The 144,179-nt window shown below is 36.1% G+C and overlaps 5 protein-coding genes and 1 long non-coding RNA gene across 21 annotated transcripts; 2 read left to right on the top strand and 4 right to left on the bottom strand.

The window, feature by feature from the left end:
* Window positions 1-42,265: 42,265 nt before the first annotated feature.
* On the bottom strand, window positions 42,266-43,792 carry LOC145956234 (uncharacterized). Its single transcript, XM_083071799.1, has 2 exons — window positions 43,279-43,792; window positions 42,266-42,675 (listed from the first exon to the last, which is right to left on the bottom strand). The coding sequence occupies exons 1-2, from the start codon at window positions 43,790-43,792 to the stop codon at window positions 42,266-42,268; spliced, it is 924 nt and encodes a 307-aa protein (XP_082927925.1).
* Window positions 43,793-43,838: 46 nt separating this feature from the next.
* LOC145956233 (uncharacterized) lies at window positions 43,839-57,246 on the bottom strand. Its single transcript, XM_083071798.1, has 5 exons — window positions 56,839-57,246; window positions 56,715-56,732; window positions 56,450-56,556; window positions 44,844-46,605; window positions 43,839-44,342 (listed from the first exon to the last, which is right to left on the bottom strand). The coding sequence occupies exons 1-5, from the start codon at window positions 57,244-57,246 to the stop codon at window positions 43,839-43,841; spliced, it is 2,799 nt and encodes a 932-aa protein (XP_082927924.1).
* Window positions 57,247-77,881: 20,635 nt separating this feature from the next.
* Window positions 77,882-84,244, top strand: LOC109811822 (uncharacterized). 12 transcript variants are annotated; one of them, XR_014432401.1, is made up of 8 exons: window positions 77,884-78,009; window positions 78,111-78,264; window positions 82,303-82,425; window positions 82,527-82,596; window positions 82,983-83,098; window positions 83,483-83,556; window positions 83,662-83,786; window positions 83,977-84,244. It is a non-coding gene; the product is annotated as an uncharacterized LOC109811822 (long non-coding RNA). The 12 variants fall into 12 exon arrangements; XR_014432400.1 differs by having other exon boundaries at window positions 77,883-78,009; window positions 83,483-83,786; XR_014432405.1 differs by having other exon boundaries at window positions 77,883-78,009; window positions 82,983-83,556; window positions 83,662-83,775.
* Window positions 78,641-81,911, bottom strand: LOC109810777 (uncharacterized). 3 transcript variants are annotated; one of them, XM_083070819.1, is made up of 5 exons: window positions 81,320-81,911; window positions 81,041-81,169; window positions 80,717-80,942; window positions 80,475-80,564; window positions 78,641-79,181 (listed from the first exon to the last, which is right to left on the bottom strand). In XM_083070819.1, the coding sequence occupies exons 1-3, from the start codon at window positions 81,435-81,437 to the stop codon at window positions 80,818-80,820; spliced, it is 372 nt and encodes a 123-aa protein (XP_082926945.1). In that variant the 5' UTR covers window positions 81,438-81,911; the 3' UTR covers window positions 78,641-79,181; window positions 80,475-80,564; window positions 80,717-80,817. The 3 variants fall into 3 exon arrangements, 2 of the variants coding, with proteins under 2 accessions (XP_082926945.1, XP_082926946.1); XM_083070820.1 differs by lacking the exon at window positions 80,475-80,564; XR_002240790.3 differs by lacking the exon at window positions 78,641-79,181 and having other exon boundaries at window positions 79,196-80,564; window positions 81,041-81,177; window positions 81,320-81,908.
* Window positions 84,245-86,224: 1,980 nt separating the features above from the next.
* On the bottom strand, window positions 86,225-103,240 carry LOC114916693 (mitochondrial import receptor subunit TOM20). 3 transcript variants are annotated; one of them, XM_083070818.1, is made up of 8 exons: window positions 103,015-103,240; window positions 102,667-102,745; window positions 101,991-102,160; window positions 101,841-101,888; window positions 100,983-101,126; window positions 100,322-100,418; window positions 100,123-100,170; window positions 99,770-100,028 (listed from the first exon to the last, which is right to left on the bottom strand). In XM_083070818.1, the coding sequence occupies exons 1-6, from the start codon at window positions 103,111-103,113 to the stop codon at window positions 100,407-100,409; spliced, it is 552 nt and encodes a 183-aa protein (XP_082926944.1). In that variant the 5' UTR covers window positions 103,114-103,240; the 3' UTR covers window positions 99,770-100,028; window positions 100,123-100,170; window positions 100,322-100,406. The 3 variants fall into 3 exon arrangements, with proteins under 3 accessions (XP_082926942.1, XP_082926943.1, XP_082926944.1); XM_083070816.1 differs by lacking the exons at window positions 100,983-101,126; window positions 101,841-101,888; window positions 101,991-102,160; window positions 102,667-102,745; window positions 103,015-103,240 and adding exons at window positions 86,225-97,658; window positions 97,746-98,020 and having other exon boundaries at window positions 99,902-100,028; window positions 100,322-100,415; XM_083070817.1 differs by lacking the exons at window positions 100,983-101,126; window positions 101,841-101,888; window positions 101,991-102,160; window positions 102,667-102,745; window positions 103,015-103,240 and adding exons at window positions 87,901-97,658; window positions 97,746-98,020 and having other exon boundaries at window positions 99,902-100,028; window positions 100,322-100,415.
* LOC109811491 (hydroquinone glucosyltransferase) lies at window positions 86,389-88,089 on the top strand. Its single transcript, XM_020375250.3, has one exon. The coding sequence runs from the start codon at window positions 86,389-86,391 to the stop codon at window positions 87,823-87,825; it is 1,437 nt and encodes a 478-aa protein (XP_020230839.1). The 3' UTR covers window positions 87,826-88,089.
* Window positions 103,241-144,179: the final 40,939 nt, after the last annotated feature.

Below are 144,179 nucleotides of genomic sequence, written 5' to 3'. Positions count from 1 at the left end.
ATAAATCTCTTTTCACTATCTCTTTTGAGTTTCATTTGTGCTTGATCCTCAGCCACCTGTTGAGGAGAAAGAGGATGAAGCACAAACTTTCTTTCCTTATGAGTAAAGGTAATCTCGTTAGTAAGGCCATTGTGCATGGTTTTCTTATCAAATTGCCATGGCCTTCCTAATAAGATGTGACAAGCTTCCATTGGTACTACATCACATAGCACCTCATCTTCATAGTTCCCAATGGAAATTTTGACCTTTACTTGTTGGTCAACTGCTAAATCACCATCCTCATTAATCCAATGGAGTTGATAAGGTTTAGGATGGGAATTAGTAGTTAAACCCAACTTCTCAACCAGCCTAGTGCTACAACAATTACACCATGAGCCACTATCAACAATGAGAGAACATGCACTGTTTGAAACTTTGCATCTAGTATGAAATATGTTCTCTCTTTGTGATAGAGTATCACTAGGTTGGTTGTTGAGGAGTCTCCTAATCATTAAGAGCTCCCCTTCATAAGGAAAAGTAGACTCTACACCTTTCTCTTGATCACTTGCTTCTTCCTCACTATTACTAGAGGAAGTAGTAGCCTCATCTTGGCTACTATAAATGTCATGCCCCCTCATGATCATTACCTTCTTTGTGGGGCATTGGGAGGCAATGTGGCCTCTCCCTAAACATTTAAAGCACTTAATATCACTAGTCCTAGAACTAGTGTTTGTAGTGTCCTTTCCCTTTCCCTTATCTTTTTCTGTGGCTAGATTTTTGGAGGGTTCAAAAGATTTCTTCTTTTCAAAAGTTTTTCCCTCCTTCTTGGAATCTTTCTTTAGAAATGAAGAGTTGGAGCTATTTTTGTAAGATTTCCTCATTCTTTGTTGTTCTACCCTTACACAAAGTTGGACCAAATCATTTAGGTCCCTGTAGGGTAGTAGCTCCACTTGGTCTCTTATTTCTAAATTAAGACCACTCAAAAATCTAGCTACAGTAGTAGCTTCCTCTTCCCTAATACAAGCCCTCATCATTAATAGCTCCATTTGTTGCCTGTACTGTTCTACAGACATGTCTCTTTGTTGGAGCCTTTGGAGCTTATTCATAAGCTCCCTCCCATAGTAGGTGGGAATGTGCCTCCTCCTCATTGCACTTTTAAGATCATTCCAATATTGAATTGGAGGATCATTGTGGAGGCGTCTCTCTCTCTCTAGGGCTGTCCACCAATACATGGCATGCCCTTGGAAGCTAAGGGCAGCCAAAGGTACTTTCCTCTCTTCACTTACCCTATGGCAAGCAAAGAGTTGCTCAACCTTCATTTCCCAATCTAAATAAGACTCCACATCATCTTTGCCAAAGAATTGTGGGAGGTCAACCTTGACTTCCCTTGGCCTAGTAATTCTCCTAGGAGTATGTTGGTAGTGATCCCCTTGATTCATGCTTTCATTAGGGGATGTGTATTGGGAATGTGAACTCCTACTCTTTTTCCTATGTTTCTTCATATCTTCTTTCAATTTTTCCTCCTCTTGTCTTAAAATTCTCAACTCTTCCTCAAGATAAGCAAGTTGTCCTTCTCTTTCAATTCTTTCCTTCTCTCTTTGAATGGACTCTTGCTTTTTCCATAGTTTAAGTGATTTGAGCTCTTTAGTAATGTAAGAAAGACTTTTTGGAGAGCCATCACTTTCACTATGGGAGGAATCTTGAGACATTTTAATTCAAGAGATATTTTTCACACAAAAATAGTTTTTATGAAAATAAGGTTTTGGAGTGCTTTAGACTTGGCACTTAGAGGTCTAAGAGTACAAATTGAACTTTGGAGGGAGGTAAGCTACTAAAGAGCCACTTAATAACCAAGCCTCTTCAAGTAAAAATCTCTAAACCCCCTTGTACTTTTGTCTTGCACAAAACAATTTTCACAAAGAACTTTTCTTAAAGGAAAAATAACAAGCAAGTGCCTATGTGTACAATTTATAAGATGCTTGAAAACATAAAGAGCAAGAAAACTTAAATTGCTTGAAAACTTAAATGACTGAAAACATAAATTGCTTAAAACATAAATTGCTTGAAAACTTAAACTAGACGTTGAAAGCAATTAAACCTAAGTGAGAGCTTGAAAGGCACCAAAGACCTTCAAGGACCACTCTCACAAGTACTACACGAAAATTACTATAAAAGTTCTTAAGGAGAGATGGAGATACACCAAAGGCACTCCAAGACACTCCTTAATAAAGGCCTTGTACAAAAATTTAGAAAACAAAAAATTACAAGGTAAATGAAATTCAAATTTGCTTCAAATGAAATGTAAATTTACACTCCAAATGAAATGTAAATTCACTCTCAAATGAATTTAGTGGCTGCACCTAATTTCAAGGAAAACAAATTAGCCACTAATTTAGAACAAATTTAGAGACGGATTTTGTAATGAAAAACTAGGTTTTAGAAACCAAAATTTCCGTCACTAAATTTAGTTCTAAATTTTCACAAAAATTTTCACAATTGGTTTAGTTTCTTGTTGCTCCAAATCAGCCACCAACTGCAGCCTCACAAGGTGTTTCACTCCTCTCTTTAGAAGCAACTTTGATGTTAGTCACTTCTAGGTGTTTCCAAGAGCCTAGCCACCAAGAGAGAACAAACTCCCTAAGCAACCACTAAAGCCTTCAAGTGGATGTCCTTTGCCTTGGCCTCCTACACCTTTCAAGAAGCACTCAACCACCTTCAAGACTGAATATTAGTGCTAAAACTGAAAATGAACAATTTAGAATGGCTACACCAAGTGGTAGAAGAAAATGAGACAAAACTAGAAAGAATTCCACAAATTGACAAGCAAAAATTAAGGCAAATTTGGAAGCTAGTACACACAAGAGTAACCTAGGAAAGGCACTAGAATGGATTACAAAATTAAAAGCTAAGATTATGAACAAAAACAAGACACAATATGTGGCTGGACCAACACAAAAATGTCACACAAAAATAGATCAAAACCGAGAGCAAAAGTTTCTCAAATTTTCACTCCTTTGGCTTTTCTTTTGCTATTTTCTTTCTTTTTCTTTTGCAAATTATTTTTCACTTATTTTTCTTTGTATGTTCAGGAGTTTCAATGCCTTTTAAGCACTTATATGTCTCGGTTTCAATATAGAAAAACTGCAGCAAAATTATGACACAAAACAAGAGGTGTTCACAAGTATGTTTTTCACTAGTGCTTCACTATTTTGTAATATTTTTTTTTTTTAGGTCAAATTTTAAGCACTTTGTTTCTTTGTTTTTCTCAAGCAATTAGGACACTCACACCTCTGTTTTGGTTCTGTTTTAAGGTCCAAAAAGTTTCAATAAGTTTCAGCCACAACACAAGACACAAGGAAACTTAATAGGAGAGTGTTTAACAATTTAATTTGACAAAACTTTTAATATGACATAATAGAAACCTAACTCTAGGAAATTTGCTAGGACTAATAGCAAATTAAGAACTCAATGATGTAAAACAAAATCATATATGGTGAGGTACAGATTCAATAAGAAAATTCCACAAAAATTTCGGACTCAATCAACACAACACAAAAACTAGGTTAAAACAAGCTAGTCTAGGAATCAATGACATTCAAAGGACTACACATGACTTAGACAAAACATATGATTCAAAAACAAAAACATACACTAAAAAAAATCAATGTCCAATCACGGACTCATGTATAGGAATAGAGAAGACTCAAACAAAAATCAAAACGCACAAGTAAAGGAACCTAGGCGCACCACAAATTGATTCAAGAATAAGGAACAAGCAAAACTATGAATCAATTACTTCATATGTGACATAAGGATCCATCAACATATTTATTAAAACTAGATCCATGCAGCAACACAAAGAGACATGTAAAAGGAGGAAGATACAACACGGATTCAAGAACAAAAAGTTAGAAACAAAAACCTCAAGAGCACTAGGCTCTAGATACCAAAAATGATGGAACTAGGTGAGGAGATTGATGTTCCTCCACTTTGCTCCATGCTTAGGACCGAATCTCTTGAGGTAGACCTTGGATCAAAGCTTGAAATCTCCTTGAAGAAATCTTCAATGGAGGTGATGCCTTAGAAGGAGGTTCGGTTACTTCCTTTGGATGAAGAAGCTTAAGGAACCTAAGCTAAGGTTTGAAGAACTTTGGAGAGAACTTAGGAGAGAAAGTTCCTCACGGTTTTGGACTCTTGAATTTGAGAGAAAAATCTGAAGATTGATTCTCATTTATGTCAAAAGTGAGTACAAGTGTAGGAAAATCAAATATATAGGGAATAGTAGCTTGTAGGAGAAGTTATCCCTAACCATGGTTCATTAAGAACCATGGTAGGATTAACTTAAACTCCTACGGTTTAGCTAGCTTCTAGGAGAAGCTAAACCTTGACCATGGTTCTTTTAGGAACCAAGGTAAGGTTAAGCTAACCTTGCTTGAGTTTAGAAGCTTGCAATACAAGCTTCAAACTCAAGCAAGAATGCTTGAAAAATTCGGCCAAGGAGAAGGAAGGAAGCTAGGCGGCCCATGGTTCAAATTGCTCCTTGATTTAATTTGAAATTCTTTGATTTGGTTTAGTTAGGTTCATCATATGATGATGAAACCTAGCTAAATCAAATCTATGAAAAATTAGGAGCAAAATGAGTCCAATATGTAAAATTTTGCCTAGGCCCAACTCTGGCCCAATTTCTAAGCACACTCCCTAGCTTTGCTAAATGTCACCCCCTTTTTCCTACTGAAAAAATAAAGAATGAGTGTGTCAACTAGGGAGGTTAAATGGAGTTAAACTCTCCAAGTAACCTACCTCAAAATCAATATACAAACACTAGAAAAAGCTAGTAAAGTGCCTCACAAATACAAAGGCAAAAATAACCTATACACAAGACTATGTATAAACTGTACAATATAAACAAGTAGAACTAAGGCCTTCTCTTCATGATAGAGCATTCCAAGTGAAGATTATCTTGGGCCTGACAAGCCCATTAGTCTTCTCTAGATCCAGCTCTTCCTGTATCCTCCTAGCCATAGCTCTGGTCACTGGGCCCTTGGCCCATGGTCTATCAACCGTCCGACTAGGCGTTGGACCTCTTTCACCGTTTGTGGGCTTTGCATCTGGATGATGGCTTTGCACTTCTCGGGGTTGGCCTCAATTCCTCTGCTCGTAATCATGAAGCCGAGGAACTTACCTCCCTGGACACCGAAGACGCACTTCTCCGGATTGAGGCGCATGTTATGCTTCCTGACCTGGGCGAACACTTCGGCGAGGTCGGTAGCATGGTCTATTGCCGAGGTGGTTTTGACTACCATGTCGTCGACATAAACTTCCATGTTCCTCCCGATCTGTTGATGGAAAACCTTATCCATCAGCCGCTGGTAAGTTGCCCCTGCGTTTTTGAGGCCGAAGGGCATCACCCGGTAGCAGTAGTTGGTGTGGTCAGTGATGAAGGACGTATGTACCTCATCAGGTGGGTACATCATTATCTGGTTGTAACCCGAGTAGGCGTCAAGGAAACTGAGGAGGGCGTGTCCGGAGGCTCCGTCGACTAACCTGTCAATGCTCGTCAACGGGGTTGGGCCGCTCGTCGCGAATGTCGGATCTTGGGTCAAGGTCGGTGACTTCTCCGTGGTCGGTGTGAGCCACGGTGGCGAGGTTGCTCTTGCATTGTTCACCGAGTGGGGCAACTTTCAGGCTTTCTGTATAGCATTGTCGTGCCACCTTCTGGTTTGCTTTGACGGAGATAATCTTCTCATCGTGTCCTGGGAACTTCATGGTGAGGTGTGGGGTAGATACCACTGCTCCGAGCTGATTCAAGGTTGGCCTGCCGATGATGATGTTATAGGAGGTGTCGGCTTCCACGAGGAGGTACCGAACCATGATCCGCCTTGAGTCCGGGGGTGCCCCGAGAGTTGTTAGTAGGTCCACATACCCCCGGGTGTGGATGCTCCTTCCTGCAAAACCGACTAGGGGTTCTGTGTGAGGTTGTATGAGAGAGTGGGGGACGTCTAACCTGAGGAACGTTGGCCAAAATAGGATGTCGGCCGAGCTCCCTTGGTCGACCAGGGTCTTGTGGACCTCCCAATTAGCTAACGTCACGGCTATAACCATGGGGTCATCCTGGTTGGGGTAGACCCCGACATAGTCGTCGTCGGTGAAAGTGATCATCGGCGAGCTCTAGTGCGAAGCGGGGGTAGTGAAGTGTACGTGGTTGACATTACGCAGGTGCCTTTTTCGGGCTGAGCTGCTGGCGCCTCCTCCTGCGAAACCTCCTGCGATCGTACAGACCACTTCCCGTAGGGGAGTTGATCCTGCTTCCTGGTTTACCTGGCCTCGCTTTGCACCGCTGGGGTTGAGTTGAAAGCGGGAGGGGTGATCAAAGTGTCGTTGCTGGAGTTGGGCGTGAATGCGCTCGTTTTCTTCGCGTAATGCCGCGAGGTTCGCTTCGTTGGCTGTCCGCATTGCCGCCAAGTCAGCTTCATGCTTGGCATGCATGTTGTGCAGGTCAGTGTTACGCTGCTGTCGCATCTGTTCGATTAGGTCGATCAGTCTTCTCAAGGCTGCAGCGTCGCTGTCCATGGTGATTGAGTGTTCAGCGTCGTCTGTTACTCGTCTGCTATTGCTTCTAGTGAAAACCATACAGGTGGCCGATAAGAGCTGTCTTGATCGGCCCCACGGTGGGCGCCAAATGTTCTTACCGGAATTTGTCGTGTGGACGATCTTCCAAGTAGGATCGGTGAGCCTCCTTCACTAGTACGCTGGTGCTCCAAGATGGGGGTGGTACCTGCAAAAGAGACTCTGATGCTAAAGTTAGGGTTTGTATGAGTAGTAGTCTCGTATATGTAATGCACGTACCTTGGTGTGATTTAGGGTTGCTTTTGGGCCTTGGGCCTGAGGTGAGGTGTAATATGATCAGGTAACGGATCTCGTCTGGGGCGAGATCCTCGGGAATCAGTTATGATTCACCTACATACTAAGCTGATGTCACGCGGCGCGCGTCCGAGGTCAGCTTGCGTTGTGGTGCCGAGCTTGGAGCTCGGTTACGCAGTACGGACAGTACACTTTATATATTTTTAAATATTTATTTATACAAATTTTAAATATAAATTATATATTTAAATATAATATTCATTTATTTATATATATTTTATTATAAATTTTAATTATGTATAATAAATATTTAACATATAAAACCTACATATTAAAATACTAGTAATAAAGAACTAGTGAGGATTATTAATTTATTATTAAAAAAATGATATAAGGATATGCTCGTTACGATTAGAAGGTGAGAATGTTTCTCACTATGAAAATAGAAGAGGGTTCAAACGACACCGGTGTAACTTTTACTAAGTGTTACACCACTCAATAATTATATATTAATTTTGAATTTTGAAAATCCAACCGTTAGATTGAAAGTTCATATCTCTTAGATCATATATACAAAATTTTATATTAACCCAAGATTATTTGATACTTCATTCTCATAAAACAAAATTGACGTAATATATTCAATTCAAAATATACTAAAATATGAACACATTGTTTACCTTCAAGTTGTGGTTCAAATTTAACAAAATTTGACATATATGATCTAAGAGATATGAACTTTCAATCCAACGGTTGGATTTTTAAAATTCACATTTAATATAAAGTTATTGAGCAGTGTAACACTTAGTAAAAGTTACACCGGTGTCGTTTGAACCCTCCTCATAAAAATATATATACTTTACACGGTTAGATTTATTTGTTTTAAATCCTAAGCTTTAGGGTCTGTTTGTTAAAAAAAAGTATTTTTAAATAAATATTTAAAAAAAAAATTAAGAAGTAAAAATGAGTTATTTAAAAATAAATAAATATCTGTTTATTTTTAAAATAATTATAGACAAACACATAAAATAATATATTTATTTTATTAAAAAAGAAACATTTTTAGAGAAAAAAGTTTAAATAAATAGATTCTTATTATTATTTTTTCCTTTTTTTCATCTTCCCCGATTATTATTAGAAATTAAAGTTATGTTGTTAATTAATCAACACATGAAATCATTGTTTTAAGAAATTGGATCAGTTATTAAATTGATCAAGATACTAGATCAATAAATTAGAAATCAAACAGGTGAGTTATTAATTATATGACATGATCTTTATTATTATATTTATACATAAATTTCAACAAAATTCATATCAAACTTTAAATAAGTTTCAGTAAAATTTTGGTCAATATAATACTAATAAAATAACCAAATCATTAACCGATTAAACTACAGAAATTAATATATAATTTTAAATTAAAATATATTATATAAATTATTTAGGTTAATTATATAACAATAAAATATATTAATTTATCAATCGTTTAGGTGATTAAATAATCATACTCGAGTTATATATGTTAGCAGATATTTAGATCGATATATTTTAAATATATATATATATATATATATATATATATATATTATTTTATATGACATAAATGTATAGTTTTGGTCTATTTAAATGTATATAAAATATGTTATAAAAATTATATAAATCATGCTTCTCCATTAGTTAAACATAATGGTGCAGTGATTATGAAGCTTTCATGTAACCCAAAGGCTACGGGATTGAATCCGATCTTCCCACAAATTTTTCATTTTTGAATTTTAAGATGAATTGGGAGAAAATTAAAAAAAAATGTATTGGGAAACATGATGCGTGCAGCATTGGACAACACAGTCAGGTTACGTACAACATAGGAAAACGCAACATGGAAATTGCAAAAATTAAACCCAAATAAACCGATCCGAGTCTTATTGACGGTTTATCGGTCAACCATAAGACCGATTAGGTTATGTCGGTTAAAATTGAGTCGATAACAAAATCGATTGAATAAGAGGTTTAAATTGTTGGGACCGTTGATTCTCGGTTTAACCGGTTCGACTCACTTCAAATCAATTTTTTTAATACTATGCATAAAACACACTGCTTTTAACTTCAATTCAAGAATTATTAAAGGGCATTATTAGACTGTCAAAACATTTATAATGTTTTGATATCAGTTAAAATTAAATTCACTAAATCTATGTTCAACATGAATGACATAAATTTTTCTTCTCTATTTCATGTTTTTGGAATATGTAAACATCGATTTGCATTATTGGAATTTGATATCTAAATATGCTCTTAAACCACAAAAATATTTTACTTATGATAAAAGAGCATGGACCAAGGGTCTGATCACTAGAGCTATAGTAAGGAGATTACTTGAAGATTTGACTGTTTTAGAACTTAGTAGGCGTGGGCCCAGGGTACTCTTCACTTAGGTTTTGCATGATTGACTACCTTTTATTGCATCTTGAGTATTATAGGATTTTATATTATTTGGTCTTGTATTATGGATCTTTCGTATAGGAATTTAGAGCTTTAGGCTTACTGGGCCTAGTTTTGGACTTCATTGGCCTTTGAATTTTTGGTACCCAATATTGGACTCATTTTAATCTTTGTAATTTTTCATTTCGATACATTGTATTTGTTTGACTATTATATTTAGGCCATTAGATTATGAATTTTGAAGGAGTAGATAATAGGCATGGATCATAGAAACTTAATTACATTTAGAAGTAATTAGAGTTACATTTGAGTCATATGTTTTGTGTCAAAGGTGGTTGGACGTGTGATGCCTCAAATGAACTCCAAATTACACCAAAATGCAATTAAGCTTCTAGATGAGGACCAGCCACATGGGGTACCAAGCTTGGACATCCAAGTTTGAATTCAAATTTGAAATTTGAATTTAAACTTGGCGTCAACTTTGGCTTCTCTTGGTTGGCGCCATTTCTCATGCAATCCGTGAGCTTTCTTTTGCTCCTCTTTCTTGGATGCTTCCAATCCTAGCTTAGGGATCCAATCATTCTTGCCCTCAAATCAAGGTGTCTTTCCGGAAATCAACTTCAAGGAAGAAGATCCGTGAGTTTAGAGAAGGCAAAGGAAGAAAGATCCATCATTTCACTTACCTATTCCATCAACCTATGTTCAATTCTTAATAAAGGATTTAAAACAAGATATACAACAATAGTTTTGACTACAACTTAAAAGATTTTGAAGTTATTATGACTGCAATTGTATATGATCACATTTATTCATAATTTTTCACAATATTAAAAATTGTGAATAAGCTGCGACCGTAATCACAACTATAATTTAAAACTTTAATATTCACTTTAGTAATTATTTCAACGATTTTCACAATTAACAATGTGAGTTTAGAACATTCCAACACCAAAGAAACCAAGAATTAGATACAAGTGAAAATAAGATTTTAGAAATTCAAACAATGATTTTATGTCACCTTGAGGTGTTGGAGAAATAGAACGAAAAAAGTGTGGTTGAACTACTACTAATTCCAACAACTAAAAGTGTAATAGAATATTAATCAAGAATCAAAGAATAATTGAACTACTACGCCTAACAAAACATTTAAACCACAAAACGTCATTCACCAATCCTTAAAACAAAAGATTGTGTTGCTTAGCATACTCTCAAAGTTTGATGAGATGATAAAGTCTAATGAGACATTATTGTTAGCCAGGAAAAATAAACTTAAGAGTCCTAAAAGTGTTTGTGGTTGGTTTGTTATATGTCTAGAACAAGTATAAGTACAAACACACCTTATTTATAATAATAAATAAAGTCCAGATATCAAGTTCAATACACTAATTCTATTACTTAATAAAGACCAGATATCAAGTTCAATAGACCAATTTTATTACTTTCTAAGAGGAATTATGACATAGTCTAGATGGAACAATTGTTTAGTTTGAAAAGTGGGAAGGTTATGGATAACCAATGTGTTCAACCACCTTCCTCCTAATTTAATTATTAGTTGATGTTTGAGTTAAAAGGCCAACAATTTATTCCTCATTATTATTCTCAATCATTGAAAATCTCTCCGTCTGAAACAATCCTATTTGGTCATGTCTCAAAATTCGGAATAAATTAAATAGAAAAATAATTTACTTAACATATAAAACATTAAAACAATCAAATCAGGATTCTAGCTCAATCTCACATGGTTACTACTTGCCTAAACTAGGAAAATAATTCTTTATCTAAAAAAAGAAACACCTTAGAATGAAATAATACATAATAAAAGGCAATAAAAATATTAAGGGATAAAAATTGCTCTACAGTGATTAACTCTCATGACTTGAAATTTTAATACTTAAATCTTGAGTGTTAAAAGATTATTTCTTAGTTCAAGAGACAAGTCTTGATCCAAAAGGAAAGAAAAACTGGAAAAAGGTTATCCTTGGTAATATTGCAACCCCTTCTTTAAATAACTGAATTTTTACACGAAAGTTCTAATTTAGAATCGATCAAAAGTCAATTTTTTTTTTAATCCATCATTTGTCGATACATAACATTATTCCATGAGTTAATCTTTTTAAATTTCCTTATTTAATATTAAATCTGGCTATTTAAAAAATAATAAAATAAAATTATTCAACAATTTATTTAATAAATTATTTATATAATTTATCATTTAATATATATTTTTATGCAATAAATAAAAACATACAATTACTTTTTGACTTTTATTTTCTTTTTAACTTTGCTTTTTCTTTCATTTTTTTAATACAGCAGTAATATTATATTATTTATTTTATATATTATAAATATTATATCATTTATTGTATGAAAAATATTAAATAAAAATATATACTAATATTATATTAATTATCTTACTGAACATAGTAATTTTACATAACTCATAGTATTGTCTTTATTGTAAGATAATATGATTTCAACAAATAAAAACAAGGTCGATTATTTATTATCTTTCCATCCAACTAATACACATTTTATTATTTAATATATATTTTCATCCAATAAATGTAAATATAAAATATAAAGCATAATATTAATATATTTTTATTAAATATTTTATATAATGAATAATATAAATCATAAAACTAAAATAAATAAAATAACATTTCTTGTGTATTAAAATTGGGTTGTGGTTGCATGTTGTGAGAACTTGTGGACAAATGTTACCAATGGTGAGGTGACTCCAAAATTGTTGATGTTGCGACTAAAGCTGCGTAGCGTACTTTTTTATTTTTTTAAATCCTTTATTAAGGATTGGACATTGCCGCATTGGTAAAGGGCTTTGGTGATTAAAGAATATGTTTGGACATTCAATTCCAATAGTGCATACTTCACATCCTCCAAAGCATGAAATGGAGAAGTAGAAATTTGTCATTCATGTTAAATATTGTTTTAGTTAATTTAATTTAAACTGATAACCAAATACAATATAAATGTTTTGTTGGGTAGTTTAGGACTGTGCTTTGATTCTTGAATTGAAGTTAAAAGTGGTGTGTTTTATGTATTGATTAACCAACAACACAACATTTTGGGATGATAAACAACTTACTCCTCAATAGTGAGCTTTGTGTCTCAAGGTTTTTGACCTTGACAAATAGTTGGATATTAGTTCTATTTATTTGTTTGTTTTTAGGTATAATCATATATGGTTGGGTCTTAATTTTATTTGATCATTTAATGTTTGTGTGTCCATCCATTATGTTCATTGTACATAATAAATAACTCGTAATTCATTTTTGTTTCCTAATGATGTTAACAATTTAAACAATAGTAAGATACATTCTATACATAGACACTAATAGAAAATAATTTTTGTTCTTACTAGGAAATGAGTGCAAGAAGTTTTCAATGGAAATTTCTTGGTCCTCAGCTTCTCAGTCTTCGACTTTTGAGTGTTAGGTGGTTTATACTTACAAAAGGGACTCTAATTTTTAAGTTAGCTAGTGTTCAAAGTGATTAGGCATATTGTATATGATACATACCTTATGCAAGTATGATGTAGGTATATTTATAGGTAAAGGAATGTTACCGTTGAGGGTTTGGTCATTAAGTATATTTAAGAGCTTTTATTGGCTTATAATAGTTGAGCGTTACTTTTTGTAATGATTGTTACAAGGTGAAACCTTGGCTGAGTTACTCTTGGCTATGCATTTTGGTAGCTATGATGTCGACAAACGAATGCATGTATCAGATCTTCCAAGCACTTTCACAATCAGGGGTTGATTACTTTAACAATTGCTGCCTTTTGAGTATCCTAACATTTTAAAAGTCACATAAAATATAATGATAGGAAGGTTCTAGAAACTAAGGGTATGTGTAAAACGCACTCCAAAATGTGAAGGGTTATGCTTCTCTCTATCATTGATCTTAAAATGATCTAACGGTCCTTAGAGATGTGAATTTTTGTTTCTTAAGACTTATCTCATCTATAAATAGGGTTTTTTGCCCTCTCAAAGATTTACTTGTAACCTCCAACTTCTGAATATATTGAGTACTAGCCTTTCCTTCCTTAAGTCTCTGAAAATTGAGTACCAATACTAGGTGTGCCTTCTTCCACTCCTTCTTTATGAGTTTTAGCAATAGTATAAAGTTTCCCTTATTTGGATGTATGAAGGTTAACATTATTTCTAGTTCATCCTCTAAAAACTCCTTCAAAAATCCAACTTCTTCTTCCTCTATCGAGACCTCTATTTCTTTAATAATTGTTGTTAGGGTAGAACCTCCTCTAATTTTCGAGGTACCCATTTAGGTTGAAAATACTAGAGTCGAGGACCGGGAAGTCGGTCCTAACGAGGCAGCCTCCCTGACCGATAATCCAAATCTTATGTTGGTTCCCAACTCTAAGGTTGACTTTGTCCTAAAGTCAAATGAATAATAAAAGTGGGTTTTAGACAAGGTGTTTGAGTACCCTTCTAAATTTATAGATGAATCATTGTTGGTCCATTTTCTCCATCAGACCAATATTATGGAGTTTGGGATGAGAGATCGCTTAGAAGTCCAAAGGTCGTTTGCTGAAGATTGAGTGTGTTGGGAAACTAACGATAATGAGGCTTATTTTTCCTTCATATACGAATGTTTTTTCAAATCCCTAAATATTCAACTACCCTTTGATCCTTTCACCATCAGAATGTTATTGGCTCTTAATATTGCTCTCTCACAACTTCACCTCAACAAATAAACATTTCTAAAAGAATTTTTTTTCATTTGCAACTCATTAAATATAACATCTACCCCTACGATTTTCCTTCATTTTTACGAGACCGGATGGGGATCCTCCTTCGGGTTGCAATATTTGATCAACCATGCCCATGGCGTGCTTTTTGAGCCTTATATTGCTTGATGGAAGAGACTTGGTGAAGTGATTGTTGTTTTTCCTCAAGTTCCATCCAATGTCCAATCTATCTCTTAGAGGTTCTTCAATGGTGAAAATGGTGGAAGTAAAGAAAGATCCAAAGCTTGTTAGAAACGACACTTGTGCTTCGGTTCTTCTTGAAGGAGAAGAAGAAGTGAGAAGCCAAGGCACAAAGGAGAAAGTCCTTTGTGAAGGTTCCTAAGGGAGAGAGTTTCTCCACGGTTTTAGGCTCTTGGAAGAGAGAATTTTGAGAGAAAATTATGATTCATAACATCCAAAAGTGATTACAAATGAGAGGTTTGAGAATTTATAGAAGTAGGTAGCTTGTGGAGCAAGCTAAGCTTAACCATGATTCAAGTGAACCATGGTTGTTAACTTGATCGTCCACTCTAGTTTAGGAGGCTTGTGGATCAAGCTTCTATCTTAACTTGCTTGGGAAGCAAGCTAAGTTAGAAGCTTGTAGCACAAACTTCCTAAAGACACCAAGGTCAAGTAGCAAGTTCGGCCAAAGAGGAAGCTAGGCGGCTTTGGGCTTGTTTGCTCACTAAATCCGTTTTCAAGATTTTGGATTTGGTTTAGTTAGGTTCACCCATTGATGGTTAGACCTAGCTAAATCAACTCCTTGAAAATATGGAGCAAAACAAGTCCAATATGCAAAATTTTTCCTAGGCCCAATTCTGGCCCAATTACTAATCACACTCTTATGCCTTGCTATTTACCACCCCACTTCTACTACTGAAAGAAAAAAGTAAAAATGAATGACCTTTAATACAAGGTAAAATGGAGTAAAAGTCTCCAAATAACCTACTCTAAATTCATTATACAATGATCTACAAAAAGGAAACAAAGTGCCTCACAAATACAAAGGAAAAAAGAAACCTATACAAAGAAAACTATGTACAATAGAACTAGGCCTTCTCTTCAAGATGGGGTGGTCCATATGAAGAGTACCTTAGGCTTAGAAAGCCCATTAGTCTTCAAGCTATCCAATCCCTCCTATATGCTCCTGGCGAAAACTCTAGTAATTGGGCCCTTGGCCCATGGTCCATCATTCAACCTCCTCCTCACATAACCTGCAAAAGGAATAAGATCACTAACATTAAAAGTGTTGCTTACTCCATAATCACTGGGAAGGTCTAACCTATAAGCATTATCATTGATCCTTCATAGGACTTGAAAAGGACCATCTCCTCTTGGATTGAGTTTAGACTTCCTTTGAGAAGGAAACCTTTCCTTTCTCAAGTGAAGCCAAACCCAATCTCCTTCCTCAAATATGAGGCCTTTCTTGCCTTTTGCCTCTCTCTAAGGCATATCTCTCATTTTGTTGTTGTATATGAGTTTTAACCTTCTCATGTAATTTCTTTACAAAATCAGCCCTAGATACCCCTTCTTTATGAAAATAATGAGAAGAATCAAGTAGGGGTACTAGGTCTAAAGGAGTGAGAGGGTTAAAACTATAAAAAACTTTAAAAGGTGAGATTTTGGTAGTCTTATGGACTACCCTATTATAAGCAAATTCAATGTGGGGCAAGTACTCATCCCAAGATTTGTGGTTACCCTTAAGGACTTCCCTTAACATGGTAGATAAAAGCCTATTAACTACTTCTGTTTGCCCATCAGTTTGGGGATGACAAGTAGTTGAGAAAAGTAGTTTAGTTCCTAGCCTACTCCAAAGAGTCTTCCAAAAATGACTAAGGATCTTGGTGTCCCTATTTGACACAATAGTCTTGGGTAGACCATGAAGTCTAACCACTTCCTTAAAGAAGAGTCTTGCTATGTTGCTAGCATCATCTATCTTGTGGCAAGGTATAATATGAGCCATTTTACTAAATCTGTCAACTACCACAAAGATAGAGTCCATGCCTTTCTAAGTTATGGGAAAGTCGAATATAAAATCCATACTAATATCAACCTATGGAGAGTTAGCAATAGGCAAGGATGTGTAGGATCCATGAGGCATTAATTTATACTTTGCTTGTAAACAAGCTATACATCTAGAGCAAAACCTCTCAACATCCCTTCTCATGTGGGGCCAAAAGAATTTTTCTTTATGAAAAATTAGAGTCTTATCAACTCCAAAGTGCCCCATGATTCAACCCTCATGACTTTCTTTAACAAGGAGCTTTCTAATGGATCCTTGGGGTATGCAAATTCGTCCTTCCTTATACAAGTACCCCTCAGAAACATAGAAACCTCCTTGAGGCTTACTAAGCATTGGGTATATGATTCGTTAAATTTAGAGTCATTGGAATACAACTCCTTAATGTGATCAAATCCCAAGATTTGAGAACCAAGGGAGACTAGTAAAGTATGTATCCTTGAAAGGGCATCAACTACAACATTATTTTTCCCTTTCTCGTATTTGATCACATATGGGAATTGTTCCAAGAACTCTACCCATTTAGCATGCCTCTTATTACACTACTAGAAAAATTAAAATTAGAGAGGGAATGAATCTGTCACAAAACAGTATAAAATCTATCACAAAACAAATTAGTGACGGAATTTGTGACGGAACTGATTTCGTCACAAAAATTGGCGTCACAAAATATTTAGTGACGGATAATTTCAGTTCGTTACATTTAGTGAATGAATTTAGGCATCACAAATTCCATCACTAATTTCTAATATTAAATGTTCATAAATTAATAAAATTTCGTCACAAATTGTGACGAACTTAGTGAGGGACTTGTTTCCGTCACAAATTTGTGACGGAATTTGTGACTTCATCACAAATTTGTGATGGATTTAATCTGTCACAAATTTGTGACGGATTTAATCCGTCACAAATTTGTGACGGATATGTGCCTCTTATTAATGCCAAAAGTTGAGAGGGATGTTGGCCTCTTAAGAGGGTTCTATTTCACGATATTTCACTTTTTATCATGTTTTATCCTTACTTGTGTGACACCATTATTACCCCAACACATATATTGTTAGAATGTAAATAAACTAAGAAAATAAATTTTTACACATCAGTAAAAGGGTTCACATAAAAACCTTTAGAAGCATTCTTCAATATCCAAAATATTTTGAAAATAAAACTTGGAAAACAGAACTTAAGAGGTTACAAAATGTTTTCAAAATAATAAGTACAACTCCATATATAAATAAAATACATGTCCTAGAAGTCCTCTACCCCAATATCACAATATCAGAGTATACCCATAATTCAACTGTTGGCATTCTAGATGCCACTCATAGCTGGATCTTCCTCACCTAAAACATCCACAAATTATATGGTGAGAAAAGAAAACATCTATATGTAAAGCACATACAAACACACCACAACGTAATCTGTTCATAACTCATTACATAATGAAATATTTACAAGAATTTATATATATCATAATTTATCAATCATTCATAATCTTCACATCTCAATTCACAATTACATCAATCCGTCACAATTCACACAAATCTTACAATTAACACTATGCCAAGGCCACACCACAACTGACATAAGTGATATGGGTTAATTGCCTCACTCATCCCACACCATGCCAGGGTCACGCCCTCCCTGTAGGATCACTTACCTAGGGGCCATGCCATCCCTGGTCATTGATGTGAGGAACCACAATCACATCACAATCCACACAAATCTTGCAATTAACTCTATGTCAGGGCTGCCATATTCGACATAAGGGTTTACACACCCCTCAAGCAATTCACATCTAGATCATCAACTTTTATCAAGTAATATAACAATAACATTCATAAATTAATATAATAATCAATGGAATTACCAATTTAATATAACCTTAACATAAATGGTAAAACCCCCAATTAAATATATATATATATATATATATATATATATACCTTTTTTAATATATGATTGTCAATTTTTATAAAAAATTCTTAAATTTTTGACAAATATAAATTTGTCAGACATATTCCATCAGTAATATAACTTTTCCTACGAATTTTTTTCCATTAAAAAATATAAATTTTCCGATGGATAAATTTGTCATAATTTTTTAAAAAAATAACATATATTATTTAATTCTGCATAATTCTTACATATAAAAATTTCATAAATAAAATTTAATATTTTGAGAGGGATCAATAATTTCTCACAAATTTCGTAGCTATTTGTGACGGAATTTGTGACAAAATACAAATGTTGACAAAAATTCCGTCACAAAATCCGTCACTGACTTATTTATTATAGTATTGTGACGCATTTTTGTGAGGGAATATTTATAGAGGAACTTAATCCGTCACTAATTTTTTTTATTCAGTGACAAATTTTGTGACGAATTAAATTTTGTCTCTAAAAAATATGTCACAAAATCCGTCACTAATTTTATTTTTTTATTCAGTGACGAAAATTGTGACGGATTTTTTAGAGACAAAATATAATCCATCACAAAATCAGTCACTAATTTTATTTTTTTATTCAGTGACGAAATTTGTAACGAATTTTTTAGAGACAAAATTTAATCCATCACAAAATTCGTCACTAATTTTATTTTTTTATTTAGTGACGAAATTTGTGACGGATTTTTTAGAGACAAAATTTAATCCATCACAAAATCCGTCACTAATTTGAATAAATGGCAGTCCGTCACAAAAAAAAAATTCCCTCACAAAATTTGTCACTATTAGTGACGATATTTTTTCCGTCACAAATATTAATTTTTCTAGTAGTGTTGAGTTTTCTTTGCCCCTCAAATATTTTAGTGACTTATGGTCACTATGAATGACAAATTCCTTGGGAATAAGGTAGTGTTCCCAAGTTTGAAAAGCCTTAACTAAAGCATAAAGCTCTTTGTCATAGGTAAGGTAGTTAAGGGAGACACCTTGTAATTTTTCATAGAAATAAGAAATTGGGTGCCCATCTTGTAACAAAACCACCCCTATGCTAACCCTAAAGGCATTACATTCTAGCTCAAGTTCTAGAAAAATCTGGTAGAGCTAAAAGTGGTGCATGGGTAAGCTTATCCTTTAAAGTTAGGAAGGCTCTTTCTTGTTTCTTTCCCCATTGAAATTCAACATTGTTCTTGACTAAGTCATTTAATGAGGAGGCAAGTGTGGAGAAATTAGGATTAAATCCCCTATAGAAGCTAGCCAAACCATGGAAGCTCTTAATATCTCCAACACTTTGAGGTGTGGGCCATTCCTGGATGGCCTTGATTTTCTCGGGGTCCACATGAACCCTTTTTTATACTAATACTAAAACCTAAAAACACAACACTATCTACACAAACGGTACATTTTTCTAAATTTCCAAAAAGTTGGTTTTTCCTAAGAATACTAAAAACTTGCCTTAAGTGTCCTATGTGATCACTTAGGCACCTACTATATATAAGAATGTCATCAAAATAAACTACAACAAATTTTCTTATACAATCCCTTAGAACATGATTCATGAGACGCATAAAAGTACTAGGAGCATTGGTGAGTCCAAAGGGCATAACCAACCATTCATATAATCCAAACTTGGTATTGAAAGAGGTTTTCCATTCATCACCTTCTTTAATTCTAATTTGATTATAACGACTTTTAAGATCAAGTTTAGAAAATATGATGGCTCCATGAAGCTCATCTAACATGTCATCAAGTCTAGGGATAAGATGTCTATATTTTATAGTGATGTTGTTGATGTCCCTACTATCACAACACATTCTCCATTTGCCATCCTTTTCAGGAACCAACAACACTGGTACAACACAAGGACTTAAGCTCTTTCAAACCCAGCCCTTCTCCAACAACTCTTGGACTTGAGACTATTTCTTTAGTCTCTTGGGGGTTTGTCCTATAGGTTGGCCTATTGGGTAGGCTAGCCCCAAGTACAAGATCAATTTGATGTTTTATCCCTCTTACAGGAGGAAGGCCTATTGGACCCTCTAGAGGAAATAAATCATCAAATTCCTTTAAAAGAATTTTGACCCCCTTAGGTAGAGTCTCATTTCCATTAGTTATCGCAGTGCAAGTAATAGTCCTTGTACAAAGAAGGATAAAAGAGGGTTGTCTAATCAAGAGGTTTTGTTTTGAAATCTCCTTCTCTTGATCAACAAGTTCTAGGGAGCGGACTCCTTTCTCCCTAAAATTCTTTTTTTCCCTAGTTTTCACAGACTTTTTTTCCCTCTCTTTTCTTCCTTTTTTTTTTTTATATTTTTTCTCACTCTTTCTTTTGAGTTTCATTTGTGTTTGGTCCTCTGCCACCTATCGAGGAGAAAGAAGATGAAGCGTAAATTTCTTTTCCTTGTGAGTAAAGATTATCTCATTAGTAAAGCTATTATGCATGGTTTTGTTATCAAATTGTCATGGCCTTCCTAGTAAGATATGACAAGCTTCCATTGGTACTACATCACATAGCACCTCATCTTCATATTTCCCAATAGAAAGCTTGACCTTTACTTGTTGGTCAACTACTATATCTCCATCCTCATTAAGCCGATGTAGTTGATAAGGTTTAGGATGGGGACTAGTAGTTAAACACAACTTTTCAACCAGCCTAGTGCTACAACAATTGCACCATGATCCACTATCAACAATGAGAGAACAAGCTTTTTTTGAAACATTACATCTATTGAGATTCATGGAGTAGTGAATCAACTAAGCTCTGAAGTATGAGAGAGCATGAAAGTTTTGATGATAACAAAGGGCGGATTCTGAGAGTTGAAGCTGAACAAGGACACAAACTAAGTCAAGAAGAAGATATGAATATCATAATGTGTAATAGGAGTAGTTTATAAGTTCTTATGAGTTGTATTGTTTCGATTAGCTTATTTTGCATGTGTGTGCTTTGTGCATGAGTTAATCTTAATCTAAATTGACTGAGAGTGAGTATGATGATGATTTAAAACACTTGAAAAGATTTTTGAAGTATAAAATTGAGTTTTTGAGAGCTAACTCAAAATAATCAACTATCATTAAGTTTAATTGATTATTCCAGCAACAGGTGAAAAAAGCCTTGTTGTAATAATCAATTATTTGTGAAATAATCGATTATTCCAGGAAGCACTCTCTGAAATAATCGATTATCCTGCAAAATAATCGATTATTTTGTTCTTGAGTGATTTCTAGAAATAATGAAGAGCAAAATAATTGATTATCCTTTAAAATAATCGATAATCTGGTTTTGAAATTTTTATAAATAGCTTTCACACTTTGAAACTTCAGAACAGAGAATGAATTGAGAATCAATGAGAGAAAAACTATATTGTGAAGTCTTTGTAACCTTCTTGGAGTGTTTTCTTTGTGAAACCAAGAAGAAAAACATTTTGTCAAATGCTTTGAAAAAGATCATCATCATCACTACATTCTTGGGAGAGAAAGATTAAGATTTGTTTTTGGAACTCACAATCTGATTTGTTCAGCTTCCAGGTGAATTCGTTCCTTTAATTCTTTGTGTAAAGTGTAAGGGAAATCTTGAGTAGGTGTCTCAAGCGATAAGGAATTCTTGTAGTGGGTTTCTACAAGAAGTGCTTTCTTGGGGGCAAGAAAGTGGTTATCTTGAATGTAGGAAAATATGCATGTGTGGTATGCTTGTAAAACTTTATCATTGAGATAGTGGAACAAATCTTGATCAGGTTATGATTGAGGACTGGATGTAGGTCATATGTGGAGTGGCTGAACCAGGATAAAATACTTGTGCATTCTTCTCTCTCACTCTTATCTTTTACATTGAGCAAAATCTTGGTTGAGTGTTAAAGTGGATGATCTTGATTAATATGTTTGTATGCATAAAATTGCTTTAAACTAAACTAAAGTGTTGCATATTAAGTGTTCTTAACATTGAACTTAATCAAGATTAATCAAGAAAACATATAGGACTCAGTCCCATTGGCAAGTCTTTCAAGGAACTTTTTTGAGAATTCATATTAGAAAAGTTTAAGTTGAAATAAAAATCCTTAGAACTCTAAATTTTTTTTAAGTGTCATAGAATCCAATTCAACCCCCTCTTAGATTGAGCCATTCTTTTCTAACAACATCTAGTATGAAAAATGTTCTTTCTTTGTGATAGAGTACCACTAGGTTGGTTATTAAGGAGTCTCATAATCATTAAGAGCTCCCTCTCATAAGGAAAAGTCAACTCCACATTTTCTTCTTGCTCACTTGTTTCTTCCTCACTATCACTAGAGGAAGTAGTAGTCTCCTCTTGACTACTATAAGTGTCATGCCCCCTCAAGATCATCACCTTCTTTGTGGGGCATTGGGAGGCAATGTGGCTTCTCCCTAAACACTTAAAACACTTGATATCACTAGTCCTAGAACTAGTGTGTGAAGTGATCTTTCCCTTCCCTTTGTCCTTCTCTCAAGCTAGATCCTTGGAGGGTTCTAAAACTTTTTTCTTTTCAAAGGATTTTCCCTCCCTCTTTTAGTCTTTCTTTATTGATGAAGAGTGAGAGCTTTCTCTTTTAAATGAAGATTTTCTCAATCTTTGTTGTTCTACCCTTACACAAAGTTGGACCAAGTCATTTAGGTCCTTGTAGGGTAGTAGCTCCACTTGGTCTCTTATCTCTAAATTAAGACCACTTAATAATCTAGCTACAGTAATAACTTCATTTTCCCTAATACAAGCCCTCATCATGTAAAGCTCCATTTGTTGCCTGTACTGTTTTACAAACATGTCCCTTTGTTGAAGCCTTTGGAGCTTATTCATAAGCTCCCTTCCGTAGTAGGTGGGAATATGTCTCCTCCTCAATGCACTCCTAAGATCATTCCAATATTCGATAGGAGGGTCATTGTGGAGGCGCCTTTCTCTTTCTAAGGCTGTCCACCAAAGGGTAGCCACAAGGACTTTCCTCTCTTCACTTACCTTGTGGCAAGCAAAGAGTTGCTCACTCTTCATCTCCCAATCTAAGTAAGCTTCCACATCATCCTTACCAAAGAATTGAGGGAAATCAATCTTGACTTCCCTTGGTTTAATGGTTCTTCTAGGTGTAGGTTGATAATGGTCAGCTATGTTCTAACTCTCATTAGGAGAAGAGTATTGGGAATGTGAGCTCCTACTTTTCCTTTTTTGTTTTCTCATATCCTCTTTAAGTTTTTCTTCTTCTTGCCTAAGAAGTCTCATTTCCTCTTCAAGGATAGCAAGTTGAGCCTCTCTTTCAATTTTTTCCTTCTCCTTTAAAATGGCTTCTTGCTTCCTCCATAGTTTAAGTGATTTAAGCTCTTTTGTAAGGTAAGAAATACTTTTTAGAGAGCTATCACTTCCACTATATTTAGAATGTTGAGACATTTTAGAAAATAAGTATTTTCACACAAAAGTTTTTTTTTTTTTAAGAAAATAAGATTTGAAGTGCTTAGACTTGGTATTTAGAGGTCTAAGAATACAAATTGAACTTTGGAGGGAGGTGAGCTACAAGGAGCCACTTAATAACCAAGCCTCTTCAAGTAAAAATTTCTAAACCCCCTTGTACCTTGCCTTGCACAAAACGTTTTCACAAAGATCTTTTCAAAAGAAAAATAACAAACAAGTGCCTATGTGTATGCAATTAAAACTTAAAGGCTTGAAAACATAAATTGCTTGAAAACATAAATTGCATGAAAACATAAATTGCTTAAAACATAAATTGCATGAAAACTTAAATGACTTGAAAATCTAAATGGCTGAAAACATAAACTAGGCGTGAAGTGCTATAAACCTATGTGAGAGCCTGGAAAGTACCAAAGACTTCCAAGGACCACTCTCACAAGAATACTAAACGAATTACCAAAAAAAACACTAAGGAGAGATGGAAATGCACCAAAGGCACTCCAAGACACTCCTAAAGGCCTTGTTCAAATCAAATGAAAATTCACAAGTAATGCAATGCAATTTCACAAAAAATGAAATGTGGTGGCTGCACCAAAATTTAGAGAAAAAAAATAGCCACCAATTGGTGAGAGAATTTAGAGACGGATTTTGAAAGGAAATTTTGTGACAGCAAAATTTTCGTCTCTAAATTTGGTCACTAGTTTCCATTTTACAAAAAGTTTCTTGAAAATTCCTTTGCTCCTTCAATTCCAATTTCAGCCACCAATCCTTGCAGCCACCTCACAAGTGTGTCATTTCTCTCTTAGAAGCAATCTTGATGTTGATTGCTCCTAGGTGTTTAATCTCCACCAAAGTTTCCTCCAATGGAGAAGCAAAGTCTCCTAGGCCACCACAAACATTCCAATAGGCTATATTTGTAACTTGGCCTTCCACACCTTCAAGAAAAAACTAAACACACCTTAAGTTGCTGGAACAATATGGTAAAAACTGAAAAAGAACATTTAGGAAAGCTACACCAAATGGTAGAGTTAGATGAGACAAGACTAGAAGGAATTCCAATGAAAGACAAGCAACAATTAAAGCACCAACAAAAGGCTACCACATCAAAGGAAATCCTATCAATAGCTCTAGAGTGGATTACAAAATTAAAATCTAAGATTAGAAAACAAAATAAGACACAAACCTCGATGTTTATGGCTGGACAGTTTTTAAAAATAGGTAACAATCAATAGAAACCGACAACAATCAACACAAATTTCAACTCCTTTTGGCTTTTCTTTTGATTTTTTTTTGTCAATTCTTTTTCACTTCTTTTTCTTTTACAACGCAAGATCATTAATGCATTTTACAACAAATATAAGTCTCGAATTTAATGTAAAATAATGTTACCAAAATGTTTCACAAAAACAAGAGGTATTCAAGTGTGTGTATGTTTCAATTGCTCACACTTTGCACCAATTTTGAGAAATATTTTAGGCACACTTTTTTTCTTTGTTTTTCTTACACTTTAGGTCACTTAATACCTCTGTTTTTCTCTGTTTTAAATGCTCAAAAATAGGTACAAGTTTCAGCAAAACACAAGAGATATAAGGAACCTAGCAAGCAAGTAGTATTGATACAATTTTTTTTGACAAACTTTTTAATGAAACATCAAGGAAACCTAACTCTAAGAAATTTGCTAGAACTAATAGAAAATTAAGAACTCAAATATGTAAAATAAAAGCACATATAGGTCAGGCACAAGAGTATATTAGACACAAAACATTTCAGCCAAAGCAAAACCGAATCATACACTTGACACAAACAATTAGTAAAACAAGTTATTCTAGGAATTTAAGACATGTTAAAAGGAATACACATGACTAATAGACAAAACTTATTATTTAAAAACAAAAACACATGCTATTCAACATTGTTTACACACAGATTCAATTAGGAATAGGAGATACTCAAACAAAAGCAAAACGCACAAGTTCAAGGAACCTAAGGCAAAACCGGATTGGCTCAAGAACAAGGAACAAGCAAACAATTGAACCAATCAATTCATGTGACATGTGGATCCATCAAAATCATGTAGAAAAACTAGATCCATTCAGCAAACACATCAATGACATATAAGAAGATTGAGACAAGACAGATTCAATTTTAGAGATAAGAAAACAAAACCTCAAGAGCACCAAGGCTCTAGATACCAAAAATGATGGAAGAGACTTGGTGAAGTGATTGTTGATCTTCCTCAAGTTCCACACAATGTCCAATCTAGCTCTTAGAGGTTCTTCAATGGTGAAAATGGTGGAAGAAAAGAAAGCTCCAAAACTTGTTAGGAACCACTCTTGTGGTTCGGTTCTTCTTGAAGGAGAAAAAGAAGTGAGAAACCAGGCACAAAGGAGAAAGTCCCTTGTGAACGTTCCTAAGGGAGAGAGTTTCTCCACGGTTTTAGGCTCTTGGAAGAGAGAATTTTGAGAGAAAATTCTGATTCATAATATCCAAAAGTGATTACAAATGAGAGGTTTGAGAATTTATAGAAGTAGATAGCTTGTGGAGCAAGCTAAGCTTAACCAAGGTCAAGTGAACCATGGTTGGCTTAACTTGACCTTCCACTCTAGTTTAGGAGGCTTGTGGATCAAGCTTCTATCTTAGCTTTCTTGGGAAGCAAGCTAAGTTAGAAGCTTGTAGCACAAGCTTCTCAAAGACGTACACCAAGGTCAAGTACCAAGTTCAGCCAAAGAGGAAGCTAGGCGGCCTTGGGCTTGTTTGCTCACTAAATTTGTTTTCAAGATTTTGGATTTGGTTTAGTTAGGTTCACCCAATGATGGTGAGACCTAGCTAAATCAACTCCTTGAAAAATATGGAGCAAAATAAGTCCAATATGTAAAATTTTGCCTAGGCCCAATTCTAACCCAATTACTAATCACACTATCATGCCTTGCTATTTGCCACCCCACTTCTACTGCTTAAAAAAGTAAAAATGAAAGACCTTTAATACAAGGCCAAATGGAGTAAAAGTCTTCAAAGAAACTACTTTAAATTCATTATACAATGATCTACAAAAGGGAAACAAAGTGTCTCACAAATACAAAGGCAAAAAGAAACTCATACAAAGAAAACTATGTACAATAAAACTAGGCCTTCTCTTCAAGATAGGGTAGTCCATATGAAGAGTACCTTGGGGTTAGAAAGCCCATTAGTCTTCAAGCTATCCAATCCCTCCTGTATGCTCCTGGCCATAGCTCTAGTAATTGGGCCCTTGGCCCATGGTCCATCATTACTTCTTTAAAAAAATTTAATGATGAATTCTTTAAAATTTTACTAATATTAAAGAGTGCATCTTCCTTTATAGATCTGGTTCTACAGAATGATGAGAACTCAGCCCCCAAGTTTTTGTTTTATTGGATCAGGGAGTCATTAAAACTAAAGACCAAGGAATCAAAAACCATGATCTCTTTAGAATAACATGACTTGGAAATAATTAAACACCCTTCGCTACCCTTGAAAACAAAGAAGATCTTAAAGGTCTTCACCGTGGAAAATGCTAAACAAAAAATTGAGTAAGCACTAGGTGTTTGTTTATGTATGTACTTGATTGCTCATGATGCATTTTATTCTTGTGCACTAACTTAGCCTTTCTTATTTCAGCATTCATGGCTCAAAAAATGAACTTCGATTGGAAGAGCCTTAGGGCCACAATTGCTACTTAAGGTTCTTGGGAAAATGGGAACCCTTTCGGCAACCAACAAGCCACTCTTTTTAGGAAACCCCCAAAAGTCCAATAAAGGTTGCCTCTTGCTGTTGCTGCCGGTCAACTGTGACCTCTTCCTATTCATAGGAGAAAACATAGGGAAAAAAATCAGAGAGTACTCGACCACCCAAGAGGTCGAGACCCAATGAATGTACTTCCACAATCAACACTAACACATTTTTTGACAAGGGTTTCGACCCTATGTTCATCATCGAAAATGAGAGGAAAACATTAAAGTCTACAAACAACATCAAATCGGTTTCACAAGGCTTTCTAGAAAGTCACCCACTACTATAATATATCAAACATGTCTATGTTTAGCATAGACAAGGATATTTTTGAAGGTAGAGTGGTGGATGTTGATGATTTGTTGGATGGGTATGATTTGGAGTCAGTTATGCATGCCAAAGATGTTGTAGAGTGCTATCAAGGACATTCCTATGATCCATGGAGAGGAGGAAGGGGCCATTGAAAATCAGAAGTAATTTTGGCTAGGAAGTTGTTAATAACTTTTTATGATGTGATCTTCAACTTCTTAATGATTAATGAATTCTTTTTCCTACTGATATGTGTTATATACTTAATTTTATTTCTTGTATTGATACTTGATTCAATTTTTGTGTAGATATTTGATCGAGAACTTCATGTTTGACCTAGATAGAATACCACTTTATACTTGAGTTTAGGTACCTGACCGAGAACTCATACTTGATCAAGGTTATATACCAAGATTTTATACTTGGATTTAAGTTCTTGGTCGAGAACTCATACTCGACCAAAGTTAGATACCAAAATTTTATACTTGAGTTTTTTCTTCATGTCCAATTATCGTTTTACACAAATATTCAACTTGAATGCATTTTATCTATGATATTGGTGAGCCTTGTTAAAATCTCTTCGACCAAAACCCTGATTGGTTTTTTGGGAAAAAGACCAATGGTAGGAAAAAGTGAAACACTATTTTACAATACAAGATACATCAATTATAATAAAATTTAAGATGTGAAGCATTCTAAGTTTTAGGGATCTTTTGGTTGAATAGGTACTCTAGCCTCTAGGCTTTATTGTTTAAACTTCTTGTAACTTGGTAAGGTCCATCCCAATTAACCGGTAACTTACCTTCAGTTGTATCCTTCCTTGCTTCTCCTTGAACTCTCCAAACCAAGTCTCCCTTTTAAAATTCTCTTCTAACTAGCCAAGTAGTATGTTGGCAAGTTGCTTTACGATGACTTGCTTCCTATTAGATTTGATCTCGATCTTGAATGATATTAACTAAGTCAAGCTCGACTCGATGAGAGGAGCCATCATCATCTTGGTGCAAGATTTGTCCAGGGGAGGCTTTGTCAGTCTCTACTAGCAACATGATATTAACACCGTAAGCTAGTTGGAAAGGTGTTTCTTAGATAGTGGAATATGGCATACACTGATAAGTGCAAAGTACTTTTGGTAACTCCTTGACCCATTCTCCCTTAACTCAACCTAGCCCCTTCTTCAACTCACCTAAGATGACCTTGTTTGTGTCTTTGACTTGACTATTCATTTGAGGATGCTTAACTAAGAATACACGATGTTGAATCTAGAGTCCTCCCAAGAATGTGCCAAGGTTCCTATCTTTGAATTATCTACCATTATCGATCACAACGGTCTTAGGAGCCCCAAATCAACAAATAAGGTTCATCCAAATAAAGTGTTTCACGTTTTCTACCATGATCCAAGCTAAAGGTTCGGCTTCTTTTCACTTAGTGAAGTAGTCGACTGTTGCCAATAAGAACTTACATTATCCTTTAGTAGGAGGGAAAGGACCTAAGATGTCTATACCTCACAAAGAAAATGACCATAGAGATACTATGTTGTGAAGAGATGCCAGATTAGTATGTGTGAGATTGTTGTGTTGTTGACATTGGATACATTTTTTTCACATACTCAATTACATCTTGTTGCATGGTCGACTAATAGTATTTGACTCTAAGTATCTGAGCTACCATGCTTATCCCTCTGGTGTGCATGCCACATACACCACGATGAAATTCTTCTAGGACATATTCAACTTGAGGCTTAGTGATACATTTAAATAAAGGAGTCAAGAACCCCTTCTTGAAGAGCTCATCCCCAATAATACAAAATTTTGTTGCTTGCAACTTGACCTTCTTAGAAACCAGTGGATCACTCAATAGATAGTTATTCTTCAAATAATTTAGAATTCATGTCATCTAATTCTCCTCAATTTGCATGCACTCATTACTAGATATACTAGGCTCTTTCAAAGTTTATTGGAAAATCGTCCTATGTTGACCAGGTTGATTAGTACTTGCTAGTTTTGATAAGATATCACCTTTGGTGTTATCGTCCTTGGGTGTGTGCTCAACATAAAATTCCAAGAGACCTGCTTTCAAGGTGTTGACAACTTAATAATATTTCAAAAGTTGAACATCTTTCATTTGATAGTCATCTTTTAATTGTCTGCCAAGAAGTTAAGAATTAGTTCTACATAGCAAATGTTAAGCTCCCATTTGTGAGGCCAACCTTATTCCTGCAATAAGGGTTTTGTCTTCAGCCTGATTGTTTGAAGTTTTGAAACTAAATTGAAGAGATTGCTAGATCACTAAACCTCTCGGCCCCTCCAAAAGAATTTTGGTCCCACTATCAATCTTATTAGATGAACCATCTACAAACAATGTCCATATTTTCACTTCCCTAGTTTCATTATTCATTTCTTTGATGAAGTCAACTAAATGCTACACTTGAATTGATCCTCTTGGCTAATATGTAAAGTCGAATTCTGATAACTTAACAAACCAGACTACCATCCTTCCTACCAATTTTGGTTTCCTCAAAATTTTAGCAATTAGGTAATTGATTTTGATAACTACGTGATGACTTAAGAAATAGGGTCTTAACTTCCTCGCCACTATGATCAAAACCAATGTCTGAATCACCACCTTCTAATATCTTTGCTGGACCCCATGTAGAAATTGGCTTATGTAGTATATAGGCATTTGCCCTTCTTACTTTCTTGAGCAATGACAATATTGATAGACTCATTTGAAGTAGATAAGTAAAGTAAAATGGGTAGATTTGGATCAAGTTTTGTTAGAATGGGTGGTGCTGGCAAGATCGCCTTTAACCCTTGAAAAACAACTTCAAATTCTGGTGTTCACTCAAGAACTTTCTTCTTTTTTAGCAAGGTGAATACATGTTTAACATTCTTGGATAAGCAAGCCAAGAAATTAGAAATGGAAGCTAACTGACTAGTAAGTCATTGAACTTCCATCAAATTATCCAAACTCTTTATGTCAAGGACAACTCAACTCAATAACTTTCTTCTTTTTTAGCAAGGTGAACACATGTTTAACATTATTAGATAAGCAAGCCAAGAAATGAGAAATGGAAGCTAACTGACTAGTAAGTCATTGAACTTCCATTAAATTATCCGAACTCTTTATGTCAAGGACAACTCAACATTTATCTAGGTTTGCCTTAATTCCTCTCACTGTTAACATGAAGCCTAAGAACTTGCCACCACCTATGTTGAATACATATTATGTTCTTTTACCTCCACGAACATCTTAGCAAGATCATTAATATGCTTGAGCATGCTATTAGACTTAACCACCATGTCATCCACGTATACTTCCAAGTTCCTCCCGATTTGCTTTTGAAAATCTTTGTCCATTAGCCATTGGTAAGTAGCATATGTGTTCTTAAGGCTAAACAACATCACATGATAATAAAAGTTAGCCTCCTTCATAATAAAGGCAATTTTACCTTGTCGGGTGAGTACATGGAAATCTAGTTATATCTAGAGTATTCGTCCAAAAAACTTAGCATTTGATGTCCTACAACTCTGTCTACTAGTTGGTCTATACAAGGTAAATGGTAAATATCTTTTGGAAAAACTTTATTAATTGAGGTTAGTAAAGTCTGTTAGAAAAGAATGGCACAATCCAAGAGGGGGGGGGTGAATTGGATTCAATGACACTTTAAAATTTTTAGAGTATTTAGGATCTTTATTTCAATTAAACTTTTCTAAAAATGAATTTTCAATAAAGTTTCTTAAAGACTTGTTATAGAAGAATGAATCCTATATGCTTTCTTGATTACAAAACAATGAGGTTCAAAGTTAACACCAATATGTAATGCTTTAATTCAGTTTAAACCAACATTATTCATGCACACATGTTAATCAAGAATCATCTTCTTTAATGCACAATCAAGATATTACACAAAGTAAAAGATAAGGGTAGAAGAAGATTGCACAAGTCTTTTATCCTGGTTCAGCCACTCCACATGTGACCTACATCCAGTCCTCAATCAGAACCTGATCAAGATTTGTTCCACTATCTTAATGAAGAAGGTTTAAAAGCATACCACACATGCATATACTCCTACATTCAAGATAACCACTTTCTTAACCCCAAGAAAGTACCCCTTGTAGAAACCCACTACAAGAATTCTTTACCACTTGAGAAACCCTCTCAAGATTTTACAAGTATTCACAAAGAATTAAGGAACGAATTCACCTGGAATTCAGAAGCAAATCTTAATCTCTTCCCTTTCAAGAATGTGATGATGATGATCCTTTCAAAGTTTTTCACAAACGTTTTTCTTCTTGGATTCACAAAGAAAACTCTCCAAGATTGTCACAAAGACTTCACAAAAACGTTTTTCTAAATTTTATTCTCAATTCTAACTCTGTTCTTAAGTTCAAAATGTTCAAACTATTTATAAAAGTTTCAGAACCAGATAATCGATTATTTTAAAGAATAATCGATTATTTTGTTCTTCAGGTTTTCTGGAAACCAACCAAGAACAATATAATCGATTATTCTAGAGAGTCATTTCTGGGATAATCGATTATTTCACAAATAATCGATTATTGCAGCAAGGCATCCCATTTTGCCTGTTGCTGGAATAATCGATTATATTTAATGATAATCAATTATTTTGAGTTAGTTTTCAAAACTTCGTTTTAAGTCTCAAAATAACTTCTTAATCCTTTTAACTCATCATCATACACTCCCTAATCAGATTAGATATAGATTTAGCTTATGCACACAGCACCCACAACAAATAAACTCAATCAAAACAATTTATACACTAATTCCTATTACATAGCACTTTCTTTGACTTTGTTTTTGCCTTCTAAGTTGTTGTTGTCCTTGGCACACATTTGTTATCATCAAAACTCTTCAAGCCTCAGAGGTGATCACATCAAGTTCAGGCTCCCCTAATCTCAACAATCTCCCCCTTTTTGATGATGACAAACCATGACACAAACCATGACAAACCAGACTAGGCTTTAACCATTGTGTTTTTTCTATCACTTTCAACAACACAAAACCTGCATAGCACACAACCTGCAAAACCATACACACAACAACCTTTCTCCCCCTTTGGCATTATCAAAAACAAATTAAGCTATGTTTGTTCACAATATACAATATAAGCCATATGCATACTCCTTATGTGTTCAGAACAATACCAAACCAAAATAACACAACTTAGGTATTGATCAACATCTAAACTTTGTGAACAGAAAAATTTTCAAATTTATCAAGTTATCTTCAATCACAATATGTAATTCATTACCATAAAAATCATATGATCAACAACAAAAACATTCATTTGTCAACCAAAATCACAATGTGCAGTTCATTATTATAATTCAAATATCAATTATGCCAATCAAATATCAAAAACCACATATCAATGTCCAAAAACAGAACATCAATCAACATGCTCCAAAACAGAGCATCATGACATCAATCAAATCAAATCAAAATCATTCAAACACAATATCAGAAATTAAACTTCAAATACCATCAGAATTTAAATTGTTCAACAAATTAAAGCAAATAAATTGTTCCGGAATTAAAACATTACAACCAAATTGAAATAAAAGTTCAAAAACAGAATTTAAAAATCCTAATTAAAACTAATCAGCAAAACAGAGCACTGATCAATCAGAGTCCTCAGGCATTCCCAACTGAGCCTTGATTCGGCCTATCTCATGATCAAGAGTGTCAAATCGATCAAGAATACCCGAGTACATTGACTTATGTCTTCTTGACATCTCCATCACCGCATCAAGCTTATTTATCATGATTTGCTCAAATGGAGAGAATGTTTTAGGCTCCGCTTCTTGCTCCCGGTCCGGTTCAGCTTTAACCTTTGGTGGCTGATCCAAGTCGTGAGATGGAATGCCATCTTCATCTGTCGCCGGTTCAAGGGTTGGAGGTACATCTCCCTTGAAGACCCACTTGTCTTCTTGTTTGAGCATCCCCATGTGAAGTAAGGAAGATTTTTCAATCTTATTAGAAGCATGGAGAATTATTTTCTTCTCCCCGGTCAGGTCTACCCCTGCATTCTCAAAATTTTTTGACAGCAACAGAGCATACGGAATTGGTCCATCCTCTTTCCGTCTTGCCTTCCACATACAATCATTAACGACTGATACCCAATCAATCTTGATTTTCTTCTTTATCACATGCATCAATAAAATGTCATCCCTTGACATTTGGGCATGGTTATGCAAACAGGGTTTCAACATCCAAGCAATAATAAAGGAAATCAAACAGGAATTTTTCTTCATACCTTTCGCCAGAAACTTGTTGTAGTTGGTGGTCTCCGGATTCCTCTGACAATCCCTGAAGGTCGTCATCTCCTCAAAATCACCAAAGTTGAAGGGTTGGGGTTTTTCACGTCCCTTGCCGCTCAGCCTGGAAGCCGCCTTCAATGTTGGCCCGTCAAGTTTAATCATCTTCCCCTTCACCACTGATTGCATAATACCTTCATTGCTTGTTGCAAAATAGAGAAATAGCCTAATCAGCTCAGGGTAATAGGGTCCCTCCATTTCCAAAAACTTACCAAGTTCTTGGTGCTCCAGCAGGGTTGGAAAACTAAACCCTTCATTCTTGAACCACTCTAGCTTAAGGGTCTTGGGAGGAATGATTCTCCGCCCCACATACCACTCAAAATAATACTCTTGAGTCTTCTTATCTGTGAACCACTTGGAAATCAGTTGCCCTGAGGGCAGAGGGCGCTTGCTCCCCCTCACTTCAAGCTTCTTGGGTCTCTTGGAAGAAGAAGCCATGAATGGGTCTTGGTGGAGAAGAGAAGAAATGAGAGAGTTGAGGAGGTTAGGGTTTGAGGGTTTGAGAGAGTGTGAGAATGGGAGGAAAAGAGAGGTTTTGAGAAAGGTTATGCCCTAGCACGTTCTGAGTGGGAGAGGTTTTCTAACTGAAGAGTTATGGGAGGTTTAAGGGTTTGGTGCGCATATAACCGTTCAAATGCTTCATAAATGTCAAAAGTCGCCTAGATAATCGATTATTTATACAAATAATCGATTATTTGTATCAGTAAAACCCTTTAAAAATGCTATCTACTATGAATAATCGATTATTTTTGGAATAATCGATTATTCCAGAGAGTAGTTTTTCCTAACTTTGCCCAGATAATCGATTATTTTCAAGATAATCGATTATTATAGAGGCCTTTCAAATTCCTCTTCCTAGATAATCGATTATTACCCTAGATAATCGATTATTCCAGAGACTCTTGAGATTCTTCACTCCAGATAATCGATTATTACCCAAATAATCGATTATTACAGAGGCTCTTGGAATTCTTCATCTCCTAGATAATCGATTATTACCCAAAGAATCGATTATTATTATGGGTTTACTTGACATAATCGATTATATTTTAAGATAATCGATTATTCCAGAGAAGTTTTGCTTCTCAGAAATTTAACCTTCTAAATTACTCTTAGTCTAATTTTCTCCTTGAATACTCTCTTTTATGCTTCAATGTCTCATACTCATTCCACACAATCATACAATCACTGTCAAATCATAATCAATTCAGACATGATTCATTGATTATCCCTAGTTCAATTCTTAATTGGTTAAATCTTTCCCTTGGTAGAGGTTTTGTAAATATGTCAGCTAATTGCTTGCTTGTCTTTACAAACTCTACAACACAGTCATTCCTTTGAACATGATCTCTCAAAAAGTGGTGTCTTATCTTTATATGTTTTGTCCTAGAGTGCAAAATTGGGTTTTTGGTTAAATTTATTGCACTTGTATTGTCACATCTCATAGGTATTTTAGTTAACTCAATTCCATAGTCTCTTAGTTGTTGCTTCATCCAAAGAATTTGAGCACAACAACTCCCAGCAGCTATATACTCAGCCTCAGCTGTACTTAGTGCAACACAAGCTTGCTTTTTGCTATGCCATGAGAAAGTGCACTACCTAGTAGGTGACAAGTTCCACTTGTGCTTTTTTTATCTAGTCTACACCCAGCATAGTCTGAATCTGAGTAGCCTATCAGACTTAGTGAGACTCCCTTTGGATACCAAAAACCTACATTGGTTGTACCTTTCAAATATTTAAGAATTCTCTTTACACTCTTCATGTGAGATTCTTTTGGATTAGCCTGAAATCTTGCACATAGGCACACAACAAACATTATATCAGGCCTACTAGCTGTCAAGTATAAGAGTGATCCAATGATGCCTCTATACTTTGAGTTATCAACAGCTATTCCTTTCTCATCTAAGTCAAGATTGCAATTGTTTGATATTGGTGTGGCAGCCTCCTTACACCCTTCCATACCAAACTTTTTCAGAAATTCATTGCAATACTTGCTTTGACTTATGAAAATTCCATCATTCATTTGGTTGATTTGCAACCCCAAAAAGAATGTAAGCTCCCCCATCATTGACATTTCAAATTCTCCTTGCATGGTTTTAGCAAATTCTTTACATAGAGAGGTATTGGTAGATCCAAATACAATATTATCCACATAGATTTGAACATACATTGTATCATTTTTAAACTTTTTAACAAACAATGTGTTATCCACTTTTCCTCTCACATAGTCATTTTCAATCAAAAATTTGCTCAATCTGTCATACCATGATCTTGGAGCTTGCTTCAAGCCATAGAGTTCCTTTTTAAGCTTGTACACATGATTAGGATTCTTAAAATCCACAAAGCCTGGTGGTTGCTCAACATACACTTCCTCTTGTATCAACCCATTAAGGAAAGCACTTTTCACATCCATTTGATAAAGCTTGAAATTCATTATGGAGGAATAAGCAATAAGTAATCTAATGGCTTCTATCCTTGCTACAGGGGAAAAAGTCTCATCATAGTCAATTCCCTTTTCTTGATTATACCCCTTAGCCACTAGTCTTGCCTTATTTCTTATAATTATCCCATATTCATCAAGCTTATTTCTAAAAACCCACTTGGTTCCTATAATTGGATAATCATTTGGTAATGGCACTAAATCCCATACTTCATTTCTTTCAAACTGATTTAGTTCCTCTTGCATGGCCATTAACCAATGTTCATCTTTTAGTGCTTCATCAATACTCTTAGGTTCCACTTGTGACACAAAAGCCATAGTATTGCAAATATTCTTGATGGCACTCCTAGTTGAGACTCCCTTACCAATATTTCCAATTATGTTATCCATTGATAAGTCCCTAGAAGTTTTCCATTCCTTAGGCAATTTTTCACTTGTTTCCTTTGTGTTTTCATTTGATTCACTCTCTTTAGGCTTATTATTAGTTTCACTTTCCAATAGAGGTTGATCAAGCAAATCAATCATGTCATCAATTTCAGTTTGCCTTGTCTCTTTATTGTTGGATTCATCAAATACAACATGGATAGATTCTTCAACAACTAGAGTTCTTTTATTATAGATTCTATAGGCTTTGCTATTTGTTGAGTATCCTAAAAAGATTGCCTCATCAGCCTTAGCATCAAACTTTCCAAGTTGCTCTTTCCCATTGTTCAGCACAAAGCACTTACACCCAAACACTCTAAAATATGAAATGTTAGGCTTCCTTCCATTGTAAATTTCATAGGGTGTCTGCTTTAATATAGGCCGGATCAGAACTTTGTTTAACACATGACAAGCAGTGTTAATAGCATCAGCCCAAAAATATTTTGGCAATTTTGTTTCATTTAACATAGTTCTAGCTAGTTCTTCTAAAGACCTATTTTTCCTCTGAATAAACCCATTTTGTTGAGGTGTCCTAGGTGCTGAGAAATTATGGTTTATACCATGTTCCTCACAGAATTTTTGAAACATTATGTTTTGAAATTCACCTCCATGGTCACTTCTTATAGAGGTAATGTTTGAACACTTTTCATTTTGAACAAGCTTGGCAAATTTTCTAAAGGCATTAAAAGCATCATTTTTATTTGCAAGAAACATAACCCATGTGTATCTTGAGTAGTCATCAACAATCACTAAACCATAGTAGTTTCCACCTAGACTCATGGTTCTTGAAGGACCAAACAAATCCATGTGAATTAATTGTAAAGGTCTAGATGTGGAAATCTGATTTTTGCTTTTAAAGCTAGCCTTCACTTGCTTGCCCTTTTCACAAGCATCACATAGTTTGTCCTTACTAAACTTGAGTTTAGGTGATCCTACCACTAATTCCTTCCTACTCAGTTTATTCAAATGATCCATATGAATATGTGCAGCTCTCCTATGCCAAAGCCATATATTGCCTTCTTGAGTTATTAAACATTTAGTGTTGGAAATTGCTATTGAGTGTTCTAAGTCAAGCATGTATATATTGTCAATTCTTTTTCCAATAAATCTGATTTCTTTTATCTTTTTATCACGTATCAAGCAACATGTATTATCAAATTCAATTTTAAAACCTTTGTCACTTAGTTGACTTATACTCAGCAAATTATGTTTCAATCCATCAACAAGCAATACATTCTCAATCAATGTTTGAGAGGAGGAGTTACCAACATTGCCATGACCAAGTATTCTCCCTTTGTTGTTGTCACCATAGGTAACATACCCTTCATTTTTCAATTTCAGACTTGAGAATTTTGAAGGATCTCCAGTCATATGCCCTGAGCAGCCACTATCAAGATACCATAGTAAGTTCTTGGCCCTCAAGCATTCTTACAACAAAGATTCAGAGAAAAAATTTAGGTACCCATGTGAAGGGTCCTTGTAGGTTAGTTCTCAGCTTTTGGCTCTTTTTAATCCAAACCATTTCTCCATTTGGAACTCCATATTTCCTAGAGTAGCAGTTCCTTATTGTGTGACCTCTTTTACAACAATAGTAACAAGTTGTTTGTCTAGAGAAATTGCTTTTAAATTTTTTGAAATCTTGGTTTTTCTTAAAAGCTCCTTTCTTTGACTTGAATGGCATGTTCATGCTTTGATTAAAACCAAGTCCACTCCTATCAAAAGTATTTCTTTGTTTTCCCAAAAGAATATTTAAATTTGCATTTCCATTTGTGAACTTTGCAAGAGTGGATTTTAAATCAGCATTTTCTTTTTCAAAAGTCTTGCAATTTTCACAAACATCTTTTGAGGAGAAGGGGGCTTCACAATGAGCTTCACTAAAATTGAAAATGGTTTGAAGATTTTCATGCTCATGTTTTAAATTCTCAAGCTCTTGTTCAGCTTTAATTAAAGCATTTTCATACCATTTCAGCTTGTTTTTCAGCTTTGAATTCAAGACATCTAATTTCACAACCTCTTTATGAATTTGTATAAAAGCCTCTTGGAGTTGATCATAGTCCGGATTAGATTCAAGGTCAGAATCACTTACAATTGTGTCTTGGTCAGCTCCAGCCATCAAACACAAGTTGTTCTCCTCACATTCGGATTCATCACTTGTTGTGCTTGAGTCATTATCTTCCCAAGCAATGTAGGCTCTCTTCCCTTTTCCATTTTTTTCCATTTCTTCTCCTCTTGTTGCTTCTCCAAGAGGTTTGGACACTCAGCTTTCATATGTCCCAGTTTTCCACACTCAAAGCAATTGAAAGAGGATGTGCTTGCTTCCTCTTTCTTGTTTGTCTTTTTATTGAATTTGTAGGGGGAATTCCTTTTTCTCCTTAGGAATTTTCTGAACTTCTTCACCAGCAAGTTGAAGTTCTCAGTTTCGGAATCATCGGAGCTTGATTCTTCACACACCTCTTTGCCTTTGGCAGATTTTAAGGCCTTCAATGACACTCCTTTTCCCTTCTTATCCTGCTGTTCATTTTCTTCAAATATGTGCAGCTTTTGCTCATGCTCTCTTAGCTTCCCATAGAGAGTAGCAAGTGTCAAGGAGGTCAAATCCTTTGATTCTTCTATGGCTGTCACCTTTGCTTTCCATGATCTGTCCAAGCATTGCAGCACTTTCAAATTCAGCTCTTCCATTTCAAATTTCCTGCCAAGGTCAACAAGGTGATTTATCAAGTGTGTAAATCTCTTTTGAAAGTTAGAAATAGTTTCACCATTGTTCATTCTAAACAACTCATATTCTCTTATGATAGTATGCTTTCTAGATCTCTTTACATCACTTGTTCCTTCATGAGTGACTTGCAAAGTATCCCACATTTCTTTAGCAGATTTGCATTGTGATATTCTAAAAAATTCATCAATAGACAATGCAAATATAATAATGTTTTTGGCTTTATAGTCATATTGGGCTCTTTTCTTTTCATCATCACTCCACTCACTCCAATGTTTTTCTCTCTTCTCATCATCATCTTTTGTCATAGGAATATAGGGTCCATTTTCTATTGCATCTTCTGACACCCTTCTACCCCATAATAAATAAGTAACAACAATAAGAATAATTCAATAAATATGACATCAAGAAGGGTCCACATATTTTAATAAAAACTCATAGGTTCACAAGTCTTGAAATAAATAGAAATAATAATAATAATAATAATAAAGTTTTACTCTTAAAAGAAAATTATCAAGGTCTCTAAAGAAAAATGAAAGGAATCCAGAATTTACAAATATAAGGTGAATATAAAACTCTTAAAAATAAGTCTCCTCAAACGACAAATAACAATTCATAACTAAAGCATCCTAAATTCATGCCCCAATGTCACATCCTATCAGAGCAGAACCCTTTCCCTTTAGAACTCAACACTATGAGTGCCTTCATCTTCACCTAAAAGAAAACCACATAAAAACAGGACGGTGAGAGATAGATAACATCATATATGAACATAGAGCTACCCAATTCCCACCCCACACCGTGCACCAAAATATCATCATTAAATATAAACAACAAATACATCTCATATAATTACCAAACATCATTTTTTTTTCAATCATACAAGCTTTCATACACATGCTCACTATATGCTCATACACATCTCCTCTCCTAAGAGTCTCAACTTGGCACTCCGCAAAATGGGCGTACCTCGTCAATTCCCTTAGTTGTTGCCAATGCGGGCATACCGTTCTCACACCCTCCCAGGGCCGATATGTTGCACGGTTAAACACCCAGCGGTCCGTGCAAAGGCAATCCACCCACCGTTAAACCCTCTGTGGCCAGTGAGCTGCGCAGTTAAACACCCAACGGCCCACGCATGGAATGCCTCCCGTCATGGTCCCCCCTGTCTCAACCCCTCTCTGGGCCCAGGGTCCAATGCAATATAGCCACGTCTGGCTTCTCAAGCACCACATGCAACTCATAAGTCTCATGCAACTCATGCATCCCACGTAACTCATAATTAATGCATCTCCATTATATAACATCATCACATGTCAATAACAATCCATGCAATATCATCCTCACATGCTAGGTACCTATCATTAAGTTATCAACATCATAGATCACAAATTTCACATAATTCTTCACACACATCACAATATCTATGACATTCAGTTAATAATTTAACCATAACTCGAGATATACATATCCTTTCTAAGTGATCCCAACTCCATTAGAATCCTAACATCAATATCTACAACTTTCATGAAGAACACAAATCCTAATAAAGTCTTTTAGGTTACCATTCAGGGCTCACAAAAATTGATGTTGTGGTTCGCACACAGATTGGAAGGCTCAAATTGCAACTCACATAACTTGATAAAATGTTAATCTTTTTACACGATTCTTGTGTCTAAATGGTAGCCCCAGATGTCTAGTTTCTAAAAAAAACAAACGGCACTCGATTTGGATAACTACACAGAATGATATCGCAAAATTACAAACGTATGCCGGGGTCCCGACGCCCGACGCCCAAAACTGGCGCTGAGCGCCCAAATCTCTGCCCAGACTCCCCTCTGTGAAATTAAACCTGCGTTTTATGAGTTCCAACAAGGTTTTTACCAATTTTCACTACTTCTACACCCCGTTGGTTCAGTTTAACTCCATTTATATTCTTCATACGTTCCAAATCAATCCATACACATCTCAAGCCTCAAAAATTGGTTTCCATTGGTTTTACAAAAAAAAAAATCTAAACTCTTCTTAACACATAAAATTCGAGTCATCAAATTTAAGGATAAAGAATTAACAAGAAAGCCCCAATGGAATTCAAAGACAATTCAAGAAATAAGTTCTTCCAAATGAATTAAGAATTTAGAACATCGATTGCACAGATAATCGTTCAGAATTTTAAATAGAGTTCCTAAAGGGACTTAGGGATTGCCCTCACTACCCGAACGCCCTTATATTCACATATGAAGAAACCCATCTCCCCCGTACCTTAAGGATGATGAACGAAGGCCAACAGAAGAACGACGGAGCAATCTGAACACTTTACGCCTTCCTTCAAGAATTTTCTCCTCTCCCCTCTTCCTTCAAGCGTCTGACGTTAAAATGAATATTAGGTAACTGACTACCCCCAAAACCCCTCTAATAATTCCGACTGGGCCAGGCCCATACTCACCCGCCCATCCCCCTCTATTTAATTAAAATGGTAATTAAATAATTAAAAAAAATAAAACAGTTTCAACTTCTATAATTATTTAAAATACTAATTTATTTTCTGCTCTCTAGAATATAAATATAAATAACTACTTGACTCAAGTTTCTCTCGTAAATATAATTATTATTATTTAGAATCTACTGCAATTTTATAAAATTACTAAATAAAATGATATAAATAATTTTCATAAAAATAGTAATTAATTAAAATTTAATTAATTTAAAATTTAGGATGTTACAACTCTCCCCTCCTAAAAGAAAATTCGTCCTCGAATTTACCTGAAGCAAACAATTCCGGGTAAGAATCCTTCATCTTCTCCTCAAGTTCCCAAGTAGCATTTTCCGGCGTTGCTCCACCCCAGATCACCTTAACCAAAGGAATTTCCTTACCTCGAAGTTGTTTCACCATTCAATCCTCAACTCTCACCGGTATGGTTTCTACTGTCAAGTTTTCCTTAACTTCAAGATGATCCGACTCAATCACATGCGAAGGATCATGGATGTATTTTCGAAGTTGAGAAACATGGAATACATTATGAAGATTTGACAAATGTGGAGGTAAAGCGATTTGATAAGCCACTGTACCGACTCTCTTAAGAATTTGATACGGACCGATGAAACGAGGTGTAAGCTTTTTAGACTTCAATGCTCTACCAACCCCAGTCCACGGAGTGACTTTCAGGAATACATGATCTCCTTCTTTGAATTCTAAGTCCTTCTTCCTCTTATCAGCATAACTCTTTTGTCTACCTTGGGCTGTTCTCATTCTATCTTGAATTAACTTAACCTTCTCTGTGGTTTGTTGTACTACCTCCGGTCCTAAAACAAGATTATCTCTTGGCTCACACCAACACAAAGGTGTTCTACACCTCCTACCATATAATGCTTCATAAGGTGCCATGCCTATGCTAGAATGAAAACTATTATTATATGTAAACTCTATCAAAGGTAAGAAGCTATCCCAACTACCCCCTTGATCTAACACGCAGGCTCTAAGTAAATCCTCTAATGACTGTATAGTTCTCTCAGTCTGACCGTCATTTTGTGGGTGATAAGCTGAACTAAGTCTAAGCTGAGTCCCCAATGCTTGTTGCAAACTCTCCCAAAATCTAGAAGTAAACCTAGGGTCTCTATCTGAAACTATGCTAGATGGTACACCATGCAATCTCACAATTTCACTAATGTAAAGCTTAGCAAGTTTCTCTAGGGAATACTTAATATTAATAGGTAAGAAATGTGCACACTTGGTCAATCTATCTACAATCACCCAAATAGAATCGTGCCCTCCAACAGTCCTAGGCAAAGCAACTACAAAGTCCATGGAAATGCTATCCCACTTCCACTCTGGTATACTCAAGGGTTGAAGTAATCCTGAAGGTTTTTGGTGTTCTACCTTAGCCTTCTGGCATACTAGGCAAGCACTCGCAAACTCCTCTATGTCTCTCTTCATTCTAGGCCACCAAAACATCTTCTTCAAGTCTTGATACATTTTGGTTGAACCTGGATGGAAACTAAGTTTGCTTTTATGCCCCTCTTCAAGTATCAAACGCCTAAGGGTAGCCTCACTAGGTACACACACACGGTCACCAAATCTTACTACTCCATCGCTACCCAATACAAACTCTCCACCACTACCTCCTTCTATCGCTTCTCGCCTAGCCACTAAGAATGAATCCTCTAACTGAGCATCTCTAATCTCCTTCAACATGTCATTACTTACACGAATCATGCCTAATCTTATGCTACTAGAGGTAGTCTCACAAGCTAAACTTAGATCCCTAAACTGAGCTAGAAGGTCCATCTCTCTAATCATCAAGGAAGATATGTGAAGTGATTTTCTGCTTAAAGCGTCCGCTACGACATTTGCCTTACCTGGGTGATAACTCAACTCAAAATCATAGTCCTTCAAGAACTCAAGCCATCTCCTTTGTCTCATATTTAACTCTTTCTGATCGAACAGATACTTAAGGCTCTTATGGTCGCTAATTAAAAACCTCGAATTTAGAACCATACAAATAGTGTCTCCAAATCTTTAAAACAAATACTACAGCTGCCAATTCAAGATCATGGGTAGGGTAATTTCTCTCATGGATTTTCAACTGCCTAGAAGCATAAGCTACTACCTTTCCCTCTTGCATCAACACTCTACCTAACCCCATCTTAGAAGCATCACAATATACTACAAAAGGTTTATTAAGGTTAGGCAAAACTAGAACTGGTGCACTAGTCAATTTTTCCTTAAGGGTTTGGAAACTAGTCTCACACCTACTATTCCATACAAAGGGAACTCCCTTTCTAGTCAATTCAGTCAAAGGCAATGCTATCTTAGAAAACCCCTCTATAAACCTCCTATAATACCCAGCTAGTCCAAGGAAACTTCTAATCTCGCTCACAGATTTAGGGGATTCCCACTTAAGCACAGCTTCTACCTTAGAAGGATCTACACCGATCCCCCCCTTTGAAATCACATGACCTAAGAAACTCACCTTTTCTAACCAGAAATCACACTTAGACAATTTAGCATACAACTGTTTCTCTCTTAAAATCTCAAGTACTACCTTTAAGTGCTCTTCATGCTCCTCTTTAGTTTTGGAATAAATGAGTATGTCATCTATAAAGACAACTACAAATTTATCCAAGTACGGATGAAAAATTCTGTTCATATAATCCATAAAAATTGCAGGAGCATTAGTCACACCAAAAGGCATTACAAGGTATTCATAATGTCCATATCTAGTCCTAAATGCAGTTTTGGGTATGTCCTCCTCTTTCACTCTAATCTGATGGTAACCTGACCTAAGATCAATCTTACTAAACACACATGCCCCCACCAGTTGGTCCATAAGGTCATCAATCCTAGGCAATGGATATTTATTTTTAATCGTTACCTTATTGAGTTGGCGGTAATCTATACACAACCTCATGCTACCATCCTTCTTCTTCACTAATAGGACAGGTGCTCCCCAAGGTGATACACTAGGTCTCACAAACTTCTTCTCTAACAGCTCCTCTAGTTGTTTCTTAAGCTCGGCTAACTCCAAGGGCGACATCCTATAAGGTGCAGCTGAAATGGGTCCCGTCCCCGGTATTAAGTCTATGGAAAACTCTGTCTCCCTCTCGGGTGGTAGATTAGACATATCCTCAGAGAACACATCAGGGTAATCGCATACTATAGGTAATCTATCCAAGACAGCGCTACTCTCAGAACTCAAAGAAGCTAGTAACATGCATACCTGGGCATCTTCTCTCAGAGACACCTCAACCTGGTTGGCAGTCAAAAAGTCTTTGCTCTTTCTCTCAAGGGGTTGACCAAAAACAACAGTTTTATCAGCACAGTTCAAAAGAACATGGTTGGAAGATAACCAGTTCATACCAAGAATGATGTCTAGCTGACTCAGAGGCAAACAAATTAAGTCAACTAAGAAGTCTCTACCATTAATATGAACAGAACAATTCAAGCATACGCCGGACGTAGAAACTGACCCACTAGTTGGCGTCTCCACACTCAATACAAAAGGTAAGGAAGAAACAGGCAATCTCAATTTGGAAACACAAGCATGTGATATGAACGAATGAGTCGCACCCGAATCAAACAATACAACTAAAGGAATTCCAGCAATAAAACCCATACCTTGGATCAAGTCGTCGGATTGAGCGGCTTCAGTACCACTCAAGGAAAATACTCTCCATGTAGCTTTCGGCTTACTGGCACTGCTGCTAGCACTAGCACTCTTGCTGATACCGGTACCCCGACTAGCACTAGCACTCCCCCCAGCCTCTCCACTAGCTGTCACTGGTCCTTGCTGTGCACGAGGACAATCTCGAGAAATGTGCCCCCGCTCATTACATCTGAAACAGGTGACCTCCCTATCCCCACATTGATTAGCTCGGTGCCCTGGCCTCCCACACTTGAAGCAAGTGAAGGAAGGAGTAGAACCAGTACTCCCAGCTCTAGGTGTCTGGCTCGTGGATGGAGCTTGACTCCTCCTATGCACTGAACCCTCACTACCCCCGTTACTGTTTGAATTTCCAGTAGGACGAGAGTAAGGCTTACTCCTGCTAGAAGACCCATGCCTGCTCTGATTCCTTACAGGCCCTCTACTTTTGTAGTGAGCAACTCTAGCCCGATTATCTTCATCATAAACTCTGCACTTGTTCACCAGCTCGTGGAATCTAGCAATGCCCTGGTAGTTGAAAGCTTGCTTGATTTCCGGTCGAAGACCACTAATAAATTTCACACATTTCGCTTCCTCATTTGCAACACCCTCATAAGCGGGACAGAATCGTACCAGTGCCTCAAACTTGGCCACATAATCTGCCACAGTATCATCCCCTTGCTTCAGCTCAAGGAACTCCACCTGCTTTTTGTTGCGAATATCTTGTGGGAAATACTTCTCCAAAAACAACCTCTTAAAATTATCCCACGTCATCGGAGTACCCTCAGCAATCATCCTCTGGTAGGTACTCTGCCACCAGATTCCAGCATCTCCAGACAACATGAAGGCAGCCAAAGATACCCTCTGTACCTGTGGACATTCAATAGCTTGGAATATCTTCTCCACCTCAAACATCCAGTCAGCAGCACCATCCGGGTCATAGCCACCACGGAAGGTAGGTGGATGGTTCCTCTGGAACCGGGCAAGCCAGTCCACTTCTTGATGTTGGTTCAGGTTGCCTACAGCCTGAGCCATAGCCATCAAGGCCTCAGCGATAGCACGATCATTCCTACCTCCCCCAGACATCACTTTTCTGATTCACAGAAAAGTAGAGAGTCAAAACAAAACAAACCAATTAAAACAATCATCTCAGTTAAACAACATCACAGCACAACCCACAAAAACATAGCAAGCTCATAACTCAAGGCCGAATGAATCGACCTGCTCTGATACCACTAAATGTGACACCCTTCTACCCCATAATAAATAAGTAACAACAATAAGAATAATTCAATAAATATAACATCAAGAAGGGTCCACATATTTTAATAAAAACTCATAGGTTCACAAGTCTTGAAATAAATAGAAATAATAATAATAATAATAATAAAGTTTTACTCTTAAAAGAAAATTATCAAGGTCTCTAAAGAAAAATGAAAGGAATCCAGAATTTACAAATATAAGGTGAATATAAAACTCTTGAAAATAAGTCTCCTCAAACGACAAATAACAATTCATAACTAAAACATCCTAAATTTATGCCCCAATGTCACATCCTATCAGAGCAGAACCCTTTCCCTTTAGAACTCAACATTATGAGTGCCTTCATCTTCACCTAAAAGAAAACCACATAAAAACAGGACGGTGAGAGATAGATAACATCATATATGAACATAGAGCTACCCAATTCCCACCCCACACCGTGCACCAAAATATCATCATTAAATATAAACAACAAATACATCTCATATAATTACCAAACATCATTTTTTTTTCAATCATACAAGCTTTCATACACATGCTCACTATATGCTCATACACATCTCCTCTCCTAAGAGTCTCAACTTGGCACTCCGCACAATGGGTGTACCTCGTCAATTCCCTTAGTTGTTTCCAATGCAGGCATACCGTTCTCACACCCTCCCAGGGCCGATATGTTGCACAGTTAAACACCCAGCGGCCCGTGCAAAGGCAATCCACCCACCGTTAAACCCTCTGTGGCCAGTGAGCTGCGCAGTTAAACACCCAACGGCCCACGCATGGAATGCCTCCCGTCATGGTCCCCCCTGTCTCAACCCCTCTCTGGGCCCAGGGTCCAATGCAATATAGCCACGTCTGGCTTCTCAAGCACCACATGCAACTCATAAGTCTCATGCAACTCATGCATCCCACGTAACTCATAATTAATGCATCTCCATTATATAACATCATCACATGTCAATAACAATCCATGCAATATCATCCTCACATGCTAGGTACCTATCATTAAGTTATCAACATCATAGATCACAAATTTCACATAATTCTTCACACACATCACAATATCTATGACATTCAGTTAATAATTTAACCATAACACGAGATATACATATCCTTTCTAAGTGATCCCAACTCCATTAGAATCCTAACATCAATATCTACAACTTTCATGAAGAACACAAATCCTAATAAAGTCGTTTAGGTTACCATTCAGGGCTCACAAAAATTGATGTTGTGGTTCGCACACAGATTGGAAGGCTCAAATTTCAACTCACATAACTTGGTCAAATATTAATATTTTTACACTATGCTTGTGTCTAAATGGTAGCCCCAGATTTCTAGTTTCTAACAAAACAAACGGCACTCGATTTGGATAACTACACAGAAAGATATCGCAAAATTACAAACGTATGTCGGGGTCCCGACGCCCGACGCCCAAAACTGGCGCTGAGTGCCCAAATCTCTGCCCAGACTCCCCTCTGTGAAATTAAACCTGCGTTTTATGAGTTCCAACAAGGTTTTTACCAATTTTCACTACTTCTACACCCCGTTGGTTCAGTTTAACTCCATTTATATTCTTCATACGTTCCAAATCAATCCATACACATCTCAAGCCTCAAAAATTGGTTTTCATTGGTTTTACAAAAAAAAAATCTAAACTCTTCTTAACACATAAAATTTGAGTCATCAAATTTAAGGATAAAGAATTAACAAGAAAGCCCCAATGGAATTCAAAGACAATTCAAGAAATAAGTTCTTCCAAATGAATTAAGAATTTAGAACATCGATTGCACAGATAATCGTTCAGAATTTTAAATAGAGTTCCTAGAGGGACTTAGGGATTGCCCTCACTACCCGAACACCCCTACTATATTCACATATGAAGAAACCCATCTCCCCCGTACCTTAAGGATGATGAACGAAGGCCAACAGAAGAACGACGGAGCAATCTGAACACTTTACGCCTTCCTTCAAGAATTTTCTCCTCTCCCCTCTTCCTTCAAGCGTCTGACGTTAAAATGAATATTAGGTAACTGACTACCCCCAAAACCCCTCTAATAATTCCGACTGGGCCAGGCCCATACTCACCCGCCCATCCCCCTCTATTTAATTAAAATGGTAATTAAATAATTAAAAAAAAATAAAACAGTTTCAACTTCTATAATTATTTAAAATACTAATTTATTTTCTACTCTCTAGAATATAAATATAAATAACTACTTGACTCAAGTTTCTCTCGTAAATATAATTATTATTATTTAGAATCTACTGCAATTTTATAAAATTACTAAATAAAATGATATAAATTATTTTCATAAAAATAGTAATTAATTTAAAATTTAGGATGTTACACATCCCATACAGCAATATCAATTGCTTCAATGAAAATTCTCATCCTAATTTTCCAGTAGACATAGTTTTCACCATTGAAAACAGGAAGTCTATGAATAGACACACCTTCACCATAGGGTAGGTTGCTATTGGCCATTTTTGAAATTTTGAATAACTCTCAAGAACCTTGCTCTAGATACCAATTGTTAGAAAAGAATGGCACAATCCAAGAGGGGAGGGGTGAATTGGATTCAATGACACTTTAAAAATTTCAGAGTATTTAGGATCTTTATTTCAATTAAACTTTTCTAAAAATGAATTTTCAATGAAGTTTCTTAAAGACTTGTTATAGAAGAATGAATCATATATGCTTTCTTGATTACAAAACAATGAGGTTCAAAGTTAACACCAATATGTAATGCTTTAATTCAGTTTAAACCAACATTATCCATGCACACATGTTAATCAAGAATCATCTTCTTTAATGCACAATCAAGATATTACACAAAGTAAAAGATAAGGGTAGAAGAAGATTGCACAAGTCTTTTATCCTGGTTCAGCCACTCCACATGTGACCTACATCCAGTCCTCAATCAGAACCTGATCAAGATTTGTTCCACTATCTTAATGAAGAAGGTTTACAAGCATACCACACATGCATATACTCCTACATTCAAGATAACCACTTTCTTAACCCCAAGAAAGCACCCCTTGTAGAAACCCACTACAAGAATTCTTTACCACTTGAGAAACCCTCTCAAGATTTTACAAGTATTCACAAAGAATTAAGGAACGAATTCACCTGGAATTCAGAAGCAAATCTTAATCTATTCCCTTTCAAGAATGTGATGATGATGATCCTTTCAAAGTTTTTCACAAACATTTTTCTTCTTGGATTCACAAAGAAAACTCTCCAAGATTGTCACAAAGACTTCACAAAAACGCTTTTCTAAATTTGATTCTCAATTCTAACTCTGTTCTTAAGTTTCAAAATGTTCAAACTATTTATAAAAGTTTCAGAACCAGATAATCGATTATTTTAAAGAATAATCGATTATTTTGTTCTTCAAGTTTTCTGGAAACCAACCAAGAACAATATAATCGATTATTTTGCTGGATAATCGATTATTCCAGAGAGTCATTTCTGGGATAATCGATTATTTCACAAATAATCGATTATTGCATCAAGGCATCCCATTTTTCCTGTTGCTGGAATAATCGATTATATTTAATGATAATCGATTATTTTGAGTTAGTTTTCAAAACTTCGTTTTAAGTCTCAAAATAACTTCTTAATCCTTTTAACTCATCATCGTACACTCCCTAATCAGATTAGATATAGATTTAGCTTATGCACACAGCACACACAACAAATAAACTCAATCAAAACAATTTATACACTAATTCCTATTACATAAAACTTTCTTTGACTTTTTTTTGCCTTCTAAGTTGTTGTTGTCCTTGGCACACATTTGTTATCATCAAAACTCTTCAAGCCTCAGAGGTGATCTCATCAAGTTCAGGCTCCCCTAATCTCAACAAAGTCAACACACATCTTCCACTTCCTATTAATTTTCTTGACTAAAATCACATTAGCTAGCCAAATGGTGTATTGAACTTCTTTAATAAACCCACTATTAACAACTTAGCTACCTCAATCTTTACCGTCATTCTTCATTCTTCACCCATTTTTCTTTCCTTTTGGGATATCGATTGAGTCTCTTAAAAAATAGATAAGTGATGCAAATGAAAAGTTGAATCGATACCTAGCATGTTGGATGTCAACCGCTTGAACAATTCTACATTTTCCTTCAAAAGCTTTATCATCAAAATCGAGCTATGTTCCAATGCTTGTACATTACCCATCCTTTTTTCCCAATTGGAATTTCTCAGTCTATTCTATCGACTCGGGAATATGGAGTTGTTGGAAAGTGAACATATATAAAATATTGGCTGAGTTGCCTTGGTCAACCAAGGTTTTCATCACAACAAAGTTTACCATTTCCATAGTTATGACCATAAGATAATCTTGGTAGGGAGCCAAACCCTTAAAATCTTCATCTATGGATATGATAGACAATATTTCTGAGAAGGTGATTGTCTTGCCACAATATTTATCGACTTCATTAACTGAAGATGTCATCTCCTGGATGAGTTAGTTGAGCCACCACCAGCAAATCCACAAGGAATAATGTTGATTACTCCATGAAGTTGAGAACTCGAAGGATCCTCTTACCGATGACTTTTCTCTAAACTCAATTGGTACAATTATGGTTTCTTTCTTGGTATTCATACCTTTGATCTCGTTTATGGTAGTTAGTGTCGTTCCTTTGTCTAAACTTTCTCAAAGTTTTAGCCTGAATCAACTCTTTAATTTTGTCCTTCAAAATCCCATATTCTATAGTGGTATGTCCGAAGTTGCAATGATACTGACAATGTTTTCTATGATCAACTTTCTAAAGTGTGGAAATTGACTCGATAGGTAGTATCAAGTCATTGCTTAGGACTTCATCAAGTATTTGAGAGCGATTATCATTCAAGGGTTATAACGAGAGTATTGAGGTTTTTTATGTTCCCAGGTACATCGAGACCGATCTCTTTCCCTCTTATCCCCCTAGGACTTTACTTTCACCTTTCCATGATATTCGTCAAAATGTTTTCGGAACTCAACGAGTTCCTTCATTTGCATGTACTTCATGGCCTTTCTACAAATTTATCCCATGGATGAAGCCAACTTCTTATAAAAGCTTTCTCAAAAGGACTTAACTTCAATGCTGATAGCATCTTATGCAAAACACCTTCCTCAACTAGATTGGGAATTTCAAAAGCAATCTTCCAAAAACCTATCCATAAAGGCTCTAAGAGGTTTATCCTTCTTTGTTTGACACTGATGAGGGCCACTAAGGTCGTAACATGAGATCGATTAGTGCCAAACTACAAAGTAAATTGGGAGACAAGTACTTTGAAGTAATTGATCGAACAAGAAGACAAACAAGTAAACCATCTTAAAGTTGCACCTTTTAATAAGGGGGAGAATAGGTGGCACATGCTGGCACCTACGTGGGTGAGCATGCTACCTAAGAAACATATAAATTAATATGGTCACCAGTGTTAGAGGTCCCATCATACTTGTAAAGTTCTAAATTCTTCCATCCTCTTGGAAAGGGAACCTCCATGATCTCATTAGTGATTGGGTGTTTCTGAAATTCCTCAAGTGTTGTAGCAAAATGGGTGCCAATGTCCTAACTTGTTGAGAGGTTGGCATTGAAGCTTCAGTTGGCCTGGATGTTTGAGAAGATCGAACTCCTGTAGAATGTGCTACATGAGTTGACAACATTCAAGAACGAAAACTTGAATCATGTGAAGAGTCAGAGGAATTTGGTTTCCACGTCAAGTCTTAATCTTATAGCTTGATATTCGATTGCAACTGCTCAATTTGTTGTTGCAACTTGACATTCTGTTAGAAGAGGGAGCCATTTCTTAATCATGTCACTCCTATTGTTGTTCACTTTGTGTCTTCCATTGCTGCAATTCTCGCTACAAATCTATTAACATTAGAGAGTTGTTAGGCATTTCATAATGCTTGCTTCATGAAGCTCTTATTCTTGTCATTATCTTAATTGGGTAGAGTTCATAGGAAATATTTTCTAGTCTTATGGTGGGCGCCAAATGTTTTTGCTAAGAAATAAGTGTAAGAAATCTTCAATAGGAAGTCCTCGGTCCTTGGCTTCCAAGTGTCTGGTGGTTTGTACCTCCAAAAGGGACTTTGATGCCTAAATTAGTAAGTGTTTAAAGTGATGAAGTATATTGTATATGTTACATACCTTATATAGGTAAAGGAATGTTTCCATTGAGAGTTTGATTATTAAGTGTATTCAAGAGCTTTTATTTTATTGTCTTGTAACAATTGGACATTACTCTTTGTAATGATTGTTACGAGAATGCAACCTTGGTCGAGTTATTTTCGACTATGCTTTTCGATATTTTTTATGCCAACAACCAAATATATGTATCGAATCTTCCAAGGGCTTTCACAATTGGGGATCAAAAAGTTATCGACTCCTAGATCTATTCGGTATAGTTTTCAAATCTAAGCAGTTTAAATTTTAACAATAAAAAAAAATAAGAAGCGAAGTTTATTTAAAAACTTTAGTCACAAACATATATGTGGAATATTTATTATTTCATTCTTTATCTTTATTAAAGAAGTCCAGTGGGGGTGCAATACTTGAAATTGCACTACATAAAAACACACTAAATATGATATAAATAGAAATAATGTACAGAACAACTTATTAAAAATGGCATTATTGTTACAAACAATACACAACTATATGGATAGTATCATAATACCTTAAAAATTTATGACTATCATTTCAAAATTGTTTCATCACTTTTTCTCCCTCCTATCTCTTCTATACTTTGGTTTTTCTATTCGTTGCCCTTCTAAATAAATATGAAAAGGAAATTATAATTGAATAGAAAATAGAGGTATAAAAATTTGTAATTTATGAACATCTAACGATTGTTAAAAATTACATTTTTAATATAACATAATTTAATTTTTTAAGAAATATTTGTCAAAGGATCTGTATATTGAAGATAAAATTTTGTATGCTGAGATATTAGTCTTTCACCAATTGGGTAGGTGGAGCTATTGTTCTAAATCCTGGATAGTGGTGCACAATAGTTGGCTCCAAAAATGCTATAGCAGGATAATGCATAATGGGATAGCCATTATTTTATTTTTTTTAATATAGTTTATATAATGCATGTTTTATAAATAAAAATTCTTTAAAAACTTAAAAGTTACTCAAAATTAATGGCATTCATAATTAAATAATAAAAATTCATTGGTGTCTTAAACAAAACAGACACATAATACCAACAAAATACCAACAAAAGTTAGATACAAATTTCTTATATATAAATAATAACCAATTATCAATTATCAACCTCTCATAATTAATAATAAAAATTAATTGGTGTCTTAAACAAAATATACACGTAAATACCAACAAAATTCAAATACAAATTTCTTAGAGAAAAATTATTAATCATCATCTTCTAAATCCAAGTCCCTCAACATATACTCAGGCATAATCCAAGTATTATTTAAAAATGCCGACTTCTTTGTTTGGAGCAATGCAAATATGTTGGGAATCAATGTCACAAAATTTCTTTCTGGAGGCAAGCAAAATCAATTGCTTAACGAAGATGGAAACTTGGTGAAGAAAGGCACCACGCTGCCAAGCAAAAAGCTAGGAAACTTGAAGCCACTAGATTCATGAAAGAAATTATTTACACTACTTGGCTTGCAAATGTCATTATGGTAAAAAAAATAAATGAAAAATGAAGCATTTGTTTTGACTACACAAACCTAAACAAAGCTTGCTTAAAGGACACCTATCCATTACCCAACATGATCACTTCATTGATGGTGCCTTAGGTCATTAATTACTAAGCTTTTTCGACACCTACTCTAGGTACAACCAAATCATGATGTACCCATCCGATGAAACAAAGATGACCTTCTTTATCAATGGCACCAACTATTGCTACACTATAATGCCCTTCAACCTAAAAAATGCTGAGGTGACTTACTAGTGGTTCATGGACAAAGTTTTTTAAAAACAAATTAGTTGTAACATGGAAGTATACATAGATAACATGGTTATAAAATCCACACAAGCCAACCAACATCTCGTTGAACTATTTGAAATCCTAACCCAAGTCAAAGAGTACATCATGCATCTCAACCTAGAGAAATGCTCTTTCAAAGTTCACAATGGAAAATCCTTGAGTTTCATGCTCACCCATAGAGGAATTTAGGCCAACCCCAAAAAAATGCAAAGCCTTTAGTCAATATAAGAAATCCAAAAAGAGTCAAGGAAGTACAAAAATTAACTAGAAGATTGGCGTAACTAGCTCACTTCCTTCCCAATATGGTCGAAAAAGCCAAACACTTTTTCCATCTTTTGAAAAAACCAACAAAATTCACCTGGAGTGAATCTTGCGAAGAAGCATTTAGACACTTCAAATCCTTCCGATCCACTCTATTGATACTATGACCAATGCTAGGAGTACACCTCCTATACTTGATCATTACAAAAGGAGCGATTGGGACAGTCCTAATCCTAGAAGACAACAAACAACAACGATCAATATACTTTATTAGTAGAACCCTCCAAAATTTCACATTAAAACATCATTTGTAGATACAACCTTCCACATGCCATAGCCACTGACAATGACTAACAATTCATAGAAGTCAAATTCACAGACTTCCTCAAAGAACTTGACATCTTACACAGGTAATACTCAATCGAGTACCCACAAGCTAATGGTTAAGTAGAGGCAGCAAACAAAGTTATCTTGAATGAAGTTAGGATTGCCTTGGACCCTCCAAAGGAGCTTGGCCAAATGAACTCCCTAGTATAATCTAGGCATACGACTACACCCCAATCAACTACCAAGAAAACTCATTTTCTCTTGGCATTCGACATGGAAGTTATAATATTAGTAGAACTCGGCGAACTCTTTTATTAACAATATCATTTTCAACCTATAACAAAGAAAACATGAACACTGAGCTTGACCTTGTTGAGGAAGAAAGAGAAAAGGCCAAAATCAATGAAATAGCATGCAAGCAAAGGATAGCTTGTTGCCATAATTCCAAACTAAAGCCTCGCACTTTTCAATTGGGTAATCTCATCTAACGAACTACCATGTACGAACTACATGATAAACTAGTAGGAAAACTTGCTCCTACTTGGTAAGGCCCATTCCATGTCACCAAAAGTCTACATAACAAAGCATATTGACTTGAAGAGCTTGAAGGCAAACCACTACCAAGAATGTGGAATGTCACTCACCTAAACCACTACTGGGATGTATACTATTTTTCCTAACTTAGCCTACTTTTTTCCCATTAAAAGGTTTTTGACTAAGGAGGTTTTAACAATGCACCCTAAAATCATAAAAAAAAAACATTCAATTGACTCATTAAAGTAATCCTAAAGGTGTATTTTTTTAAACATAACCATCATTGCCACAACACCCTGAAAATCAACACTACCCATTTCTCATACGCGATGTCTAAGCAAACGAGTTCTTATGTATTTACATTCTTATGTACAATGTATGAGCAAATGAGTTCTCATTTCTTTACATTCTTATAAAAGAAATCCAAGCAAACAAGCTCTTGCTTCCTTACATATCTCACATGAAATATTTGAATAAATGAGCTTTAGCATCTTACACATTTCCCATGCACAATGTTCAAGCAAAAGAGATCTTGCATCTTTACATTCTTACATGCAATGTCCAACCACACTCACTCTCACATAAAGTCTTCTATTGTCAAACTTTTACTATTCTCATACGCGATTTCTAGGAGGACAACCTCTAGTAACCTTCTTTGTAACCTACAACTGTCACGATTTGCAACAGACTACCAACTACAAACAAGCATTTAATGCCATGCGCAATGAACATTCAAACTTTGGACATCATTCAACATGAAATAAGAGAATCCGACAACAAATGTACTCAGTTACAACAAAATAATTGTTAACAATACAGAAAATACTTAACAATTGGTGGCTTTACCTTTACCCTTCCACTTCCCTACAACCAGACACATGACCGACCTTAAAGCCCATAAACATATCTTTATCAAAAGAATCTTCAGCATCATCCTCATCAAGAGGATCACAATCCTTTACCAACTCACCCTCGATGACATCAAGACGACATTAACTTTAGTACAAGGAAGCTTAAGCGAATGATATGCCACCTGAGGCACAACTCTATAAAAACCATGCAATAACTTCTCGACAACGTCTATGTCCAACATTGTCTTATGAGATATATACCTTCTAATCTTTGACATTATCAAAGAACACTCAAGCGACGACTTCTCCACATCCTTTACATATCGTCTGATCTCCAACATCACCAAAGCCCGTTCCACTAACAACTTCTCTACATCCTCTGCACACTTGTCAAATGTGCGCACAACAACGTTCTTATCAACGAACAACTTTTCCACCTTCATCATTAGTAAGTCACCCCTCTTCTTGTGATAATTCTTCAACTCCTTCAAACTCTTCCTCTTAGTCTCCAAGCATGCACAAGCCATCACCAACGCCACTCTCTCTAAGCAGTTAACTCCGTAACATGTCGACCTTTACCTTCAAAGTTGCCACCTCTTCTCACTTTGAACCATCATTTGGAACAACTATGCAACCATTGAAAACATAAAAATCATTACTCACGAATTCATGCAACAAATATTGAAACCATCGAACAACACAACCATCAACAACGATGTCACTACAAAATGATGTACCTCACAAAAAACAAATGCCAAGTGTACCTGTCTGAAGGGCACACTAGTAATCTTCTTGTATTTGGTGGGTCGAACGAGAGTTCCGATCAAATATTTCGGTGAGGGGGGAGGTACCTGCAAAAGGCACTCCGACGCTCAAGTCAGGACAAAGCACAAGTATCGATAGTAATTAATGAACAGTGACGTTACCTCGTGACATGAGCTATTTATACTGACATTTATGGGCCCGGATTTCCATGGACCCTGCAACAGGATTACCGGATTAGGTAATGCGCCTCTAATCGGCTTATTGGTATGATTAACTCTTAATCCCTAATTAGGGGGAGTCCTTAACTCTTCATTAGTGGAGATCTGGATCTATGGATCATGTGGTGGCTAATCGGCCACCTGGTTCGGCCACTCGGGTGCCGATTGGGTGTCGGCTATCAGGTGGCCGAGTGACAGAGCCAGGTGGCCGAATAACCCTACTAGTACACCAAGAAACTAGCCCGCTAAACGTAGAACACTAGAGACACACTTTGACCAAATTGCAAGAACCAACACCCGTAACCAAGAACGTTACCAAATTTGCTAAAGGAGACAGAAAACCTCGTACAACACAAGTACAAAATTCAACGCATGACATTTATTGCACATCAATGTAACATAGAAAAATTGTCAAATCATGCATTAAATGTAGTACAACCCCAAAATTCACATCTTTCTTGCCCTAACGACCTTTATGCATCACCCAACTCCAATCTTGACTCTCACATGCCCATTTACTTGAATCAACCTCACTTGTAGCTCCTATGCCTTCATGAGCTTGAAACTCGAGGTGCCTATGTGCCACCTAACTCAATTGGGCTAACTGTATCATTATGATCAAAAGCTAATTAATATCTTCACCATTATGATCATAAGTTGATCTCTTCACCATTATGATCACAAGTTGATCTCTTTACCATTATGATCACAAGCTCATAACTTTTTCCCTTTGAAGAGCTTGGAGCTCGGGGACTTATGTACTACCCATCTTTGTCATACCGAGTCGATCTTCCTAGCTCACCCATATTACATTGATCAAGCTGAGCTGATCTCATCCAACTCGCTCAACTCCTCGTCTATTATAATGTAGTAAAATCCTAAACGGTCAAAACCCTAACAATTAGCAAACACAAATATCTTCCATAAATATTATATTTTTGCACATTGTGCTCACCTACAATAATATATTTGTCAATCTGGAACAATACCTCTATAAATCAATGACAATTATCCTTACATAATCATAAGGAACATAATCATAAGGAGATATCTTCGAGATATCATGCAACACTATCAAACATTATGTACGGGGCACCAAATATCATAATATCTTAACTTAATTCTTCACCTAAACTCCCCTCTAACTTGAGCGTTAGAGTATCTTTGTAGGTGCCCCACCCTCTTGATCACGAACATTGGAGCAATTGAAGGTCAACTCTGTTGTGGGAGCATTTGCAAAACTTTGGTAAGAGAAACACCTTTTACCCCTATTTCTCTCACGTCTCACCCTTACATCATGTATATTGGGTAAAAGTTGTATAGAAATTAAAATTACTCATAATATTCTTATAGTCATTAAGCAAAAGTAATGGTTTTTCTATATTCTACCTGTGTACTCGGTCACATAGCAGTTGTTCTTAGTTCTTCAAGACTCTATCCTAACTTTGATGCCACCTGCATAATTCTCACACTTGGGCTCCATTGAGAAAAAGTGGGGTTGGAAAAAAAAATCCGTCGAAAATAATTTAATCCGTCAGAAATTAAATATTTTTTAATTTTAATAAATTTATTAATGTAACAGCCCTCTTATTTGGCCTCTCAATTCACAATATTTCACTTTTTAGCGTGTTTTATCCTTAATTGCACAATTTTTGGGTAATTTCCCAGAAGGTCACCCATCCCTATACTACTCTAGGTCAAGCACACTTAACTATGAAGTTCTGATGAGTAAGCTACTGAAATGTATGTATGTTGTTAGTATAACCGGTACAAATTAATTCATTTAAATCATCCTCAAATATACAATCTCATACTTGTACTATAATAATAATATATAATAATTTTATATTACAAATAATAATAATAATAATAATAATATTTTCAATTATTCTTTATTTATATGTACTTACTTTTATAATTAACATCTACTTATTTCTATTTAAAATTATAATTTAAATTATTTAATTTTATAATTTATAATGATAATATAATTTATAAAATTATAAATATTTATTTATTACATACTTATAAATTAAATTTTAACATTTTAAATAAATTATTAATTAATTTAATATATTTATTTACCTTAAATCAAACATATAAAATTCAAAAAATGTCTTTATCCTTGTTTTATTTTCAAATTATCAACCATTAATAAAATACTGACTTAAAATCTTATCTAATTATATCATAATATTCTCATATCAAATTTAAAACCAAATATTAGTTATAAAAAAATATTAAGATCATATAGTAAATTCTAAATATGATTTTAGTTAAATAATTTAAAATAATTAATGTTTCAATTATATTATTAATTAGCAAATAATTTATTCCAAAGCTAATTATTTTTTTTATATTAATTATTAGTAAAATTTAATAACTTTTAATTTAACAATTAATTGGATCGATGAAATTCAACAAACACCATGAGTTATTGAGTGAAATAACTTTACCAAGAGTTATTTTGTAAGTTATCTTAAATCAAACATATAAAATTCAAAAAATGTATTTATCCTTGTTTATTTTCTAAAAATTTTCACCGGTGTAATTATAACCCCCTCATATATATATATATATATATATATATATATATATATATATATATATATATATATTAAATGTGACTTTTATTAAGTATTACACCGCTCAATAAATTTATATTAAATGTGAATTTTGTAAATTCAACCGTTAGATTGAAAGTTCATATCTCTTAGATTATATATACAAAATTTTATATTAATCCAAGATGATTTGATACTTCATTTTTATAAAAAAAAATTGATGTAATATATTCATTTCAAAATACACTAAAATATGAACAATTTGATTACCTTCCAATTGTTGTTCAATTTTAACAAAATTTGTTATACACGTATAAAGTGATATGAACTTTCAATTTAACAGTTGGATTTACAAAATTCACATTTAATATAAAGTTATTGAGCGATGTAATACTTAGTAAAAGTTACACTGGTATAATTATAATCTCCTATATTATATTATATATATATATATATATATAATTTCAAGCTTATTACTTCTAGAAAATAAAAAATTTGTTTTTTCTTCTAAAATATAAAACTACTATTTATGTTTAATAAACTAATATATGCACTAATTATTTAATAGAAAACTCATGAAAGACACAAATATGAAAATATTCACACTTGAATTTTCTTACTATAATTTTAAAGACAATATATACTAACATCTCTAAGTATTTTATAAATATTTAAAAATAAATATTATTTATTTAAAATAATTGTTAAGATCGAAAATATTAATTTTAGAAGGTTTAAATATATTTTAGTCCCTATAAGATAGGTGATTTTGATTTTGGTCTATGTAAATTTTTTTCTTTATTTTCCATCCTTGTAAGATTTATAAAGATTTTTTGTACTTGTAAAATGAGTAAAATATGTTTCTTTGATTTTCATCCCTCTAAAATATAAATTCACTAGTTTGATTATTTTAAGTTAGATAAATAATATTTATTTTAAAAAACTAAAAAAAAATTTAGAAGTGTTAAATATCAATATGATAATAGTACGTAATTGTTGAAGGTGACACCTAAGATAATTATTTATCATTTTTAAAAAAAATAAAAAGTAGTTAAATTTGATTACATAAAAAATAAGAATTAAAAATAAAAATTCTAATTTTAGAAAATGAAAAACAATTTTTTTTTACAGAAACTAAAATCAAAACTTATTAATTTTATAAGGATTAAAGACATATTTAAGTCATTTTAAAAAGATAAAATTAAAGAAAAATATTTTTTAAAAAATAAAAAATAAAATTTATTCATTTTATAATATTAAAAATAATATTTATAAATTTCAAAAAAAGCGATCATTGGATTCCCGAAGAGTTAAAACAAGGGACATTAGGGAAACAAAAATTTTCGACGGATTTATATTTTCGTCGAAATTTTCTGTGAGAAATTTTATATTTTCCGACGAATTCATATCTGTAAGAAATTTTCCTTCAGAAATTTACGTTTTTCTTGTAGTGACCTCACTTGTATAGCTTATATGCCTTCACGAGCTTGAAACTCGAGGTGCCTATGTGCCACCTAACTCAATTGGGCTAACTTTATCATTATGATCAAAAACTAATTAATGTCTTCACCATTATGATCATAACTTGATCTCTTCATCATTATGATCACAAGTTGTTCTCTTTACCATTATGATCACAAGCTCATAACTTTTTCCCTTTAAAGAGCTTGGAGCTTGGGGGCTTATGTACTACCCATCTTGGTTATACCGAGTCGATCTTCCTAGCTCACCCATATTACACTGATCAAGTTGAGCTGATCTCATCCAACTCGTTCAACTCCTTGTCTATTATAATGTAGTAAAATCCTAAGCAGTCAAAACCCTAACAACTAGCAAACACAAATATCTTCCATAAATATTATATCTTAGCACATTGTGATCACCTACAATAATATCTTTGTCAATCTAGAACAATATCTCCATAAATCAATGACAATATCCTTACGTAATCATAAGGAGATATCTTCGAGATATCATGCAACACTATCAACCATTATATACGGGGCACCAAGTATCATAATATCTTAACTTAATTCTTCACCTAAACTCCCCTCTAACTTGAGCGTTATAGTATCTTTGTAGGTGCCCCACCCTCCCGATCATGAATATTTGGAGCAGTTGAACGTCATCTCTATTGTGGGATCATTTGCAAAACTTTGGTAAGAACAACTCTTTTTACCCCTATTTCTCTCACGTCTCACCCTTACATCATATATATTGGGTAAAAGTTGTATAGAAATTAAAATTACTCATAATATTCTTATAGTCATTAAGCAAAAGTAATGGTTCTTCTATGTTCTACCTGTGTACTCGGTCACATAGCAGTTGTTCCTAGTTCTTTAAGACTCTATCCTAACTTTCATGTCAACCTGCATAATTCTCACACTTAGGCTCCACTGAGGTGTCTCAAAATCAACTCTTGAAACTTTTCCATCAAGCATCAAACTCCTATTAGGTGTAAATATTTTAAAATTTTCTTAATAAAGAAAAACTCCTAAAACTTTAGCATCAAACATCAACTTCTATTAAGTATACTTAATATTCTAAATTTTTCCCGATGAAGAAAAAACTCCCCAAACTTTAGGTACTATCCATGTTAATTCTAAAAATTCTCTTATTAAATAATAACTCTTCAAATCACATAAATTCTAAAATTACTCTCATTTAAAAAAAATTATTCTAATTTATATATAAAAATGATAAAATATAGAAATTGTATATTAAATTTATAATAAATAATTTGAATTATTATATAAAATTATTTATATTATTAATAATTTCTCTTGATTAAAATATTAACATTTAAACCTCTTTATATAAAAATAATAAATATATTTAATAATAGTGCTTTTAGGAATTTCATTATTGAGAACGTTTTAACCTATTTTTCTTCTAAGAGAGTTTAGTATATATTTTTCTTTATCTTATTTGTACTACTATATCTTTTGTTTTTAAATTAATATTTTTTATTTTAAAAATAAATTATTAATATTTATAAATAAATTTATATCATAATATACATTATTTATTATAAGTCTAAAATATAATTTATAAGGTCAAAAATATTTATCAGAAAATATAATTATGATATAATTTTATTTATTTAAAACTAAATATTTTTTATTATAAATTTTTAAATAATCTAAAAATATATTTTATGCATTGTACATGTTAAAATATTAATTTAAAAATAAAAAAGTTACTACTGTGCCTTCAAAGATTAAGGTGTGTTGGTATTGTCTCTAACATGTACCAATAAAATAGATACACATCATTTAATAAAGTCACATCAGCCTTTTATATAAATTTTTATATTTGATTTAAATTTTTTATATTATTTATCTTTAAGTCATTATTTAATGTTTTTAAATAAAAATAATTATTATTATATTTGTCATTTGTTGTTGAGGGTGTTGTTTTTAATCAAAGTGCTTCACCTACGTTTTGTTTGAGAAAAAGGTTCACACAAGGTGCTACATGTAAGTTTGATCAAAGATCGAATTTATTCGCAAAAGTTTAGAACATGCGAAAGGTGATCAGAGGGTGCACCTTGTAAGGAAAGAGATCGGAGGGTATGAAAGGAAATTGTTTCTCCTCCTTTGGAGTTGTCTCACATACTTAAGCGGTGGGGTGTTCCTGACCTAGCTAAAAGAAAGAGGAAATTAACTTTCTTCTTCATTAGACCAATCAAGAGTTATTCGCTTTTTTTTTGGGTACAAAGCCACAAGTATTCTCCATAGTAACTCTAATATATTAAAATTGCATTAGGGTTGAACTAATAAAATTGTTGCCTGCCCACAACAAAGGAAACCACATAATAACTTGTGTACTAATCACAGCGCAGGACGACCTCGGACACGCGTTGGGAGACCTCGGCCAAGACGAGGTCTGCTATCTAATTAGGTCATAACTGATCTCAGGCCCAAGGCTCAACGAAATCCTAATCCACACAAAGGTACGTGCATTACTTATATGAGACTGATACTCCCACAAACACTAACTTTAGCATCGGAGTCTCTTTTGCAGGTACCACCCCCATCTTGGAGCATCAAACGTACCAGCGAAGGAGGCTCGCCGATCTTACCCAGCAGATCGTCCCCTACGACTGATCTCCAGTAAGAACATTTGCCACCCACCGTGGGGCAGATCAAAACAGCTCTTATCGGCTACGCTTATGGTTTTCACCTGAAGCCATAGTAGACGAGCAACAGACGACGTCGATCATACGACCAACATGGACAACAAAGCAGCATTGAGAAGGATGATCGAGCAGGTCAAACAAATGCAGCAGCAACACACCGCCGATCTGCAAAACATGTGTGCCAAGCACGAAACTGATATGGAGGCGTTGCGTACCGCTAACGAAATTGACCTAGCGGCGCTACGCGCCGAGAATGAACGTATTTGCGCCCAACTTCCTCGGCGCCCTTCTGATCAACCTCCTCAATCGAGTAACCAACACGAGGAAGAGGGGCATTCGATTTCTCAGCCACCAACAGCACCTAGGGCACCGACCCCCTGACCTGCTACACACCGGTCACACGCACCGACGAACAGGTCGGCCCATGAGATCAACAATGCCCCTGCCCACGTCACGGGAAATCAAGTGACCTTCCGCCGTCATCCTTTTGTGGATGGCATCATGCAAACACCTCTCCCTTCGGATGGAAGCCTCTCCACATTGATCGTTACGACGGCACGATGGATCTGGACGAGCACATCGACCTGTATACTACACAGGTAAACCTTTACACTAATGAGGATGCTATTTTGTGTAGGGTCTTTCTGACCTCGCTCAAGGGGGCTGCACTCAACTAGTATACCCAGCTACCTGCCGAGTCGATTGACAGCTTCGACACTTTGGTCAGACGGTTCACGGCACAGTATGCAACGAGCCGACCTCATCACATAACGTCAGCTGCTCTAGCCAGTCTCAGGCAGAGCGACGACGAACCACTACAAAAATTCATGGAACGCTTTGCCGGCATCTCGGTGAAAATTTGAAATTTGAATCCCGAGGTCGCTTTACATGCCATGCTCATGGCACTCAAGCTCGGACCGTTTATCGACAGCCTATGTCGTGAAGCTCCTCGCGACATGGACGAGCTCTGTGCCCACGCTGCTGGGTACATACAGATGGAAGAGCACTCTGCTTTTCGTGGCCAGGTTCGCGAGAAGTCACAAGCGAAACCAGACAATGGTCATAAGGACAAGGTGAAAGTCAACAACGATAGTCAGTTCAAGAAGACTACTAGGGTAAATAAGGGGGGCAGATACGACTTCTACACCCCTTTGAATGGGCCCCGAGTACATATCTTGGAGGAGGCCAGCAACAACAACCTACTCACCCTGCTACCACCAGGACACAGCCCCAACAGTGCAGACAAATCTAAGCATTGTCGTTACCACAAGAATCATGGTCACACCACTGAGGAATGTCGCACCCTCAGAGATCGCATAGAAAAACTCATCCAGGCGAGACACCTTGTGCTATACGTCCAGCGATAGCAAGGCCACCGAGGAGGATACAATCACTAGTGGAAAAAGTGGCTTTTACGTCTCCTAAATTACGTCGGAATGGGTAAAGACCGACGTTATAAAAATGTGGTGGCACAACCGTAAATAAACAGCAGATAATTTACGTCGGCCTGGTAGGGGTCCGACGTAAATTATCAGTTCTACGTCGGCTCTATACCTGACCGACGTAGAATTGATAATTTACGTCGGACCACTACCAGGCCGACGTAAATTATCTCCTGATGCTACAAAACTCCCAATATTCTCATATTCCCGCGCGCGCCTTCTACTCTCCTTCTACTCTCATATTGATTCTCATATTCTTGTACGTAAGTTTCGGATTGTTTGGACACATTGCTCTCAGTCTAAGTCCTTGAAGAGTCTGCACTGAGGTAACTTTCATTCTCATATTCTTCCCATTATTTTGCTTATTTTTGTGTTTTACGTTCATCTGGAACGGCCCGTTCTGCAAGGAGAACGGCCCGTTCTGCAAGGAGAACGGCCCGTTCTGCTGGAATTTTTGTTCTTGTAATTTGTTGATCTGGAACGGCCCGTTCTAATTTCAATACGGGCCGTTCTAGATGCATTAAAGAAGAGACTTTTTTAGGCATTGACCTTTAGTTTACCATCCATTCTGTTTGTGTATTATTTGTTTTTTTATTAGTTATTATGTTGCTATATTGTTATTATGTTTTAGGCATTGACCTTTAGTTTACCATCCATTCTGTTTGTGTATTATTTATTTTTTTATTAGTTATTATGTTGCTATATTGTTATTATGTTTTTTACTTTATTTGTCTATTCAGTTAATTCATTGTTTTAATAATGAGAGTTTTTTTTTCCAGGATTATGGAGGATTCTGGGTCTGGCAGTGGAAGGAGGGAAGATAGATCTGTCACCTGATTGTCTGGGTTGACAGCTGGGCGCATTGCCAAGGAGAGGACACCGGTTGAGGTGGATCCTCATTCTGGCAAGGCATCAGGCCCAAATGCTGCCAAGTTTAAGAGCTATTTGGGAGTCCTAGCTCAACGACATGTTTCTATTATCATTCCATCATGGGATGATGTTCAGGAGGTTGACAAGAACCTCATGTGGCAGGATATTCAGGTATATACTTTCACATCCCTTGAATATTATATAACTTAAATACATTATTTATTAATTGTTGTTATTTTCATAGCAAATTTTTGACATTCCCAATACTGAGGTCATGAGGAGGAAGATGTTATCTGCCCTGGCCACCAGGTGGAGAGACTTCAAGACTTTCTTGACACGGGAGTATGTATTTGGAGAGCGACAAAATGAGACTCCCTGTCTAAAGTACCAGATCATTGATGAGGAGTGGATGCAATTTCGTGCCACTCGATTGGACCCTTCGTGGCAGGTTAGTTATTGATAACTCTTACATTGACACAAATACTTAAGGTATATTTTAATTAATCTTATTTTCTTTTTTGTATTATTGCAGGCTAAAAGAATAGCTGCCCAAGAACGACAGGCCAAGAATGATGCACCCCATCTATTGTCAAGAGGGGGATATGAAAGAAAAAAAAAGGAAATGAAGAAGGCTAGGGCAGAGACAGCAGGGGTTGAGTCTGCTGACCGTGTGGAGTCACCTCCCTGCCATGAGATGTGGATAGCAGCCCGGACAAAATCAGATGGGCAAATGACTTCTGAGTCTGCAAGGGTCGTTGCAGATAAAATAGTAAGTAAAAATATACAAACTAACACTCTTCATTTCAACTCATTTAATTCATAAGTGTAGTTTAGGGTATACTTATTGTTAATATGTTGTAGGAGGGTTTAGTTGAGCAGAGCACCCAGGGCTCATTTTTTTCCGATGGTCGGAATGATATCCTCACAACGGCCATAGGAAGGCCAGAGCACGGAGGCCGTGTGCGTGGTGTTGGTGGTTCTTGGAGCCACCGAGATTTCTTTGGTGCCCGATCATCGAGGAGCACTGTTGACTCTTGCAGTCAAGAGGTTATGCAGAGATTGGAGCAGAGATTGGAGAGTCAGTTTGAAGAGAGATTGAAGAATATTCAAAAATAGTTTGAACAGAAGTTTGAACTTTTGGCTCGTTCTCAGCAACAGACTGCAGTTGCTCATGATGGTGTTCGAGTCAGCACTAAAGGGAGTTGTGCTGCTCCAAATCCCTCACCGGATCAGACTCACGGTTAGTGGCTTTTGGCCGAGTATTTGAGGGTGGCTCAACCATCCATGGTGTCCCTCTACAGCCAGACTGGACACGGGTTGTGGTTGACCAAGTTCAAGATGCTGTTGCTCCAGTGCCTTTGCCCAATACAGAGGTTCAACTAGTGGGGCAGGCAACCGGCACATTCTTAGCTTGGCCAAAACGTTTGGTCATGCCGCTTTCAGCACGAGCAAAGGTAATTATATTATTGCTCTTTTATATTCTTATAATTCTATTATTGTTTAACTAATTTTCATTATTTCTTTAGGATTTTATCAATCGTGGTAAGGAGGTCATCAGAGAACCTCATGTTGATGATGCTGATATCGTAGAAGCTGAGGGTGATCCCATATCTAAGCTTCTAATCATATTACCACGATTAAAGAAGAAACCAATTCAATTGCAGTGGGACATTAGAGTTTTTGGAGTTGATAGCTCTGATGTTCCACTATACATATCTTTGCCTGATGCATTAGAGATTGTTGGGGGAAACTCCATGTTAAATATATCTATCATACAGCTGTGGGTCATGTAAGTCATATTTTCTTTTATGAGTCTAAATTTACAATAATTACATTTAACTTATAATAATTATTTGTGTTAGGTACATGGACAAATTGAGTGTGGAGCAAGGACAAGCAGAAGTATATGGATTTATTGAGCCTCAATCAATCCAAAAATCAGGAAACACTCAGGTCCAGATCCAGCAATATATGCAAACATGGATGAGTGACTCAAGAAGAGATATATACATGGCTCCATACATTGACGAGTTAGTTTTTTAATTGATTTTTTAATCATGGTAATTTTATAACTAATTTGTTTGTCATACAATGTAGGTCCCATTGACAGTTAATGGTAATCATTCCTAAGGAATACATCGTGGTGTGGTTTTGTTCACTACATCGAAAACCAAGCCACGAAATTAAATGCCAATTACAAGGGTAACTAAGTTTTTTCATTATGTTTTAAAACTGTAATTATATATATTGGCTAACATTTGTTTTTATTTCAATTAATTAGAATCGTGTCTGGAGCTAATATATTAAGTGGAAGAGGCAGATCATCAAAGTCATTGCATTTCATATGCCCTAAGGTTAGCAAATTAATTCATACAGTCAATAATATTTAAATTTATTGACTTTGGAAATAATAGTTATTTGTTTCTCATTTTAGTGTAATAAGCAACAAGACTCGTTTGAATGTGGCTATTACATCATGTATTGGATGAGAGCCATAGTTTCTGCGGGTATTATTGATTCTTGGGCGCAGGTAATTCATATCAAAATTTATTTAACTATATTTACCTTTAGGATAATTAACATTGCATATTAATGACACTTAAATTAATGTTTCAGGTCTTTCAAGATCCATCTTCATTGCCCGAAGATGAGTTGCTCAAGATAAGAGAACAATGGACAACTTTTTTTCTAAGTTTAGTTAGTTAGATATTATGTTTATAGTTTGATAGTTAGTTTAGTTAGTTAGATATTATGTTTATAGTTTGATAATTAGTTAGCTTAGTTAGTTAGATAGCATTGACAAACATATGTTTTATAGCTTTTTTAGGATAATAGGATTTATAGCTTTTGTCATTCAATTTTGAAATATAATTTGAATTTCTATTCTGGACTGCCTGGTTTAGATTTGGTATTTTGGACTATATTTATATGCAAGTGTTTGGTATATCAAAAATTTATAAACGTTTTAGAAAAAAAACAGCCACAATTTACGTCGGACATGGCGTTGTCCGACGTAAATTTACGTCGGGCCTTGCAATGGCCGACGTAAATTTACGTCGGACCACTCCATGTCCGACGTAAAATTGTGGCTATTTTTTGTCCCTTTTACGTCGTTCTATGAGAATCCCCGACGTAAATTTACGTCGCCTTTCAGAGGCGACGTAAATTTACGTCTCCCATATTAATGTCGGAACCTTTTCCGACGTAAAAGGCTCAAAAAAGGCGACGTAAAAGACCCTTTGTGTACTAGTGAATGGACGAGGACGAGGCAGAGGTCGTGGTTCAGGAGCCCGCACAGACCAATCCTCTGGCTCTCAACAAAATGCCGGTAGCGTAGTGCAGGCCGAGGTAAGCCAGGAAACAGGGTCAGCCCCCTTGCGGGCGTCATCAACACAATTGTAGGTGGCTTCATAGGGGGAGGCTCTAGCAGCTCGGCGGGGGAAACGACATTTGCGCAGCATCAACAATGTCTACTCCGCTACCTCGGCCTCGCATCAAAGCTCACCGCCAATCACCTTCACTGACGACGACTACGTTGGCGTCAGCCCTAACCAGGATGATCCAATGGTCATCACCGTGGAGGTCGCCAATTGGGAGGTCCACAAGACGTTGATTGACCAAGGGAGCTCGGCTGACGTCCTGTATTGGCCGACGTTCCTCAGGTTAGATATCCCTCACTCTCTTATCCAACCTCACACAGAGCCCCTAGTCGGTTTTGCAGGAGAGCGAGTACACACACAAGGATATGTGAACCTGCTGACAACCTTCGGAACCTCTCCCAACACAAGGAGAATTATGGTCCGATATCTCCTCGTAGAAGCCAACACGTCCTACAACATAATTATTGGAAGGCCGACGTTGAACCAACTCGGAGCAGTGGTATCTACCCCACATCTCACCATGAAGTTCTTAGGGAATGATGGCAAGATCATCTCTATCAAGGAAAACCAAAAGACGGCTCGGCAGTGCTACGTCGAAAGTCTGAAAGTTTCTCCATCCGACGAGCGCTGCCAGAGAGATCCCCCCACAGTGGCTCAGATCACCCACGTGGACATCACTGACCTCGACCCGAGGTCCGACTCCCATGATGAATGACCGAGTCCCATCGATGAGCTCGATGACTTACAGATCGGGAAGCTTCCTGGGCAGTGTAAAAAAATTAGCAAGCAGTTGAACCCGAAGTTACAGCAACAGCTCGAAGCTGAAATCTCTAAGAACGGAGACCTCTTTGCATGGTCCAACGCCGACATGCCAGGTATAGATGCTAACTTTATCTGTCACAGGTTGGTAATCCACAAGGAGGCAAGGCCAGTGGTCCAAAGGAAGAGGAAGGTCGACGGCGAAAGGCGGGAGGCCATCATCACCGAGACGCAAAAGTTACTGAACGCCATCTTCATCCGTGAGGTCAGATACACCATGTGGCTGGAAAATGTGGTATTGGTAAAAAAGAGCTCGGGGAGGTGGCACATGTGCGTCGACTACACCGACCTGAATAAAGCATGCCCCAAAGACTCGTACCCCTTGCCGAGCATCGACAGGCTGGTTGATGGAGCATCCGGGCACGCCCTGCTCAGTTTCCTTAACGCTTACTCCGGGTACAACCAGATCATGATGTACCCACCAGACGAGGTGCACACATCATTCATCACCGATCATGCCAATTACTACTACAGATTGATGCCCTTCGGTCTCAAAAATGCAGGGGCCACCTACCAGCGGCTGATGGACAAGGTTTTCCACCAGCAGATCAGACGGAACATAGAGGTCTACGTCGATGACATGGTGGTCAAAACCACCTCAGCCGAAGCTCATGCTGCCGACCTGGCCGAGGTGTTCAGCCAGATCAGGAAGCACAACATGCGCCTCAACCTAGAAAAGTGCGTCTTTGGCATCCAGGGAGGTAAGTTCCTCGGATTCATGATCACTAACAGGGGGATCGAGGCCAACCAAGAGAAGTGCAAAGCCATCATCCAGATGTAGAGCCCTCAAACTGTGAAGGAAGTCCAACGTTTGGCGGGAAGATTGGTTTCCTTGTTTCGTTTTATCCCTAGGCTGGCGGAGAAAGCAGGGCCTATCTTCACCCTGCTGCATAAGCCGCAAAATTTTGAATGGACGAACTGGTGCGAAGAGGCTTTCAAAAGCTTCAAAGCCTTCCTCACAACCCCGTCAATCTTACAGAGGCCGGATCACAAAGCCGACCTCCTCCTCTACTTGGCCGTAGCAGAGAACGCCATCAGCGCAGTTATAGTACAAGACCACCAGAAAGTGCAGACGCCAATCTACTTTTTTAGCCGAGTACTGCAAGACACGGAGAAACGGTACCAGCTGATCGAGAAGCTAGCGCTGGAACTTGTTACCGCAGCTCGGCGTCTCCGACCTTACTTCTAGAGTCACCAGGTGATAGTCAAGATCGACAACCCAATCAAGCAAATCCTGCAAAAGCCAGAGCTCGCCGGGCGAATGATAGCATGGTCGGTCGAATTGTCTGAGTTCGGCATCTGATACGAAAGCCGCGACGCTCTAAAAGCTCAATGCTTAGCTGACTTCGTGGCCGAGCTGACGCCAACCTCGGTCGAAGAACCACAGGTATGGACTTTGTATGTTGATGGGTCGTTCAACTCTAAAGTTGGCGGTGCAGGTATCATATATTGGAAGGTCCAAATCAAGTCACCTTGGAGCAATCCCTCAAGTTTAGCTTCAAAGTGACGACCAACCAAGCGGAATACGAAGCACTTCTCGCAGGGCTAAGGTTAGCCCATGACTTCGGAGCATAGAGAGTGACTTGCAATAGTGACTCCAAACTCATGGTAGAGCAGCTCAGCGGGACATACCAGGCCAAAGATACTCTTCTGCAATGATATTTCCATGTGACATCACAACAGATCTCGTCCTTCGACGAGTTCACTATACATCATGTACCGCATGAACAGAACACCAGGGCTGACCTCCTATCAAAACTCGCTAGCACCAAACGCCCTGGACAACATCAGACCATCATCTAGGAAACCTTGCATTCACCCAGCCTAGACGACAAGGTCGTCAACACCAGTAACAGCGAAGACCAGGGATGGATGATAAGCATGTGGAACTACTTGAAGGCACGAGTTTTACCCGAGGATAAAGATGAAGCTCAGAAGATGAGGATCAGGTTGGCTAAGTTCGTAATTGTTGGCGACGAGCTATTCAAGCGTGGCATCTCCACCCCACTACTTAAATGCTTGACTGCACCTCAAGCGGCTTATGTCGTCGAGGTGATCCACCGGGGAATATGTGGCATGCATTCCGAGGCACACTCAATGGCGACCAGGGTGCTCCGAGCTGGATACTACTGACCCACTTTGAAGTCGGATTGCCAAGCCTACGTACAAAGATGCAAGGAGTGCCAACAGTTCGGCAATAGGCATCGACAACCACCTGAAACTCTCCACCAGATGATGTCGCCGTGGCCTTTCGCCCAGTGGGGAATGGACATCCTAGGACCATTCCCCCCAGTAAAGGGTCAACTCAAATTCCTCCTGGTGGCAATCGACTACTTCACCAAGTGGATCAAGGCATGTCCCCTTGCTAAAATACAAAGTAAATTTCGAGCGTGTTTTCGCACCACGCAAACAGGCGAAAACTAAGCCTAAAGCATAAACACAAAACCAAAGGTCCAAATAAACTCATCAAAAGCACAAGTTCAAAAGCTCAAAGAAAATGATATATACAGAGCAAGTTATTAGGTTCAAAACATGAATCCAAACAAAAATAAGCAGAGAAAAATAAACTAAACTATTACAAAGATGGCCTAGGCGGAGGCATTGTCGCTCGAGCTATCTTGAAGGTCGTCCTCCTTCACCAGCTTTTTAAAGCACACCTCTTTCTCTACATGCATTGCCGAGAGCTCGACCCCAGGCGCGAGCAACCTCGCCTGGCGAGCTGCCTTGAGGAATCCCCTCTTCTGCTCGAACAGGACAGCTCGCTTAGTTCCCTCGAACTTCTTCTCCAGCTCCGCCTTCTCCGCGACCATCTTCGCGAGGTCCACCCTGAGTGCGGCGACCTCCTCTTCTTTCCAGCCGAGAAGCACCTCGTCGCAAAGACGCTTCTCAGTCGCCACCACGAGGTCAGCCTTCAGGGAAGTGACCTCGTCTTCTAAGGCACGCACCCAACCTCGGGAAGAATTGGCGAGCTCCCGCAGCTCACTCGCTTGGGCAGCGTGAGTCTCATTGGACCTCAGAGCAATCTCTAAGGACTTCTGAACCCTCTCCACCTCCCTCCTGGTAGCTTGCAGCTCGGCCTCGTTCTGCATCTTAGCATCCCCAAGAGCGCCCGCCAAGGCCCGGTTCTCTTCCTTCAAGGCTTTGTTCTCTTCCCTCAAGGCCTTGGCCTCTTCCTTCAAGGGCTGAACTCGGCCCTTCAGTTTTGCCAGGTCCTCCTGCTGCTTGGACCACTTATGCTTCCAGTGGTCCACGATAGCCATGGTCCTCTGTAGAAAGACCTCGGCAACATCAAGGCCTTCCACGGGCCCGACCTCTTCAATCATTCCCTGATCAGCTGAGCTCAGCAAACCCTTGGGGAAGAACTTCTCAGCGGTCACCCCCGCACTCCACAGCGAATCCATGTCGGTCGAAGCACTCACATGGTCCAACTGCACCTGAGAGCGATCCTTCCCAAAGCGATGGGCAAGATATCAGCTCTGGGAGGCCCCTTGCGACGGACCGGATGATGGCACCGAGACTGCAGGCGTAGCTGTCGGGACCTCGAAACTCGGCCCCTTGTCGCGAGCCTCAGCAGTAGTAGAAGCGGTAGCAAGTGTTCCTTGCTCAGCAACAAGGGCGCCTGCCCCTGACGCCTCTGAGCTTGGAGCCACCGAGATCTCGGCAGCGTTCCCTGCCAATAGAAAATGGTCTTATGTCAGAAAACAAAAGAACAACATAGAAGAAAAACCACAAAAGATGAAGATACTAACCTCGGTGACCTGAGCAACTTGCTCGGCGGCCTAGGCTACCTCCTCGGCAGCCACCTGGGGAGCTCCCTCGGGCGGAGGACTCCCAGTGAGATCAACCGCGTCGGCGTCGGTGGCTTTGGAGGTCACCTCTTCAGCACTTCGAGGGGCAGAGGTCTCCCCCGACCTCTTTCTCTCCCTTCTTTCTTTTTCGGCGGGTCTCCAGGGGGGCCACCTCCTCCTCTTGAGGCTCTGGAACTTCAATTTCGGCGATGTTGTAGCGGTGCTTCAACTCATGCCACTTGTTCCTGCCCATTATGCCTACAAACACAAGAAATCAAATACATCAGTAACAGAAACCCTTACAAACCCTAACACTTGAAAAGGACAAGATACTCACTCTCTAGACCCCTCTCCTTGTACGCCGAATTAGCAAGCGATAGGACGAGCTTGCAATCCAAGGGACGAGGGAACGCCTCAAGGTTTGCAATAACAACGGACTCTGAAGCCGACAATTGCAAATTCTCCACCCCGTGAAATCTAAACGGGGTTGGCCGCCAATAGAAGGGGAGCTTCGGCAACCCGCCAAAATAGAACACCCCATCCTCCAACGGGTTGACATCCACAAGCGCTACCTGGAAGAACTCTTGTTTAAAATTTTTATACGACTGGGAGTAAAGGGAAAGTAGACCCCCAGCCTTACTCCCACTCAGGGACATCAAGCCATAAGGAGGAACACCCATTTTTAACTGGTAAAAATGGAGAAAAATGGGCAGAGACACCTCTATCCCCAAGGCCGAACACAGGACTTGAAAAGCCCGCAAAAAAAACCCCAACTGTTGGGGTGCAACTGGTAAGGTGCCGAGTTGATAAAATTCAAAAAATCACACTCAAATTGTGAAAAGGGAAGACACACACCTAAATCCCTAAAAATACATTGGTACAGATAAAAGAAAGGAGGGTCAGAAGGACCCCCCATATAGACACGCTCATCGGGCCAACAAGGCTCGAGCCGGATGAACTTGGAGACGGAAAAGTCACAGATCCTATGCGATTTTCGCATCGCATTGATCTCCAAGAACGACCTAAACACACTCTGAAACTCTCCCATGTCACTCCTGACCCAGTCGTAGCCAGGAATGCCGGGGATGGGCTCCTTAGGCTGGTTCTCCGCCTTTTTCTTTTCAGCGGCGGCCGTCCCGGCAGCCATCGCCTTGCCGCGCGCCTTGCCCTTGCCCTGGGCAGGCGCAGAAGAAGCGGCACCACTATTACCAGCCATCAAGAAGGGGAGAAGATTTGAGAAGAAGGAGAAGATAAGGAAGTCGAAGTACCTGGTACTCCTTTGACAAAGAAAAGAACAAAAATCAGAGAACGAAACTCGGTTGCGGGAGAAGGCGACGGAGGAAAACGAAGATGGCAAAAGTAGGAAGGCAAAGAAAATCGGCGTGCTCAAGAAGCCAGAGAAAAAAGAGAATGCAAAGAGTAAAGTGGAAGGAGAAAGGGGCGAGAGAGAGAAAAGGAGATCCTCCCAAATTCAAAACGGTAACAACACGTGTCAGTGAAAAGACAAAACTGACAACGTATTAATGAGGCCCCATCATGATGAGCACTACCATCATTGCGCAACCGTCATGCCCATTAACGCGCCAACCTCGCATTTCGAAATGTGAAACGACAATTGTGACACATGGCATCTTGACAGGCAGGCGTACGCGAAAGGTCACGGCCCCTTGACGAGCTCGGTCTCAACTCCTCGACCTACGGTCTTCGAAGCTCGGGGGGCTAGTGTACTATCCGTACCGCTATGCCGAGCTCGAGCTCGACATCACAGCGCAGGACGACCTCGGACACTCGCTGGGAGACCTCGACAAAGACGAGATCTGCTATCTAATTAGGTCATAACTGATCTCAGGCTCAAGGCCCAACGAAACCCTAATCCACACAAAGGTACATGCATTACTTATACGAGACTGATACTCCCACAAACACTAACTTTAGCATTGAAGTCTCTTTTGCAGATACCATCCCCATCTTTGAGCATCAAACGTACCAGCGAAGGAGGCTCGCCGATCTTACCTAGCAGATCATCCCCTATGACCGATCTCCGGTAAGAACAACTTGTTTGTTTTACAAACAACTCGAGAGAAAGGAAATAAACCATTTCTACTTAACGTGCCTAAATTTTGTGCCAAAAAATAATCTTAACTTTTTATTCAACATCAGATTGTGTGTCACGATAATTAAAATGTCAAATATGAAAATCTAAAAACAAATGAGAGATTACCTAAATCATGCATAAGTAACCCTATGATTTCCAATATAATTGTCTCACGTATTGAATTGAGTTAAAATCAAACAATGTAAATAGTTTCAACATGAATCAAATATTTTCTCCATGCAAGAGAGAAAAAGAGAGATTACCAGGTGTTGAAATGAGCATTGGGAGTAGTTGTAAATGAGCGACGATGTCCTACTATGAATCAAACATTCTCTCCACTTGACTCCGAAGAGAGAGAAAAAGAGAGATTTCTAAATGTTAAAATGGACATTATGGATGAGAGTGGTAGTAGATGCAAGGACGATATCTTCCCTACCACTACAACAAAAATTATTTTTAATAACAATTGTTTAATGGCAATAATTTAATTGCCACTATTTAATTATATAATAAAAATATTAATGGCTAATATATAATAGCCACTAAAAGTGTATTTATATTACACTAAAGTTTATTATTAGCGACAATTATTTATTGAAAAAAACTAGTCCCACATCGATTAGAGATAAGATAATTAAATAATATATAAGTGAGTAATAACTATCACTTTATAAGTTGATTTATAGGGTTGAGTTAGACTCTTAATTCACTATAATAAATTAATATCAAATCACCCACTATTATCAAGTTCAATAGTGCTATAAAACAATTAGAGAGCAACTTTCACCTTATAAATCTCACATCTCTTAAGAGATAAGACAATTAAAAAAATATATAAATAGAAGACAACTATATAACACTACAAAAAATTATGTAATTAGTAGGGGTTTTTTTCTGGCGGTTTCAGAAAACCGCCACAAAATACTATATTTCTGGCAGTTATTTTAACCGCCACAAAAGAATGATATTTTCAGCGGTTTAAAACCGCCACAATCTTTATATACCTCTTCTCTCACACGTGACAGCCATTTCTTTATTATATTATTTTAAAAAAATAAAAATAAAAAATAAAAAAACTTTGTTCCCTATTCTTTTCTCACGTCATTCCTTCTCTCACTCACTCCCCGAGTGGCTTACTCCCAATCCCTCACTCACTCCTAGCCCTTATTGCTTTCCTTCAATGGCAATTCACACCCAGTCACATTCTGGTAAATTCTCCAATTTTTTTTATTTAAAAAAAATAGATAAAATGTTTTGAAAAGAGACATGTTTCTCAAGGAAGGACCCAAGGGGCAATGAATGGTTATAGTTTTGCAGAAGTTGTTGATGGCAGTGCTATGAGACTAGATTCAATTCATTCGCTCCTCTCTTCTCCTCAGAGAAATTGAATCAATCAAATTCAAATGGACGCTGTCAGAAAGCAAGTATCGAAGCTTCGGGAACAGGTCGCTCGCTAGCAACAGGTTCACACACTCTTCACCATATCCTTCACTTTCTCCGTTCCTTCTCTGAATTTCGTTATACCTTCTCACGCTTTTCGTTCCGTTTGCTATGTATCGTTGCTATTTTTCGATGCAATTTTCGTTTAACTCCTCGTAATTGTTATTCTCGTGAATATGAATCATGTTATACTGCAGAGTGTTGGATCTAATAGAATTCCGCACTTGCATTGCGGAAATCAATCAATAAATAAAACGTTGATTAGAGTTGAATTTTAAATCGGTGTCTTATCTTGCTTACGCGTTGAGCTCGGTAGCTAAATTCAGCCTCACCGAGCAATGCGCATGTATATGTTTCCATCTCGATTACGGACAAAACTTAGATGCATTTACACATCGGTGATGCATGTACTTTTAGTGTTCTTCAATTAAATTTGGTGTTTCACAACATAAAAATCACATATACACTACTACAATACGCATATTTTACATCGGTTCTTTAAAGGTATTTACATCGGTTCTAAAACCGATGTAGAATAAAGCGACGTAGAAAATATATACATTTTTACATCGGTTCTGAAAAACCGATGTAGATTTAAGCATAAATCTACATCGGTTCTCCAGAGAACCGATGTAGATTTGTTCTCAAATCTACATCGGTTCTCTAGAGAACCGATGTAGATTTCATTTTTTTTTTAAAAAAAATTAAGCTTATTTTTGCACCAATAGAGCCACAACAGAGCCCCTTTATGAGTTTCTTTAGCCTCTCCAGCACTCTAATATAATCAGATTCAGATACACCATCCCCTAAAGCTGCAAGTCCTTCATTCTGCAACATCTTTATAAGCTTTTTATTGTACAACTTCAACTCCTCCTGGCATCTAGAGGTGTTTTACCTCTTCGAGGCACCCACCGCTTGCGCTCCCCAGTTAGGCCACCCTCTGCAATATATCTATTTCAATTAATAGCAATCAACACATTAAAAAAACAAATCAACACTAATAAGCATTAGTTCAATAAGCCTATCAACTAACACATACTAGATAAGTGATAGAACATGCCTGCATTAAATATATAGTTTAAATTTAGTTGTCGTGTACTCTAATTAAATTAAAATAATAATAATAATAAAGAATCAGAAGAATTTTGTATATGTTGGCTTGCATTTTGCAATGGGTAAATAGAAACCTGGTTATACACCATGGAAAAATAATATAAGCAATAAGTGACATATATATAATAATCATAGTACTCGAGGTAACGAGATTGATCACGCTGACTAATCAATGTTAAATCATTTTGATTTCATTTTCAAAATTATTGCAAAAAGAAAAATGTTAAAACAATGAACTGTTTAATCTTTTTATTTTTAAACAGCAATTGGTGCCTATGATGCATATGGCTCCGGTGGCAGCACAAGTCCAAATCCCCTAGATTTTGAAGCTAATGTCAGGTATATAATAATAAATCTATTTTTTCTTTGTTGGGTTTGTTATTTTTTAAAGTCTCTTATTTCGTTAGTTAGAACTATATACACACAATTTACATAATTTTTGTGGTATTTTGAATGAAGAACCTTTTAGTTTTACACTGTAATTTCTCTTTATGCTGATAACTCGTAAACATGTTTATTAAACTCTAATTCACATTATCCTTTTCTGGTTTCTAACAGGGCAAGATTTTATCCCAGGGTTTCAACTGCTTTCTTCATGAAGAAATTAGTTGGGAATCAACTTTGCAAATAACAAGCTGCTGTAGCTGATTGTTAAGGAAAAAACATCATGTTCTAATATATTTACAGCATATTCTTAGGACTGCTACTTATTTTGATTTCCCCTATTTTTCCAATATAGGCTACTACTGGTATTTTTAGAATATTAAAGTTACCCCTGGTAGGCAAACTAAGCTGCACACAAACACAAAAACCATAGAAAAACAATTTACGGATCAAGAGGTAATTTAACGTGCATTTAGTGTGCACACTGCTCTTTGACAACATAAAAATAATCTAGATGAAACAACTAATTGAAATAAAAGAAACAAAGAAAAAAAAACATGTCAAATTTTATAATAATCTCAATTCAGGTTTCAGTTCCCTAGCTGAGACTATATAATAATTATATATGCAAACATAAATAAAATAATTAAGTTAGATCAAAATAATAATAACAAGTTAACAAAAATAACCACAACAACATAAAAAAATAGCAACTCTTGCTAAATAGAAACAATACCTAGCAATATAATCAATCTCATAGCAACAATAGCAACAATGGATTTGGTCAAAACACTCCAAATACTAGCAACAATAGCAACAAGATAACCTGAGTACAGAAAAGTAATAATTAAATGATCGACTCATCAACATGAGCAAGAATAAACAGGCAAAAAGAATTATATACAGGAAGTTACTGCAGTAATGTGTGAAACAGACAGATTTTTTAGGCAAGGTACCCAAATTATGTTTAAATCATACCGCCAATTGAGTTGCCAACAAGGTGGACTGGTTCATCCACAACATTTAACAATAAAATCTCTCAATAGTTCAGCCCACAAGAGTACTATTTCCAGATTCAGCTAAACCACGTATGTTGTCACGGTAATGCTCCCAGAAGGCACCAAAACCATGCACAAGAAGAACAGCAAGACCATCTTCACCAGCAAACTCACTGCACCTGCTCCGGTCTCACCTGATAACGAGCCTAATAAACAAAAAACAAAAACAAAACACCGCATTTAAACATGCAAGTTCAGCTACGCATTTTCACAAACACCTTACACACGGTGTTCAAAAACACACCTTCATCCATCCAACCGCTCCGACCCGACCAGCTTCTGATTCCACTCAGTATAGACTGAGGCGACCCGGCCAAGGCATGAGCCATCTTCTGATGGGAAGAGTGAGCTGTTCCTTTCTTGTCCCACTCGACTTTAAAACTTGCAATTGGAAGAAGAAGAAAAAATGATAAACAAACACCTATAGCACGAGATAACACGGCTAACAATGATCCTAATCTAAACAAGCCCAAGTATAATTGGTGCAGAGCAGTAAAGTTAACAGGGAAGAGCGAAGACTGACCATAAGAGGTGAACGTTAGGGAAAGAACAGGGCCACAGTGAGCCTGCCAAGACAAGCTTTCCTTAAACCGATTGCTCCAATCGTAGTTGTTACCATCATCCAAACCCTCATCATCCATCTTCTAGCACCTAATCTTCCCATCCCTGTGTCCACTGCAACCCAACCTGTTCCCCTCGCCCGCAACCAAGCACAGCGTCGGCGAACTCCACACCCACTCCCAAAACGGCGCGCTCTCCTCGTCGCCGCTCCGCACAATGCCTCCTTCTCCAACGCCGCACCACGACGAGTAAAGATCCTTGAAGTTCCAGAACCGCACGCCGCACTCCGACGCCGCCCACAGCTGCGACTCAGTCGCCGCAATGCTCCGCAGGAAACGCCCAATCTAAGATTTCATCCATAGGCCCAAAGGCCCACAAGAGTGATGCGGGCTGTGACACAATAAACTAGGGTTAGGGTTGTTGACGTTGTGAGAATGGTGGAGGAGGAGACTGGTGACGCGGAGGCGAGTCTTGACCTAGACGATTGGGAAGAAGGAGACCTGGCTTTGGCATATGGCTTTGAGGCACTACATCGGTTATTTTGAAAACCGATGTAGATATACTTGTAAATATTTACAACCCTGCCACCGCACATTTAAATTTACATCGGTCTAGTTAAAAATGATGTAAAATGCTCACTAATTACATCGGTTTTATATATAACCGATGTAGATTTGCTTTATATTCAATTCATATTTACGAATATGCCACCGTATCTAATTTTTACATCGGTTCTACCTAAACCGATGTAAAATTGACGATGTAAAATAATGATTTTGTAGTAGTGATAGAACTATATCTAAGATTTGTCTTTCATTAATTGTGAAGATTTTCATTTCCCTTTTTGTTCCTGTTTCTCAAAGGTTACTTCGTTTTGATTAGTTCATTTGAATCATTTCTCAATTATCAACTTGCTAATGAAAATTCAGAATTATTGCTATTTAGGTTGTTCTGAAACAGTTTGGAGGTGGCAGTTATGGAGGTTCAAATAATGTGGTTACCGATGGAGTGGAGCTGCAGCTACACCAGAAACTTGAGAGACTTTATATATCAACACGTGCAGGGGAGGTTAGTTGGTTCTTTGATTTCAATTCTTTGTTTCCATTCAAAGTTCCTGTTGATTTATCCCATCTCCCTTCGGTTGATAATAGCTTCTAATGTGATTTCAGCATTATCAAAGGGATATTGTTCGTGGTGTAGAAGGTTATATTGTTATTGGGTCCAAGCAAGTGGAAATAGGTGCATAACATTGGTTATGAAGCTTTTATAAAAGTTTGTTGTTGTTATTTAGCATAAAATATTGTTGTTGAACTCCTATGCATGTTATGTAACAGGCGCAAAGTTTTCGGAAGATAGTAGGAAATATGGTGTAGAAAATACATGTACCAGTGGTACTACATTGTGTAGAGCTGCACTAAGTTTTGCACGAAAGTTTTTAAAAAGTATTTAAATAATTAGTGCATAACTTTTCTGATTTAGGCCTAAGGGGTAGGGTTGTGAATTGTTTGAAATTAGTCCCTTGTTGGTGAAGGAAGGCATTCTGTTCTATCCTGTTCATGTAGGAATTTAATATATTTTCCCCATTTTATTATGTGCTATACATAGTAAATGATCCTTTTTTTCAGGTAAAGAAAGTATATGGTGAGAAGATTATGAATATTGTCCATGATACTATAGTCGGGTGTTGCAAGATTTACCATTGCAGGTGATTTATTGCTATTTTTAGCAGGGAAATTGAAAGGTAGCCTTTTTTCTTCTTAATCATGGTACTGGTCGATCAATAGCTGGTATTGTGTTAATATTTTATGAGATTAAATGAGGTATTCTATCACAGGTTCTGTGGTATTCACCTTTTATATGTATACATACACTGGTGCATTACTGAATTGATTTACGGCTTTAACAAATCTGTTCCTCAGTACCAAATTACCAATAACAATGGAATTTGATATGGGGAACATTGGTGGTTATGAGGTGACTTTATTTGGCCTAATATCAAGTTGGAACTATATTGAAGATTGTAAAGTTCAAATGCAATCAATTAGTGTCATATCTTATTAATGTGTTCCTAGCCTCAATTCTAATTCTGTTTTCTTGTTGGGATGGCTGCAATCTATGACGGAAGCTCTTTAAATCATTCACAAAATTCAAATCTCACAATTTTTTAAATGGACAAAGATAGCTTACTTTTATACAATGGTAAGAAAATGTCCAAATTTCCTTCCACACCCAATTTGTCAGTTTTTTTCCTTGCATTATATCTTCTGTTTTTGTTTTAATTTGAAATTAATGGCTTATTTCCAGGTCAACTTTACAAGGGTGCAATTGGGTATTCCAGCAGAATTTGTTTGCAGATTGACACTCGCAATGATGTTCCCTGTGTCAGTTGCAGCTCCTGCAGTGGTTGTCCCTAGACAAGTGAGCTTTCGGTAAATTCATTTTTTTTTCTCTTTTAATTCAATACTATCATGTTTATAAAATAGTAAAATCAATATACCCCCATACTTTGATGTTTGCTATATTTTGTTACTGATTGAGGTCAATTTTTTTGACCCCATCAATTTCTTTATTAAATGTTTTGTTCTAGCCAAAGGTGATATAATTGAATACAATCATCAGATGCCAGCTGTTCAAGTCAGAACAACCAGTGCTCTTACACTTTCCAGTATGGAGATGGTAGTGGGACATGAGGCTATTACGTGCCAGACATGATGCATTTGAATGTTGTTCTTGAGGGTTCTTTGACGACAAATTCTTCAGTGCATGTAGTTTTTAGGTAAAATTGCTATTTTTTGATATACTGTCAAACTTATATTTCTTTTGGTGGTTTTTAAGTAAACAATGTATATATGCTAATATGTACATATATAAATAATTCACTGACCAAACATAAGTCAATTGCAAAAATTTCCTTGCCAACCACGGTTTTAAACAGCCAGAAATGCTTAATTAGGAAAAATCTAGATGAATTTTGTGGAGGTTTTAAACCGTCAGAAGCTGTAAAACAAGCAACATTAAAATACGGTTTCTGGCGGTTTGAAACCGCCAAAAATTGATTGAATTTTCTGGCGCCCAAAACCAGCGTTTACAAAATCTGCGCCACAAACCGTTTTTGGCGACCGTGGACCCGGCGGTTATTAATGACGCCGGTAATGCTATTTGTGGCGGTTTTTAACCGCTAAAAACCGGTAAATTAACCGCCACAAATCACATATTTTTTTGTAGTGTAAGTTATGAATTTAGAAAAAAAATTATAGGAATAAATTATTTAAAGCTTTACTAGCAAAAGATAAAAGTCACTAAATGGATGGAAAGGAGAGAATTGAAAAAATAACTTTTAATAGCCTTTAAAATGGCTACTAAAATTGCCACTAAAAAAAATAAGTTTTCCCGACAATTTAGTAGGTCTTTACCAGCATTTTATATAAATGCCGGTAATAGTATTAGCGACATTGGATACACCGACCATTATTTAAATGCTGGTAAAAAAAATAATGACCATTTATATGGTCGCTAAAAAATAAATTAATTGCCACAAAAACCTAATTTTGGTGTAGTGTACTGTCAACAAGATGAAAGATATTATTAACTTCTATGAAAGGACTAACTTGAAAATTAAAATGATTTTAATATTAAAATAATGACTCAAACTAAAATCGGTAACATATAAAAATCCTTCAAATGATGGGTACCGTAGAAATTTTTTATAAATAAAAGTAAATAGCGTTGATTGAAAGTGATATTAATGTTAAAAAAAATTAAGTATATAGACAAAAATAGAAAGAAAAAAAAATGAAACGGTGGGTGAAATTTTGTCGACTAAGGGATAATATATTGCTCGTAAACGATCTCAAACTTTTATTTATTTATTTTTTTATTCAAGCATAAAATTTTCTGTTCTTTTTAAGTCAGTCGTGGCTGGCATTTTATCTTTTGAAGTAGAAGTCAGCAATCATCTTTAGCGTTGTAGAAACATTGTAAAAGAAGAGATTTTGTCTTCTTGAGCTGCATATATAATGTACTAGTTTTATAACCGTCCAACTTACGGAATAAATATTATAAAGAGAAAAATAAAGACATAATTTTATACCCAATAATTACAATTTATGATGTATGGTAACTTATTAACTTCATAATTTAATAAATATTTTTAAAATTATACTAATAATAAATTATAACTGATTGATGGTGAAAAAATATTTTTACACTATGACCATTAAATCTTATTATAAAAAAAATTATTAATTTTAGTAAAAAATTATATATCATTTATTACATTTAGTTATACTTTATTATATCATTTATTAAATTTAGAATCTCTCTGTCTTTTATAAAGGGTTAAGGGCCGGCTGATAGTTGCTCATGTCAGCGCTTACACTAAGCTTTCTAAAACGCAGAAAATAAAAAGGTGTAATAGAAAGTGGAGAGAAACTTTGGTTTCTAAATTTGTGTATTCTAATTTAAAACTATATTTTATCACGGAATAAAAGTACCAGTTGAAAATATGTTTAAATATTTCTAATTTATAAATAAATAATTTAATTTTTAGAGCTTTTTTTATATTTTAATTTTTACAATATTGTTCAATAAAAAAATATATCACTTTTATGACTTAGATTTAGAATATAATTAGATTTTTTAAGGTCATTATTTAAATTTAATATTATTTTTATTACATTTTTAACATTAAAAAATTCAAAATTGAGATCAAGGAGAATCCAATCTCAGCTTTATTATTATTTTTAAATCATAATATTGACATGCGATATATCTAAAGTAATAATTAATTTTTATAAAATATTATTAACTCACACAAAAAAAAGTCTCTTTCGATATAACTTATTTAATAAAAATTATAAACATATAATTAGATATTAATGAAAACTAACCGCGTTAATTATGACTCTAAGAGTACAAGATTAGAATATAATTCTTCTATCTTAGCCATCAGCTCTATACAAAGAAAGCACTAATAGAAATTTAACAAGTTTCTCAACCTCTCTTTTTGAAAATATATTTTTCTGCAAAGATATGAATAGCAGTGTGGATGGCCACAAATCTCCAATGGAGAAAACGGTTCACATAGCAATTGTTACTAGTCCTGGCTTCAGCCACTTGGTCCCAATTGTTCAATTCTCAAAGAGACTTGTTCATCTCCATCCACACTTTCATGTCACATGCTTAATTCCCTCACTTGGGTCCACCCCAAGTGCCTCAAAATCCTTTCTTCAAACTCTTCCACCAAACATCAACTCCATCTTTCTTCAACCCGTGAACCCTGAGGATCTACCACAAGGGGATGCCATAGAAACCCAAATTCAGTTCACAGTGACACTCTCTCTTGCATCTATACACGAGGCCTTGAAAAACTTAACTTCAAGCACTCCCTTTGTGGCCTTGGTGGTTGATTCTTTCGCCTTTGAAGCATTAGATTTTGCTCAAGAATTCAACTTGTTGTCCTATATTTACTTCCCTGCATCAGCAACAACACTTTCTTGGTACTTCTATGTGCCCACGTTGGACAAGGAAACATCATGTGAGTACAGAGATTTTCATGAGCCTATTGAGATACCGGGTTGTGTTCCAATTCAAGGCAGGGATCTCAATAACCAATCTCAAGATCGATCAAGTCAAGTTTACAAACTCTTTCTAGACCGGGTTCAGCGGTTCCTTTTGGTTGATGGGATCTTTGTTAATAGCTTCTTGGAAATGGAAAAGGGTCCCATAGAAGCATTGAAAGATGAAGAAAGGGGGTACCCTTGTGTGTATCCTGTTGGACCAATTGTTCAAAGTGGTGATGATGCAAAAGGGTTGGACTTGGAGTGTCTAAAATGGTTGGACAAACAGCAAGTTGGTTCGGTGTTGTATGTTTCTTTTGGGAGTGGTGGAACATTGTCACAAGAACAAGTGAATGAGTTGGCTTATGGTTTGGAGTTGAGTAATCATAAGTTCTTATGGGTTGTGAGAGCACCAAGTGGTTTGGCCAGTGATGCTTATCTTAGTGCAAAAAATAATGTTGATCCGTTGGAATTTTTACCATGTGGGTTTTTGGAGAGAACCAAAGAGCAAGGTGTGGTTATTCCTTCATGGGCACCTCAGGTTCAAGTTCTTAGCCATAGTTCAGTTGGTGGGTTTTTGACTCACTGTGGTTGGAATTCAATTCTTGAAAGTGTGTTGAATGGTGTTCCACTCATCACATGGCCACTGTTTGCGGAGCAGAGAATGAATGCGGTTGTGCTGAGTGAGGGTCTCAAAGTGGGAGTGAGGCCAAAACTTAATGAAAATGGGTTGGTGGAAAGGGAAGAAATTGTTGAGGTGATTAAGTCTCTAATGAAAGGGGAAAAAGGTGTGGAATTGAGAAAAAGAATAAAAGAATTGAAAGAAGATGCTATTAATGCAATCAGGGAAGGTGGATCTTCTACGAAAACCCTTTCTCAGTTGGTATTAAAGTGGAAAAGTTTGGTATAAGAAAATAAATTTTATGAAATGCTTTGGTGGGGGTCTTGGCTTTTATTTTCCCTTTTTTTTTCCTCTATCTCTCTCTTCTTCTTTTTTTTTTTTTTTTTTTTTTTTTCTGATTCTACTGCTTTCTAATGATTGTCAGTCACTGGATTGTTGGCATCAATCTATGTTACATGCAAAATTCTGATCTAGAATATGATCCATCATGATTATTGACATTATTAGGCTCCTACTATAGAAAATAAAATGGTGTGGCATTTTATTAGTGTTGATTTGAGTTCGTCCTGTCTTCAATGTGTGCACGCTTTGTTGGATTTGCTTTCTAAGGCGTTTAAGATGGTTAGTCTAATGTATCAACCCATGAATTACGAGAAACGACAAAAAAAAAAGGATCGATATTCACTAGATTCCGGATACAGTGAGGTATATAATTCCAAGAATACAGCCGTAACGTAACAAAACCAATGCAAAGATAATAATATGAAAAAACGAGTTGCTGACAGAGCCTATATAATCACCTTTTATGTCTAGAATGAGAGTTTCAAATGAGATCGACTACTGCAACTTTTATTTATTTATTTTTTTATGTGTGATCATTGATTATTATTGAAAGTTTCATTCAGGAGTTTTTTTTATTCATACCAATTATTTTTTTTATATAGTAAAGTTGTATAATGAGTTCACTTTCTTTATTTTTATTATTTATAATTTATGATCGAATCCAATTTCTCCAATGTATTTTATATTTTTGCATGCAGGCTTATATTAGAATAGGATATAAAACATTCGTAATTCCATTGAATATTTTTTAAGACATTTAAGATCATACGATTATGTGTTACTTTCTTTATTTTTGATAACCATAATATTGATATGAAAAATTTATCATGAAAAATGATGATTAATTTTTTTAAAAACGGTAAATTTATATAAGATAAGTATTCTCTTCCTAACATAATATAATTTATATTTAAAATTAGAATTTGAATTCTAGACATTTTAATATAAGATTGTGTTGTCTTAAAGTAAACTTTTAATTTACTGAAAAAATAGTTTATAAATATATATATATATATATATATATATATATATATATATATATATATATATTTTGTACTGTCCGTACTGTTAAGTCGAGTTCAAGCTCGGCTTACGACAAAGATTAACATCGAACACGTATTGCATGACATCAGTCAAGTCAAAGGCCCACTATCTGAACAGGTCATAACCGATCTCAGGCCCAAGGCCCATATAAACCCTAATTCACACAGAGGTACGCGCATTACTTATACGAGATCCATACACCCACAAACACTAACTTTACCATCGGAGTCTCTTTTGCAGGTACCACCCCTACTTTGGAATAGCAAGCGTACCTAGCGAAGGAGGCTCACCAATCTTGCCCAGCAGATCGTCCCCTACGACCGATCTCAGGTAAGAACATTTGGCGCCCACCGTGGGGCCGATCGAGACATCTCTTATCGGCCACGCTTATGGTTTTCACCCGAAGCCATAGTAGACGAGTAAAAAACAACCTAGATCGCGCAACAAGAATGGAAGGTAAAGCAGCATTAAGGAGACTGATCGAGCAGGTCGATCAAATGTGGCAACAACACGCCATCGACCTGGAAAACATCCGTGCCAGGCACGAAGCCGACCTAGCGACACTGCGCGTTGAGAGTGAGCGCATTCGCGCCCAGCTTCCTCGGCGCCCTTCTGATCAACCCCCTCAACCGAGTAATCAAGACGAGGAAGAGGGGCACTCAGTTTCCCAGCCACTGGCTACACCCAGGGCGGCGACCCACAGGTCTACTATTCATCGGTCGCACGTACCGACGATTAGGTCAGGCCATGACATCAGCAATGCTCTTGCCCAGGCTCCAAGACATAGGGCGAGCATCCACCGCCAACCTTTTGTTGATGGAATCATGGAGACGCCCCTCCCTTTTGGATGGAAGCCCCTCAACATTGACCGTTACGATGACACCACCGACCCAGATGAGCATGTCGACCTGTACGTCACCCAAGTAAACCTATACACTAACGATGATGTTATCCTGTGTAGGGTTTTTCCGACCTCGCTCAAGGGAGAAGCACTCGCCTGGTACACCTAGTTGCCGCCAGGGTCAGTCGATAACTTTGACACTCTGGTAAGGCGATTCACGACGCAGTACACAACGAGTCAGCCTCATTACATCACATCCACCGCCCTGGCCAGCCTCAGACAGGGCGACGACGAGCCACTGAGGGCGTTTATGGAACGCTTTGCTAGCGTCTTGGTTAAGATCCGCAACCTAAACCCCGAGGTCTCCCTTCATGCCATGCTCATGGCGCTCAAGCCAGGACCTTTCGTCGATAGCCTGTGTCGTCGATCTCCCCCAGATATGGACGAACTCCGTGCTCGAGCTACAGGGTACATTCAGATAGAAGAGCACACCACTTTTCGTGACCAGGTTCGTGTAAAATCTCAAGCGAAGCCGGACCACGACCACAAAGATAAGGTGAAAGTCACTAATGATAGCCAATTCAAGAAGGCTGTTAGGGCAAACAAAGGAGGGAGGTATGACTTCTACACCTGCCTAAATGCGCCCCGAGTACACATCCTGGAAGAGGCTAGTAACACCAATCTGCTCACTTTGCCACCACCTGAACATAGTCCCAACAGTGTGGACAAATCCAAGCATTGTCGGTACCACAAAAACTATGGTCACACAACCGAGGAGTGCCGCACGCTTAGAGACTGCATCGAGGAACTCATCCAAGGAGGACACCTCGGACAATACGTCCAACGGCAGCAATCTAACAGAGGAGGCAACCATGGGCGAGGACGAGGATGTGGCCGAGGTTTTGGGACTCGAACAGACCAAACCTCTGGCTCCCAGCAAAACACGGGCGAAGTAGTGCAGGCCGAGGTAAGTCAGGATATAGGATCGGCTCCCTTGCGAGGAGTTATCAATACAATTGCAGGTGGCTTTGCAGGGGGAGGCTCTAGTAGCTCGGCACGCAAAAGGCACTTGTGGAGCATCAACAATGTCCATATTTCCACCTCGGCCCCGCACCACAACACACCACCCATCACCTTCACGGACGACGACTACACTAGCATCTGTCCAAACTAGGATGATCCCATAGTCATCGCAGTGGAAGTCGCTAATTGGGAAGTCCACAAGACATTGATTGACCAAGGAATCTCGGCTGACATCCTATACTGGCCGACATTCCTAAGGTTAGACATTCCTCACTCCCTTATCCAACCTCACACAAAACCCCTAGTCGATTTTGCCGGAGAGCGAGTTCACACTCGAGGGTACGTGGATCTGTTGATAACCTTCGGGACCCTTCCTGACTCAAGGAGAATCATGGTCAGATACCTCCTCGTTGAAGCCAACACATCCTACAATATAATCATCGGAAGGCCGATGTTGAACCAACTCAGAGCTGTGGTATCTACCCCGCACCTGACGATGAAATTCTCAGGGAGCAATGGCAAGATCATCTCCGTCAGAGCAAACCAAAAGATAGCTCGGCAATGCTATGTTGAAAGCTTGAAGGTCTCGCCATCTGAGGAACGCCACAAAGGAGACCCCTCTACGGTGGCTCACATCGCCTAGGTTGACATTGCTGACCTGGACCCAAGGTCGGAATCCCACGAAAAACGGCCAAGTCCCATCGATGAGCTTGACGACCTTCAAGTTGGTAAACTCCCCGGACAGTGTACAAAGATAAGTCGGCAGTTAAACCCAGAGCTGCGACAACGGCTCATTGAGGAGATCTCCAAAAATACCAACCTCTTCGCTGGTCAAGCGTAGACTTGCCAGGTATTGACCCTAACCTCATCTGTCACAGGTTAGCCATCCACAAGGAAGCTAAGCCGATCACTCATAGAAAGAGGAAAGTTAGAGGAGAATGGCGTGACGCCATCGTCGCTGAGACATGGAAGTTGATGAACACGGGCTTCATCCGCGAAGTCAGATACACCACATGGCTGGCGAACGTGGTACTGGTCAAGAAGAGCTCAGGGAAGTGGCGCATGTGCGTCGACTACATCGACCTCAATAAGGCGTATCCCAAAGACTCATACCCCTTACCAAGCATCGACAGGTTGGTTGACGGCACTTCCGGCCATGCTCTCCTCAACTTCCTTGACGCATACTCGGGATACAACTAGATCATGATGTACCCACCAGACGAAGAGCACACAGCCTTCATCACCAACCACGCAAATTTCTACTACTGTGTGATGCCATTCGGCCTCAAGAACGCAGGAACTACTTATCAAAGGCTGATGGACAAAGTTTTTCACCAACAGATTGGTCGAAACATGGAAGTCTACGTCGATGACATGGTCGTCAAGACCACCTCAGCCAAGGATTATGCCGCCGACTTGGCCGAGGTGTTCAGCCAAATCAGAAAGGAGAACATGCGCCTCAACCCAAAGAAGTGTGTTTTCGGTGTCCAGGGAGGTCGATTTCTGGGTTTTATGATCACCAGCTGGGGTATTGAAGCCAACCCGAAGAAGTGAAAAGCTATTATCCAGATGCAGAGTCCCTAGACTATCAAGGACGTCTAACGCTTGGCAGGACAGTTAGTCTCTCTCTTCCGTTTCACCCCCAGGTTGGCAAAGAAAGCAGGACCCATCTTCACCTTGCTGCGGAAACCCAAGAACTTTGAGTGGACCGAGCAATGCGAAGAAGCTTTCAAAAGCTTCAAAGTTTTCCTCTCAACTCCACCAATCCTTCAGAGGCCGGATCATCACGCCGACCTACTCCTTTACCTGGTCGTGGTAGAGGGCGCGATCAGTGTAGTCATAGTGCAAGAACACCAAAAGGTACAAACACCCATTTACTTCATCAGCCGAGTCCTTCAAGACACGGAAAAATGATATCAGACGATCGAGAAGCTTGCACTAGCACTCGTCACCGCAACTCGGCACCTCCGACCTTATTTCTAGAGTCACCAGGTGGTAGTCAAAATCGACTACCCAATCAAGCAGATCTTGAGAAAGCCGGAGCTCGCGGGGCGTATGATAGCATGGTCAATGGAGCTATTCAAGTTCGGCATCCAATACGAAAGCCGAGGCCCATTGAAATCTCAGTGCCTAGCAGATTTTGTGGCTGAGCTCACCCCAACCTAGGCTGAAGAGCAACAGGTATGGACTTTACACGTTGATGGATCCTCCAATTCTAAAGGCGGTGGTGCATGTATCATTTTGGAGGGACCAAATAAAGTCACTTTAGAGCAATCTCTCAAATTCGGCTTCAAAGTCACCAATAATCAAGCAGAGTACGAAGCATTACTTACAAGATTGAGATTGGCGCGTGACCTCGGAGCACAACGGGTGAGTTGCAACAATGACTCAAAACTTATGGTAGAACAGCTTATTGGGGCATACCAGACCAAAGATACCCTACTACAGAGGTACTTTCATATAACATCCCAACTAATCTCATCCTTCGATGAATTCACTATACACCATGTGCCTCGAGAGCAGAACGCCAGAGCCGACCTCCTGTCCAAACTCGCCAGTATGAAATGCCTCAAACAACATCGGACCATCATCCAAGAGACCCTAAACTCATCCAGTCTAGACAAAAAATTCGTCAACACTAGTGACGGTGAAGACCAAGGATGGATGACGGGCATTTGGAACTACTTAAAGGAGGGAACCCTACCCGAGGATAAAGAGGAAGCTCGGAAGATGAGGGTAAGGTCAGCTAAGTTCGTCATCGTCGGAGATGAACTGCTCAAACGCGGCATCTCCACCCCACTATTGAAATGATTAGAAGAATCCCGGGCTACCTATGTCATTGAAGAGATCCACCGAGGGATCTGTGGGATGCACTCTAGGGCCCGCTCGATGGCGACAAGGGTACTCTGGGCTGGGTACTACTAGCCTAGACTGAAGTCGGATTGCCAAGCTTACATACAAAGGTGCAAGGAATGTCAGCAGTTTGGCAAAGCACATCGACAACCACCTAAAGTTCTCCACCAGATGATGTCATTGTGGCCTTTCGCCTAGTGGGGAATGGACATCCTCGGACCATTTCCCCTAGCGAAGGATCAACTCAAATTCCTCCTAGTGGCCATCGACTACTTCACCAAGTGGATGGACGCATGCCCACTTGCCAAGATCATGGTCGAGAATGTCCAGAAATTCACCTGGAAGAGCATCATTTGCAGGTTTGGCATCCCGCATTCTCTCGTCACCGATAACGGCAGACAGTTCATCGCACATAATTTCGAAGACTTCCTTCGAGAGCTCGTAATCAAGCACCTTCCAACCTCGGTGGAACATCCCCAAACCAATGGACAAGCCGAAGCCGCGAACAAAGTAATACTTCGAGAGCTCAAGAAGCGGCTAGGAAGCGCCAAAGGACAATGGGTCAACGAGCTCCCTAGCATTCTCTGGGCATACCACTGTACCCCCCAATCAACAACGTAGGAAACGCCTTACAGGCTGACCTACAGAGCAGATGCTATGATCCCAGTGGAGGTCAGAGAGATGTCTTATCGGCGTCTTACCTTCGACAGCGAGCAAAACTCTCAAGAAATGGCAGCCAAGCTCGACCTGATTGACGAACTCCGAGAGGAAGCTCGGATCCATGAGTGATAGACCATGGGCCAAGGGCCTAGTGACCAGAGCTATGGCTAGGAGGATACAGGAAGAGCTAGATCTTGAGAAGACTAATGGGCTTGTTAGGCCCAAGGTAATCTTCACTTGGAATGCTCTATCATGAAGAGAAGGCCTTAGTTCTACTTGTTTATATTGTACAGTTCATGCATAGTCTTTTGTATAGGTTATTTTTGCCTTTGTATTGTGAGGCACTTTATTTGCTTTTTCATAGTGATTGTATATTGTTTTTAAGGTAGGTTACTTGGAGAGTTTAACTCCATTTAACCTCCCTAGATGATACATTCATTTTATATTTTTTTAGTAGGGAAAAAGGGGTGACATTTAGCAATGCTTGAGGTGTGACTAGAAATTGGGCCTGAGTTGGGGCTAGGCTAAATTTTGCATATTGGACTCATTTTGCTCCTATTTTTTCATAGATTTGATTTAGCTAGGTCTCATCATCATATGATGAACCTAACTAAACCAAATCAAGGTTTTTCAAATTAATTCAAGGAGCAAAATGTGTTCAAGGCCGCCTAGCTCTCTTAAGTCTCTTTGGCCGAATTTTTTAGCTGTTCTTCTTGAGTTTTGAAGCTTGCCTTGCAAGCTTCTAAACTCAAGTAAGGTAAGCTTACCTTACCATGGTTCTTAAGTGAACCATGGTCAAGGTTAGCTTCCCTTGTAAGCTTGCTAAACCGTAGGGAGTTAAGTAAACCTTACCATGGTTCCTAGTGAACCATGGTTAAGGTTAGCTTCTCCTAGAAGCTACCTTTTCTCTATATATTTGTAAATACCTCCTATGTAGTCACTTTTGAGCAAATTGAGAAATAATAATCAGATTTCTCTCATCAAGAGTCCATTCTAAAACCGTGGAGAATTCTCTCTAAGTTTTCACCAAGGTTCTTCAACCTTAACCATTGGTTCCTCAAGCTTCTACACTAAGCAACGAGTAATCGAACCACCTTGAGGCTTCTCCTCCATTGAAGACCTCTTCATGGAGCTTCAAGCTTCTTCCAAAGATCAACCTCAAGAGTTCACGGTCCTAAGCATGGAGCAAAGTGAAGGAACATCAATCTCCTCACCTAGTTCCATCAATGAGGAAGCCTGCAAGCTTCAAGCCTCTAGAAGGTACAATAAGCGAGTCTAACCTCGCTCTTTCCGGGTTGGCGACCTAGTGTGGCGACTACTAGGCAAAGCACGAAGAGACTCATCAGAAGGAAAACTCGCGCCTAATTGGGATGACCCATTTCGAGTTACAGAAGACCTAGAAAATGGGGCATAGCGACTAGAAGAGCTCAGCGGCAAAACCATCCCACGAACTTGGAATGCCACGCATCTCAAGTTTTACTTTAGTTAAATTGTACAAATGGGTTGTGCACTCTTTTCCCGACTCAGTTTTTGTCCCAAAAAATAAAAAAATGGGTTTTGGCTGAGAGGGTTTTTAACGAGGCATACCAACGACATTAATAAAATGACCCATTCCACTCATAACTTCTCAATTTTACACCACTTTGGCACAAATTATATTCTTTTAAACCAAGGTCGAATTCGAACCTTGGTACGAATTATACCATGCTAAGCCAAGGTCAAATTCGAACCTTGATATGAATCACATTACGCTAAGCCAAGGTCGAGTTCGAACCTCAGTGCGAATTATATCATGCTAAGCCAAGGTCGAATTCGAACCTTGGTACGAATCACATTACACTAAGCCAAGGTCGAGTTTGAACCTCAGTGCGAATTATATTATGCTAAGACAAGGTTGAATTCGAACCTTGGTACGAATTACATTACACTAAGCCAAGGTCGAATTCGAACCTCGGCGCAAATCATGTCATTCTAAGCCAAGGTCGAGTTCGAAACTTGACGCGACCCAAAATAAAAAACAAAGGTCAAGATTGAACCTTCACAAGCCAAGTTTGAGCCTCAAAGCGCAAAATACTGGACATGTTTCTAAACTCAAAAGCAGGTCATGACTAAGCCCAAAATCCCAGAATCAATTCCTAGACTAAAGTCGAAGGTCAAATTTAAACCTTGTCAAAACGAGAATCATCAAAAGAGAGAGACAAAAACCACAAATAAGAAAAGTAAATTATATACACAACAAGTTCATCAATACAAAGCATGAGTTCAGAAAGCAAGAAAAAAGAACTAAATAAACTAAGTTATTACAAAATAGTGGCCTAGGCAGTGGTATTCTCGCTCGAGCTATCAGGGAGGTCGTCTTCCTTCACCAGCCACCCAGCTTGCACCTCTTTCTCTACATGCATAGTAGAAAGGTCGACCCCAGGTGCAAGCAACCTCGCCTGACGAGCTTCCTTGACAAAGCCCCTCTTGTGATCCACTAAGACAGCTCGCTTAGTCTCGACGAGCTTCCTCTCTAGCCCTGCCTTAGCCGCGGTCATCTTATCAAGGTCTACCCTCAGAGCTACGACCTCCTCTTCCTTACCACCAAGAAGCACCTCGTCACAGAGACGCCTCTCGACTGCTTCCGCCAATTCAACCTTCAACGCCGAGACCTTGTCTTCAAGAGAGCGCACTCGACCACGAGAAGAATTGGCGACCTCCTGAAGCTCGCCGACTTGGGCAGCGTAGACCTCGTTAGCCCTCAAAGCAATCTCCAAAGACTTCTGAGTCCTTGCGAGATCCCTCTTTGCAGCTTGAAGCTCAGCCTCGTTCTTCTTCACGGCCTCGCCTAGAGCAGCCCCCAAAGCCTGGTTCTCCTCTTCTAGGGGCTGAACTCGGCTTCTAGCACTCTCGAGCTCCCCTTGCAGCTTCGACCACTTGCGCTTCCAATGGTCCACGATGGTGATCGATCTCTGCATGAAGACCTTCGCAGAGTCTAGGCCTTCCACTAGCCCGACCTTCTCGATAATCGCCTTGTCAGCCGACGGAGTGAGCCTCACGGGTAGAAGGCCTCGACAGTCATCCCCAAACTCCACATCGAGTCCATGTTTGATGACATGCTCAGATGGTCTAGCCTCGCCAAGGGGCGAGTAACATCGAAGCGCTGTATGATGCAATTCCCCTTTGGAGCCCCTGGCGGAGGTGGAGGCAGTACAGCAGTTGCAGGGGTTGACGTCGGTGCCCCAGAGCTCAGCCCCTCTCTGCGGGCCTCGGCGGGAGTTGAAGTGGGCGCCACTTGTGCAGCAGCTGAGGCATTTGGCCCTGGTGCCTCTAAGCTCGGCTCCACCCGCGCCACGGTGGAAGTCGGCACATGCCCCGCCTACACACAACACGAAAAATTTCCTAAGTTATAAAACAAGGAAATCACACAGTATGAAAGAAAAACAATAAGAAGAAAGACACAAACCTGTGTCTCACGAGCGACCTCCTCCACGGCCACTCTAGACGACCCTTCACACGGAGGACTCCCTGTCAGGCCGACCGGGACGGCATCGGCGGCCTTCGAGGTCAGCTCTTCAGAATCATGAGGGGCTGAGGTCTCCCCGACCTTCTTCTCTCCCCTCTTTCTTTTTCTGCGAGTATCAAGGGGAGCAACCTCCTCTTCGCTGAGCTTGGGAACCTCGATCTCGGCCACATTGTAGCGGGTTTTCAGCTCGCGCCACTTTCTTCTCCCCATTATACCTGCAAGCACAAAAGCCAAACACATAAGCTGATAGACTATGGCCAAGGCCAAGGAATCCAAGAGGTGATATCTTAAAAGAACCAAGAGGAATGGGATGATCTTAAAGACCTTTTCATATGTTTGTACATATAGTAGTCTCTTTGTATAGGCTTATTTTGCCTTTGTATTTGAGAGGCACTTTATTGCATTTTATTAGTCATTGTATAATGTTTCTAGGGTAGGTTACTTGGGAACTTAGACTCCATTTAACCTCCTTTTTTGATAAATTCATTTTATATTTTTTCAGTAGGAAAAAGGGGTGGAATTTAGCAATGTTTGAGGGTGTGACTAGCAATTGGGCCAGAACTGGGCCTAGGCAAAATTTTGCATATTAGACTCATTTTGCTCCTAATTTTTCATAGATTTGATTTAGCTAGGTCTCATCATCATATGATGAACCTAACTAAACCAAATCAAATATTTTTGAAATAAATCAAGTGAGCATTTTGAGACTTGGCCGCCTAACTCATCTCTTTGTTCTTGGCCGAAATTGTGAAGCTTCTCCTTCAAGCTTTGAAGCTTGCCTTCCAAGCTTCTAAACCTTGGTAGGTTAGGCTGACCTTACCATGGTTCTTAAGTGAACCATGGTCAAGGTTAGCTTCTCGTACAAGTTTTAGAAACCATGGATGGTTAGGCTAAACCTTACCATAGTTCCTAGTGAACCATGGTTAAGGTTAGCTTACACTACAAGCTACCTCTCCCTATATATTTTTAATTTCTACTCTTGTATTCACTTTTGAACATTTTGAGAAATAAAACTTCAGATTTCTCTCACTCAAGAGTCCCTAAAAACCGTAGAGAACTTTCTCTCTAAGGTTTCTATCAAAGTTCTTCAAACTTTTCCTTGGTTCCTCAAGCTTCCTTCACAAGCTAAGGAGTAACCGAACCAATTCCATTTCTTCTCCACCATTGGAGAATCCTCCAAGGTGTTTCTGCCACTTCAAGGAGCCTAGTGCTCTTGAGGTTTTGTGTTCTAATCTTTTTTGTGCGAATCCGTGTTGTATCTTCCTTCTCCTATGTCTAAATTTGTGTTTGCTGCATGGATCTAGTTCTAATACAATGTTTGATGGATCCTATATGTCAAGTATGAATTAATTGATTCATTTTTGCTTGTTTCCTACTCTTGTGAATCAATTCGGTTTGGTGCTTTTAGGTTCTCTTAAACCTTGTGCGTTTTGTGTTTTGTTTGAGTATCTCCATTCATTTACATGTGTCCGTCACTACAAGAAAAATGAGCATTATCTACGGAAAAAATCCGTAGATAATGATGAAAATCCGTAGATAACTGATAATTATCTACGGAAAAAAATCCGTAGATAATAAGGTCGTAGATAACGTTATCTACAGAAAATTTTCCGTAGGTAACGTTATCTACGAATTTTATCTACGAAAATAGAATATATCTACGGATACGTTTATCTACAGAAATTTCCGTAGATAAGTTATCTACGGAAATTTCCGTAGGTAAGTTATCTACAGAAATTTCCATAGATAACTTATTTACGGAAATTTCCGTAGATAACTTACCTACAGAAATTTCCGTAGATAAGTTACCTACGGAAATTTCCGTAGATAATCTACAGAGCACTCAGCATCTCTATTGGTATTATCACTGTATGTTATACTATTGAATCAGTAGCTAGATTACAAAATGAAACACAAGGCTGTGTCAAATTTAGAAAGAAAATTTGATAAAATTACTAGTCTAATGAAACGTACTAATTGGAAAACAGATCTACTAGCAGGATAACAAGTATAATTTTCATACTAAGCCAGTTCAACAGGAGTAGCACTAAGCTTGTAGAATTGAGAATGCAAGACTCATACAAGAGTTAACGCACCTAAATGATAGATATTTTGGTTCATTAGGTAACATCAACTGATGATTATCATTATTCAAAAGCCAAGACAGGGGTTGGGATTCTTGCAGATTTGCCATCATAAGGGTAATGTCATCCCTTCCTGCAACTGTGAAGCAACATTATCCAAAATAAGATTTATTCCAAAGAAAAGAACAAAAGATAATGACAAAGAGAGAGGGAGAGAGAGCAACATTTGCTACCTGGTTAGCACATTCAAGTGACATCAGTTGGTGCTTTCCTAAATTTTCCTGCCAATGAAATCACCAAGTAATTTAGGAAAACATGTAGACATGTTAAAATACAAATCTGATATTTTAGTAGTTATTTAATGGACTAATATATTAGGCATTTGAAGATGACAGAAGGATATGGCTAGTCTACATGAAACAAAAACCTTACCTTCTGGAGGCACACTCGATTGGTTGATTCCCGTAGTGAGTCTTCCATTTGCCTAAGATGTTCCAAGTGATTGATCTTCTCTAGATTATTCCAATAGCTGAAAAAATGCAAATGTAAAACAATATTAATCTATGATGGGTACTTAAACTTTCATGACCATGCATGTCAACATTGATTGTATATTTGTGCTATGAATTTATGATCATGTTAATGCTGTCAGAGGAAAAAGCTGGTTGAAGTTTGATGAAACTTAATCCATATGAACTGTTCAAATTTATAAAACAGGCCCAGATCCAACTGCTAGTAATGATATCACGGATGATAAGGACTTTGATTTGTGAAATTATGCATCAGGAACACCTAACTGAACCTATAGTAAAAAAAGTACACTTAACCCTCAAATTTAAGGGTAACACAAACTCAGTACACCAACCTCAAGATTAACTGCATAGTATTAGACTATTAGTACTTGCAATCAACAAAACATATTTGGATTAGTATGGTCCATATCTATGCTATATAGTCCAAAAAAATTTAGCAATTATATGCTAAAATTCAAATTGAAAGTCATAGAAGCCTTAAGGTAATTCTATGTTCTCTCTGATCTCCAGCCAAAATAAAAAAACTAAAAAAAAACATTGAAAGACCTTCTGATCCTTACCTTTCCATCTCCATCACTATCAAAGTAGCGAATCATATCAACCAACTCCTTGTCTATCCATAAAAAGTCATGAGCTGTATCAGTGCTTTGTAAATCCCTCATATTTACAGTACCTTTACCTACTTCTGCATGCCACAACTTCCCCTGTCAATCACAACAATCTTTGCACGCATTAGAAGCAGCAAAGGAAAAGGGAAAAATATTCTTTGTTCACCTATATATTAAACCAAACCTTAATCTAGATAAAATACCTATATGTTGATAGAATTATTGAATCTGCAGGCTTCTCATTTTTAGTTTGAGCTTAAGTAGCAACTTCTCTCATGTATTTTTGTTTTGGTTTAGAGAGGGAGGGCAAAAGAGATTATTTGGTGTAAGGGCAAAAACATGGCTTCTCAGACCATAATGATTTTTATGTACATAGAAATATGTTATAGAAACTTATTTTCTGAATGTTCTAAGAAGTTGAAAGTGACCATAGGTCATTGTTTCCCATTTAAAATTATAGAATCAAAACGGTAGCCTTACATATAACTCTAATAACCACCTACAACTACAAGTGCAATATTTATATGGGTATTCCTTGTCCTTCACAAACAAAAAATAGCATACATATAATTATAATTATATATAACATATTATATATTGTACAACGCAGTCTATACATGCACAACACATCAGAATACTCAACACAGCAGCCCTCCCACAAATCACAGCAGCATAGACCAAAAGGAGGGACAAGGGTACATAATAAGGTTATGTTTCTTTTAACATGAAGGCAGATCAAAAGGTTTGACACATTCACAAAACAGATGATAAGGGTGATATGATACAAAACCAATAAAATACAGAACATACCTTGGCAGCCACTTCCAATGATTTGTGGTAAAGTTCATTTGAAGGGTCCTACATAAAACAAACTACTTCATTACACATTATTTCTACGAGCAAAATTCCACCTACAACACATTCCCGAGACCATCATTGACACTAAACCACAAAATGTACCTCATCAACGGCTTGCTGAAAGTAATCAGCTGCCTTATCAAATAAAACCTTTGCCTCCTCCTGGTCTGGAATCAAGAACACTTGTGAAGTGTGAGCATTTCCCAGGCACCAAAGAGTGTCATGCTTCTTGGGATTCACAGTAAGTGCCTCCTCCAACTTTGAAATGGCCTCTGCAAATCAACAAAACACAGACGAAAATTCAAAATCATAAGCTCGGGAATACTCATCGCATCATTACATGCTCCATTCAAAAACCATTAAAACGATAAATAATACCCCCTAATTTAATAATTTCAAGTTCAAACAAACAATTTAGGGCCCATTTGTTACATATGAAAAGAGAAAAGTGATTCTGATGTAAGATAATCTAGTGATTATTTTTTTACAGATTTAGAAAGGAAAAAAAAAGTGAATTATGTTTGTTTACAATTATAAAAATCACTTTTATTTAAAAAAGGAAGAAGGAAGAAGTTGATTTTATAAGAAACTGATCAAAATAGCTTTTGATTTTAATCAAATTATAGATTTCTCCTAACTTCTGATAAGTTGAAAAGCTTAATTAAACGCATGAAAGACTTCTAAGTGATTTCTTTAAAGAAAAAAAAACTGTAACAAGCTAGCCCTTAAATATCCAAAACAAAAATAAAATTTCTAGGGCATAGAGAATTAGCATCACCTTGGGTCATTTTCTTCGACTCGGGAAAACTCTGAAACTGAGACAACTCCAATAGAGCTCCTCCCCATATTGTTAAGTTCTGCAGAGATTAGAAAACAAAAGGAATAATTTTTCCAAAAAATATTTCAAAAAAAAAAATCCACTTCCCAATCCAATAACCAACAGGCAACCGCCATTTCATAAGAAAATTAAAAATAAATAATAACAAAAACGAAAATAACATTAATATCAACGAAAAACTAAATAAGCAATCATGAACCGATCCTTCGAGAGAAACATTTCGGAGTTCGAAGGAAACGACGAATCTGGGAAAAAAATTATAAAAAAATGGGGGGAAAGTATACGAACGTCGGCGTCGAGAGGGTTCTTGGTGTAATCGGCTTCTGCGGTCTTACGAGCGTGCTCGAAGAACAAGAGGCGATCGAACTCGTTCGGCTGCAAATCCATGGTGGTTTCAGAGCGAGAGATATTTTGGGGGTTTCTTTCGCTTTTTAGGGTTTTGGGTTTTTGATTTCGATGCTGTAGTTCCTCTTATGAGACACTGTGACCAGTACTAACCTACGTGTAAGAACGTGGTCGAAAAAAGAATACTAGAAACTGCCCCCTCTTTTTTTTTTTTTTAATAGATAAGAATTGAACTCCGGTGGTTCAAATTGTCTTCTATTTACTCAAATTATACTTTAACACACTTGTATTTAATAAACATGATTTCGTACACAAGTGAATTACAAATCATATATTATACAGCAACATACTCTCTAACACAATTTTTTTAGTATAATTATTTTTATTTAATAGAATTTATTAAAAACTACAAAAATTAAGAAAGATAATCATTAAATAGGATATAAAAGTTACTAAATTTTATGTTTTCTAAATATGTTTTAAAAATATATTAAAAAATGTGTTATTAGTGTAAATACACGTATGAATAGAATATGTTCAGAAGAGATATGTCAAATTAACAAAAATGAAAATACACGTATGAATAGAATATGCTAAATTAAACATTTTAATTCTTTTATAATAAATTAAAATGAAAATATAATAAAATATGTTAACTGATATTTAAATAAAATACATTAAAATATTATAATCAAAAGAAACTTAATATTAAATCAAAATATTATATAAATCATAACTAAAATTATAATAAATATTTTGATATTAAATTTATTATATATTAAAATTAATTACATATTTGTATCAAAGAAATTGCTACAAATTTTAGTTTTTATTTATTATGTTTTATAATAAATAAAACCCAATATTAAATCAAAAGATTATAACAATCATAACTCAAATCCAGGTAAATATCTTTCATAATCAAAAGAAATCCAATATGAAATCAAAAGATAATAAAAATTATAACTAAAATATTTATAAATTTTCTAATATTAAATTTAGTATATATTAAAATTAATTAATTAAATATTTGTATTTAAGAAATTGTTATACAATTTAGATATATATTTTAAAGTTTTTATTTTATTAAATTAATTATAAATTAATTATATTTTATTACTTTTTAATCAAGAGTGAATGATAATGAATTAACTAAAATTCTAAAATATATTTTAATTAAAAATAATTTTTTGGTAAATATGATAACTAAAAAGTATTATAATAAATAATTAAACTAAAAAAGAATAAATTTTATAATGATTATCTTTTTTAGTGATGTTAAATTAAATATTCTAATTATTTTATAATAAATAGAAATGAAAAGATAATAAAAATATGTTTTACCTACGGAATTTATCTACGGAATTATCCGTAGATAAGTTATCTACGGAAATATCCGTAGATAAGTTATCTACAGAAATTTTCATAGCTAAGTTATCTACGGAAATTTCCGTAGATAACTTATCTACGGAAATTTCCGTAGGTAACTGGACATTATTTACGGAAAACAGTTTTTCTTGTAGTGCGTGATTGGAAAACATTCATTTAGAATTGTTTTTGTTTTTGAATCAATTGTTTTGTCATAGAAGTTATGTGTAGTCCTTTTACATGTTGATAAATCCTAGACTAGCTTGTTTGACCTAATTTTTGTGTTGTTTTTCAAGCATTGTGTGGTGCGTCAATTTTATTATTAAATCTGAACCTTACCTATATGTGCTTTTGTTTTACATGTTTGAGTTCATAATTTGCTATTAGTTCTAGAAAATTTCCTAGAGTTAGGTTTCTATTATGTCTTGTTAAAAGTTTTGTCAAAAAAATTGTTAAACACTATTTCCTATTAGGTTTCCTTGAGTCTTGTGTGTGGCTGAAACCTATTGCAATTTTTAAAACATTAAAACAGAGACAAAACAGAGGTGTATGTGTTCTTAATGCATGATAAAAACAAAAGAAAATAGTGCTTTGACCTAAAAATACTACAAAATTGGAAGCACTAGTTAGAATATGCATGTGAACACCTCTTGTTTTGTGAAAATATTTTGGTAGCAGTTTTTTCTAGCCTAAGACGAGACCTATAATTGTTCAAAAGGCATTTAAACTCCTAATTATTAAAATTAAAATAAGTGAAAAAATATTTTGCAAAAAAAAAGAAAGAAAATAGCAAAAGAAAAAGCCAAAAGGAGTGAAAAATTTGTGTAACTAGCTCTCGGTTTTGGTGAAGTTTTTGCCTATAAAATTTTCAGTCCAGCCACATATTTTGTGTCTTAATTTTGGTTCTAATCTTAGCTTTGTTTTTGTAATCCATTCTAGTGCCTTTGATAGGTTATCCTTTGTGTGCTAGCTTTCTAAATTTGCCTTAATTTCTTGCTTGTCAATTTTTGGAACTCCTTCTAGTTTGTCTCATTACATTCCACCAATTGGTGTAGCTATTCTAAATTGTGCCTTTTCAGTTTTAGCACTAATATTTCAGCAATTGAAGGTGGTTGAGTGCTTCTTAAAAGGTGTAGGAGGCCAAGTCAAAGGAAGTCAACCTTGAAGACTTTGGTGGTTGCTTAGGGAGCTTGTTCTCTCTTGGTGGAAGGTCTCTTGGAAACACCTAGAAGTAACCAAGGTCAAGGTTGCAAGAAGAGTGAAACAATAGTGAGGGCTGCATGCTCGGTGGCTGGAATTGGAAGAGAAAGAGCAACAAATTTAAATAAAAAAATTTGTGAACTTTAGAGACCAATTTTAGTGACAGAAATTTTTGTTTCTAAACCTATTTTCCTCACAAAATCCGTCTCTAAATAGTGGCTAATTTTTTTCCTTTGAAATTAAGTGCAGCCACTAATTTCATTTGATTGTGAATTTACATTTCATTTGGTGTGAATTTACATTTCATTTGGTGTGAATTTATATTTCATTTGGAGTGTGAATTTGCATTTCATTTGAAGTAAATTTGCATTTCATTTTTTCTTGTATTCTTTTAATTTTCTATTTTTTGTACAAGGCCTTTATTAAGGAGTGTCTTGGAGTGCCTTTGGTGTATCTCCATCTCTCCTTAAGTGTTCTAAATAGTAATTTCGTTTAGTACTTGTGAGAGGGTCCTTGAAGGTCTTTGGTGCCTTTCAAGCTCTCACATAGGTTTAATTGCTTTCCACGCCTAGTTTATGTTTTCTTGTCTTTAAGTTTTCATGCCATTTATGTTTTAAGCAATTTATGTTTTCAGCAATTTAAGTTTTCAAGCAATTTATGTTTTCTTGCCATTTATGTTTTCAAGCAATTTATGATTTCAAGTCTTGATAATTGTACACATTAGGCACTTGATTGTTATTTTCCTTTTTGAAAAGATATTTGTGAAAATTGCTTTGTGTAAGGTAAACGTACAAGGGGGTTTAGAGATTTTTACTTGAAGAGGCTTGGTTATTAAGTGGCTCTTTAGTAGCTCACCTCCCTCCAAAGTTCAATTTGTACTCTTAGACCTCCAAGTGCCAAGTCTAAGCACTTCCCAAAAATATTATTTTCTTAAAAACTATTTTTGTGTGAAAAATATTTTTGTGTTAAAATGTCTCAAGAATCCTCTCATAGTGAAAGTGATGGCTCTCCAAAAAGTCTTTCATATATTACAAAAGAGCTCAAATCACTTAAACTATGGAAAAAGAAAGAGTCTTTTCAAAGAGAAAGATATAAAATTGAAAGGGAAGGACAACTTGCTTACCTTGAGGAAGAATTGAGAATTTTAAGACAAGAAGAAGAAAAGTTGAAAGAAGATATGAAGAAACATAGAGAAAAAGTAGAAGCTCACATTCCCAATATACATCCCCTAATGAAAGCTTGAATCAAGGGGATCACTACCAACCTCCACCTAGAAGGACGATAAGACCTAAGGAAGTCAAAGTTGACCTCCCACAATTCTTTGGAAAGGATGATGTGGAGTTATATCTAGATTGGGAAATGAAGGTTGAGCAACTCTTTGCTTGCCACAAGGTAAGTGAAGAGAGAAAAGTCCCTCTCGCTACCTTAGCTTCCAAGGGCATGTTGTGACACCCTTCTACCCCATAATAGATAAGTAACAACAATAAGAATAATTCAATAAATATAACATCAAGAAGGGTCCACATATTTTAATAAAAACTCATAAGTTCACAAGTCTTGAAATAAATAGAAATAATAATAATAATAATAATAATAATAAAGTTTTACTCTTAAAAGAAAATTATCAAGGTCTCTAAAGAAAAATGAAAGGGATCCAGAATTTACAAATATAAGGTGAATATAAAACTCCTAAAAATAAGTCTCCTCAAACGACAAATAACAATTCATAACTAAAGCATCCTAAATTCATGCCCCAATGTCACATCCTATCAGAGCAGAACCCTTTCCCTTTAGAACTCAACACTATGAGTGCCTTCATCTTCACCTAAAAGAAAATCACATAAAAACAGGACGGTGAGAGATAGATAACATCATATATGAACATAGAGCTACCCAATTCCCACCCCACACCGTGCACCAAAATATCATCATTAACTATAAACAACAAATACATCTCATATAATTACCAAACATCATTTTTTTTCAATCATACAAGCTTTCATACACATGCTCACTATATGCTCATACACATCTCCTCTCCTAAGAGTCTCAACTTGGCACTCCGCACAATGGGCGTACCTCGTCAATTCCCTTAGTTGTTGCCAATGCGGGCATACCGTTCTCACACCCTCCCAGGGCCGGTATGTTGCACGGTTAAACACCCAGCGGCCCGTGCAAAGGCAATCCACCCGCCGTTAAACCCTCTGTGGCCAGTGAGCTGCGCAGTTAAACACCGAACGGCCCACGCATGGAATGCCTCCCGTCATGGTCCCCCCCTGTCTCAACCCCTCTCTGGGCCCAGGGTCCAATGCAATATAGCCACGTCTGGCTTCTCAAGCACCACATTCAACTCATAAGTCTCATGCAACTCATGCATCCCACGTAACTCATAATTAATGCTTCTCCATTATATAACATCATCACATGTCAATAACAATCCATGCAATATCATCCTCACATTCTAGGTACCTATCATTAAGTTATCAACATCATAGACCACAAATTTCACATAATTATTCACACACATCACAATATCTATGGTATTCAGTTAATAATTTAACCATAACTCGAGATATACATATCCTTTCTAAGTGATCCCAACTCCATTAGAATCCTAACATCAATATCTACAACTTTCATGAAGAACACAAATCCTAATAAAGTCGTTTAGGTTACCATTCAGGGCTCACAAAAAATTTATGTTGTGGTTCGCACACAGATTGGAAGGCTCAAATTGAAACTCACATAACTTGATCAAATATTAATATTTTTACACGATTCTTGTGTCTAAATGGTATCCCCAGATGTCTAGTTTCTAACAAAACAAACGGCACTCGATTTGGATAACTACACAGAAAGATATAGCAAAATTACAAACGTATGTCGGGGTCCCGACGCCCGACGCCCAAAACTGGCGCTGAGCGCCCAAATCTCTGCCCAGACTCCCCTCTGTGAAATTAAACCTGCGTTTTACGAGTTTCAACAAGGTTTTTACCAATTTTCACTACTTCTACACCCCGTTGGTTCAGTTTAACTCCATTTATATTCTTCATACGTTCCAAATCAATCCATACACATCTCAAGCCTCAAAAATTGGTTTTCATTGGTTTTACAAAAAAAATCTAAACTCTTCTTAACACATAAAATTCAAGTCATCAAATTTAAGGATAAAGAATTAACAAGAAAGCCCCAATGGAATTCAAAGACAATTCAAGAAATAAGTTCTTCCAAATGAATTAAGAATTTAGAACATCGATTGCACAGATAATCGTTCAGAATTTTAAATAGAGTTCCTAGAGGGACTTAGGGATTGCCCTCACTACCCGAACACCCCTATATTCACATATGAAGAAACCCATCCCCCCGTACCTGGATGAGCAGAAGATGAATGGTCTTGGTGTGATCTAAGATCGTTCTTGAGTACTCTTCCTTAGAGCTCTTTGTTTCTCCTCTTTTTTTCCCTAACCCTTCAGAACTCAAATGAGGCAGATAGGGTTAACACCACCTGACTCCTTTCTTAAAATTAATCCATTGGACTGGGTCAACCCAACCCATTTTCCTTCTCTTCTAACCCACTTCTAATTTTCCTCAAAATAATTAAATAAAATAAATACATGTATATTATAAAATATTTTCTCTATAATAATAATATATTTCTGACCCTAAATATAATAATATAATTTCAATAACAAAATATCATATAAAATCAACCTTCTCTTAAAACATATAAATATTTATTTAAAAATGCTAATAAAAATACTTATTTAATACGTACAAAATAATTATCCAAAATAATAATTATTTAAAACGTACAAAATAATATTCCTCTATAATTATTAAAATAATTATGACCAAATACCATCTAATAATAATAATAATAATAATAATAATAACCTTTTTGAAAATTGGGGTGTTTCAATACTTCCCCCCTTTTAAGAAATTCGTCCTCGAATTTATGAAATGAAGAGGTTCGACTATGACTCCTTCATTAAACTCAAGATTCTTCCTAAACTTCCTAGGCAAACCCACAACAAAGTCTAGACACATTATCTCACTTCCAAACAGGGACATCTAAAGGTTACAAAAGTCCTAAAAGGCTTATGATGTTCTGTCTTAGACTTATATTATACTAAACTTGAGTACACAAACTTCCTCTCCTCCTCTCTTCACCTTAGGCCACCACGCTTCCGCTGCGCCACTCTGATACATGTTAATAGCTCCTAAGTGGATGCTAAAAGTACTCTTTTGTCCTTCCTCTAAGATCATCTCTTAATTCGGGATTACTAGGCACCCAAATTTTGTTCTTGCACCTCAAAACAACATCGATTCCTACTCAGAAAAGGTTACCTATATTCCTATCAATCTTCTTCACTTGGTTCACTAAGAAAGGATCTGACTCTTGGGCTTTTTCTAATCTCATCCATTAATTCACTAGTCACTTTCGACATACTCAATTCAATGCTTCTAAGGGTAAGCTCACACATCAAGCTTAAGTCTGTAAACTCTTCAATCAAATCCAACCTTAAATCATCAAAGACGATAGATGAAAGATCATCCTACTCAAGGTATCTGCCATAATATTAGCTTTTCTTCTATGACCCTCTCTAAAGATCAACCACCTAAGCATAAGTGCACTAGGTACACATACTAGATCTCAAAGTCTTACCACTTCATCTATACCCGAGATAAACACTTATCCATTATCTTGTCCTATAGCCTCATATCTTATCACCAAAATGAATCAACAAATTATGTTCCCCCAATTTTCCTTTAACAATCGACTAGTTATTCGAGTCATACCTAGTTTCACACTACTAAGGATAACCTCATAAGTCAAGCTTAAATCCCTAATTTGAACTAAAAGATCCATCTCTCTAATCATAAGGATAAGCAAATATAAATGTTTCCTACTCAAAGCATCGATCACCACATTGGCTTTACCTAGATAACAACTAAGATTAAAATCCTAGTCCTTAAGAAATTCCAACTATCTCCTTTGGTCAAAAGATATTTAAGGCTCTAATGATCACTAAATACCTCAAGCTTAGAATCATATAGGTAGTGTCTCCAAATCTTAGTATAAATATTACAACCGCTAACTTAAAGTCATGGGTAAGGTAATTCCTCTCGTGATTTCTCAATTTCCTAGAAGCATAAGCTACTACCATTCCTTCTTGCATCAACACTCCGCCCAAACCTATCTTAGAAGCACTACTATATACCATAAAAGGCTTACTAAAATCCAGTAATATTAACACTAGTCAATCTTTCCTTAAGAGTTTGGAAACTACTCTCACACTCACTATCCCACATAAAGGCAACTCCTCTTTCTCGTCAATCTAGTCTAAGGTAATGTTATTTTAAGAATTTCCTCAATAACTCTCCTATAATAATAAGCTTATCTAAAAAGACACTTAACCTCACTAATTGAGTTAGGTATCACCCACTGAAATACAACTTCTACCTTAGATAGATCTACATTATACCCCCACTAAAATTACAGGACCTAGAAAACTCTTCTTATACAACCAAAATTCATACTTAGATAACTTAGCCTAAAGCTATCTTGGATAAATCCTCACTCTCAATTCCAATTTGATGATAGCACACATTAAGGTCAACCTTACTAAACACCCGCTAATTGATCCATAAGGTCATCTATCCTCATATCAACATACATGCATATCAAATCATATTAGAATATCTACTTCAAACAATCGATATATATCATTCCTAAGCATGTACGAATCAATCACCGTTTACTCCATATAGTATGTACATGAACCAACTTTACCACATAACATCATACAATCTTAAACAACCTCTCAATCCACCTAACATCTTAGAATCATGACAAAAATCAATTTTTATCCTTGCATTGCCTAACGATTCAAAAATATCATGACACCATACATATCCCTTCAACAATGATCAAAGAAAATGATACCTAGAGAGTTATACTCATCCAAATGATCTCAAACCTATCTCAAAAGAAAGCTAAGAGAATAAGTTAAAACTCTTATGAAGAAATAAAATTCTAAAAGATCCTCTTCTTAGCTAAAAATTTCAAAAACCGCAGCAGATATATTCGGCGCTTACAGCTAGACCTTTGATCACCAAAGTAGCTATAACTGGAGTTCTAGACCTCCGTTTTACCTGATTCCAATTCCATTGGAAAGATAACGTCTAAGGCTACAACTTTTATGAAGATCATAAAATCTAAATCTGTCAATATGGTAGTCATAATGGCACAAAAAAACTGCAGCGAAAATATCCTCTACACCAAACAACAATAGTATATCAATATATCTAAGGCCACAAAAATACATCAACCCTTCCAAACTCACACCTCAACTTCATATTCAAGTTTCTCACTACAATCCTAAACCAAACAACTCACATATTTAGCACAACAGACTTAGAAAATAAAACTCACATGCTACCTAAACCATAAACGGTAAACATGCCAACACCAACACTCAAGGGAATTACCAACATTTCAATCTCTCATCAAGGATACCAAAACTCCAATTCTCATATACAACCTCCTTGGATTCAATCGCTACAACTATAGATTCTAGAAACTCCATTAACCGTAAACTCTCGACAAATCAATGTCTCACCCAAATCTAAGGTCGCAATAATTTCTAGTTGATTAGCAAGGCTTCGTCCACTACTACTGGCACATATGCTTGCAATACGAGCGATACCACTCAACCACTACTTCTTACGTAAGCAAGAAGTATCAAAACAAATAAGCAATCATGAATAGCCTTAACTAAGCTATATCATGTCTTTCAGCCAAATTCTGAGAAAACAATATAAGTGTAAGCACAACACTAACAACACAAGGGAAACATCATCATCATCATCATTATCCTCATCATAAAGCAAAACATATTCCATCATTCATCTACCAAACAAGCATAGTAGACTCATAACTTACGGCCGATTGGATCGACCTGCTCTGATACCACTAAATGTGACACCCTTCTACCCCATAATAGATAAGTAACAACAATAAGAATAATTCAATAAATATAACATCAAGAAGGGTCCACATATTTTAATAAAAACTCATAGGTTCACAAGTCTTGAAATAAATAGAAATAATAATAATAATAATAATAAAGTTTTACTCTTAAAAGAAAATTATCAAGGTCTCTAAAGAAAAATGAAAGGGATCCAGAATTTACAAATATAAGGTGAATATAAAACTCCTAAAAATAAGTCTCCTCAAACGACAAATAACAATTCATAACTAAAGCATCCTAAATTCATGCCCCAATGTCACATCCTATCAGAGCAGAACCCTTTCCCTTTAGAACTCAACACTATGAGTGACTTCATCTTCACCTAAAAGAAAACCACATAAAAACAGGACGGTGAGAGATAGATAACATCATATATGAACATAGAGCTACCCAATTCCCACCCCACACCGTGCACCAAAATATCATCATTAACTATAAACAACAAATACATCTCATATAATTACCAAACATCATTTTTTTTCAATCATACAAGCTTTCATACACATGCTCACTATATGCTCATACACATCTCCTCTCCTAAGAGTCTCAACTTGGCACTCCGCACAATGGGCGTACCTCGTCAATTCCCTTAGTTGTTGCCAATGCGGGCATACCGTTCTCACACCCTCCCAGGGCCGGTATGTTGCACGGTTAAACACCCAGCGGCCCGTGCAAAGGCAATCCACCCACCGTTAAACCCTCTGTGGCCAGTGAGCTGCGCAGTTAAACACCGAACGGCCCACGCATGGAATGCCTCCCGTCATGGTCCCCCCTGTCTCAACCCCTCTCTGGGCCCAGGGTCCAATGCAATATAGCCACGTCTGGCTTCTCAAGCACCACATTCAACTCATAAGTCTCATGCAACTCATGCATCCCACGTAACTCATAATTAATGCATCTCCATTATATAACATCATCACATGTCAATAACAATCCATGCAATATCATCCTCACATGCTAGGTACCTATCATTAAGTTATCAACATCATAGACCACAAATTTCACATAATTCTTCACACACATCACAATATCTATGGCATTCAGTTAATAATTTAACCATAACTCGAGATATACATATCCTTTCTAAGTGATTCCAACTCCATTATGATCCTAACATCAATATCTACAACTTTCATGAGGAACACAAATCCTAATAAAGTCGTTTAGGTTACCATTCAGGGCTCACAAAAATTGATGTTGTGGTTCGCACACAGATTGGAAGGCTCAAGTTGCAACTCACATAACTTGATCAAATATTAATATTTTTACAAGATTATTGTGTCTAAATGGTAGCCCAAGATGTCTAGTTTCTAACAAAACAAACGGCACTCGATTTGGATAACTACACAGAACGATATCGCAAAATTACAAACGTATGTCGGGGTCCCGACGCCCGACGCCCAAAACTGGCGCTGAGCGCCCAAATCTCTTCCTAGACTCCCCTCTGTGAAATTCAACCTGCGTTTTACGAGTTTCAACAAGGTTTTTACCAATTTTCACTACTTCTACACCCCATTGGTTCAGTTTAACTCCATTTATATTCTTCATACGTTCCAAATCAAGCCATACACATCTCAAGCCTCAAAAATTGGTTTCCATTGGTGTTACAAAAAAAATCTAAACTCTTCTTAACACATAAAATTCAAGTCATCAAATTTAAGGATAAAGAATTAACAAGAAAGCCCCAATGGAATTCAAAGACAATTCAAGAAATAAGTTCTTCCAAATGAATTAAGAATTTAGAACATCGATTGCACAGATAATCGTTCAGAATTTTAAATAGAGTTCCTAGAGGGACTTAGGGATTGCCCTCACTACCCGAACACCCCTATATTCACATATGAAGAAACCCATCCCCCCGTACCTGGATGAGCAGAAGATGAATGGTCTTGGTGTGATCTAAGATCGTTCCTGAGTACTCTTCCTTAGAGCTCTTTGTTTCTCCTCTTTTTTTCCCTAACCCTTCAGAACGCAAATGAGGCAAATAGGGTTAACACCACCTGACTCCTTTCTTAAAATTAATCCATTGGACTGGGTCAACCCAACCCATTTTCCTTCTCTTCTAACCCACTTCTAATTTTCCTCAAAATAATTAAATAAAATAAATACATGTATATTATAAAATATTTTTTCTCTATAATAATAATATATTTCTGACCCTAAATATAATAATATAATTTCAATAACAAAATATCATATAAAATCAACCTTCTCTTAAAACATATAAATATTTATTTAAAAATGCTAATAAAAATACTTATTTAATACGTACAAAATAATTGTCCAAAATAATAATTTTTTAAAACGTACAAAATAATATTCCTCTATAATTATTAAAATAATTATGACCAAATACCATCTAATAATAATAATAATAATAATAATAATAACAATAATAATAATAATAACCTTTTTGAAAATTGGGGTGTTACACATGCCATGTATTGGTGGACGGCCTTAGAAAGAGAAAGGCACCTCCATAATGATCCTCCAATTCAATATTGGAATGATCTTAAAAGTGCTATGAGAAGGAGGCACATTCCCACCTATTATGGAAGGAAGCTTATGAATAAGCTCCAAAGGCTCTAACAAAGGGATATGTCTGTAGAACAGTACAGGAAACAAATGGAGCTTTACATGATGAGGGCTTGTATAAGGGAAGAGGAAGCCACTACAGTAGCCAGATTCATGAGTGGTCTTAACTTAGAGATTAGAGACCAAGTGAAGCTACTACCCTACAGGGACCTAAATGACTTGGTCCAACTTTGTGTAAGGGTAGAACAACAAATATTGAGAAAATCTTCTAAAAGAGAAAGCTCCCACTCTAGATCTCTTAAGAAAGACTACATGGAGGAGGAAAAACCTTTTGAAAAGAAAATTATTTCAGAACCCTCCAAAGAATTGGCTAAAAAGAAAGAGAAAAATAAAGATAAGGATAAAGATCTCATCACTCCACACACTAGCACAAAGACTAGTGATATTAAATGTTTCAAGTGTCTAGGGAGAGGCCACATTGCTTCTCAATGCCCTACAAAGAAAGTCATGATCTTAAGGGGGCATGACATAGTAGTCAAGAAGAGACTACTACCTCCTCTTCTAGTGAGAGTGAGGTTGAAACAAAGCTTCAAAGGTCCAAAGTGGAGCCAGTTTATCCTTATGAAGGAGAGCTCCTAATGCTTAGGAGAATCCTTCATAATCAACCTAGTGGTACCCTATCACAAAGAGAGAACATCTTTCATACAAGATGTAATGTTTTAAATAATGCTTGTTCTCTCATTGTTGATAGTGGTTCATGGTGCAACTGTTGTAGCACTAGGTTGGTTAAAAAGTTGAGTTTAATTACTATGCCACATCCTCAACCTTATCACTTGCAATGGCTTAATAAGGATGGCGACATAGTAGTTGATCAACAAGTGAAGGTTAAGTTTTCCATTGGGAAGTATGAGGACCAAGCTTTATGTGATATAGTACCAATGGAATCTTGTCACATTTTGTTAGGAAAACCATGACAATTTGAAAAGAAAACTATACATAATGGTCTTACTAATGACATTACCTTCACTCATAAGGAAAAGAAATTTGTGCTTTATCCTCTCTTACCTCAACAAGTGGCTGAGGATCAAGCACAAATGAAAATCAAAAGAAAAAGTGAGAAAATAGGGAAGAGTAAAGAGGAAGGAATATCCTCTAAGGGAGTTATGAGTAAAGAGAATTGCTTTATTACTAGAAACCCTGTGAAAAATATTCTTTTTATTCATAAAGACCTTAACTCTTATCCTCACACTGCCACTAGTCTTGAAGAAGAGATTCACAAATCCATTATTTTTAAAGAAAAAGAATCTCAACTTCAAGATTTTGTGAAGGAGAAGTGGACTTCATTTAGTTCTACTTCTCATGCTACTTCCTTGGTGGTGCCCAAGGTAGATAGCCTTTCTTTGTGTAGGACTTTTCCTACCTTAGTTGTGTCAATAATGCACCCAATTTATGGAATATATTATTTTTTCGATATAACATATGAACCTTCAAGGTTCCTTGTGACAAATTCTTTTCATAACTATCCAACAAATAATATAATCCAAAATTATTTAGGAAATTTCTTAGTAGTATTTTCCTTATTTTCTAGGAAATGCCTAGGTTACCACATAGGGTATTTTAGGCAAGATGTTTTAGTTTTTAGGATTAAGTCTTTAGTGTGCTATAGTTTTAGTTTTAGCACATTTTTAGGATTTAGTAATATATCTAGTCTATGTTTAGGAGAGGATCCTATTCATTATATTTGAAGGTCTAGTATCATTGATTTCTTTAGGTTCCATGAAAGCATTCCTTCTAGGATATACCTTTTACATTTATTTGTTGAGAATATCACCTCTAATGAATTTTATTATATATTTGTAGGTGTGGCCAATAATCATGAAGACCCTCGAGATTTGAGGTCAAATCCTTTTCAAGAGGGAGGGGATGATAGACTATGGCCAAGGCCAAGGAATCCAAGAGGTGATATCTTAAAAGAACCAAGAGGAATGGGATGATCTTAAAGACCTTTTCATATGTTTGTACATATAGTAGTCTCTTTGTATAGGCTTATTTTGCCTTTGTATTTGTGAGGCACTTTATTGCATTTTATTAGTCATTGTATAATGTTTCTAGGGTAGGTTACTTGGGAACTTAGACTCCATTTAACCTCCTTTTTTGATACATTCATCTTATATTTTTTCAGTAGGAAAAAAGGTAGCATTTAGCCATGCTTGAGGGTGTGACTAGCAATTGGGCCAGAACTGGGCCTAGGCAAAATTTTGCATATTAGACTCATTTTGCTCCTAATTTTTCATAGATTTGATTTAGCTAGGTCTCATCATCATATGATGAACCTAACTAAATCAAATCAAATATTTTTGAATTAAATCAAGTGAGCATTTTGAGACTTGGCCGCCTAGCTCATCTCTTTGTTCTTGGCCGAAATTGTGAGGCTTCTCCTTCAAGCTTTGAAGCTTGCCTTCCAAGCTTCTAAACCTTGGTAGGTTAGGCTGACCTTACCATGGTTCTTAAGTGAACCATGGTCAAGGTTAGCTTCTCCTACAAGTTTTAGAAACCATGGATGGTTAGGCTAAACCTTTACATGGTTCCTAATGAACCATGGTTAAGGTTAGCTTACACTACAAGCTACCTCTCCCTATATATTTGTAACTTCTACTCTTGTATTCACTTTTGAACATTTTGAGAAATAAAACTTCAGATTTCTCTCACTCAAGAGTCCCTAAAAACCGTAGAGAACTTTCTCTCTAAGGTTTCTATCAAAGTTCTTCAAACTTTGCCTTGGTTCCTCAAGCTTGCTTCACAAGCTAAAGAGTAACCGAACCAATTCCATTGCTTCTCCACCATTGGAGAATCCTCCAAGGTGTTTCCGCCACTTCAAGTAGTTCAACCTCAAGAGTTTCTTCGGTCCTTGCATGGAGAACTTGAAGAACATCAATCTTCTCCAAGTAGCTCCATCATAAGTAGAAGGAAAAGATAGAGAATCTAACAACTAACGGGATGAAATACTCACTCTCTAAACCCCTCTCCTTATCCGCTAAGTTAGCAAGCGACAAGACGAGCTTGTAATCCAAGGGGCGAGGGAGCACGGCTAGGTCAACAATGGCAGTAGTATCCGAAGCCGACAGTTGAAGACTGCTTGACCAGTTGAACTTGATAGGGTTCTGCTGCCAGAAGAAAGGGAACCTCGGCAACCCGCCGAAATGGAAGACCTCGTCGACTAGAGGGTTGGTCTCCTTAGGCAGAACCCGGAAGAACTCCTTTTTGAAGCTCTTGTACGATTGGGAGTAAAGCGAGAACAACCCCCGACCTTACTCCCATTCAGAGACACCCAACCAAGAGAAGGCTCACCCAACTTGAGTTGGTAGAAGTGGAGGAAAACAAGAAGTGACAACCCTATTCCCAGGGTCGAGCATAGGACTTGGAAAGCCCTCAAAAAACCCCAACTATTGGGGTGCAGCTGGCAGGGAGCCGCATTGATGAAATTCAAAAAATCACACTCAAACTGTGTGAAGGGCAGGCATATGCCTAAATCCCTAAAAAAAACTAGTACACATAGAAAAAAGGGGTATTAGAGGTACCCCCCATATACACACGCTCACCGGGCTGACAAGGCTCAACCCGGATGAGCTTGGAAATGGATGCTTGGCAGATCTTATGCGATTTCCACATCGCATTGACCTCAAGAAATGACTTAAAGACGCTCTAGAATTCTCCAACGTCCTCCCTGACCCATTCATAGCCAGGAGCAGTAATGGCGGGGTGAGAATCTTTAGGGTTATTCCCACCCCTCTTCTTTTCAACGGCGGCCGTCTCGTCGGCCACCGCCTTGCCGCGCGCCTTGCCCTTGCCCTTGGCCAGTGTAGAAGGTGCGGCGCTACTCTCACCAGCCATCAAAAAGGGGAAAGACGAAGAAGAAAGAGGAAGGAGCCCGGAGGAGAGAAAGAACGAAAGAGAAGGCAGCAGAAGGGAAGTACCTGGTAGTCCTCCTTAAATAATGACCTTAACGGCGACCTGGTTCCTAGAAATGGCGGCGACAGGGACAAACAGAGAAGATGAGAAAGGAAAGGGGCTGAGGGAGCGTCAGCGTGCACGAGAAGCCAAGAAAGAAGAAAGAGTAAAGTGAAGATGAGAGGGCGCGAAGGAGAGAGGGAAAAAGGGGTTCCCAAAATTGAAACAAAAATGACACGTGGATAGAGGAGACAAAACTGACGACACATTAATGGGGCCATTATGACAAAGTGCGCCCATCATTACATAACCGTCACCTCCCATTAACACGCCGCCCATGCGTTATGGGAACGAGGTGACATTCATGACACATGGCGTCACGTCAAAGGAACGCACACGAAGAGTCATGACCCTTCTTTGAGCTCGGTATTAACTCCTCGACCCACGGTCTTCGAAGCTCGGGGGGTTAGTGTATTGTCCGTACCGGTAAGCCGAGCTCAAGCTCGACTTACGGCAAAGATTGACATCGGATACGCACCGCATGACATCAGCCAAGCCAAAGGCCCACTATCTGAACAAGTCATAAACGATCTCAGGCCCAAGGCCCAGATAAACCCTAATTCACACAAAGGTACGCGCATTACTTATACGAGACTCATACACCTACAAACACTAACTTTAGCATCGGAGTCTCTTTTACAGGTATCACCCCTACTTTGGAACATTAAGCGTACCCAACGAAGGAGGCTCACCAATCTTTCCCAACAGATCGTCCCCTATGACCAATCTCCGGTAAGAATATATATATATATATATATATATATATATATATATATATATATATATATATATATATATTCGTCATATATTATTTATTGAAAAAATATTTTATCATGCAAGCAGATGTAATTACGTGATTATATTCATTCCTTTTTGTTGAAATTTGATAATTTTGTTTATTTTATTTCATAAAATTTATTATTATTCATTAATTAAAAATTTTATAGACTATTATTTAAAATTAAAGTAATTAAATTAATTACAACAATTATTTAAATTTTAAAGAATACCATTAATTTTTTTAAGATTTAAATTATTTGCAACTGAAACCTATTTAAATATTTTGAAAATTATTAATTGATCTTAGATTTAATGTGACGTGTACTTTAATTTCCAAATTCAAATGCATCTAATACAATATTAAACCTTACACACACAAATAAATAAATAAATATATATATATATATATATATATATATATATATAAAACTTCGTTTTATCTATTGTTTCATTTACACTCTAATAATATTCAATTGATGACAAAGCTTTTTATTTATAGATAATGTTTTTATTTACAGTTGATTCTCCCCTAATATTATATATTTATTTAATTGTTAAATATCATATTTACTCAAAATTAAATATCATTTGGATTTATATATAATTATGTGGAACAAGGTGTTTTTTTTATATATTAATTTGTCTCAACTAGTGAGACTAGGTTTAATTTTTGATCATTACAAATCCTTGAGTTTCACTAGTAGGCTTGCTTCATCTTTCTTCGTCTTCCTTCCTTACAGAATAAGATGTTTGTTGGTATATCAAATGTGTTTAACCAAATTATTATTTATTATCATATTACAGAGGCTACTTACAACCTTTCCCTTACAAAATAAAATGAATTATTGCTTGTGTCAGACAAAAATTATTTTTTAGAAGACTTTGCACACACTTTCAGAAATTTTCTTGTCATTTCTCTAATAATAAAAAAATCTTCATTCTTTTATGAAGTTCAAGTATCAAAAAAAATTTTATTCCTTTTTTTTTGTTAAGGAATAATATAGAAATAGATAATATGGTCATCATACATAACAAATGTTGTATTAAATGCATTTGTCTTTAGACAAACAAAGTGTTCTATCTGAGAGACTTATCGAATGACATATCGTAACATAGAGTCATCTTATGTTACTGTCTTATTTGTATAATCTTAAAATTAATTATTTCTTTATCAAAAATACACGAGTTTGTTATCATTAAAACATATACATGAGGGATCTAAAATCTATAACAATTTCTCCTTTTTTAATGTTGATAAACACATTTTAATTTGAAGAAGTATAATTTTATGTGAATAAGATCTAGTTGAGTTTTACTATAAAACAAATATATTACCATATAAAGCATGTCAATATTGTCATATTAAAGCATAAATATTATCTAATCAGAGCATATATGATAAAGATCATGTAGTGTATAAAATCACATGAGAGTTTTTAAGAAAGAAAAAGCTCCCTATAACACCCCGTTTTTCATATAATATAATATAAGTATTTTATTAATAATTTTTCTATTTTTATTTTATTAATAAAGGCTATTAAATATTTATTTAATATATTTTGTGATATAATATGAGGTATTTTAGTTAAATGATTTATAACATTTTATTAAGAGAGAAGAGTTTTGTAAGTGTGATTAATATATTTTAATTAGAAAGTCAAAGGGAGGTTAAGGTTTTAAAAATAAGGATTTCTGATCCATTTTTATGTTCCCCTTGTTTTTCATGTACATGTTTGCGCTTCAGAGCTTAGAGAATATAGGATGGAAGAAAATCACCTCAAAGTCGTGCACCTGTCGTCTAGAGCTTATCCAAGTAAGGGGGAGTGAGAAACCTCATTCACTACAAGAAAATTTGGTATTTCAGACAGCAAAAATCCATGGGAAATGCCCAAAATCCGTGGGTAATGAGGCATTTCCGACGGATTACCGACGGACACTAATCCATCGGTAAATCGGTCGTCTGAAATTTACCCACGGATTTATCCGTGTGTAATTTCCCACGGATTTATCCGTGGGTAACTTTCCCACGGATTTTGCCACGATTACCCGAAAATTATAATTTTTTTTTATTTTAATAAATTTATTAATGTAACAATTCTCATATTTGGCCTTTCAAGGGTTCTATTTCACGATATTTCATTGTTTAGTGTGTTTTATCCTTACTTGTGCAATTTCTGAGAAACTTCCCAAAAGGTCACCCATCCCTGTACTACTCCAGGTCAAGCACGCTTAACTGTGAAGTTCTTATGAGTAAGCTACCGAAATGTATATGTATGTTGTCAGTATAACATGTACAAATTAATTCATTTAAGTCATCCTCAAATATACAATCTCATATTTGTACTATAATAATAAATAATACTAATAATAATATATTTAATTATTATTTATTTATATGTACTTACTTTTATAATTAATGTCTACTTATTTTTATTTAAAATTATAATTTAAATTATTTAATTTTATAATTTATAATGATAATATAATTTAAAAAATTATAAATATTTATTTAATACATACTAATAAATTAAATTTTAATATTTTAAATAAATTATTAATTAATTTAATATATTTATTTACCTTAAATCAAACATATAAAATTCAAAATATGTATTTATCCGTGTTGTTTTTTTTCTTTCTAATTATTAACTATTAATAAAATACTAACTTAAAATCTTATCTAATTATATATAATATTCTCATATCAAATTTAAAATCAGATATTAGTTATACAAAAATATTAAGATCATATAGTAAAACCAGATATTAATTATACAAAAATATTAAGATCATATAGTAAATTGTCAATAAGATTTTAGTTAAATAATTTAAAATAATTAATGTTTCAATTATATTGTTAATTCACAAATAATTTATTCCAAAACTAATTAATTTTTTATACTAATTATTAGTAAAATTTAGTAACTTTTAATTTAACAATTAATTAGATCGATAAAATTCAACACACGCCATGAGTTACTGAGCGGAATAACTTTACCAAAGAGTTATTTTATAAGTTATCCTAAATCAAACATATAAAATTCAAAAAATGTATTTATCCTTGTTTTATTTTTTAATTATCAACTATTAATAAAATACTAACTTAAAATCTTATCTAATAATATCATAATATTTTCATATCAAATTTAAAACCAGTTCTTACATTTTCGACAAATATAAATTTGTCTGAAATATTTCATCAATAATATAGCTTTTCCTACAAAAATTTTCTCATCGAAAATATAAATTTTTCAACAGATTTAATTTTGTTTTATAAGAAATCATCTTCGATTAATATAACATTTTGTATATATGATTTAAGAGTAAAATATTTTTAATTTAACGGTTAAATTTACAAAATTCACATTTAATATAAAGTTATACGTCATCTTGTAACTGATTTTGTCTAAAAAATAATAGATAATCATATCCTTAACTGATTTTTATTTTATATATTCTAATTTTATTTGTAATAATATGATTATATATTTAAATAATTTAATTTTAATAATTTTTTAAGTATATTTTTATCTTTTCACTTAAAATATTTGAATTTCCATATTTTAATTTGAATTATTTTTTAAGTATATTTTTGTCTTTTTGTCTTAAATTTTTGAATTTCTATATTGTAATTTAAATAATTTTTTATTTCTATTATTTATTAATTCTTTTCTTTTTTAATGTTTTATAACATTATTAAAATTTTATAATTTTAATCTCTCTAATTTTATCTTACTTTTTATTTTATAAATATAATTTAGGTTATTCATTTTATAATTAAATTAATTTTTTTAAATTTTTTATGAGTTTACATTCTAAGAATGTATTGAAACCCCTCAATTTTGAATTTAAAAAAAAATAATTTTTCATAGAATTTCCCACGGATTTATCCGTGGGTAATTTCCCACGGACTAATCCGTGGGTAATTTCCCACGGACTTGTCCGTGGGAAATTCTATGAAAAATTATTTTTTTAAAATTCAAAATTTTATTAAATAATTATCCTATTTAAAGATATTAAATCAATCATAATTATGTAAATTAAAATAAGTTCATTCATACAAAATAAAATGTCATACATAACAAATAAAGTTTAGGAGTTCAAATTTAAAAATAACATATAGTACGATCAGTAGTAAAATTATAACATAATGTCTAATAATCAGAATATTCATGTTGTTGCTATCTAATAATCAAATATTGAGGAATTTCAATACATTCTTAGAATGTAAACTCATAAAAACTTTAAAAAATTTAATTTAATTATAAAATGAATAATCCAAATTATATTTATAAAATAAAAATTAAGATAAAATTAGAGAGATTAAAATTATAAAATTTTATTAATGTTATAAAATATTTAAAATGAAAAGAATTAATAAATAATAGAAATAAAAAATTATTAAAATTAAAATATAGAAATACAAAAATTTAAGACAAAAAGACCAAAATATACTTAAAAAATAATTGAAATTAAAATGTAGAAATTCAAATATTTTATGTGAAAAGACAAAAATATACTTAAAAAATTATTAAAATTAAACTATTTAAATATATAATCATATTATTTCAAATAAAATTAGAATATATAAAATAAAAATTAGTTAAGGGTATGATTATCTATTATTTTTTAGACAAAATCAGTTACAAGATGACATATATTTCCCTTTATCTATTACTATAGATAATCAAACAACTATATATTTAACTATTTTTCTTCTATTCATTTTCTCTGTCTTTATCTCTACTTTCTATATATAGATTTATTGAAGTTTTAAATACTCATATTTATACTCGTTACTTTGTATTTTACTGATTTACTTAAATATAAAATTCAGAAATCAATAAAATGTAAATTTAAGAAATTACTACAACTTAAAGAGAGATTTTTAAATCAATCAGTTAATAGGAACAAAAATAATTATTTAGTATAATTATTTTAACTTTAATGTTTTAAGTTTTAAATAAAGAAGATTTAATCTAGAAAAAATTCCATTAACCCCTACTTGAAGGTTTTTCTCAATAACGTCATACATATATCTCTTCTCAAATTTTTAAGTGAGTATTAATTTTCTTATTTATTTATTTAAGTGGCACATACAACTACTTATATAAGATAATACTGTTTATATACTATTAAGCGAAAATAATTTATTAATACAAATATCAATAATTAAATGAGATTTGATCTCTTATTTCATTATTTCAACTTTTTTGAAATTTATTTTAAATCATGCACACTGTGATTTAAAAAAAAATATTAAATTTAAGTAATAATTTTAAAAATGAATTAAAAAAAATCTTATTTTCAAAATTGAAGATCAATGAAAGTTTTCATCAAAATGACATAGTATTGGATGTAATTTAGAAATAAATGATAGATACATATATATGATTTGCGGAACATAATTTAACTTTTTCCCCCTTAATTAATTAATAACGTTATTTTCAAAGAAATGAGTGATTTTTAAAAATTAAAGAAAAGATGTCTTATTCTTAAATTTGAACGTCATGTGTTGGTATTTTTCAAGATAAGTAACAAAAAACACATTTACGCTAATTAGTTTATAATTTATAATAACCTAAACATATAATTATATATAGGTAATATAAGTCATACCTCACACACTTTGATTTATATTTATCTTATTTATATTTTGAAAACACCCATATAATAATGAAAATATTATATAGTGCATTGTTGTGTGTATTGATGCGATTAGGATTGGTTGCATTTGAAAAATAATTGGCTTAAATTTTATTTAATAATTTCAGACGTGGGAAACTCCGTCAGAAATTTCAGACGGATTTTAATCCGTGGGAAACTTCGTCAAAAATTTTAGACGGATTTAAATCCGTGGGAAATTCTGTCGAAAATTTCAGACGGATATAAATCCGTGGGAAATTCTGTCGGAAATTTCCCCGTCGGAAATTTCGTCAGAAATTCCTTCATGTAAAAATCCGTGGGAAATAATTCGTGGGAAATTTGACTTTTTCTTGTAGTGATTTTGGATGTGAGCTTGTATGTCAGATAGTAGGATTAGCTCTCAATCCTCTGTATGTTGTATACCTATGTATGAGGGATTTTCCCTAGTGCTTATGTTTTGCTCCCTGTTCCTCTTACACATAATTAATAGCGTGAATTGTTTGAATATGTGATTAAATTTATATTTTGATGGTAATTTTATGATTTGAGGTCCCTATGGATCCCATGGAAAACCTTAAGGAAACTTGTTGTGATGATAGTGAAAGGATAGTGATTGTACGTGTAAATTGAGAGATATTGAATGTTAATTGCATGATATAAAACACTTTTATTGATTGAATTATATGTTTTGGTGATTTGAGGTGTAACTCATAATTTTGTGTTTTTTGTTATGTGTTGTAACATCTCGAATTTTCTACTAATATAATAGTTAATTATTGTTTATTTTTATATTTATGGAAGTTATTTTCTTATAGATATTTTAATGGGTTTTATAGAATGTTTTAAAGGTTTTTAATATTTATGAGTATTTTAATAATAAATATTTATGAAAATTATTTTTGATAATATTTTGATTTTTTTTAGTAGCCTAGAACGGACCGTTCCCAAACTGGAACAGGTCATTCCAAACTAATAAAATGGTCTTTAAACCATAGACTGGAACGGGCCATTCCAACAAATGATTTTATGAGTAATACACGATTCCAGAACGGGTCGTTCCACTTTGGGAACGGGCTGTTCCAAACATGGTTGTTGTAAATAATATGTAATTTCAGAACGGACCGTTCTAGTTTTGGAACAGGCCGTTCTGGATTTTAAGTATGACGCATGAGTCCAGAACGGGCCGTTCTGGATTTGAAACGGGTCTTTCAGGCCTTATCTAATGCCTATAAATAGAACGTTCTGGCACTCCAAAAACACATTTTTTCACTTCTGACCTCTTTTCTTCTACACTCTCTGAAGACCAAGGGGAACCCAGAGGAGGAGACCAACAAGATCCGGTTTTAGTTTCAGCTCCTGCTTATCGAGGTAAGGGGGAGTGAGAAACCTTGCTCTAGGTGTGGAATGAATGTTGGGTAGTGGGATTGGCTCTCAATCCTATGTTTGTTGTTTGTTGTATGCTTATGTATGTGGGACTTTTCCTAATTATATATGTTTCTTCTGTTGCTTTTCCTATAGTTAAATATAAATTTATAATTTTAAGATCTCTATGGGTTCCTATGGGAAACCCTAAGAGAATGCATTTGTAATTGTACAGGCAAAATATGAATGTTTTCTGTTTTGCTTTTTGATTGTTTTGTTGTATTCCTTGTTGTTTGAGATGTATGAATATGTGTTTAATTTCGCAAATAAACAAGTTTTGATATGAATTAGAGTGCTCTGTGGGTTCCTGTGGGAACCTTATGAGAAACAGGAAAATTTTAAATGTTTTATGTTATACTTTTTGAGTTTTCTGTTGTGTTCCTTAATGTTTGCAGAGTGTAAATATGTGTTTTTTTACAAATACATGAGTTTTAATATGAATTAAAGTGCTCTGTGAAAATTGTGAATATGATGTGATAATGTGATATGACAATGAGATGTGATAATGTGATATGACAATGAGATGTGTTAATGTGATATGACAATGAGATTTGTTAATGTGAAATGACAATGAAACATGAAAATGTGTTATGAGAATGCATAGAGTCTTGATTGACATGCATCATTTGCATAAATGTTTTTAAGGGTACGATATGGAATACACCGCTAAGGAAGACCCCCTAGTGTAAAAGCTTTGAGGATTAGTCCTTGCAGAACTCGGTTTAGAAGTCCCAGTCTTGCCCATTGTGTGCATGGGATGTATCTTGCGCGACTTAGCTATCCGGACGAGACCCTGGTAGTATGTCCTTCTAGTGAGAGTGCGCAGAGGGTCTGACCCGACATGTACTCCTAGACTACTCTTCGTGTATTGCTAGCAGCAATATGCCATGTGATGTTTTACTAGCGCCACATGCATGATAATATGTAGTTCATGTCCATACTTATGCATTTTTAATGTTATATGATAAAGTGATGGTTTATGTCTTGGATGAGTTAGATCTGATGTTATTATTAATTTATCTACGTTATATCTATTTTGTTTGTGTTTGGCTATCCGGTGTATATTTCTACACTGTGAGCCAGAGTGAGATGTTTCTCACTCCCTTTTCTCGTGTTATTTTTCTTTAACTATTATATAGGTGAGCATCAGCGTGAGGCTGAGGATGTTGGTGATGAAGCTTAGGCTTCTATGTTGGGCTTTTCCATGATAGGACATTTGACATCGGGGTATAGATAGGATTAGTTTAAGATGTTCTTATTAAATTATTTTGGAAAATTCAGTTTTATTTCTTTGTAATTTTACCGGCATGTTATTTAGATTAAGTTTATGAATGTGAGCTCCTTACCCTTACGTGATTGGAAATTTGGTTTTTAAAGATGAATTTTTTTTTTATATAATTACTATATATGTATGTTGGGGTAGAGGGTGTCACATTAAGTGGTATCAGAGCAGGTCGATCCAATCGGCCGTGAGTTATGAGTCTACTATGCTTGTTTGGTAGATGAATGATGGAATAAATTGATTGTGAAACTTATTGATATGCTAGTGTGATGATTGATTATGTTTGTTGTTTATTTAATTATGTGTATTGTTTTCTCAAGAATTTGGCCGATAGGCATGATATTGCTTAGATGACACTATTTGTGATTGTTTTCTGTCATTCTCGTGATTACTTGTTTGTTTTGATACTTCTTTCTTACGTAAGAAGTAGTGGTTGGGTGGTATCGCTCGTGTTGCGAGCATATGTGCAAGTAGTAGTGGACGAAGCATCGTGCTAATCAACAAGAAACTATTAGAACCTTGGATGCGGGTGAGACAGTGATTTGTCGAGTTTATTAAGAGTTTACAGTTGATGGAGTTTCTAAAACCTATAGTTGTAGCGATTGAATCTTAAGAGGTTATATGTGGAGAATTGGAGTTGAGTGTTCTTAATGAAAGGTTGAAATGTCGGTGATTTCCTTGAGTTTTGGTGCTTGGATATTAACCTTTTATGGTTTAGGTAGCATGTGAGTTTTATTTTATAAGTCTGTTTTGCTAAATATGTGAGTGTTTTTGGTTTAGGATTTTAGTGGGAAGCTTGAATATGAATTTGAGGTGTGAGTTTGGAAGGGTTGAGTTATTTTTGTGGCCTTAGATATATTGATACACTATTGTTGTCTGGTATAGAGGATATTTTCTCTGCAGTTTTGTTGTGCCAGTATGAGTACCTTATTGACAGATTTAGATTTTATGGTCTTCACAAAAGTTGTAGCCTTGGACGTTATCTTTCCAATGGAACTGGAATCAAGTAAAACGGAGGTCTAGAGCTCTAGTTATAGCTACTTTAGTGATCAAAGGTCTAGTTGTAAGCATTGAATATATCTGTGGTGGTTTTTGAATTCTTAGCTAACAAAATGATCTTTTAGAATCTCATGTCTCCATAAGAGTTGTAGCTTATTCTCTTAGCTTTCTTTTGAGATAGGTTTGAGATCATTTGGATGAGTATTACTCTCTAGGTATCATTTTCTTTAACAATTGTTGAAGGAATATGTATGGTATCATGATATTTTTGAGTTGTTAGGCAATGCAAGGATAAAAACTGATTTTGTCATGATGTTCCGAGATGTTGTCATGTGGATTTAGAGGTTGTTTAAGGATGTATCATGCTATGTGGTAAAGTTGGTTCATGTGCATGCTATATGGAGTAAATGGTCATTGATTCGTAAATGCTTAAGGATGATATATATCAAATGTTTGAAGTAGGTATTCTAACATGATTTTTTATGTGTGTATGTTGATATAAGGATAGATGACCTTATGGATTAATTAGTGGATGTTTGTGTGTATAGTAAGATTGACCTCAAGGTGTGATATCATCATATTGGAGTTGAGAGTGAAGATTTATCCAAGACAACTTTAGGCTAAGTTATCTAAGTATAATTTTTGGTTGTATGAAGTGAGTTTTCTAGGTCTTTTAAATTTTAGTGGAGGTATAACGTAGGCCTATCTAAGGTAGAAGTTGTACTTAAGTGGGAGATACCAAAGTCAGTTAGTGAGGTTAAGAGTTTTCTTAAATTAACTTATTATTATAGGAGAGTTATTGAGAAAATTTCTAAGATAGCATTACCTTTGATTAGATTGACCAGGAAGAGAGAGTTGCCTTTATGTGGGATAGTAAGTGTGAGAAGTAGTTTCCAAACTCTTAAGGAAAGATTGACTAGTGTTAATACTATTAGAAAAGAACGGCACAATCCAAGAGGGGGGGTGAATTGGACTCTATGACCCTTTAAAAAATTTCAGAGTATTTATGATCTTTATTTCACTTAAACTTTTCTAAGACTGAATTTTCAATGAAGTTTCTTCAAAGACTTGTTTATAGAAGAATGAATGTTATATGCTTTCTTGATTACAAAGTAATGAGGTTCAAATGAAATGCCTTAATTCAGTTTATACCACCAATATTCACACACACATGTTAATCAAGAATCATCTTCTTTAATGTACAATCAAGATATTACTCAAAGTAAAAGATAAGGGTAAGAAAGATTGCACAAGTCTTTTATCCTGGTTCAGCCACTCCACATGTGACCTACATCCAGTCCTCAATCAACACCTGATCAAGATTTGTTCCACTATCTCAATGAAGAAGGTTTACAAGCATACCACACATGCATATACGTCAACACTAAAGATAACCACTTTCTTGACCCCAAGAAAGCACCCCTTGTAGAAACCCACTACAAGAATCCTTACCACTTGAGATGAGAAACCCTTCTCAAGATTTTACAAATATTCACAAAGAATAAAGGAACGAATTCACCTGGAATTCAGAAGCAAATCTTAATGTTCCCCTTTCAAGAATGTGATGATGATGATGATTCTTTCTCAAAGTTTTTCACAAACGTTTTTCTTCTTGGATTCACAAAGAAAACTCTCAAAGATTGTCACAAAGACTCAACAAAAATGCTTTTCTAAATTTGATTCTCAGTTCTAACTATTGTCTGAAGTTTCAAAAAGTTCAAACTATTTATAAAAGTCTCAGACCCAGATAATCGGTTATTTTAAAGAATAATCGATTATTTTATTCTTCAGGTTTTCTAGAAACCAACCAAGAACAATACAATCGATTATTTTGTTGGATAATCGATTATTCCAGAGAGTTATTTCTGGGATAATCGATTATTTTGCAAATAATCGATTATTGCAGCAAGGCATCCCATTTTGCCTGTTGCTGGAATAATTGATTATATTTAATGATAATCGATTATTTTGAGTTAGTTTTCAAAACTTCGTTTTAAGTCTCAAAATAACTTTTTAGTTCTTTTAACTCATCATCATACACTCTCTAATCAATTTAGATATAGATTTAGCTTATGCACACAGCACACACAACAAATAAACTCATTCAACACAATTTATACACTAATTCCTATTACATAGCGCTTTCTTTGACTTTGTTTTTGTCTTCTAAGTTGTTGTTGTTTGTTGTTGTCTTTGACACATATTTTGTGATCATCAAAACTCCTTTAAGCTTCAGAGATAATCTTGACCTCATCAAGTTCAGGCTCCCCTAAGCTCAACAATCTCCCCCTTTTTGATGATGACAAACCAATCTAGGCTTCAACCATTTGTGCTTCTAATTTCAACATACAAAACCTGCAAAAACATACACACACAAGCACAATACCTGCAAAACAACAACCATATACACCACAACAACCTTTCTCCCCCTTTGGCATTATCAAAAACAAACCAAGCTATGTTTTACACAATATAAGCCATATGCACTTTCCTTAAGTACTCAGAATCATACCAAAACAAGTATAACATAACATAGGCATTAGATTCAATCTTTGTGAACAACACCATCTCAGCCAGAATTATTTGATCAATAAAAAATTACAAGATACAAATTACAACTCAGAATTTTTTTCAACCCAAAAACATCAACAATATACCAGCAATCATTCATACTCAAAACAGAGCATTATAATCAGAAATCAACCATGACTTGGCTCACTAAACACATCACAATACCAAAGTCAAAAACAGAGCATTAATACACATGCTCAAAACCAGAGCATTATACATTAGCCAACCAAATCAGCACTTGATACCCAATTCAAACCATCATATCAGCAAAATAAACTTCAAATTTCAACAGAAATTTAAATTGGTCAATACCAGAAAGCTTTAAAATTGTTCCAAAATTTAAAACATTACAACCAAATCGAAATGATAGTTCAAAATAGAATTTAAAAGTTCTAATTAAACTAGTCATCAAAACAGAACAGAAATCATTCTTCATCTTCAGGTATGCCTAGGTGAGTCTTGAGCAGCTTCACCTCATGATCAAGATCACCAAACCTATCAAGAATACCAGAAAATAAAGACTCATGTCTTCTAGACATTTCTATTACTACATTAAGTTTATTTATCATGATTTTCTCAAAAGGTGAGAATGGTTTTGACTCCGGTTCTGGCTCCCTGCCAGGTTCAGCTTCCACCTGTGGTGGCTGATCCTCATCATGTGACAGAACACCGTCTTCATCGGTTGTCGGCTTAGGATTTGGGGGTATATCTCCTTTAAACACCCATTTATCTTCCTGTTTAAGCATCTCCATATGGTGCAAGGAAGATTTTTCAATCTTGTTCGAAGCGTGTAAAATTATTTTTCTTTCCCCTGTCAAGTCCACACTTGCATTCTCAAAATTTTTTGACAACAACAGAGCATACGGAATTGGTCCATCTTCCTTCCGTCTTGCTTTACACATACAATCATTAACGACTGACACCCAATCAGTCTTGATTTTCTTTTTGATCACATGCATAAGTAGAATGTCATCTCTTGACATTTGAGCATGGTTATGTAAACGAGGTTTCAACATCCAAGAAATGATAAAAGAAATTAAACGGGAATTCTTTTTCATACCACCCGCCAGAAATTTCTCATAGTTGGTATTCACCAGATTCCTCTGACAGTCCCGGAAGGTTGTCAATTCTTCAAAGTCCCCAAAATTGAAGGGTTAGGATTTCTCTCGTCCCGTGCCACTCAGCCCCGCAGCAGCCTTCAATGTTGGCCCGTCTAGCTTAATCATTTTCCCTTTCACCACAGATTGCATGATACCTTCATTACTTGTAGCAAAGCAGAGGAATAACCTGATCAGCTCAGGGTAATATGGTCCCTCCATTTCCAAAAACTTCCCGAGTTCTTGGTGCTCTAGCAGGGTTGGGAAACTAAAACCTTCATTTTTAAACCACTCTAGCTTAAGGGTCTTAGGAGGAATGATTCTCCGCCCCGCATACCATTCAAAATAATACTCTTGAGTCTTCTCATCCGGGAACCATTTTGAAATCAGTTTCCCTGAGGGTAGAGGGCGCTTGCTCCCCCTCACTTCAAGCTTCTTAGGTCTCTTTGATGAAGATGCCATGAGTGGGTCTTGATGAAGAAGAAGAGAATGAGAGAGTTGAGAGGGTTAGGGTTTGTGGGTTTGTGAGAAAATGAGAGAAAGAGAGGTTTGAGAGGTTTTGCCCTAACACCATTTGAGTGGGAGAGGTTTTAAGTGTAATGGGAGGTTTTAAGGGATTGGCGCGTATATAATCGTTCAAATACTTCAGAAATATCAAAAGTCGCCCAGATAATCGATTATTTATGCAAATAATCGATTATTTGCATTAGCTAAATCCCTTTGAAAACATAATCTGATATGTATAATCGATTATTTTCAAGATAATCGATTATTTTAAAGATAATCGATTATTATAGAGAGTAGTTTCTCCTAACTTTGCCCAGATAATCGATTATTTTCAAGATAATCGATTATTCCAGTGGGCTTTCAGATTCTTCTTCCCAGATAATCGATTATTTCCCTAGATAATCGATTATAACAGTGACTCTTTAGTTTCTTCTTACCAAATAATCGATTATTCCCCAAATAATCGACTATTCCAGTGGCTCTTTGAATTCTTCATCTCCCAGATAATCGATTATTACCCAAATAATTGATTATTATTATGGGTTTACTTAGAATAATCGATTATATTTTAAGATAATCGATTATTCCAGAGAAGTTTTGCTTCTTAGAAATTTAACCTTTCAAATTACACCAAGTATAATTGTTCCTTGAATACTCTGTTTTATGCTTTAATACTTTATACTCATTCCACATAGTCATCCAATCACTCTCAATTCAAGCATGATTCATTGATTATCCCTAACTCAATTCTCAATTGGTTGAATCTTTCCCTTGGTAGAGGTTTTGTAAATATATCAGCTAATTGTTTGCTAGTCTCTACAAACTCTAAAACACAATCATTCCTTTGAACATGATCTCTCAAAAAGTGATGTCTTATCTCAATATGTTTTGTCCTAGAGTGCAAAATTGGATTTTTTGTCAGATTTATTGCACTTGTGTTGTCACATCTCAAGGGTATTTTATTTAGCTCAACTCCATAATCTCTTAATTGTTGCTTCATCCAAAGAATTTGGGCACAACAACTTCCAGCAGCAATATACTCAGCCTCAGCTGTACTTAAAGAAACACAAGCTTGCTTTTTGCTATGCCATGAGACAAGTGCACTACCTAGTAGGTGACAAGTTCCACTTGTGCTTTTTCTATCTAGTCTACACCCAGCATAGTCTGAATCTGAGTAACCTATCAGACTTAGTGAGACTCCCTTTGGATACCACAAACCTACATTGGTTGTACCTTTCAAATATTTAAGAATTCTCTTCACACTCTTCATGTGAGATTCTTTAGGATTAGCCTGAAACCTTGCACAAAGACACACAACAAACATTATATCAGGCCTACTAGTTGTCAAGTACAAGAGTGATCCAATGATACCTCTATACTTTGAACTATCAACAGTTATTCCTTTCTCATCTAAATCAAGATTGCAATTGTTTGATATTGGTGTTGCAGCCTCCTTACACCCTTCCATACCAAACTTTTTCAGAAGTTCATTGCAATACTTGCTTTGACTTATGAAAATTCCTTCATTCATTTGTTTGATTTGCAACCCCAAAAAGAATGTAAGCTCCCCCATCATTGACATTTCAAATTCTCCTTGCATGGTTTTAGCAAATTCTTTGCATAGAGAGGTATTTGTAGATCCAAATAAAATATCATCCACATAGATTTGTACATACATTGTATCATTTTTAAACTTCTTGACAAACAATGTATTATCCACCTTCCCTCTTACATAGTCATTTTCAATAAAAAATTTGCTCAACCTGTCATACCATGATCTTGGAGCTTGCTTCAAGCCATAGAGTGCCTTTTTAAGCTTGTACACATGATTAGGATTTTTAAAATCCACAAAGCCTGGTGGTTGTTCAACATACACTTCCTCTTGTATCAACCCATTGAGAAAAGCACTTTTCACATCCATTTGATAAAGCTTGAAATTTATTATTGAGGAATAAGCAAGAAGTAATCTAATGGCCTCTATCCTTGCTATAGGGGCAAAAGTCTCATCATAGTCAATTCCCTCTTTTTGATTATACCCCTTAGCCACTAGTCTTGCCTTATTTCTTATAATTATTCCAGATTCAGCAAGCTTATTTCTAAAAACCCACTTGGTTCCTATAATTGGATAGTCTTTTGGTAATGGCACTAAATCCCATACTTCATTTCTTTCAAACTGATTTAGTTCCTCTCGCATGGCCATTAACCAATGTTCATCTTTTAGGCTTCATCAATACTTTTAGGTTCCACTTGTGACACAATAGCCATATAGTATTACAAATATTCTTGATGGCACTCCTAGTTGAGACTCCCTTACCAATATTTCCAATTATGTTATCTATTGATAAGTCCCTAGAAGTTTTCCATTCCTTAGGAAATTGTTCACTTGTTTCCTTTGTGTTTTCATGTGATTCACTCTCTTTAGGCTTATTATTAGTTTCACTCTCCAATAGAGGTTGATCAAGCAAATCAGTTAAGTCTTCAATTTCAGTTTGCCTTGTCTCTTGTTTATTGGTCTCATCAAATACCACATGGACAAATTCTTCAACAACTAGAGTTCTCTTATTATAGATTCTATAAGCTTTGCTGTTTGTTGAATATCCTAGAAAGATTGCCTCATCAGCCTTTGCATCAAATTTTCCAAGTTGCTCTTTCCCATTGTTCAGCACAAAGCACTTACACCCAAACACTCTAAAATATAAAATGTTAGGCTTCCTTCCATTGTAAATTTCATAGGGTGTTTTCTTTAATATAGGCCGGATTAGAACTTTGTTTAACACATGACAAGCTGTGTTAATAACATCAGCCCAAAAGTATTTTGGTAATTTTGTTTCATTCAACATTGTCCTAGCAAGTTCTTCTAAGGACCTATTTTTCCTCTCAACAACCCCATTTTGTTGAGGTGTCCTAGGTGATGAGAAATTATGGTTTATACCATGTTCCTCACATAATTTTTGAAACATTATGTTTTGAAACTCACCTCCATGATCACTTCTTATAGAGGTAATGTTTGAACACTTTTCATTTTGAACAAGCTTGGCAAATTTTCTAAAGGCATTAAAAGCATCATTTTTGTTTGCAAGAAACATAACCCATGTGTATCTTGAATAGTCATCAACAATCACTAAACCATAGTAGTTTCCACCTAAGCTCATGGTTCTTGAAGGACCAAAAAAATTCATGTGAATTAATTGCAAAGGTCTAGTTGTGGTAATTTGATTTTTGCTTTTAAAGCTAGCCTTCACTTGCTTGCCCTTTTGACAAGCATCACATAGTTTGTCCTTACTAAACTTGAGTTTAGGTAAACCAACCACTAATTCTTTCCCACTCAATTTATTCAAATGATCTATATGAATATGTGCAGCTCTCCTATGCCAAAGCCATATGTTTTCTTCTTGAGTTATTAGACACTTAGTGTTGGAAATTGCTATTGAGTGTTCTAAGTCAAGCATGTATATATTGTCAATTCTTTTTCCAATGAATCTGATTTCTTTTGTGTTTTTATCACATATCAAACAACATGTATTATCAAATTCAATTTTAAAACCTTTGTCACTTAGTTTACTTATACTCAGCAAATTATGTTTCAATCCATCAACAAGCAATACATTCTCAATCAATGTTTGAGAGGAGGAATTACCAACATTGCCATGACCAAGTATTCTCCCTTTGTTGTTGTCACCATAGGTAACATACCCTTCATTCTTCAATTTCAGACTTGAGAATTTTGAAGGATCCCCAGTCATATGCCTTGAGCAGCCACTATCAAGATACCATAGTAAGTTCTTGGCCCTCAAGCATTCCTACAACAAAGATTCAGAGAAAAAATTTAGGTACCCATGTGAAGGGTCCTTATAGGTTAGTTCTTAGCCTTTGACTTTTTTCAATCCAAACCATTTCTCCATTTGGAACTCCATACTTCCTAGAGTAGCAGTTCTTTATTATGTGACCTCTTTTACAACAATAGAAACAAGTTGTTTGTCTTGAGAAATTGCTTTTAAATTTTCTGAAATCTTGGATTTTCTTAAAAGTCTCTTTCTTTGACTTAAATGGCATGTTCATGCTTTGATTAAATCCAAGTCCACTCCTATCAAAAGTGTTTCTTTGTTTTCCCAAAAGAATTTTTAAATTTGCATTTCCATTTGTGAACTTTGCAAGAGTGGATTTTAAATCAACATTTTCTTTTTCAAAGGTCTTGCAATTTTCACAAACATCTTTTGAGGAGTTGGAGTTTTCCCAATGAGCTTCACTAAAGTTTAACATAGTTTGAATATTTTCATGCTCATGTTTCAAATCCTCAAGCTCTTGTTCAGCTTTGATTAAAGCATTTTCATACCATTTCAACTTGTTTTTAAGCTTTGAATTCAAGGCATCCAATTTCACAGCCTCCTTATGAATTTGTATAAAAGCTTCTTGGAGTTGGTCATAGTCCGAATTAGATTCAAGGTCAGAGTCACTTACAATTGTGTCTTGGTCAGTTCCAGCCATCAAACACAGATTGTTCTCTTCATATTCGGATTCATCACTTGTTGTACTTGAGTCATTATCCTCCCAAGCAATGTAGGCTCTCTTCCCTTTGCCATTTCTCTTGCTTTTCTTCTCCTCTTGTTGCTTCTTCAAGAGGTTTGGACACTCAGCTTTCATGTGTCCTGGTTTTCCACATTCAAAGCAATTGAGGGAGGATGTGCTTGCTTCCTCTTTCTTGTTTGTCTTTCTATTGAATTTGTAGGGGGAATTTTTCTTTCTCCTTATGAATTTTCTGAACTTCTTCACCAGCAAATTGAAGTTCTCAGTTTCGGAATCATCGGAGCTTGATTCTTCACACACCTCTTTACCTTTGGCAGATTTCAAAGCCTTCAATGACACTTCTTTGCCCTTCTTGTCCTGCTGTTCATTTTCTTCAAATATGTGCAGCTTTTTCTCATGCTCTCTTAGCTTCCCAAAGAGAGTAGCAAGTGTCAAGGAGGTCAAATCCTTTGATTCTTCTATGGCTGTCACCTTTGCTTGCCACAATCTATCCAAGCATTGTAGTACTTTTAAATTCAGCTCTTCTTTCTCAAATTTCCTGCCAAGGTCAAAAAGCTGATTTATCAAGTGTGTAAATCTCTTTTGAAAATCAGAAATAGATTCACCATTATGCATTCTAAACAGCTCATATTCTCTTATGAGAGTATGCTTTCTAGATCTCTTTACATCACTTGTTCCTTCATGAGTGACTTGCAAAGTATCCCACATTTCTTTAGCAGATATGCATTGTGATATTCTAAAAAATTCATCAATTGACAATGCAGATGTAATGATATTTTTCGCTCTTTTGTCATGTTGGGCTCTTTTCTTTTCCTCATCACTCCGCTCACTCCAATGTTTTTCTTTAAGCTCATCACCATCTTTTTTCATAGGGATATAGGGTCCATTTTCTATTGCATCCTATACAGCAATATCAATAGCTTCAATGAAAATTCTCATCCTAATTTTCCAGTAGACATAGTTTTCACCATTGAAAACAGGAGGTCTATGAATAGACACACCCTCACCATAGGGTAGGTTGTTATTGGCCATTTTTGAAATCTTGAATAACTCTCAAGAACCTTGCTCTAGATACCAATTGTTAGAAAAGAATGGCACAATCCAAGAGGGGGTGAATTGGATTCTATGACCCTTTAAAAAATTTCAGAGTATTTAGGATCTTTATTTCACTTAAACTTTTCTAAGACTGAAGTTTCTTCAAAGACTTGTTTATAGAAGAATGAATGTTATATGATTTCTTGATTACAAAGTAATGAGGTTCAAATGAAATGTCTTAATTCAGTTTATACCACCAATATTCACACACACATGTTAATCAAGAATCATCTTCTTTAATGTACAATCAAGATATTACTCAAAGTAAAAGATAAGGGTAAGAAAGATTGCGCAAGTCTTTTATCCTGGTTCAGCCACTCCACATGTGACCTACATCCAGTCCTCAATCAACACCTGATCAAGATTTGTTCCACTATCTCAATGAAGAAGGTTTACAAGCATACCACACATGCATATACTTCAACACTAAAGATAACCACTTTCTTGACCCCAAGAAAGCACCCCTTGTAGAAACCCACTACAAGAATCCTTACCACTTGAGAAACCCTTCTCAAGATTTTACAAATATTCACAAAGAATAAAGGAACGAATTCACCTGGAATTCAGAAGCAAATCTTAATCTTCCCCTTTCAAGAATGTGATGATGATGATGATTCTTTCTCAAAGTTTTTCACAAACGTTTTTCTTCTTGGATTCACAAAGAAAACTCTCCAAGATTGTCACAAAGACTCAACAAAAACGCTTTTCTAAATTTGATTCTCAGTTCTAACTATTGTCTGAAGTTTCAAAAAGTTCAAACTATTTATAAAAGTCTCAGACCTAGATAATCGATTATTTTAAAGAATAATCGATTATTTTGTTCTTCAGGTTTTCTGGAAACCAACCAAGAACAATATAATCGATTATTTTGTTGGATAATCGATTATTACAGAGAGTTATTTCTGGGATAATCGATTATTTTGCAAATAATCGATTATTGCAGCAAGGCATCTCATTTTGCCTGTTGCTGGAATAATCGATTATATTTAATGATAATTGATTATTTTGAGTTAGTTTTCAAAACTTCGTTTTAAGTCTCAAAATAACTTTTTAGTTCTTTTAACTCATCATCATACACTCTCTAATCAGTTTAGATATAGATTTAGCTTATGCACACAACACACACAACAAATAAACTCATTCAACACAATTTATACACTAATTCCTATTACATAGCACTTTCTTTGACTTTGTTTTTGTCTTCTAAGTTGTTGTTGTTTGTTGTTGTCTTTGACACGTATTTTGTGATCATCAAAACTCCTTTAAGCTCCAGAGATAATCTTGACCTCATCAAGTTCAGGCTCCCCTAAGCTCAACAAATACTACTAGATTCTAGTAAGTCTTTTGTGATATATAGTGATGCTTCTAAGATAGGTTTGGATGGAGTGTTGATGTAAGAAGGAAAGGTAGTAGCTTATGTTTCTAGGCAATTGAAAATTCATGAGAGGAATTACCTTATCTATGACCCTAAGTTAGCAGTTATGATATTTACACTAAAATTTGAAGACATTACCTATATGATTCTAAACTTGAGGTTGAGGTATTTAGTGATCGTCAGAGCCTTAAATATCTTTTGATCAAAGGAGATAGTTGGAATTTCTTAAGGACTAGGATTTTAATCTTAGTTGTTATCTAGGTAAAGCCAATGTGATGACCGATGCTTTGAGTAGGAAACCTTTACATTTGCCTTTCCTTATGATTAGAGAGACGGATCTTTTAGTTCAAATTAGGGACTTAAGCGTGACTTATGAGGTTACCCTTAATAGTGTGAGACTAAGTATGACTCGAGTAACTAGTGGGTTGTCAAAGGAAAATTGGAGGAGCATAATTAGTTGGTTCATTTTAGTGACAAGATATGAGGTTATAGGACAAGGTAATGGAGAAAAGTTTGCCTTGGGTATAGATGAAGTGGTAAGACTTTGAGACTGAGTATGTGTACCTAGTGAACTTATGCTTAGGTGTTTGATCTTTGGAAAGGATCATAGAAGTAAAACTAATGATATGGCAAACGCTTTGAGTAGGATGCTCATTCACCTATCATCTTTGATGATTTAAGGGTTGGATTTGATTGAAGAGTTAGAAACTTAAGTGCGATGTGTGAGCTCACCCTTAGGAGCATTGAATTGAGTATGTTGAAAGTGACTAGTGAATTAATGGATGATACTAGAGAAGCCTAGTTGTTAGATCCTTTATTAGTGAACCAAGTGGAGAGGATTGGTAAGGGTATAGATAACCCTTTACGAGTGGAAGTTAATGGTGTTTTGGGGTTCAATGATAGGATCTATGTGCCTAGTAATCTTGAATTTAGGAAGATGATCTTAGAGGGAGGACATAAGAGTACTCTTAGCATTCATTTAAGAGCTACTAAGATGTATCAGAGTGGCGCAGCGAAAGCGTGGTGGCCTAAGATGAAGAGAGGAGTAAAGGAATTTGTGTATTCATGTGTAGTATGCCAGAAGTCTAAGGTGGAACACTAGAAGTCTTTGAGATTTTTATAGCCTTTAGACGTCCTAGTTTGGAAGTGAGATTTTATATCTATGGACTTAGTTGTAATTTTGCTTGATATGCTTAAGAAATTTGATCTTATTTGGTTAGTGGATAGACTCACCAAGGTGGCTCACCTTACCCTTGTTGATATTAGATATTCTTTCAGGAGATTAATAGGGATGTACTTCAGTGAGGTAGTAAGGTTACACGAGATTTTTTACTAGTATAGTTTTTGATGGAAAATATTTAGGAAAGTGTTGCATGAGAATTAGAAAGCAAGATGCGAGGAGTCTACCTATTTCTATTATAGGTAAATTTTGGGGACGAAATTTTAAAAAGGAGGAGAGAATTGTAACATCCCGAATTTTCTACTAGTATAATAGTTAATTATTATTTATTTTTATAGTTATGGAAGTTATTTTCTTATAGATATTTTAATGGGTTTTATAGAATGTTTTAAAGATTTTTAATATTTATGAGTATTTTAATAATAAATATTTATGAAAATTATTTTTGATAATATTTTGATTTTTTTAGTAGCCTAGAACGGGCCGTTCCCAAACTAGAATGGGTCGTTCCAAACTACTAAAATGACCTTTAAATCATAGACTGAAACGGGCCATTCTAACACATGATTTTATAAGTAATACACGATTCTAGAATGGGCCATTCGACTTTGGGAACGGGCTGTTCCAAACATAGTTGTTGTAGGTAATATGTAATTTCAGAATGCACCGTTCTAGTTTTGGAACAGACCATTCTAGATGTGAAATTTACGTATGATGCATGAGTCCAGAACGGGTCATTCTGGATTTGAAACGGGCCATTCTAACCTCTTTTCTTCTACACTCTCTGAAGACCAAGGGGAACCCAGAGGAAGAGACCAACAAGATCCGATTTTTGTTTCAGCTCCTGCTTATCAAGGTAAGGGGAGAGTGAGAAACCTTGCTCTGGGTGTAGGAATGTATGTTAGGTAGTGGGATTGGCTCCCAATCCTTTGTTTGTTGTTTTTTGTATGCTCATGTATGTGGGATTTTTCCTAATTATATATGTTTCTTCTATTGCTTTTCCTATATTTAAATATAAATGTATAATTTTAAGATCTCTATGGGTTCCTATGGGAAACCCTAAGAGAATGCATTTGTAATTGTAACAGGAAAAATATGAATGTTTTCTGTTTTGCTTTTTAATTGTTCTGTTGTATTCCTTGTTGTATGAGATGTATGAATATGTGTTTCATTTCGCAAATAAACAAGTTTTGATATGAATTAGAGTGCTCTGTGGGTTCCTGTGGGAACCCTACGAGAAACAGGCAAATTTTAAATATTTTCTGTTTTACCTTCTGAGTTTTCTATTGTGTTTCTTAATGTTTGCGGAGTGTAAATATGTGTTTAATTTTACAAATAGATGAATTTTAATACAAATTAAAGTGCTCTGTGAAAATTATGAATATGATGTGATATGACAATGAGATGTGATAATGTGATATGACAATGAGATGTGTTAATGTGATATGACAATGAGATTTGTTAATGTGATATGAGAATGCATAGAGTCTTGGTTGACATGCATCATTTGCATAAATGTTTTTAAGGGTACGATATGGAATACACCGCCAGGGAAGGCCCCTTAGTGTAAAAGCTTTGAGGATTATTCCTTAGGGATAGCTCGGTTTGGAAGTCCCAATCTCGCCCATTGTGTGCATGGGATGTATCTTGCGCGGCTTAGCTATCCCGACGAGACCTTGGTAGTATGTCCTTCTAGTGAGAGTGCATAGAGGGTGTGACTCGGCATGTACTCCTAGACTACACTTCGTGTATTGCTAGTGGCAATATGCCATGTGATGTTTTACTGGCGCCACATGCATGATAATATGTAGTCCATGTCCATACTTATGCATTTTTAATGTTATATGATAAAGTGATGGTTTATGTCTTTGATGAGTGAGATCTGATGTGATTATTAATTTATCTACGTTTTACCTGTTTTGTTTGTGTTTGGCTATCTGGTGTATATTTCTACACTATGAGCCAGAGTGAGATGTTTCTCACTCCCTTTTCTCGTGTTATTTTTCTTTGATTGTTATACAGGTGATTATCAGTGTGAGGTTGAGGATGTTGGTGATGAAGCTTAGGCTTCTAGGTTGGGTTTTGCTCTGATAGGACATGTGACATCGGGACATAGATAGGATTAGTTTAAGATGTTCTTATTAAATTATTTTGGAAAAGTCAGTTTTATTTCTTTGTAATTTTACTGACATGTTATTTGGATTAAGTTTATGAATGTGATCTCTTTACTCTTACGTGGTTGGAAATTTGGTTTTTAATGATGAAAAGTTTTATTTTATTTTTATATAATTACTATATATGTATGTTGGGGTAGAGGGTGTCACATGTGTTGTTTTTGCTATGTCGTCACGCACTACTTAGGGTGCGTTGGGTGTTATCGAGGCCAAGACCAAATTTTTCTCTCGAGGTCTCTCACACCGAGCATGGGATGACACTACAAGAAAAATGCTATTTTTTGACGGATTTTTTTTTCAAAGGATTTTAA

This window comes from Cajanus cajan, chromosome 3 (assembly GCF_000230855.2).
Source record: "Cajanus cajan strain Asha chromosome 3, NIPB_CcT2T_4, whole genome shotgun sequence".
Lineage (NCBI taxonomy): Eukaryota > Viridiplantae > Streptophyta > Magnoliopsida > Fabales > Fabaceae > Cajanus > Cajanus cajan.
Note: the sequence above shows the minus strand (reverse complement) of the source record. Positions and strands in the feature narration are given on the sequence as shown.

Coding starts and splice junctions, on each gene's coding strand:
- LOC145956234 (XM_083071799.1), bottom strand. CDS start 43,792: ATGAGACAAAGGAGATGGCTTGAGTTCTTGAAGGACTATGATTTTGAG. Junction 42,676..43,278: donor AGACATAGAGGAGTTTGCGA/GTGCTTGCCTAG, acceptor ATCTTGTTTTAG/GACCGGAGGTAGTACAACAA.
- LOC145956233 (XM_083071798.1), bottom strand. CDS start 57,246: ATGGCTTGTGCATGCTTGGAGACTAAGAGGAAGAGTTTGAAGGAGTTG. Junction 46,606..56,449: donor TTGACAATAGAAGACTTTAT/GTGAGAGTGAGT, acceptor TCTGTGAATCAG/AAAAGTGATGTCTGGGGGAG. Junction 44,343..44,843: donor AGCTGTTAGAGAAGAAGTTT/GTGAGACCTAGT, acceptor TGGTTAGAAAAG/GTGAGTTTCTTAGGTCATGT.
- LOC109810777 (XM_083070819.1), bottom strand. CDS start 81,437: ATGGATGATGAGGGTTTGGATGATGGTAACAACTACGATTGGAGCAAT. Junction 81,170..81,319: donor CCTAACGTTCACCTCTTATG/GTCAGTCTTCGC, acceptor CAAGTTTTAAAG/TCGAGTGGGACAAGAAAGGA. Junction 80,943..81,040: donor GAGCGGTTGGATGGATGAAG/GTGTGTTTTTGA, acceptor TTTGTTTATTAG/GCTCGTTATCAGGTGAGACC.
- LOC109811491 (XM_020375250.3), top strand. CDS start 86,389: ATGAATAGCAGTGTGGATGGCCACAAATCTCCAATGGAGAAAACGGTT.
- LOC114916693 (XM_083070816.1), bottom strand. CDS start 97,257: ATGCAGAGATCGATCACCATCGTGGACCATTGGAAGCGCAAGTGGTCG.